This window comes from Carcharodon carcharias, chromosome 13, assembly GCF_017639515.1.
Source record: "Carcharodon carcharias isolate sCarCar2 chromosome 13, sCarCar2.pri, whole genome shotgun sequence".
In the NCBI taxonomy this organism is placed as follows: domain Eukaryota; kingdom Metazoa; phylum Chordata; class Chondrichthyes; order Lamniformes; family Lamnidae; genus Carcharodon; species Carcharodon carcharias.
Genome location: NC_054479.1, coordinates 89,496,728 through 89,637,814, shown reverse-complemented (window position 1 = coordinate 89,637,814; position 141,087 = coordinate 89,496,728).

The window sequence follows — 141,087 nt, the reverse complement described above, 5'->3', positions numbered from 1 at the left end:
CCTATGTCTGGGGGCACAGAGCCTGTATCTGGGGGCACCGAACCTGTATCTGGGGGCACAATGCTTGTGTCTGGGTTACGGAGCCTGTGTCTGGGTTATGGAGCCTGCGTCTGGGGTACGGAGCCTGTATCTGGGGGCACAGAGCCTGTGACTGGGTTACAGAGCCTGCATCTGGGTTACAGAACCCTGTGCCTGGATTACGGTGCCTGTGCCTTGGTTGTGGAGCCTATGTCTCTAGGTAATGGAGTCTATTTCAGGGGCACAGAACCTTTGTCTGGGGTACAGGGCCTGCGTCTGGGGTCACAGAGACTGCGTCTGGGTTATGGAACCTATTTCTGCGATACAGGGCCTGTTTCTGGGGTTACGCAGCCTGCGTCTGGGGGCACGGAGCCAGCATTTGGGGGCAGGGAGCCTGCGTCTGGCTTATGGAGCCTATTTCTGGGAAACGTAGCCTGTGTCTGGGGGCACAGAGCCTGTATCTGGGGGCACAGAGCCTTTGTGAGGGTTATGGAGGCTTTGTCTGTGGTACGGAGCCTGTATCCGGGTGCACAAAACCTGTGTCCGGGTGACGGAGCCTGCATCTGGTGTAACGGAGGCCTGTGCCTGGGTTAAGTAGCCTGTGCCTGGATTACGGAGCCGGTGCCTTGGTTGTGGAGCCTATGTCTTAAGGTTATGGAGCCTATTTCTGGGGCACAGAGCCTGTGTCTGGGGGCACAAAGCCTGCGTCTGGGTTATGGAGCCTATTTCAGGGATAAGGAGGCTATGTTCCTGAGCACGGAACCTTTGTCCGGGGGTTATGGAGCCTGTGTCTGTGGGCAAGAAGCCTGAGTCCGAGTGATGGAGCCTGTGTCTGGGGTTATGGTGCCTGCGTCTGGGGGCAGGGAGCCTGCGTTTGAGTTATGGAGCCTATTTCTGGGATACGGTGCCAGTTTCTGGGGTTATGCAGCCTGCATCTAGGGGCAGGGAACCTGCGTCTGGGTGATGGAGACTGTGTCTGTCGGCACGGAGCCTGCATATGATTATTGGAACCTATTTCTGGGATACAGATCCAGTGTCTGGGGGCATGGACCCTGTGTTTGGGGGCATGGAGCCTGTGTCTGGGTGATGGAGATTGTGTCTTTTGGCACGGAGCCTGCATATGGCTAATGGAACCTATTTCTGGGATACGGAGCCTGTGCCTGGGGGCATGGCACCTGAGTCTGGGTTTGCGGAGCCTATACCTGGGGCATGGAGCCTGCAACTGGGGGCACAGAGCCTGCGTCTGGATTATGGAGCCTCTTTCTGGGATACGGAGCCTGTCTCTGCAGCACGCAGCCCGTGTCTGTGTTATGGAGCCAGTGTCTGGGGTTGCGGAGCTCTGTGTCTCCGATAGAGAGACTGCCACGACAGTGCCTGCTTTTCAGAGCCTGCGTCTGGGGTACGGAGTCTGTGTCTGGAGGCACTGTGCCTGCATCTGGAGCATGGAGCCTGTGTCTGGAGCATGGAGCCTGCGTCTGGATTACGATGCCTATGTCTGGGGTATGGAGCACTTGTGTCTTCGATAAAGAGACTGCGGAGCCAGTTTCTGCTTTACAGAGCATGCGTCTGGGGTACAGAGCTTGCATCTGGGGTTACAGAGCTTGTTCTGTGGTTACAGAGCCTTTGTCTGGGGTTCAGAGGCTGTGTTTTGGGTTTGGAGCCTTTGTCTGGGGTTTGGAGCCTGTGTCTGAGTTTCGGAGCCTGTGTCTGGGGGCACAGAGCTATGCCAGGGTTACGGAGCTTATGCCTGGGTTACGGAGGCTATGTCTGGGGGCACAGTGCCTGTATCTGGGGGCACAGAGCTTGTGTCTGTGTTATGGAGCCTGTGTCTAGGTTACGGAGCCTGCATCTGGGTTACCGAGCCCTGTGCCTGGGTTACGTAGCCTGTGCCTGGGTTACGGAGCCTGTGCCTGGGTTGTGGAGCTGATGTCTCTAGGTTATTTCTGGGGCACAGAACCTGTGTCTTGGGGTGCAGAGTCTGCGTCTGGGTTAGGGAGACTATTACTGGGATACGGAGTCTGCATCCTGTTGCACGGAACCTGCGTCCGGGTGTTATAGAGGCTGTGTCTGTGGGCACGAAGCCTGCGTCTGGGTTATGGAGCCTATTTTTGGGATACGGTGCCTGTGTCTGGGGGCACGGAACCTGAGTCTGGGTTTGCGGAGCCTACACCTGGGGCATGGAGCCTGCGTCTGGGGGCACAGAGCGTGCGTCTGGGTTATGGAGCCTATTTCTGGGATACGGAGCCTGTCTCTGCTGCACGCAGCCTGTGTCTGGGTTATGGAGCCTGTGTCTGGGGTTATGGAGCCTATTTCTGGGATAGGGAGCCTGAGTCCGGGAGCACGGAACCTGCGTCCGGGGGTTATGGAGCCCGTGTCTGGGGCCACGATGCTTGCGTACGAGTGACGGAGCCTGCATCTGGGGTTAAGGAGCCCTGTGCCTGGGTTACGGAGCCTGTGCCTGGGTTGTGGAGCCTATGTCTCTAGGTTATGGAGCCTATTTCTGGAATACGGAGCCTATGTCTGGGGGCACCGTGCCGGCGTCTGGAGCACGGAGCCTTTGCCTGGAGTATGGAGCCTGTGTCTGGATTACGGAGCCATTGTCTGGCGTATGGAGCCCTGTGTCTTCGATATAGACCCTGTGGAGCCTGTTTCCGCTTTACAGAGCTTGCGTCTGGGGTACAGAGCTTGCATCTGGGTTTACAGAGCCAGTGTCTGGGGTTACAGATCTTGTGCCTGGGGTTCAGAGCCTGTGTCTGGGGTTCGGAGCCTGTGTCTGGGGGCACAGAGCTGTGCCTGGGTGACGGAGCCTATGCCTGGGTTACAGAGCCTATGATTGGGGGCACAGAGCCTGTATCTGGGGGCACAGAGCCTGTGTCTGGGTTATGGAGCCTGTGTCTGGATAATGGAGCCTGTGTCTGGGTTACGGAGCCTGTATCTGGGGGCACAGAACCTGTGCCTGGGTTACGGAGCCTATGCCTGTGTCACGGAACCTAAGTCTGGGTTGTGGAGCCTATGCCTCTAGGTTATGGAGCCTATTTCTGGGGCACAGAGACTGTGTCTGGGTTACGGAACCTGCATCTGGGTTACAGAACCTATGCCTGGGTTACGGAAGCTTTGCCTGGGGGCACAGAGGCTGTATCTGGGGGCACAGAGCCTGTGTGTGGGTTATGGAGCCTGTGTGTGGGTTATGGAGCCTGTGTCTGGGGTACGGAGCCAGTATCTGGGTGCACAAAACCTGTGTCTGGGTGACGGAGCCTGCATCTGGTGTTACGGAGGCCTGTGCCTGGATTGTGGAGCTGATGTCTCTAGGTTATTTCTGGCGCACAGAACCTGTGTCTTGGGGCGCAGAGAATGCGACTGGGTTATGGAGACTATTTCTGGGATACAGAGTCTGTGTCCTGTTGCACGGAACCTGCATCCAGGTGTCATAGAGCCTATGTCTGGGGTCACGCAGCCTGCGTCTGGGTTACGGAGCCTGTATCTGGGGGCACAGAGCCTGTGCCTGGGTTACGGTGCCTATGTTTGGGGGCACAGAGCCTGTGTCTGGGAGCACAGAGTCTGTATCTGGGAGCACAAAGCCTGTGTCTGGGTTATGGAGCCTGTGTCTGGGTAATGGTGACTGTGTCTGGGGTACGGAGCCTGTATGTGGGGGCACAGAGCCTGTGCCTAGGTTGTGGAGCCTGCATCTGGGTTACAGAGCCTATGCCTGTGTTATGGAACCTATGTCTAGGTTGTGGAGCCTATGTCTTTAGGTTATGGAGCCTATTTCTGGGACACGGAGCCTGCGTCCGGGAGCACGGTAGCTGCACTTGGGTGATGGAGCTTGCCTCTGGGGGCACGGACCCTGTGTTTGGGGGCAGGGTGCCTGCATCTGATTGATGGAGCCTGGGTCTGGGGGCACGGAGCCTGCATATGGGTTATGGAACCTATTTCTGGGAAACAGACCCTGTGTCTGGGGACACAGAGCCTGAGTCTGGGTTACGGAGCATATACCTGGGGCATGGAGCCTATTTCTGGGGCACAGAGCCTGCTTCTGCGATATGGAGCCTATTTCTGGGATACGGAGCCTGTGTCTGGGGGCACCGTGCATGCGTCTGGAGAATGGAGTCTGTGTCTGGAGTATCGAGCCCTGTGTCTTCAATATAGAGCCTGCGGAGCCTATTTCTGCTTTACAGAGCCTGCATTTGGGGGCAGGGAGCCTGTGTCTGGCTTATGGAGCCTATTTGTGGGATACAGAGCCTGTGTCTGGGGGCACAGAGCCTGTATCTGGGGGCACAGAGCCTGTGTCTGGGTTATGCTGCCTATGTCTGGCTTATGGAGCCTTGTCAGTGGTACAGAGCCTCTATCTGGGGGCACAGAGCTTGTGTCTGGGTTATGGAGCCTGTGTCTGTGTTATGGAGCCTGTGTCTGGGGTATGGAGACTTTATTTGGGGGCACAGAGCCTGTGTCTGGGTTACGGAGCCTGTGCCTGGGTTGTGGAGCTGATGTCTCTGGGTTATTTCTGGGGCACAGAACCTGTGTCCTGGGGTGCAGAGCCTGCGTCTGGGTTAGGGAGACTATTTCTGGGATACGGAGCCTGCATCCTGTTGCATGGAACCTGCGTCCGGGTGTTATAGAGGCTGTGTCTGGGGGCACGAAGCCTGCGTCTGGGTTATGGAGCCTATTTCTGGGATACGGAGCCTGTGTCTGGGGGCACGGAACCTGAGTCTGGGTTTGCGGAGCCTGCACCTGGGGCATGGAGCCTGTGTCTGGGGGCACAGAGCGTGCGTCTGGGTTATGGAGCCTATTTCTGGAATACGGAGCCTGTCTCTGCTGCACGCAGCCTGTGTCTGGGTTATGGAGCCTATTTCTGGGATACGGAGCCTGCGTCCGGGAGCACGGAACCTGCGTCCGGGGCTTATGGAGCCCATGCCTGGGGCCATGATGCCTGCTTACGGGTGACGGAGCCCGCATCTGGGGTTAAGGAGCCCTGTGCCTGGGTTACATAGCCTGTGCCTGGGTTACGGAGCCTGTGCCTGGGTTGTGGAGCCTATGTCTCTAGTTTATGGAGCCTATTTCTGGTATACAGAGCCTGTGTCTGGGGGCACCGTGCCGGCGTCTGGAGCACGGAGCCTTTGTCTGGAGTATGGAGCCTGCGTCTGGATTATGCAGCCACTGTCTGGTGTATGGAGCCCTGTGTCTTCGATATAGAGCCTGTGGAGCCTGTTTCCGCTTTACAGAGCCTGCGTCTGGGGTACAGAGCTTGCATCTGGAGTTACAGAGCCAGTGTCTGGGGTTACAGAGCTTGTGCCGGGGGTTCAGAGCCTGTGTTTGGGGTTCGGAGCCTGTGTCTGGATAATGGAGCCTGTGTCTGGGGTACGGAGCCTGTATCTGGGGGCACAGAACCTGTGCCTGGGTTACGGAGCCTATGCCTGTGTTACGGAGCCTACTTCTGGGTTATGGAGCCTGTGTCTCTAGGTTATGGAGCCTTTTTCTGGGGCACAGAACCTGTGTCTAGGTTACGGAGCCTGCATCTGGGTTACGGAACCTATGCCTGGGCTACGGAAGCTATGCCTGGGGGCACAGAGGCAGTATCTGGGGGCACAGAGCCTGTGTGTGGGTTATGGAGCCTGTGTCTGGGTTATGGAGCCTGTGTCTGGGGTACGGAGCCTGTGTTTGGGGTACGGAGCCTGTATCTGGGTGCACAAAACCTGTGTCTGGGTGACAGAGCCTGCATCTGGTGTTACGGAGGCCTGTGCCTGGGTTGTGGAGCTGATGTTTCTAGGTTATTTCTGGGGCACAGAACCTGTGTTTTGGGGCGCAGAGAATGCGTCTGGGTTATGGAGAGTATTTCTGAGATACAGAGCCTGCATCTTGTTGCACGGAACTGCGTCCAGGTGTCATAGAGCCTGTATCTGGGGGCACAGAGCCTGTGCCTGGGTTACGGTGCCTATATCTGGGGGCACAGAGCCTGTGTCTGGGGGCACAGAGTCTATATCTGGGAGCACAAAGCCTGTGTCTGGGTTATGGAGCCTGTGTCTGGGTAATGGTGACTGTGTCTGGGGTACAGAGCCTGTATGTGGGGGCACAGAGCCTGTGTCTGGGTTACGGAGCCTGCATCTGGGTTACGGAGCCTGTGCCTGGGTTGTGGAGCCAATGTCTCTAGGTTATGGAGCCTATTTCTGGGATACGGAGCCTGCCTCTGGGGGCACGGACCCTGTGTTTGGGGGCTGGGTGCCTGCATCTGGGTGATGGAGTCTGGGTCTGGGGGCATGGAGCCTGCATATGGGTTATGGAACCTATTTCTGGGAAATAGACCCTGTGTCTGGGGACACAGAGCCTGAGTCTGGGTTACGGAGCATATACCTGGGGCATGGAGCCTATTTCTGGGGCACAGAGCCTGCTTCTGCGTTATGGAGCCTATTTCTGGGATACGGAGCCTGTGTCAGGGTCACCGTGCCTGTGTCTGGAGAATGGAGCCTGTGTCTGGAGTATGGAGCCTTGTGTCTTCAATATAGAGCCTCCGGAGCCTATTTCTGCTTTACAGAGCCTGCATTTGGGGGCAGGGAGCCTGTGTCTGGCTTATGGAGCCTATTTGTGGGATACGGAGCCTGTGTTTGTGGGCACAGAGCCTGTATCTGGGGGCACAGAGGCTGTGACTGGGGTATGCTGCCTATGTCTGGGTTATGGAGCCTTGTCAGTGGTACGGAGCCTCTATCTGGGAGCACAGAGCCTGCATCTGGGTTACGTAGCCCGTGCCTAGGTTGTGGACCCGATGTCTCTAGGTTATGGAGCCTATTTCTGGGGCACAGAGCCTGTGTCTGGGGGCACAGAGCCTGCGTCTGGGTTATGGAGCCTATTTCAGGGATATGGAACCTGCGTCTGGTGGGTTATGGAGCCTGTGTCTGGGGGCACGGCACCTGCATATGGATTATGGAGCCTATTTCAGGGATACGGTGCCAGTTTCTGGGGTTATGCAGCTTGCATCTGGGGGCACAGAGCCTGTATTTGGGGATGGGAGCCTGCGTCTGGCTTATGGATTTCTATTTCTGGGATACAGATCCTGTGTCTGGGGGCACGGCCCTGTGTTTGGGGGCATGGAGCCTGTGTCTGGGTGATGGAGACTGTGTCTGTTGGCACGGAGCCTGCATATGGCTAATGGAACCTACTTCTGGGATACGGAGCCTGTGCTTGTGGGCATGGCACCTGAGTCTGGGTTTGCGGAGCCTATACCTGGGGCATGGAGCCTGCGTCTGGGGGCACAGAGCCTGCGTCTGGGTTATGGAGCCTATTTCTGGGATACGGAGCCTGTCTCTGCGGCACGCAGCCTGTGTCTGTGTTATGGACCCAATGCCTGGTGTTGCGGAGCCCTGTGTCTCCGATATAGAGAATGCCACGCCAGTGCCTGCTTTTCAGAGCCTGTGTCTGGAGTACGGAGCCTGTGTCTGGAGGCTCCGTGCCTGCATCTGGAGCACGGCGCCTGTGTCTGGATCATGGAGCCTGTGTCTGGATTACGATGCCTGTGTCTGGGGTATGGAGCACTGTGTCTTCGATAAACAGCCTGCGGAGCCAGTTTCTGCTTTACAGAGCATGCATCTGGGGTACAGAGCTTGCGTCTGGGGTTACAGAGCTTGTGTCTGGGTGCACAGAGCTGTGCCTGGGTTACGGAACCTGTGCCTGGGTTACGGAGCCTATGTCTGGGGGCACAGAGGCTGTATCTGGGGGCACGGAGCCTGTGTATGTGCTATGGAGCCTGTGTCTGGGGTATGGAGCCTGTATCAGGGGGCACAAAGCCTGTGTCCGGGTGACGGAGCCTGCATCTGGTGTTACGGAGCCCTGTGCCTGGGTTAAGTAGCCTGTGCCTGGATTACAGAGCCTGTGCCTTGTTGTAGAGCCTATGTCTCTAGGTGATAGAGCCTTTTTCTGGGGCACAGAGCCTGTGTCTGGGGGCACAGAGCCTGTGTCTGGGTTATGGAGCCTATGTCAGGGACACGGAGCCTGCGTCCAGGAGCACGGAACTTGCGTCCGGGGATTATGGAACCCGTGTCTGGGGGCAAGAAGCCTGCGTCCGGATGACAGAGTCAGCGTCTGGGGTTATGGAGCCTGCGTCTGGGGGCACAGAGCCTGCATTTGGGGGCAGGGAGTCGGTGTCTGGCTTATGGAGCCTATTTGTGGTATATGGAGCCTTGTCTGTGGTACAGAGCCTCTATCTGGGGGCACAGAGCCTGTGTCTGGGTTATGGAGCCTGCATCTGGGTTACGTAGCCCGTGCCTGGCTTGTGGAGCCTATGTCTCTAGGTTATCGAGCCTATCTCTGGGGCACAGAGCCTGTGTCTGGGGACACAGAGCCTGCGTCTGGGTTATGGAGCCTATTTCAGGGATATGGTGCATGCGTCCGGGAGCATGGAACCTGCGTCCAGGGGGTTATGGAGCCTGTGTCTGGGTTATGGAACCTGTGTCTAGGTTATGGAGCCTGTGTCTGGGGTATGGAGCCTTTATCTGGGGCACAGAGCCCGTGTCTGGGTTACAGAGCCTGGGCCTGGATTGTGGAGCCTATGTCTCTAGGTTATTTCTGGGGCACAGAACCTGTGTCTGGGGGCACAGATCCTGCGCCTGGCTTATGGAAACTCTTTCTGGGATACGGAGCCTGCGTCCTGTTGCACGGAACCTGCGTCCGGGTGTTATAGAGCCTGTGTCTGGGGGCGCGAAGCCTGCGTCTGGGTTATGGAGCCTGCATCTGGGGTTACCGAGCCCTGTTCCTGGATTGCGGTGCCTGTGCCTTGGTTGTGGAGCCTATGTCTCTAGGTTATGGAGTCTATTTCAGGGGCACAGAACCTCTGTCTGGGGCACAGAGCCTGCTTCTGGGCTATGGAGCCTATTTCTGGGATACGGGGTCTGTTTCTGAGGTTACGCAGCCTGCGTCTGGGGGCACAGAGCCTGCATTTGGGGTCAGGGGAGCCTATGTCTGGCTTATGGAGCCTATTTCTGGGATACGGAGCCTGTTTCTGCGGATAGGCAGCCTGCGTCTGGGGGCACAGAGCCTGTGTCTGGGTTATGGAGCCTATTTCTGGGATACGGAGCCTGTGTCTGGGGGCACGGAACCTGAGTCCGTGTTTGCGGAGCCTATACCTGGGGCACGGAGCCTGCGTCTGGGGGCACAGTGTGTGCGTCTGGGTTATGGAGTCTATTTCTGGGATACGCTGCCTGTCTCTAGTGCACGCAGCCTGTGTCTGTGTTATGGAGCCTGTGTCTGGGTTATGGAGCCTATTTCTGGGATACACTGCCTGTCTCTAGTGCATGCAGCCTGTGTCTGTGTTATGGAGCCTGTGTCTGGGGTTATGGAGCCTATTTCTGGGATATGGGGCCTGTTTCTGCAGTTACGCAGCCTGCGTCTGGGGGCACAGAGCCTGCATTTAGGGTCAGGGAGCCTGCGTCTGGCTTATGGAGCCTATTTCTGGGATACAGATCCAGTGTCCGGGAGCACGGAACCTGCGTCCGGGGGTTATGGAGCCCATGTCTGGGGCCACGATGCCTGCGTCCGGGTGACGGAGCCTACTTCTGGGGTTAAGGAGCCCTGTGCCTGGGTTACGTAGCATGTGCCTGGGTTACGGAGCCTGTGCCTGGGTTGTGGAGCCTATGTCTCTAGGTAATGGAGTCTATTTCTGGAGCACAGAGCCTGTGTCTGGGGGCACAGAGCCTGCGTCTGGGTTATGGAGCCTATTTCAGGGACACGGAGCCTGCGTCTGGGAGCATGGAACCTGCGTCCGAGGATTATGGAGACTGTGTCTGGGGGCATGAAGCCTGCGTCCGGATGACAGAGCCTGCGTCTGGGGTTATGGAGCCTGCGTCTGGGGGCACAGAGCCTGCATTTGGGGGCAGGGAGCTGGTGTCTGGCTTATGGACCTTAGTTGTGGGATACGGAGCCTGTGTCTGGGGGCACAGAGCCTGTATCTGGGGGCACAGAGCCTGTGTCTGGGTTATGCAGCCTATGTCTGGGTTATGGAGTCTTGTCTGTGGTACAGAGCCTCTATCTGGGGGTACAGAGCATGTGTCTGGGTTACAGAGCCTGCATCTGGGTTATGTAGCCCGTGCCTGTGTTGTGGAGCCTATGTCTCTAGGTTATGGAGCCTATTTCTGGGATATGGAGCATGCATCCGGGAGCACGGAACCTGTGTATGGGGGGTTATGGAGCCTGTGTCTGTGGGCAAGAAGCCTCTGTCCGGGTGACGGAGCCTGTGTCTGGGGTTATGGAGCCTGCGTCTGGGGGCACGGCGCCTGCATATGGGTTATGGAGCCTATTTCTGGGATATGGTGCCAGTTTCTGGGGTTATGCAGCCTGCATCTGGGGGCACAGAGCCTGCATTTGGGGATGGGAGTCTGCGTCTGGCTTATGGAGCCTATTTCTGGGAGGCAGATCCAGTGTCTGGGGGCATGGACCCTGTGTTTGGGGGCATGGAGCCTGCATCTGGGTGATGGAGTCTGTGTCTGTTGGCACGGAGCCTGTATATGGCTAATGGAACCTATTTCTGGGATACGGAGCCTGTGCCTGTGGGCATGGCACCTGAGTCTGGGTTTGCAGAGCCTATACCTGGTGCATGGAGCCTGTGTCTGGGGGCACAGAGCCTGCGTCTGGGTTATGGAGCCTATTTCTGGGATACGGAGCCTGTCTCTGCAGCACGCAGCCTGTGTCTGTGTTATGGAGCCAATGACTGGGGTTGCGGAGCCCTGTGTCTCCGATATAGAGACTGCCATGCCAGTGCCTGCTTTTCAGAGCCTGCGTCTGGGGTACGGAGCCTGTGTCTGGAGGCACCGTGCCTGCATCTGGAGCACGGAGCCTGTGTCTGGAACATGGAGCCTGCGTCTGGATTACGATGCCTGTGTCTTGGGTATGGAGCACTGTGACTTCGATAAAGAGCCTGCGGAGCCAGTTTCTGCTTTACAGAGCATGCATCTGGGGTACAGAGCTTGCGTCTGGGGTTACAGAGCTTGTGTCTGGGGTTACAGAGCCTGTGTCTGGGGTTCAGAGCCTGTGTTTGGGGTTTGGAGCCTTTGTCTGGGGTTCTGAGCCTGTGTCTGGGGTTCGGAGCCTGTGTCTGGGGGCACAGAGCCGTGCCTGGGTTACAGAGCCTATGCCTGTGTTACGGAGCCTATGTCTGGGGGCACAGAGCCTGTATCTGGGGGCATAGAGCCTGTGTCTGGGTTATGGAACCTGTGTCTGGGTTATGGAGCCTGTGTCTGGGGTATGGAGCCTTTATCTGGGGGCACAGAGCCCGTGTCTGGGTTACAGAGCCTGCATCTGGGTTACAGAGCCCTGTGCCTGGGTTACGTAGCTTCTGCCTGGATTGTGGAGCCTATGTCTCTAGGTTATTTCTGGGGCACAGAGCCTGTGTCTGGCTTATGGAAACTATTTCTGGGATACGGAGCCTGCGTCCTGTTGCACGGAACCTGCGTCCAGGTGTCGTAGAGCCTGTGTCTGGGGGCATGCAGCCTGCGTCTGGGTTACGGAGCCTGCATCTGGGGTTACCGAGCCCTGTGCCTGGATTCAGGTACCTGTGCCTTGGTTGTGGAGCCTATGTCTCTAGGTTATGGAGTCTATTTCAGGGGCACAGAACCTCTGTCTGGGGGCACAGAGCCAGCGTCTGGGTTATGGAGCCTATTTCTGGGATACGGAGCCTGTGTTTGGGGGCACGGAACCTGAGTCTGGGTTTGTGGAGCCTATACCTGGGGCATGGAGCCTGCGTCTGGGGGCACAGAGCATGCGTCTGCGTTATGGAGCCTATTTCTGGGATACACTGCCTGTCTCTAGTGCACGCAGCCTGTATCTGTGTTTTGGAGCCCGTGTCTGGGGTTATGGAGCCTATTTCTGGGATACGGGGCCTGTTTCTGGGGTTACGCAGCCTGCGTCTGGGGGCACAGAGCCTGCATTTGGGGGCAGGGAGCCTGTATCCGGCTTATGGAGCCTATTTCTGGGATACAGATCCAGTGTCCGGGTGACGGAACCTGCTTCTGGGGTTAAGGAGCCCTGTGCCTGGGTTACGTAGCCTGTGCCTGGGTTACGGAGCCTGTGCCTGGGTTGTGGAGCCTATGTCTCTAGGTTATGGAGCCTATATCTGGAGCACAGAGCCTGCATCTGGGTTATGGGGCCTGTTTCAGGGATACGGAGCCTGCGTCCGGGAGCACGGAACCTGCGTTCGGGGGTTACGGAGCCTGTGTCTGGGGGCACAAGCCCTGCGTCTGGGTGATGGAGCCTGCGTCTTGGGTTATGGGGCCTGCGTCTGGGGGCACCGAGCCTGCATAAGGGTAATGGAACCTATTTCTGGGCTACGAAGCCTGTATCTGGGGTTACGCAGCCTGCATCTGGGGGCATGGAGCCTGCATCATGGTTATGGAGCCTATACGTGGTGCATGGAGCTGAGTCTGGGGGCATAGAGCCTGCGTCAGGGTTATGAGCCTATTTCTGGTATATGGAGCCTGTCTCTGCGGCACGCAGCCTGTGTCTGTGTAATGGAGACTGTGTCTGGGGTACGGAGCCTGTATCTGGGGGCACAGATACTGTGACTGGGTTACGGAGCCTGCATCTGGGTTACAGAGCCCCGTGCCTGGGTTACAAAGCCTGTGCCTGGGATAGGGACCCTGTTGCTGGGTTGTGGGGCCATTGGCTCTAGGTTATGGACCCTATTTGTGGTGCACAGAGCTTGTGTCTGGGGGCACAGAGCCTGCGTCTGGGTTCTGGAGCCTGTGTCTGGGTTATGGAGCCTGTGTCTGGGGTACGCTGCCTGTATCTGGGGGCACAGAGCCTGTGTCTGGGTCACAAAGCCTGCATCTGCGTAACGGATCCCTGTGCCTGGGTTACGTAGCCTCTGCCTGGTTTACGGAGCCCTGTGCCTGGGTTGTGAAGCCTATGTCTCTAGGTTATGGAGCCTATTAATGGGGCACAGAGCCTGTGCCTGGGGGCACAGAGCCTGCGTCTGGGTTATGGAGCCTGGGCCTGGGTTATGGAGCCTGTGTCTGGGGTACGGAGCCTGTATCTGGGGGCACAGAACCTGTGTCTGGGGTCACAGAGCCTGTGTCTTGGTTATGGAGCCTATTTCAGGGATACGGAGCCTGCGTCCAGGAGTACGGAACCTGCTTCCGGGGGTTATGGAGCCCGTGTCTGGGGGCATGAAACCTGCGTACAGGTGACAGAGCCTGCTTCTGGGGTTAAGGAGCCCTGTGCCTGGGTTAGGTAGCCTGTGCCTGGGTACGGAGCCTGTGCCTGGGTTGTGGAGCCTGTGTCTCTAGGTTATGGAGCCTATTTTTGGGACACAGAGCCTGTGTCTGGGGGCACAGAGCCTGCGTCTGGGTTATGGAGCTTATTTCTGGGATACGGAGCCTGTGTCCGGAAGCACAGAACCAGCGTCTGGAGTTATGGAGCCTGCGTCTGGGGGCAAGGAGCCTGCATATGGGTCGTGGAGCCTATTTGTTGAATACGGGGCCTATTTCTGGGGCTACGCAGCCTGCATCTGGGGGCACAGTGCCTGCATCTGGGTTATGGGGCCTATTTTTGGGATGCAGATCTTGTGTCTGAGGGCACGGAGCCTGCATATGGGTAATGGAGCCTATTTCTGGGATATGGAGACTGCGTCTGGGGCACGGAGCCTTTGTCTGGAGCATTGAGCGTGCGTCTGAATTACGGAGCCTATGCCTGGGTTACGGAGCCTATGTCTGAGGGCACAGAGCCTGTATTTGGGGGCACAGAGCCTGTGTCTGGGTTATGGAGCCTGTGTCTGGATAATGGATCCTGTGTCTGGGGTACGGAGCCTGTATCTGGGGGCACAGAGCCTGTGCCTGGGTTACAGAGCCTATGTCTGGGAGCACAGAGCCTGTGTCTGGGGGCACAGAACCTGTATCTGGGGGCACAAAGCCTGTGTCTGGGTTATGGGACCTGTGTCTGTGTAATGGAGACTGTGTCTTGGGTACGGAGCCTGTATCTGGGGGCACGGAGCCTGTGTCTGGGTTACGGAGCCTGCATCTGGGTTGCAGAGCCCTGTGCCTAGGTTACATAGCTGGTGCCTGAGTTAGGGAACCTGTGCCTGGGTTGTGGAGCCATTGGCTCTAGGTTATGGACCCTATTTATGGTGCACAGAGCTTGTTTCTGGGGGCACAGAGCCTGCGTCTGGGTAATGGAGCCTATTTCAGGGACACAGAGCCTGCGTCCGGGAGCACGGAACCTGCGTACGGGGGTTATGGAGCCTGTGTCTGGGGGCACGAAGCCTGCGTCCAGATGACGGAGCCTACGTCTGGGGTTATGGAGCCGGCGTCTGGGGGCACAGAGCCAGCATATGGGTTATGGAGCTTATGTCTGGGATACGGGGCCAGGTTCTGGGGTTATACAGCCTGCATCTGGGGGCACAGAGCCTGGATTTGGGGATGGGAGCCTGCATCTGGTTTATGGAGCCTATTTCTGGGATACAGATCCAGTGTCTGGGGCCCGTACCCTATGTTTGGGGGCATGGAGCCTGCGTCTGGGTGATAGACACTGTGTCTGTTGGCACGGAGCCTGCATATGGCTAATGGAACCTATTTCTGGGATACGGAGCCTGTGCCTGTGGGCATGGCACCTGAGTCTGGGTTTGCGGAGCCTATACCTGGGGCATGGAGCCTGCGTCTGGGGGCACAGAGCCTGTATCTGGGGGCACAGAGCCTGTGTCTGGGTTATGGAGCCTATGCCTGTGTTACGGAGCCTATGTCTGGGGGCACAGAGCCTGTGTCTGGGGGCACGGAGACTGTGCCTGGGTTATGGAGCCTGTGTCTGGGTAATGGAGACTGTGTCCGGTGTATGGTGCCTGTATCTGGGGGCACACAGCCTGTGTCTGGGTTATGGAGCCTGCATTTGGGTTACGTAGCATGTGCCTGGATTATGGTGCCTGTGCCTTATTTGTGGAGCCTATGTCTCTAGGTAATGGAATCTATTTCAGGGGCACAGAAACTGTGTCTTGGAGCACAGAGCCTGCGTCTGGGTTATGGAGCCTATTTCTGCGATACAGGTCCTGTTTCTGGGGTTACGCAGCCTGCGTCTGGGGATACCGGGCCTGCATTTGGGGGTAGGGAGCCTGTGTCTGGCTTATGGAGCCTATTTGTGGGATACGGAGCCTGTGTCTGGGGGCACAGAGCCTGTATCTGGGGGCACAGAGCCTGTGTCTGGGTTATGCAGCCTATGTCTGGGTTATGGAGCCTTGTCTGTGGTACGGAGCCTCTATCTGGGGACACAGAGCCTGCTTCCGGGTTACGGAGCCTGCATCTGGGTTACGTAGCCCATGCCTGGGTTGTGGTGCCGATGTCTCTAGGTTATGGAGCCTATTTCTGGGGCACAGAGCCTGTGTCTGGGGACACAGAGCCAGCGTCTGGGTTATGGAGCCTATTTCTGGGATACAGATCCTGTGTCTGGGGGCACGGACCCTATGTTTGGGGGCCTGCGTCTGGGTGATGGAGACTGTCTGTTGGCGTGGTGCCTGCATATGGCTAATGGAACCTATTTCTGGGATACGAAGCCTGTGCCTGTGGGCATGGCACCTGAGTCTGGGTTTGCGGAGCCTATACCTGGGGCATGGAGCCTGCGTCTGGGTTATGGAGCCTATTTCTGGGATACGGAGCCTGTCTCTGCGGCACGCAGCCTGTGTCTGTGTTATGGAGCCAATGTCTGGGGTTGCGGAGCCCTGTGTCTCCGATATGGAACCTGCCGCACCAGTGCCTGCTTTTCAGAGCCTGCGTCTGGGGTACAGAGCCTGTGTCTGGAGGCACCGTGCCTGCATCTGGAGCACGGAGCCTGTGTCTGGAGCATGGAGACTGCGTCTGGATTACGATGCCTGTGTCTGGGGTATGGAGTACTGTGTCTTCGATAAAGAGCCTGCGGAGCCAGTTTCTGCTTTACAGAGCAAGCATCTGGGGTACAGAGCTTGCGTCTGGGGTTACAGAGCCTGTGTCTGGGGTTCGGAGCCTGTGTCTGGGGTTCGGAGCCTGTGTCTGGGGGCACAGAGCTGTGCCTGGGTTATGGAGCCGATGCCTGGGTTACGGAGCCTATGTATGGGGGCATAGAGCCTGTATCTGTGGGCACAGAACCTGTGTCTGGGTTATGGAGCCTGTGTCTGGGGTATGGAGCACTTTGTCTTCGATAAAGAGCCTGTGGAGCCAGTTTCTGCTTTACAGAACATGCGTCTGGGGTACAAAGCTTGCGTCTGGGGTTACAGAGCTGGTGTCAAGGTTACAGAGCCTGTGTCTGGGGTTCAGAGCCTTTGTTTGGGGTTTGGAGCCTTTGTCTGGGGTTCGGAGCCTGTGTCTGAGTTTCGGAGCCTGTGTCTGGGGGCACAGAGCTGTGCCTGGGTTATGGAGCCTATGCCTGGGTTACGGAGCCTATGTATGGGGGTACAGAGCCTGTATCTGTGGGCACAGAACCTGTGTCTGGGTTATGGAGCTTGTGTCTGGTTTATGGAGCCTGTGTCTGGGGTATGGAGCCTTTATCTGTGGGCACAGAGCCTGTGTCTGGGTTATGGAGCCTGCATCTGGGTTACGGAGCCCTGTGCCTGGGTTACGTAGCCTGTGCCTGGGTTACGGAGCCTGTGCCTGGATTGTGGGGCCGATGTCTCTAGGTTATTTCTGGGGTACAGAACCTGTGTCTGGGGGCACAGAGCCTGCGTCTGAGTTAGGGAGACTATTTCTGGGATACGGAGCCTGCGTCCTGTTGCATGGAACCTGGGTCCGGGTGTTATAGAGCCTGTGTCTGGGGGCACGATGCCTGCGTCCGGGTTACGGAGCCTGCATCTGGGGTTACCGAGCCCTGTGACTGGATTACGGTGCCTGTGCCTTGGTTGTGGAGCCTATGTCTCTAGGTTATGGAGTCTATTTCAGGGGCACAGCACCTTTGTCTGGGGGCACAGAGCCTGCGTCTGGGATATGGAGCCTATTTCTGTTATAAGGGGCCAGTTTCTGGGGTTACGCAGCCTGCGTCTGGGGGCACAGAGTCTGCATTTGGGGGCAGGGAGCCTGCATCTGGCTTATGGATCCTATTTCTGGGATACGGAGCCTGTTTCTGGGGATAGGCATCCTGCGTCTGGGGGGACAGAACCTGCGTCCGAGTTATGGAGCCTATTTCTGGGATACGGAGCCTGTGTCTGGGGGCACGGAACCTGAGTCTGGGTTTGCGGAGTCTATACCTGGGGCATGGAGCCTGCATCTGGGGGCACAGAGCTTGCGTCTGGATTATGGAGCCTATTTCTGGGATACGGAGCCTGTCTCTGGTGCACGCAGCCTGTGTCTGTGTTATGGAGCCTGTGTCTGGGGTTATGGAGCCTATTTCTGGGATACGGAGCCTGCGTCCGGGAGCACGGAACCTGCGTCCGTGGGTTATGGAGCCCGTGTCTGGGGCCACGATGCCTGCGTACGGGTGACGGAGCCTGCTTCTGGGGTTAAGGAGCCCTGTGCCTGGGTTACGGAGCCTGTGCCTGGGTTGTGGAGTCTATGTTTCTAGGTTATGGAGCCTATTTCTGGGATACAGAGCCTGTGACTGGGGGCACCGTGCCGGCGTCTGGAGCACAGAGCCTCTGTCTGGAGCATTGAGCGTGCGTCTCGATTACGGAGCCTATGCCTGGGTTACAGAGCCTATGTCTGAGGGCACAGAGCCTGTATCTGGGGGCACAGTGCCTGTGTCTGGGTTATGGAGCCTGTGTCTGGATAATGGATCCTGTGTCTGGGGTACGGAGCCTGTATCTAGGAGCACAAAGTCTGTATCTAGGTTATGGACCCTTTGTCTGTGTAATGGAGACTGTGTCTGGGGTACGGAGCCTGTATCTGGGGGCACAGATACTGTGTCTGGGTTACGGAGCCTGCATCTGGGTTACAGAGCCCTGTGCCTGGGTTACAAAGCCGGTGCCTGGATTAGGGAGCCTGTGCCTGGGTTGTGGAGCCAATATCTCTAGGCGGTGGAGACTATTTCTGGGGCACAGAGCCTGTATCTGGGGGCACAGGGCCTGTGTCTGGGTAATGGAGCCTGTGTCTGGCGTACGGAGACAGTGTCTGGGGGCACAGAGCCTGTATCTGGGGGCACAGAGACTGTATCTGGGGGCACAGAGCCTGTGTCTGGGTAACGGAGCCTGTGTCTGGGTTATGGAGCCTGTGATTGTGTTATGGAGCCTATTTCTGGTGTATAGAGCTTGTGTCTGGGGGCACAGAGCCTGCGTCTGGGTTATGGAGCCTGTGTCTGTGTTATGGAGCCTGTGTCTGGGGTACGGAGCTTGTATCTGGGGACACAGAGCCTGTGTCTGGGTTACGGAGCCTGTGTCTGGGGTTCAGAGACTGTGTTTGGGGTTTGGAGCCCTTGTCTGGGGTTCGGAGCCTGTGTCTGGGGCTCGGAGTCTGTGTCTGGGGGCACAGAGCTGTGCCTGGGTTATGGAGCCTATGCCTGGGTTACGGAGCCTATGTATGGGGGCATAGAGCCTGTATCTGTGGGCACAGAACCTGTGTCTGGGTTATGGAGCCTGTGTCTGGTGTATGGAGCACTTTGTCTTCGATAAAGAGCCTGTGGAGCCAGTTTCTGCTTTACAGAACATGCGTCTGGGGTACAAAGCTTGCGTCTGGGGTTACAGAGCTGGTGTCAGGGGTTACAGAGCCTGTGTCTGGGGTTCAGAGCCTTTGTTTGGGGTTTGGAGCCTTTGTCTGGGGTTCGGAGCCTGTGTCTGAGTTTCGGAGCCTGTGTCTGGGGGCACAGAGCTGTGCCTGGGTTATGGAGCCTATGCCTGGGTTACGGAGCCTATGTATGGGGGTACAGAGCCTGTATCTGTGGGCACAGAACCTGTGTCTGGGTTATGGAGCTTGTGTCTGGTTTATGGAGCCTGTGTCTGGGGTATGGAGCCTTTATCTGCGGGCACAGAGCCTGTGTCTGGGTTATGGAGCCTGCATCTGGGTTACGGAGCCCTGTGCCTGGGTTACGTAGCCTGTGCCTGGGTTACGGAGCCTGTGCCTGGATTGTGGGGCCGATGTCTCTAGGTTATTTCTGGAGTACAGAACCTGTGTCTGGGGGCACAGAGCCTGCGTCTGAGTTAGGGAGACTATTTCTGGGATACGGAGCCTGCGTCCTGTTGCATGGAACCTGGGTCCGGGTGTTATAGAGCCTGTGTCTGGGGGCACGATGCCTGCGTCCGGGTTACGGAGCCTGCATCTGGGGTTACCGAGCCCTGTGACTGGATTACGGTGCCTGTGCCTTGGTTGTGGAGCCTATGTCTCTAGGTTATGGAGTCTATTTCAGGGGCACAGCACCTCTGTCTGGGGGCACAGAGCCTGCGTCCGGGATATGGAGCCTATTTCTGGGATACGGGTATAAGGGGCCAGTTTCTGGGGTTACGCAGCCTGCGTCTGGGGGCACAGAGTCTGCATTTGGGGGCAGGGAGCCTGCGTCTGGCTTATGGATCCTATTTCTGGGATACGGAGCCTGTTTCTGGGGATAGGCATCCTGCGTCTGGGGGGACAGAACCTGCGTCCGAGTTATGGAGCCTATTTCTGGGATACGGAGCCTGTGTCTGGGGGCACGGAACCTGAGTCTGGGTTTGCGGAGTCTATACCTGGGGCATGGAGCCTGCATCTGGGGGCACAGAGCTTGCGTCTGGATTATGGAGCCTATTTCTGGGATACGGAGCCTGTCTCTGGTGCACGCAGCCTGTGTCTGTGTTATGGAGCCTGTGTCTGGGGTTATGGAGCCTATTTCTGGGATACGGAGCCTGCGTCCGGGAGCACGGAACCTGCGTCCGTGGGTTATGGAGCCCGTGTCTGGGGCCACGATGCCTGCGTACGGGTGACGGAGCCTGCTTCTGGGGTTAAGGAGCCCTGTGCCTGGGTTACGGAGCCTGTGCCTGGGTTGTGGAGTCTATGTTTCTAGGTTATGGAGCCTATTTCTGGGATACAGAGCCTGTGACTGGGGGCACCGTGCCGGCGTCTGGAGCACAGAGCCTCTGTCTGGAGCATTGAGCGTGCGTCTCGATTACGGAGCCTATGCCTGGGTTACAGAGCCTATGTCTGAGGGCACAGAGCCTGTATCTGGGGGCACAGTGCCTGTGTCTGGGTTATGGAGCCTGTGTCTGGATAATGGATCCTGTGTCTGGGGTACGGAGCCTGTATCTAGGAGCACAAAGTCTGTATCTAGGTTATGGACCCTTTGTCTGTGTAATGGAGACTGTGTCTGGGGTACGGAGCCTGTATCTGGGGGCACAGATACTGTGTCTGGGTTACGGAGCCTGCATCTGGGTTACAGAGCCCTGTGCCTGGGTTACAAAGCCGGTGCCTGGATTAGGGAGCCTGTGCCTGGGTTGTGGAGCCAATATCTCTAGGCGGTGGAGACTATTTCTGGGGCACAGAGCCTGTATCTGGGGGCACAGGGCCTGTGTCTGGGTAATGGAGCCTGTGTCTGGCGTACGGAGACAGTGTCTGGGGGCACAGAGCCTGTATCTGGGGGCACAGAGACTGTATCTGGGGGCACAGAGCCTGTGTCTGGGTAACGGAGCCTGTGTCTGGGTTATGGAGCCTGTGATTGTGTTATGGAGCCTATTTCTGGTGTATAGAGCTTGTGTCTGGGGGCACAGAGCCTGCGTCTGGGTTATGGAGCCTGTGTCTGTGTTATGGAGCCTGTGTCTGGGGTACGGAGCTTGTATCTGGGGACACAGAGCCTGTGTCTGGGTTACGGAGCCTGTGTCTGGGGTTCAGAGACTGTGTTTGGGGTTTGGAGCCCTTGTCTGGGGTTCGGAGCCTGTGTCTGGGGCTCGGAGTCTGTGTCTGGGGGCACAGAGCTGTGCCTGGGTTATGGAGCCTATGCCTGGGTTACGGAGCCTATGTATGGGGGCATAGAGCCTGTATCTGTGGGCACAGAACCTGTGTTTGGGTTATGGAGCCTGTGTCTGGTGTATGGAGCACTTTGTCTTCGATAAAGAGCCTGTGGAGCCAGTTTCTGCTTTACAGAACATGCGTCTGGGGTACAAAGCTTGCGTCTGGGGTTACAGAGCTGGTGTCAGGGGTTACAGAGCCTGTGTCTGGGGTTCAGAGCCTTTGTTTGGGGTTTGGAGCCTTTGTCTGGGGTTCGGAGCCTGTGTCTGAGTTTCGGAGCCTGTGTCTGGGGGCACAGAGCTGTGCCTGGGTTATGGAGCCTATGCCTGGGTTACGGAGCCTATGTATGGGGGTACAGAGCCTGTATCTGTGGGCACAGAACCTGTGTCTGGGTTATGGAGCTTGTGTCTGGTTTATGGAGCCTGTGTCTGGGGTATGGAGCCTTTATCTGCGGGCACAGAGCCTGTGTCTGGGTTATGGAGCCTGCATCTGGGTTACGGAGCCCTGTGCCTGGGTTACGTAGCCTGTGCCTGGGTTACGGAGCCTGTGCCTGGATTGTGGGGCCGATGTCTCTAGGTTATTTCTGGAGTACAGAACCTGTGTCTGGGGGCACAGAGCCTGCGTCTGAGTTAGGGAGACTATTTCTGGGATACGGAGCCTGCGTCCTGTTGCATGGAACCTGGGTCCGGGTGTTATAGAGCCTGTGTCTGGGGGCACGATGCCTGCGTCCGGGTTACGGAGCCTGCATCTGGGGTTACCGAGCCCTGTGACTGGATTACGGTGCCTGTGCCTTGGTTGTGGAGCCTATGTCTCTAGGTTATGGAGTCTATTTCAGGGGCACAGCACCTCTGTCTGGGGGCACAGAGCCTGCGTCCGGGATATGGAGCCTATTTCTGGGATACGGGTATAAGGGGCCAGTTTCTGGGGTTACGCAGCCTGCGTCTGGGGGCACAGAGTCTGCATTTGGGGGCAGGGAGCCTGCGTCTGGCTTATGGATCCTATTTCTGGGATACGGAGCCTGTTTCTGGGGATAGGCATCCTGCGTCTGGGGGGACAGAACCTGCGTCCGAGTTATGGAGCCTATTTCTGGGATACGGAGCCTGTGTCTGGGGGCACGGAACCTGAGTCTGGGTTTGCGGAGTCTATACCTGGGGCATGGAGCCTGCATCTGGGGGCACAGAGCTTGCGTCTGGATTATGGAGCCTATTTCTGGGATACGGAGCCTGTCTCTGGTGCACGCAGCCTGTGTCTGTGTTATGGAGCCTGTGTCTGGGGTTATGGAGCCTATTTCTGGGATACGGAGCCTGCGTCCGGGAGCACGGAACCTGCGTCCGTGGGTTATGGAGCCCGTGTCTGGGGCCACGATGCCCGCGTACGGGTGACGGAGCCTGCTTCTGGGGTTAAGGAGCCCTGTGCCTGGGTTACGGAGCCTGTGCCTGGGTTGTGGAGTCTATGTTTCTAGGTTATGGAGCCTATTTCTGGGATACAGAGCCTGTGACTGGGGGCACCGTGCCGGCGTCTGGAGCACAGAGCCTCTGTCTGGAGCATTGAGCATGCGTCTCGATTACGGAGCCTATGCCTGGGTTACAGAGCCTATGTCTGAGGGCACAGAGCCTGTATCTGGGGGCACAGTGCCTGTGTCTGGGTTATGGAGCCTGTGCCTGGATAATGGATCCTGTGTCTGGGGTACGGAGCCTGTATCTAGGAGCACAAAGTCTGTATCTAGGTTATGGACCCTTTGTCTGTGTAATGGAGACTGTGTCTGGGGTACGGAGCCTGTATCTGGGGGCACAGATACTGTGTCTGGGTTACGGAGCCTGCATCTGGGTTACAGAGCCCTGTGCCTGGGTTACAAAGCCGGTGCCTGGATTAGGGAGCCTGTGCCTGGGTTGTGGAGCCAATATCTCTAGGCGGTGGAGCCTATTTCTGGGGCACAGAGCCTGTATCTGGGGGCATAGGGCCTGTGTCTGGGTAATGGAGCCTGTGTCTGGCGTACGGAGACAGTGTCTGGGGGCACAGAGCCTGTATCTAGGGGCACAGAGCCTGCATCTGGGGGCACAGGGCCTGTGTCTGGGTAATGGAGCCTGTGTCTTGGGTATGGAGCCTGTGTCTGGGGTATGGAGCCTGTGTCTGGGTTACGGAGCCTGCATCTGGGTTATGCAGCCCTGTGCCTGGGTTAGGGAGCCTGTGCCTGGGTTGCGGAGCCATTGGCTCTAGGTTATGGAGCCTATTTCTGGGGCACAGAGCTTGTCTCTGGGGGCACAGAGCCTGCGTCTGGGTTATGGACCCGGTGTCTGGGTTATGGAGCCTGTGTCTGGGGTACGGAGCTTGTATCTGGGGGCACAGAACCTGTGTCTGCGTTACGGAGCCTATTTCTAGGATATGGAGCCTGCGCCGGGAGCACGGTAGCTGCATCTGGGTGTTGGAGCCTGCGCGCGGGTGACGGAGCCTGCCTCTGGGGGCATGGAACCTGTGTTTGGGGGCATGGAGCCTGCATCTGGTTTATGGAGCCTGGGTCTGGGGTCACAGGGCCTGCATATGGGTTATGGAACCTATTTCTGTGATACAGACCCTGTTTTTAAGGTTATGCAGCCTGTGTCTGGGGGGGAGCCCTGTGTCTTCGATATAGAGCCTGCGGAGTCAGTTTCTGCTTTACAGAGCCTGCGTCTGGGGTACAGCTCTTGTGTCTGGGGTTACAGAGCCATTGTCTGGGGTTACAGAGCTTGTGTCTGGGGATCAGAGCCTTTATCTGGGGTTTGGAGCCCGTGTCTGGGGTTCGGAGCCTGTGTCTGGGGTTCGGAGCCTGTGTCTGGGGGCACAGAGCTGTTACTGGGTTACTGAGCCTATGTCTGGGGACACAGAGCCTGTGTCTGGGTTATGGAGACTGTGTCTGGGTTATGGAGCCTTTGTCTGGGTTACGGAGCCTGGATCTGGGTTACGGAGCCCAGCGCCTGGGTTGCGTAGCATCTGCCTGCGTTATGGAGCCGGTGCCTGGGTTGTGGAGCCTATGTCTCTAGGTTATTGAGCCTATTTCTTGGGCACAGAGCCTGTATCTGAGGACACAGAGCCTGCATCTGGGTTATGGAGCCTTTTTCTGGGATACGGAGCCTGCATCTGAGAGTGCAGAACCTGCGTCCAGGGGTTATGGAGCCCGTGTCTGGGGCCACGATGCCTGCGTACGGGTGATGGAGCCTGCTTCTGGGGTTAAGGAGCCCTGTGCCTGGGTTACGGAGCCTGTGCCTGGGTTGTGGAGTCTATGTTTCTAGGTTATGGAGTCTATTTCTGGGATACAGAGCCTGTGACTGGGGGCACCGTGCCGGCGTCTGGAGCACAGAGCCTCTGTCTGGAGCATTGAGCGTGCGTCTCGATTACGGAGCCTATGCCTGGGTTACAGAGCCTATGTCTGAGGGCACAGAGCCTGTATCTGGGGGCACAGTGCCTGTGTCTGGGTTATGGAGCCTGTGTCTGGATAATGGATCCTGTGTCTGGGGTACGGAGCCTGTATCTAGGAGCACAAAGTCTGTATCTAGGTTATGGACCCTTTGTCTGTGTAATGGAGACTGTGTCTGGGGTACAGAGCCTGTATCTGGGGGCACAGATACTGTGTCTGGGTTACGGAGCCTGCATCTGGGTTACAGAGCCCTGTGCCTGGGTTACAAAGCCGGTGCCTGGATTAGGGAGCCTGTGCCTGGGTTGTGGAACCAATATCTCTAGGCGGTGGAGCCTATTTCTGGGGCACAGAGCCTGTATCTGGGGGCACAGGGCCTGTGTCTGGGTAATGGAGCCTGTGTCTGGCGTACGGAGACAGTGTCTGGGGGCACAGAGCCTGTATCTGGGGGCACAGAGACTGTATCTGGGGGCACAGGGCCTGTGTCTGGGTAATGGAGCCTTTGTCTGGGGTACGGAGCTTGTATCTGGGGACACAGAGCCTGTGTCTGGGTTACGGAGCCTGTGTCTGGGGTTCAGAGCCTGTGTTTGGGGTTTGGAGCCCTTGTCTGGGGTTCGGAGCCTGTGTCTGGGGTTCGGAGCCTGTGTCTGGGGGCACAGAGCTGTTACTGGGTTACTGAGCCTATGTCTGGGGACACAGAGCCTGTGTCTGGGTTATGGAGACTGTGTCTGGGTTATGGAGCCTTTGTCTGGGTTACGGAGCCTGGATCTGGGTTACGGAGCCCAGCGCCTGGGTTACGTAGCATCTGCCTGCGTTATGGAGCCGGTGCCTGGGTTGTGGAGCCTATGTCTCTAGGTTATTGAGCCTATTTCTTGGGCACAGAGCCTGTATCTGAGGACACAGAGCCTGCATCTGGGTTATGGAGCCTTTTTCTGGGATACGGAGCCTGCATCTGAGAGTGCGGAACCTGCGTCCAGGGGTTATGGAGCCTGTGTATGGGGGCACGAAGCCTGCGTCTGGGTGATGGATCCTGCATCTGGGGTTATGGTGCCCTGTGCCTGGGTTACGTAGCCTGTGCCTGGGTTACGGAGCCTATGTCTCTAGGTTATGGAGCCTATTCTTGGAGCACAGAGTTTGTGTCTGTGGGCACAGAGCCTGCGTCTCGGTTATGGAGCCTATTTCTGGGATATGGAGCCTGCATCCGGGAGCAGGGAACCAGCGTCTGGGGTTATGCAGCCTGCGTCTGGGGGCACGGAGCCTGCATTTACGTTACGGAGCCTAGTTCTGGGATATGGGGCTTGTTTCTGGGGTTACGCAGCCTGCGTCTGGGTTCACAGAGTCTGCATCTGGGACACGGAGCCTGCATCGGGCTTATGGCGAATATTTCTGGGCTACGGATCCTGTGTCTGGGGGCATGCACCCTGTGTTTGGGGGCATGGCGCCTGCATCTGGGTGATGGAGACTGTGTCTGGGGGCACAGAGCCTGCCTATGGGTAAAGGAACCTATTTCTGGGATATGGAGCCTGTGTCTGGGGCACAGAGCCTGTGTCTGGGTTATGGAGCCTTTGTCTGGGGTTTGGAGCCTGAGTTACGGATCCTATGCCTGGATTACGGAGCCTCTGTGTGGGGACAAAGAGCCTGTATCTGGGAGCACAAAGCCTGTGTCCGGGTTATGGAGCCTGTGTCTGGGTTATGGAGCCTGTGTCTGGGGCATGGTGCCTATGTCTGGGGCACGGCACTTGTGTCTGGGTTATGGAGCCTTTGTCTGGGGTATGGAGCCTGTGTCTGGTGTTCGGAGCCTGTGTCTGGGGTACGGAGCCTGTATCTGGGGGCACAGAGCCTGTGTCTGGGTTACGGAGCCTGCATCTGGGTTACGGAGCCCATGTGTCTGGGTTACGGAGCCTGTGCCTGGGTTGTGGAGCCTATTTCTGGGGCACAGAGCCTGTGTCTGGGGGCACAGAGCCTGCGTCTGGGTTATGGAGCCTATGTCTGGATACGGAGCCTGCATCCGGGAGCACGAAACCTGCGTCCGGGGGTTATGGAGCCTGTGTCTGGGGGCACGAAGGCTGTGTCCGGGTGACGGAGCCTGCATCTGAGTTTACAGAGCCCTGTGCCTGGGTTACGTAGCCTGGGCTTGGGTTACGGAGCTTGTGCCTGGGTTGTGGAGCATATGTCTCTAGGTTATGGAGCCTATTTCTGGGACACAGAGCCTGCGTATGGGGGCACAGAGCCTGCATCTGGCTAAGGGGCCCAATTTCTGGGATACAGATCCTGTGTCTGCAGGCATGCACCCTGTGTCTAGGGGCACGGAGCCTGCACATGGGTAATGGAACCTATTTCTGGGATATGGAGCCTGTGTCTGGGGCACGGAACCTGTGTCTGGAGCACAGAGCTGTGCCTGGGTTACGGAGCCTATGCCTGGATTACGGAGCCTATGTCTGGGGGCACAGAGCCTGCATCTGGGTTATGGAGCCTATTTCTGGGATACGGAGCCTGTGTCTGGGGGCACCATGCCTGCGTCTGGAGCACGGAGCCTTTGTCTGGAGCATGGAGCCTGCATCTGGACTACGGAGCCTGTGTCTGGGGTGCGGAGCCCTGTGTCTTCGATATAGAGCCTGCGGTGCCTGTTTCTGGGGTACAGGGCTTGCGACTGGGGTTACAGAGCCAGTCTCGGGGGTGACAGAGCTTGTGCCTGGGGTTCGGAGCCTGTGTCTGGGGTTGGGATCTGTGCCTGTGTTTTGGAGCCGGTGACTCTAGGTTATTGAGCCTAGGTCTGGGGCACAGTACATGTATCTGGGGGCTCAGAGCCTGCATCTGGGTTATGGAGCTTGCGCCTGGCTTGTTGAGCCTATTTCTGAGTTGTGGAGCCTATTACTGGGGCACAGAGCCTGCGTCTGGGTTATGGAGCCTATTTCTAGGATACGGAGCCTGCGTCCGGGAGCATGGAACCTGCGTCCGGGGGTTATGGAGCCTGTGTCTGCGGGCACGATGCCGGCGTACGGGTGAGGGAGACTGCTTCTGGGGTAACAGAGCCCTGTGCCTGGGTTATGTAGCCTGTGCCTGGGTTACGTAGCCTGTGCCTGGGTTACGGAGCCTGTGCCTGGGTTACGTAGCCTGTGCCTGGGTTATGGAGCCTGTGCCTGGGTTGTGGAGCCTGTGCCTGGGTTGTGGAGCCTGTGTCTCTAGGTTATGGAGTCTATTTCTGGGACACAGAGCTTGTGTCTCGGGGCACAGAGCCTGCGTCTGGGTTATGGAGCCTATTTCTGGGAAACGGAGCCTGTGTCCGGGAGAACGGAACCTGCTTCTGGGGTTATGGAGCCTGCGTCTGGGGGCAAGGAGCCTGCATATGGGTCATGGAGCCTATTTGTTGAATTCGGGGCCTATTTCTGGGGTTACGCAGCCTGCGTCTTGGGGCACAAAGCCTGCATCTGGGGGCACGGAGCCTGCGTCTGGCTTATGGGGCCTATTTTTGGGATACAGATCCTGTGTCTGGGGACACAGAGCCTGCGTATGGGTAATGGAACCTATTTCTGGGACATGGAGCCTGTTTTTGGGGCAAGGAGCCTGTGTCTGGGGCACCGCACCTGTGTCTGGGGGCACAGAGCTGTGCCTGGGTTACGGATCATGTGCCTGGGTTGCGGAGCCTTTGTCATTAGGTTATGGAGCCTATTTCTGGGGCACTGAGCCTGTTTCTGGGGGCACATTGTATGCATCTGGGTTATGGAGCCTAGTTCTGGGATACGGGGCCCGTTTCTGCGGTTACACAGCCTGTGTCTGGGGGCACAGAGCCTGCATCTGGGGGCACGGAGCCTGCGTCGGGCTAATGGGGCCTATTTCTGGGATACAGATCCTGTGTCTGGGGGCACGCACCTTGTGTTTGGGGGCATGGAGCCTGCGTCTGGGTGATGGAGACTGTGACTGGGGGCACAGAGCCTGCATATGGGTATTGGAACCTCTTTCTGGGATACGGAGCCTATGTCTGGGGCACGGAGCCTGTGTCTGGGGCCCGGCACCTGTGTCTGGTTTATGGAGCCTTTGTCTGGAGTTTGGAGCCTGTGTTGGGGTTCAGACCTTGTGTCTGGTGTTCGGAGTCTGTGCCTGGATTACGGAGGCTATGCCTGGGGGCACAGAGCCTGTATCTGGCGTCACAGAATCTGTGTCTGGGTTATGGAGCCTGTGTCTGGGTTATGGAGCTTGTCCCTGGGTTATGGAGCCTGTATCTGGAGGTACAGAGCCTATGTCTGGGTTACGGAGCCTGCATCTGGGTTACCGAACCCTGTGTCTGGGTTACGTAGCCTCTTCCTGGGTTACGGAGCCTGTGCCTTGGTTGTGAAGCCTATGTCTCTAGGCTATGGAGCCTATTTCTGGGATATGGAGCCTGCGTCCGGGAGCACGGAGCCTGTGTCTGGGGGTTATAGAGCCTGTGTCTGGGGGCACGAAGCCTGCGTCCGGGTGACGGAGCCTGCGTCCGGGTGACGGAGCCTGCTTCTGGGATTACACAGGCTGTGCCTATGTTACGTAGCCTCTGCCTGGGTTACGGAGTCTTTGCCTGGGTTGTGGAGCCTATGTCTCAAGGTTATGGAGCCTATTTCTGGGGCACAGAGCCTGTATCTGGGTCATGGAGCCTATTTCTGGGATACGGGGCCTGTTTCTGGGGTTACGCAGCCTGCGTCTGGGAGCACAGAGCCTGCATCTGGGGGCACGGAGCCTGCGTCTGGGTTATGGAGCCTATTTCTGGGATATGGAGCCTGCGTCCGGGAGCATGGAACCTGTGTCCGGAGTTTATGGAGCCTGTGTCTGGGGGCACGGAGCCTGCATAATGGTAATGGAACCGATTGCAGGGATATGGAGCCTGTTTCTGGGGCATGGAGCCTGTGTCTGGGGCACGGCACCTGTGTCTGGGGGCACAGAGCCTGTGCCTTGGTTATGGAACCGATGCCTGTATTACGGAGCCTATGTCTGTGGGCTCAGAGCCTATATCTAGGGGTACAGAGCCTGTATCTGGGGGCACAGATCCTGTGTCTGGGTTATGGAGCCTGTGTCTGGGGTACGGAGCCTGTGCCTGGGATGTGGTGCCATTGTCTCTAGGTTATGGAGCCTATTTCTGGGGCCCAGAGCTTGTGTCTGGGGGCACAGAGCCTGCGTCTGGGTTATGGAGCCTATTTCTGGGATACGGAGCCTGCATCCGGGAGCACGGAAACTGCGTCCGTGGGTGATGGAGCCAGTGTCTGGGGGCATGAAGCCTGTGTCTGGGTGACAGAGCCTGCATCTGGGGATACGGAGCCCTATGCATTGGTGAAGTAGCCTCTGCCTGGGTTCTGGAGCCTGTGTCTGGCTGGTGGGGCCAATGTTTCTAGGTTATGGAGCCTATTTCTGGGATACGGAGCCTGCGTCTGGGAGCACGGTAGCTGCATCTGGGTGATGGAGCCTGCGTGGAGGTGGGGGCACGGACCCTGTGTTTGGGGGCATGGAGCATGTGTCTGGGGACACGGAGCCTGCATATGGGTTATGGAACCTATTTCTGGGTTACAGTCCCTGTTTCTTAGGTTACGCAGCCTGCGTCTTGGGGCACGGATCCTGCATCTGGGTTATGGAGCCTATTTCTGGGATATGGAGCCGGTGTCTTGGGCACCGTGCCTGCGTCTGGAGCACGGAGTCTTTGTCTGGAGCATGGAGCCTGCATCTGGATTACAGAGCCTTGGTCTGGGGTGCGGAGCCCTGTGTCTTCGATATTGAGCCTGCGTTGCCTGTTTCTGGGGCACAGAGCTTGCGTCTGGGTGTACAGAGCCAGTGTCTGGGGTTACAGAGCTTGTGTCTGGGGTTCAGAGCCTGTGTCTGGGATTTGGAGCCTGTGTCTGGGGTTTGGAGCCCGTGTCTGGGGTTTGGATCCTGCGCCTGGTTATGAAGCCTTCTTCTGGGATACGGAGCCTGCATCCGGGAGCACGGAACCTGCGTCCGGGGGTTATGTAGCCTGTGTCTGGGGGCACAGAGCCTGAGACTGGGTTGCGGAGCCTATACCTGGGTTGTGGAGCTTATTTCTGCGGTACAGAGCCTGCGTCTGGGGTCACAGACCCTGCCTATGAATTGTGGCACCTATTTCTGGGTTATGGACCCTGTTTCTGAGGTTATGCAGCCTGCGTCTGGGGGCACAGAGCTGTGCCTGGGTTACGGAGCCTATAACTGGGTTACGGAGCCTATGTCTGGGGGCACAGAGCCTGTATCTGGGGGCACAGAGCCTGTGTCTGGGTTATGGAGTCTGTGTCTGGTGTACGGAGCCTCTATCTCAGGGCACAGAGCATGTGTCTGGGTGATGGAGCCTGTGTCTGTGTTATGGAGCTTGTATCTGGGGACACAGAACCTGTGTCTGCGTTACGGAGCCTATTTCTAGGATACGGAGCCTGCGTCCGGGAGCACGGTAGCTGCATCTGGGTGTTGGAGCCTGCGCGCGGGTGACGGAGCCTGCCTCTGGAGGCATGGAAGCTGTGTTTGGGGGCATGGAGCCTGCGTCTGGGTTATGGAGCCTGGGTCTGGGGTCACAGGGCCTGCATATGGGTTATGGAACCTATTTCTGTGATACAGACCCTGTTTTTAAGGTTATGCAGCCTGTGTCTGGGGGGGAGCCCTGTGTCTTCGATATAGAGCCTGCGGAGCCAGTTTCTGCTTTACAGAGCCTGCGTCTGGGGTACAGATCTTGCGTCTGGGGTTACAGAGCCATTGTCTGGGGTTACAGAGCTTGTATCTGGGGTAGAGAGCCTATATCTGGGGTTTGGAGCCCGTGTATGGGGTTCGGAGCCTGTGTCTGGGGTTCGGAGCCTGTGTCTGGGGGCACAGAGCTGTTACTGGGTTACTGAGCCTATGTCTGGGGACACAGAGCCTATGTCTGGGTTATGGAGACTGTGTCTGGGTTATGGAGCCTTTGTCTGGGTTACAGAGCCTGCTTCTGGGTTACGGAGACCAGTGCCTGGGTTACGTAGCATCTGCCTGGGTTACGGAGCCGGTGCCTGGGTTGTGGAGTCTATGTCTCTAGGTTATTGAGCCTATTTCTTGGGCACAGAGCCTGTATCTGAGGACACAGAGCCTGCGTCTGGGTTATGGAGCCTTTTTCTGGGATACGGAGCCTGCGTCTGAGAGTGCGGAACCTGCGTCCGGGGTTATGGAGCCTGTGTCTGGGGGCACGAAGCCTGCGTCTGGGTGACGGATCCTGCATCTGGGGTTATGGTGTCCGGTGCTTGGGGTCAAGTAGCCTGTGCCTGGGTTGCCGAGCCTGTGCCTGGGTTGCCAAGCCTGTGTCTGGCTGGTAGGGCCAATGTTTCTAGGTTATGGAGCCTATTTCTGGGATATGGAGCCTGTGTCCGGGAGCACAGTAGCTGCATCTGGGTGATGGAGCCTGCATGGAGGTAATTGAGCCTGCCTCAGGCGGCAGGGACCCTGTGTTTGGGGGCATGGAGCATGTGTCTGGGGGCACGGAGACTGCATATGGATTATGGAACCTATTTCTGGGATACAGTCCCTGTTTCTGAGGTTACGCAGCCTGCGTCTTGGGGCACGGACCCTGCATCTGGGTTATGGAGCCTATTTCTGGGATATGGAGCCTGTGTCTGGGGAACCGTGCCTGCGTCTGGAGCACGGAGTCTTTGTCTGGAGCATGGAGCCTGTATCTGGATTACGGAGCCTGTGTCTGGGGTGCGGAGCCCTGTGTCTTCGATATTGAGCCTGCGTTGCCTGGTTCTGGGGCACAGAGCTTGCGTCTGGGTTTACGGAGCCAGTGTCTGGGGTTACAGAGCTTGTGTCTGGGGTTCAGAGCCTGTGTCTGGGATTTGGAGCCTGTGTCTGGGGTTTGGAGCCCGTGTCTGGGGTTTGGATCCTGCGCCTGGTTATGGAGCCTTTTTCTGGGATACGGAGCCTGCATCCGGGAGCACGGAACCTGCGTCTGGGGGTTATGGAGCCTGTGTCTGGGGGCACTGTGCCTGCGTCTGGGAGCATGGATCCTGTGTCCAGGGGTTATGGAGCCTGTGTCTGTGGGCACAGAGCCTGAGTCTGGGTTGCGGAGCCTATACCTGGGTTGTGGAGCCTATTTCTGGGGTACAGAGCCTGCGTCTGGGGTCACAGACCCTGCCTATGGATTATGGCACCTATTTCTGGAATATGGACCCTGTTTCTGAGGTTATGCAGCCTGCGTTTTGGGACACAGAGCTGTTCCTGGGTTACGGAGCCTATAACTGGGTTACGGAGCCTATGTCTGGGGGCACAGAGCCTGTATCTGGGGGCACAGAGCCTGTGTCTGTGTTATGGAGCCTGTGTCTAGTGTAGGTAGCCTCTATCTCGGGGCACAGAGCATGTGTCTGGGTTACGGAGCCTGTGCCTGGGTTAGGGAACCTGTGCCTGGGGTACGGAGCCTCTATCTCGGGGCACAGAGCATGTGTCTGGGTTATGGAGCATGTGTCTGGGTTATGGAGCCTGTGTCTGAGGTATGGAGCTTGTATCTGGGGGTACAGAACCTGTGTCTGCGTTACGGAGCCTATTTCTAGGATATGGAGCCTGCGTCCGGGAGCACGGTAGCTGCATCTGGATGTTGGAGCCTGCGCGCGGGTGACGGAGCCTGCCTCTGGGGGCATGGAACCTGTGTTTGGGGGCATGGAGCCTGCGTCTGGGTTATGGAGCCTGGGTCTGGGGTCACAGGGCCTGCTTATGGGTTATGGAACCTATTTCTGTGATACAGACCCTGTTTTTATGCAGCCTGTGTCTGGGGGGGAGCCTTGTGTCTTCGATATAGAGCCTGCGGAGTCAGTTTCTGCTTTACAGAGCCTGCGTCTGGGGTACAGATCTTGCGTCTGGGGTTACAGTGCCATTGTCTAGGGTTACAGAGCTTGTGTCTGGGGTTCAGAGCCTATATCTGGGGTTTGGATCCCGTGTCTGGGTTCGGAGCCTGTGTCTGGGGTTCGGAGCCTGTGTCTGGGGGCACAGAGCTGTTACTGGGTTACTGAGCCTATGTCTGGGGACACAGAGCCTGTGTCTGGGTTATGGAGACTGTGTCTGGGTTATGGAGCCTTTGTCTGGGTTATGGAGCCTGCATCTGGGTTACGGAGCCCAGCGCCTGGGTTGCGTAGCATCTGCCTGGGTTACGGAGCCGGTGCCTGGGTTGTGGAGCCTATGTTTCTAGGTTATTGAGCCTATTTCTTGGGCACAGAGCCTGTATCTGAGGACACAGAGCCTGCGTCTGGGTTATGGAGCCTTTTTCTGGGATACGGGGCCTGCGTCTGAGAGTGCGGAACCTGCGTCCAGGGGTTATGGAGCCTGTGTCTGGGGTCACGAAGCCTGCGTCTGGGTGACGGATCCTGCATCTGGGGTTATGCTGCCCTGTGCTTGGGGTTAAGTAGCCTGTGCCTGCGTTACAGAGCCTGTGCCTGGGTTGCCGAGCCTGTGTCTGGCTGGTGGGGCCAATGTTTCTAGGTTATGAAGCCTTTTTCTGGGATACGGAGCCTGCGTCCGGGAGCACGGTAGCTGCATCTGGGTGATGGAGCCTGCGTGGAGGTGACGGAGCCTGCCTCAGGGGGCACGGACCCTGTGTTTGGGGGCATGGAGCATGTGTCTGGGGGCATGGAGCCTGCACATGGGTTATGGAACCTAGTTCTGGGATACAGTCCCTGTTTCTGAGGTTACGCAGCCTGCGTCTTGGGGCACGGACACTGCATCTGGGTTATGGAGCCTGCATCTGGGTTACGGAGCCCATGTGCCTTGATTACGGAGCCTGTACATGTGTTGTGGAGCCTATGTTTCTAGGTTATGGAGCCTATTTCTGGGGCACAGAGCCTGTGTCTAGGGGCACAGAGCCAGCGTCTGGGTTATGGAGCCTATGTCTGGGATACAGAGCCTGCATCCGGGAGCACGAAACCTGCATCTGGGGTTACAGAGCCCTGTGCCTGGGTTACGTAGCCTGTGCCTGGGTTGTGGAGCCTATCTCTCTAGGTTATGGAGCCTATTTCTGGGACACAGGGCCTGCATCTGGGGGCACGGAGCCTGCGTCTGGCTAATGGGGCCCAATTTCTGGGATACAGATCCTGTGTCTCCAGGCACGCACCCTGTGTCTAGGGGCACGGAGCCTGCATATGGGTAATGGAACCTATTTCTGGGATATGGAGCCTGTGTCTGGGGCACGGCACCTGTATCTGGGGCACAGAGCTGTGCCTGGGTTATGGAGCCTATTTCTGGGATACGGAGCCTGTGTCTGGGGGCACCGTGCCTGTGTCTGGAGCACGGAGCCTTTGTCTGGAGCATGGAACCTGCATCTGGACCACGGAGCCTGTGTCTGGGGTACGGAGCCCTGTGTCTTTGATATAGAGCCTGCGGTGCCTGTTTCTGGGGTACAGGGCTTGCGTCTGGGGTTTCAGAGTCAGTGTCGGGGGTGACAGAGCTTGTACCTGGGGTTCAGTGCCTGTGTCTGGGGTTTGGAGCCTGTGTCTGGGGTTCGGAGCCTGTGTCTGGGGTTGGGATCTGTGCCTGTGTTTTGGAGCCGGTGACTCTAGGTTATTGAGTCTATGTCTGGGGCACAGTACATGTATCTGGGGGCTCAGAGCCTGCATCTGGGTTATGGAGCTTGCGCCTGGCTTGTGGAGCCTATTTCTGAGTTGTGGAGCCTATGTCTCTAGGTTATGGAGCCTATTACTGGGGCACAGAGCCTGCGTCTGGGTTATGGAGCCTATTTCTAGGATACGGAGCCTGCGTCCGGGAGCCTGGAACCTGCATCCGGGGGTTATGGTGCCCGTGTCTGGGGGCACGATGCCGGCGTACGGGTGAGGGAGCCTGCTTCTGGGGTAACAGAGCCCTGTGCCTGGGTTATGTAGCCTGTGCCTGGGTTACGGAGCCTGTGCCTGGGTTGTGGAGCCTGTGTCTCTAGGTTATGGAGCCTATTTCTGGGACACAGAGCCTGTGTCTCGGGGCACAGAGCCTGCGTCTGGGGTTATGGAGCCTGCGTCTGGGGGCAAGGAGCCTGCATATGGGTCATGGAGCCTATTTGTTGAATTCAGGGCCTATTTCTGGGGTTACGCAGCCTGCGTCTTGGGGCACAGAGCCTGCATCTGGGGGCACGGAGCCTGCGTCTGGCTTATGGGGCCTGTTTTTGAGATACAGATCCTGTGTCTGGGGACACAGAGCCTGCATATGGGTAATGGAACCTATTTCTGGGACATGGAGCCTGTTTTTGGGGCATGGAGCCTGTGTCTGGGGCACCGCACCTGTGTCTGGGGGCACAGAGCTGTGCCTGGGTTACGGAGCATGTGCCTGGGTTGCGGAGCCTTTATCATTAGGTTATGGAGCCTATTTCTGGGGCACAGAGCCTGCATCTGGGGGCATGGAGCCTGCGGCGGGCTAATGGGGCCTATTTCTGGGATACAGATCCTGTGTCTGGGGGCACGCACCTTGTATTTGGGGGCATGGAGCCTGCGTCTGGGTGATGGAGACTGTGTCTCGGGGTATGGAGCCTGCATATGGGTATTGGAACCTCTTTCTGGGATTCGGAGCCTGCGTCTGGGAGCACAGAGCCTGCGTCTGGGAGCACAGAGCCTGCGTCTGGGTTATGGAGCCTATTTCTGGGATACGAGCCTGCGTCCGGGAGTATGGAAACTGTGTCCGGAGTTTATGGAGCCTGTGTCTGGGGGCATGAAGCCTGCGTCCGGGTGACGGAGCCTGCATCTGGGGTTACGGAGCCCTGTGCCTTGGTGACGTTTCCTCTGCCTGGGTTCCAGAGCCTGTGCTTGGCTGGTGGGGCCAAAGTTTCTAGGTTATGGAGCCTATTTCTGGCATACTGAGCCTGCGTCCGGGAGCACGGTAGCTGCATCTGGGTGATGGAGCCTGCGTGCAGGTGACAGAGCCTGCCTCAGGGGGCACGGACCCTGTGTCTGGGGGCACAGAGCTGTGCCTGGGTTACGTAGCCTAAGCCTGGATTACGGAGCCTATGTCTGAGGGCACAGAGCCTGTATCAGGGGGCACAGACCTTGTATCTGGGTTATGGAGCCTATTTCTGGGATATGGGGCCTGTTTCTGAGGTTACGCAGCCTGCGTCTGGGGGCACAGAGCCTGCATCTGGGGGCACGGAGCCTGCGACTGGCTTATGGGGCCTATTTCTGGGATACAGATCCTGTGTCTGCGGGCACGCACCCTGTGTTTGGGGGCAAGGAGCCTGCGTCTGGGTGATGGAGACTGTGTCTGGGGGCACAGAGCCTGCATAATGGTAATGGAACCTATTTCTGGGATATGGAGCCTGTGTCTGGGGGCACAGAGCCTGCGTCTGGGAGCACGGTAGCTGCATCTGGGTGATGGAGCCTGCGTGGTGGTGACGGAGCCTGCCTCAGGGGGCACGGACCCTGTGTTTGGGGGCATGGACCCTGTGTCTGGGGGCCCGGAGCCTGCATATGGGTTATGGAACCTATTTCTGGGATACAGTCCCTGTTTCTGAAGTTACGCAGCCTGGGTCTTGGGGCACGGACCCTGCATCTGGGTTATGGAGCCTATTTCTAGGATATGGAGCCTGTGTCTGGGGAACCGTGCCTGCGTCTGGAGCACGGAGTCTTTGTCTGGAGCATGGAGCCTGTATCTGGATTACGGAGCCTGTGTCTGGGGTGCGGAGCCCTGTGTCTTCGATATTGAGCCTGCGTTGCCTGTTTCTGGGGTACAGACCCTGCATCCGGGAGCACGGAAACTGCGTCCGGGGGTTATGGAGCCTGTGTCTGGGGGCATGAAGCCTGCATCCGGGAGCACGGAACCTGTGTCCAGGGGTTATGGAGCCTGTGTCTGGGGGCACAGAGCCTAAATCTGGGTTGCGGAGACTATACCTGGGTTGTGGAGCCTATTTCTGGGGTACAGAGCCTGCATCTGGGGTCACAGAGCCTGCATCTGGGTTATGGAGTCTATTTCTGGGATATGGAGACTGTGTCTGGGGGCACTGTGCCTGCCTCTGGAGCACGGAGTCTGTATCTGGAGCATGGAGCCTACGTATGGATTACAGAGGCTGTGTCTGGGGTACGGAGCTTGCGTCTGGGGTTACAGAGCCAGTGTCTGGGATTACAGAGCTTTTGTCTGGGGTTCAGCGCCAGTGTCTGTGGTTTGGAGGCTGTGTCTGGGGGCACAGAAACCTGTGTCTGGGTTATGGAGCCTGTGTCTGGGGTACGGAGCCTGTATCTGGGGGCACAGAGCCTGTGTCTGGGTTACGGAGCCAGCATCTAGGTTACGGAGCCCTGTGCCTGGGTTACGTAGCCGGTGCCTGGGTTAGGGAGCCTGTGTCTGGGGTACGCTGCCTGTATCTGGGGGCACAGAGCCTGTGTCTGGGTTACGGAGCCTGCATCTGGATTACGGAGCCCTGTGCCTGGGTTATGTAGCCTGTGCCTGGGTTACGGAGTCTGTGCCAGGGTTGTGGAGCCTATGTCTCTGGGTCCTGGAGCAAATTTCTGGGGCACAGAACTTGTGTCTGGGGGCACAGAGCTTGCACCTGGGTTATGGAGCCTATTTTTGGGATACGGAGCCTGCGTCCGGGAGCACGGAACATACGACCAGCGGTTAGGGAGCCTGTGTCGGGGGGTACGAACCCAGTGTCTGTATGACGGAGCCTGCATCTGGGGTTATGGAGCCCTGTGCCTGGGTTACGTAGACTGTGACTGGGTTACGGAGCCTGTGCCTAGGTTACGGAGCTTATGTCTCTAGGTTATGGAGCTTATTTCTGGGGCACAGATCCTGTGTCTGGGGGCACAGACATGCATCTGGGTTATGGAGCCTATTTCTGGGATATGGAGTTTGCGTCTGGGAGCATGGAACCTGCGTCCAGGGGTTATGGAACCTGTGTCTGGGGGCATGAAGCCTGCGTCCAGGTGAGGGAACCTGCTTCTGCAGTGATAGTACCCTGTGCCTGGGTTACGGAGACTGTACCTGGGTTGTGTAGCCTATGTTTCTAGGATATGGAGCCTATTTCTGGGATACGGAGACTGTGTCCGGGAGCACGGGACCAGCGTCTGGGGTTATGGAGCCTGTATCTGGGGTCACGGAGCATGCATATGTTTCATGGAGCCTATTTCTGGGATACATGGGCCTGATTCTGGGGTCACGCAGCCTGCGTCTGGGGGCACAGAGCCTGCGTCTGGGTTATGGAGCCTATTTCTGGGATATGGAGACTGTCTGGGGGCACCATGCCAGCTTCTGGAGCACGGAGCCTGTGTCTGGAGCATGGAGCCTACGTATGGATTACGGCGGCTGTGTCTGGGTTACAGAGCCCTGTGTCTTCGATATAGAGACCGAGGAGCCTGTTTCTGCTTCACAGAGCCTGCGTCTGGGGTACAGAGCTTGTGTCTCGGTTTACAGAGTCAGTGTCTGGGATTACAGAGCTTTTGCCTGGGGTTCAGAGCCTGTGTCTGTGGTTTGGAGGCTGTGTCTGGGGTTCGGAGCCTGTGTCTGGACTTCGGAACCTGTGTCTGGGGGCACAGAGCTGTGCCTGGGTTATGGAGATTATGCCTGGGTTCTGGAGCCTATGTCTGGGTACACAGAGCCTGTAACTGGGGGCAGAGAAACCTGTGTTTGGGTTATGGAGCCTGTGTCTGGGTTACGGAGCCAGCATATAGGTTACAGAGCCCTGTGCCTCGATTACGTTGCCTGTGCCTGGGTTAGGGAGCATGTGCCTGGGTTGTGGAGCCTATTTCTGGGGGCACAGAGCCTGCCTCTGGGGACACGGACCCTGCTCTGGGGGCTTATGGGGACTATTTCTGGGATACAGATCCTGTGTCTGGGAGTACGCAACCTGTATTTTGGGGCATGGAGGCTGCGTCTGGCTGATGGAGACTGTGTCTGGGGGCACGCAGCCTGCATATGGGTAATGGAACCTATTTCTGGGGCATGGAGCCTGTGCCTGGGTTACGGAGCCTATGCTAGGACTACGGAGCGTAGTTGTGGGGGCACGGAGCCTGTATCTGGGGGTTATGGAGCCTGTGTCTGGTTTATGGAGCCTGTGTCTGAGGTATGGAAGCCACATCTGGGTGACAGAGCCCTGTGCCTGGGTTATGGAGCCATTGCCTCTAGGTTATGGAGCAAATTTCTGGGGCACAGAGCTTGTGTCTGGGGGAACAGAGTCTGCATCTGGGGACACCGAGTCTGCATCAGGCTTATGGGGCCTATTTCTGGGATACAGATCCTGTGTCTGGGGGCACGCACCTTGTGTTTGGAGGCATGGAGCCTGTGTCTGGGTGATAGAGACTGTGTCTGGGGAACAGAGCCTGCATAATGGTAATGGAACCTATTTCTGGGATACGGAGCCTGTTTCTGGGGTTCGGAGCCTCTGTCTGGGGGCACAGCCCTTTGCCTGGTTTACGGAGCCTATGCCTGGATTATGGAGCCTATGTGTGGGGGCACAGAGCCTGTATCTGGGGTCAAGGAGCACGTGTCTGGGTTATGGAACATGTGTCTGAGTTATGGAGCCTGTGCCTGGGGTACGGATCCAGTCTCTGGGGTTACGCAGCCTTCGTCTGTGGGCACAGAGCCTGCATCTGGGCATCGGAGTCTCTGTCTGGGGACACAGAGCTGTGCCTGGGTTATGGAGCCTATGCCTGGATTATGGAGCCTATTTGTGGGGGCACAGAGCCTGTATTTGGGGGCACCGAGCCTGTATCTGGGGGCATGGAGCCTGTGTCTGGGTTATAGAGCCTGTGTCTGGGGTACGGAGCCAATTTCTGGGGCACAGAGCCTGTGTCTGGGGGCACAGAACCTGCGTCTGCGTTATGGAGCCTATTTCTGGGATACGGAGACTGGGTCTGGGGTCACCATGCCTGCCTCTGGAGCACGGAGCCTGTGTCTGGAGCATGGAGCCTACATATGGATTACGGAGGCTGTGTCTGGGGTACGGAGCCCCGTGTCTTTGATATAGAGCCTGAGGAGATTGTTTCTGCTTCACAGAGCCTGCGTCTGGGGTACAGAGCTTGTGTCTCGGTTTACAGAGTCAGTGTCTGGGATTACAGAGCTTTTGTCTGGGGTTCAGAGCCTGTGTCTGTGGTTTGGAGGCTGTGTCTGGGGTTCGGAGCCTGTGTCCGGGCTTCGGAGCCTGTGTCTGGGGGCACAGAGCTGTGCCTGGGTTATGGAGATTATGCCTGGGTTCTGGAGCCTATGTCTGGGTGCACAGAGCCTGTATCTGGGGGCACAGAAACCTGTGTCTGGATTATGGAGCCTGTGTCTGGGTTACGGAGCCTGTATCTGGGGGCACAGAGCCTGTGTCTGTGTTACGGAGCCAGCTTCTAGGTTACAGAGCCCTGTGCCTGGGTTACGTAGCCGGTGCCTCGGTTAGGGAGCCTGTTCCTGGGTTGTGAAGCCTATTTCTGGGATACGGAGCCTGCGTCTGGGGGCACCGAGCCTGCGTCGGGCTTATGGGGCCTATTGCTGGGATACAGATCCTGTGTCTGGGGGCACGCAACCTGTGTCTGGGGGCACAGAGCTGTGCCTGGGTTACGGAGCCTAGGCCCGGATTACAGAGCCTATGTGTGGGGGCACAGAGCCTGTATTTGGGGGCACAGAGCCTGTATCTGGGGGCATGGAGCCTGTGTCTGGTTTAGGGAGCCTGTGTCTTGGGTATGGAGCCTGTTTCTGATGTTACGCAGCCTGAGTCTGGGGGCACAGAGCCTGCATCTGGGGGCACGGAGCCTGCGTCGGGCTTATGGGGCCTATTTCTGGGATACAGGTCCTGTGTCTGGGGACACACACCCTGAGGAGACTGTTTCTGCTTCACGGAGCCTGCGTCTGGGGTACAGAGCTTGTGTCTGGGGTTACAGAGCCAGTGTCTGCGATTACAGAGCTGTTGTCTGGGGTTTAGAGCCTGTGTCTGTGGTTTGGAGGCTGTGTCTGGGGTTCGGAGCCTGTGTCTGGGGGCACAGAGCTGTGCCTGGGTTATGGAGATTATGCCTGGGTTCCGGAGCCTATGTCTTGGTGCACAGAGCCTGTATCTGGGGGCACAGAAACCTGTGTCTGGGTTATGGAGCCTGTGTCTGGGGTACAGATCCAGGCTCTGGGGGCACAGAGCCTGTGGCTTGGTTACAGAGCCAGCATCTAGGTTACGGAGCCCTGTGCCTGGGTTATGTAGCCGGTGCCTGGGTTGTGGAGCCTGTTCCTGGGTTGTGGAGCCTATTTCTGGGGCACAGAGGCTGCGTCTGGTGGCACACAACCTGTGTTTGGGGACATGGAGCCTGCGTCTGGTTGATGGAGACTGTGTCTGGGGGCACGGAGCCTGTGTCTGGGGTCCGGAGCCTCTGTCTGGGGGCACAGAGCTGTGCTTGGCTTACAGAGCCTAGGCCTGGATTACGGAGCCTATGTGTGGGGGCACAAAGCCTGTATTTGGGGGCACAGAGCCTGCATCTAGGGGCACGGAGCCTGCTTCGGGATTATCGGGCCTATTTCTGGGATACAGATCCAGTGTCTGGGGCCACGCACCCTGTGTTTGGAGGCATGGAGCCTGCGTCTGGGTGATGGAGACTGTGTCTGGGGATGCAGAGCCTGCATAATGGTAATGGAACCTACTTCTGGGATACGGAGCCTGTGTCTGGGGCACGGAGCCTGTGTCTGGGGTTCAGAGCCTCTGTCTGGGGGCACAGAGCTGTGCCTGGGTTACGGAGCCTACGCCTGGATTACGGAGCCTATGTGTCGGGGCACAAAGCCTGTGTTTGGGGGCATCGAGCTTGTGTTTGGGGGCATCGAGCTTGTATCTGGGGGCACGGAGTCTGTGTCTGGGTTATGGAGCCTATTTCTGGGGCACAGAGCCTGTATCTGGGGGCACAGAGCCTGCGTCTGGATTATGGAGCCTATTTCTGGGATACAGAGTCGGCGTCCGGGAGCACGGAAACTACGTCCGGGGGTTATGGAGCCTGTGTTTGGGGGCACGAAGCCTGCTTCCGGGTGACGGAGCCTGCATCTGGTGTTACGGAGCCCTGTGCCTGGGATACGGAGCCCTGTGCCTGGGTTACGTACCCTGTGCCTGGGTTACAGAGCCTGTGCCTGGGTTGTGGAGCCTATGTCTCTAGGTTATGGAGCCATTTTCTGGCTTACGAACGCTGTGTCTGGGGGCACAGAGCCTGAGTCTGGGTTACGGAGCCTATTTCTGGGATACGGATACTGTGTCTGGGGGCACCATGCCTGCCTCTGGAGCACGGAGCCTGTGTCTGGAGCATTGAGCCTACGTATGGATTACAGAGGCTGTGTCTGGGGTACAGAGCCCCGTGTCTTCGATATAGAGCCTGAGGAGACTGTTTCTGCTTCACAGAGCCTGCGTCTGGGGTACAGAGCTTGCGTCTGGGGTTACAGTGCCAGTGTCTGGGATTACAAAGCTTTTGTCTGGGGTTCAGAGCCTGTGTCTGTGGTTTGATGGCTGTGTCTGGGGTTCGGAGCCTATGTCTGGGTGCACAGAGCCTGTATCTGGGTGCACAGAAGCCTGTGTCTGGGCTATGGAGCCTGTGTCTGGGGTTCGAAGCCTGTGTCTGGGGGCACGGAGCTGTGCCTGGGTTACGGAGCCTATGCCTGGGTTACAGAGACAATGTCTGGGGGCACAGAGCCTGTATCTGGGGGCACAGCACCTCTGTCTGCGTTATGGAGCCTGCATCTGGGTTATGGAGCCTGTGTCTGGGGTACGGAGCCTGTATTTGGGTGCACATAGCCTGTGTCTAGGTTACGGAGCCTGCATCTGGGTTATGAAGCCCTTTGCTTGGGTTATGGAGCCTGTGCCTGCGTTGTGGAGCCTATGTCTCTAGGTGATAGAGCCTATTTCTGGGGCACAGAATCTGTGTCTGGGGGCACAGAGCCTGCGTCTGGGTTATGGAGCCTTTTTCTGGGATATGGAGCCTGCGTCCGGGAGCATGGAACCTGCGTCCAGGGGTTATGGAGCCTGTGTCTTGGGGCACGAAGCCTGTGTCCGAGTGAGGGAACCTGCTTCTGCGGTGATAGTGCCCTGTGCCTGGGTTACGTAGCCTGTGCCTGGGTTACGGAGCCTGTACCTGGGTTGTGGAGCCTATGTCTCTAGGATATGGAGCCTATTTCTGGGATACGGAGCCTGTGTCCGGGAGCACGGGACCAGCGTCTGGGGTTATGGAGCCTGTGTCTGGGGTCATGGAGCATGCATATGTTTCATGGACCCTATTTCTGGGATACGGGGCCTGATTCTGGGGAGACGCAGCCTGCGTCTGGGGGCACAGAGCCTGTGTCTGGGTTATGGAGCCTATTTCTGGGTTACGGACCCTGTGTCTGGGGGCACAGAGCCTGAGTCTGGGTTACAGAGCCTATTTCTGGGATACGGAGACTGTGTCTGGGGGCACAATGCCTGCCTCTGGAGCACGGAGCCTGCGTCTGGAGCATGGAGCCTACGTATGGATAATGGAGGCTGTGTTTGGGGTACGGAGCCCTGTGTCTTCGATATAGAGCCTGAGGAGCCTGTTTCTGCTTCACGGAGCCTGCGTCTGGGGTACAGAGCTTGCGTCTGGGGTTACAGAGCTTTTGCCTGGGGTTCAGAGCCTGTGTCTGTGGTTTGGAGGCTGTGTCTGGGGCTCGGAGCCTGTGTCTGGACTTCGGAGTCTGGGTCTGGGGGCATAGAGCTGTGCCTGGGTTATGGAGATTATGCCTGGGTTCCGGACCCTATGTCTGGGTGCACAGAGTCTGTAACTGGGGGCACAGAAACCTATGTCTGGGTTATGGAGCCTGTGTCTGGGGTATGGAGGCTGTACCTGGGGGCACAGAGCCTGTGTCTGTGTTACGGAGCTAGCATCTAGGTTAGGGAGCCCTGAGCCTGGGTAACGTTGCCTGTGCCTGGGTTAGGGAGCATGTGCCTGGGTTGTGGAGCCTATTTCTGGGGCACAGAGCCTGTGTCTGGGGGCACACAGCCTGCGTCTGTGTTATGGAGCCTATTTCTGGGATACGGGGCCTGTTTCTGGGGTTACGCAGCCTGTGTCTGGGGGCACAGAGCCTGCATCTGGGGGCACGGAGCCTTATGGGCTTATGGGGCCTTTTTCTGGGATACAGATCCTGTGTCTGGGAGTACGCAACCTGTGTTTTGGGGCATAGAGCCTGCATCTGGTTGATGGAGCCTGTGTCTGGGGTTTGGAGCCCGTGTCTGGGGTTCGGAGCCTGTGTCTGAGGTTTGGATCCTGCGCCTGGTTATGGAGCCTATTTCTGGGATACGGAGCCTGCGTCCGGGATCACGGAACCTGCGTCTGGGGGTTATGGAGCCTGTGTCTGGGGGCACAGAGCCTGAGTCTGGGTTGCGGTGCCTATTTCTGGGGTTCAGTGCCTGCGTCTGGGGTCACAGAGCTGTGCCTGGGTTACGGAGCCTATAACTTGTTTACGGAGCCTATGTCTGGGGGCACAGAGCCTGTATCTGGGGGCACAGAGCCTGCATCTGGGTTATGGAGCCTATTTCTGGGATATGGAGCCTCTGTCTGTGGGCACCGTGCCTGCCTATGGATTATGGCACCTATTTCTGGGATACGGACCCTGTTTCTGAGGTTATGCAGCCTGCGTCTGGGGGCACAGAGCTGTGCCTGGGTAACGGAGCATATAACTGGGTTACGGAGCCTATGTCTGGTGGCACAGAGCCTGTATCTGGGGGCACAGAGACTGTGTCTGGGTTATGGAGCCAGTGTCTGGGATATAGAGCCTCTATCTCGGGGCACAGAGCATGTGTCTGGGTTACGGAGCCTGTGCCTGGGTTAGGGAGACTGTGCCTGGGGTACGGAGCCTCTATCTCGGGGCACAGAGCATGTGTCTGGGTTACGGAGCTTGTGTCTGGGTTGTGGAGCCTTTGTCTGGGGTACGGAGCCTCTATCTCGGGGCACAGAGCCTGTGTCTGGGTTACGGTGCCTGTGCCTGGGTTGTGGAGTTTATGTCTCGAGGTTATGGAGCCTATTTCTGGGGAACAGGGCCTATGTCTGGGGGAACAGAGCCTGCGTCTGGGTTATGGAGCCTATTTCTGGGATATGGAACCTGCATCCGGGAGCACGGAACCTGCATCCGGGGGTTATGGAGACTGTGCTGGGGCACAAAGCCTGCTTCCGTGTGATGGAGCCTGCATCTGGGGCACGGAGCCCTGTGCCTGAGTTATGTACCCTGTGCCTGGGTTACAGAGCCTGTGCCTGGGTTGTGGAGCCTATGTCTCTAGGTTATGGAGCCTATTTCTGGGGCACAGAGCCTGTGTCTGGGGGCACAGAGACTGCACCTGCGCTATGGAGCCTATTTCTGGGATAAGGACCCTGTGTCTAGGGGCACAGAGCCAGCGTTTGGGTTACGGAGCATATACCTGGGGTATGGAGCCTATTTCTGGGGCACAGAGACTGCATCTGCGGTCACCGTGCCAGCGTCTGGAGCACTAATCCTGTGTCTGGAGCTGGAGCCTACGTATGGATTACGGAGGCTGTGTTTGGGGTACGGAGCCCTGTGTCTTCGATATAGAGCCTGAGGAGCTTGTTTCTGCTTCACAGAGCCTGCGTCTGGGGTACAGAGCTTGCGTCAGGGGTTACAGAACCAGTGTCTGGGATTACAGAGCTTTTGTCTGGGGTTCAGAGCCTGTGTCTGGGGGCACAGAGTTGTGCCTGGGTTACGGGGCCTATGGCTGGGTTACGGAGCCTATGTCTGGGGGCACAGAGCCTGTATCTAGGGGCACAGAGCCTGTATCTGGGGGCACTAATCCTGTGTCTGTGTTATGGAGCCTGTGTCTGGGTTATGGAGCCTGTGTCTGGGGTACGCTGCCTGTATCTGGGGGCACAGAGCCTCTGTCTGGGTTACGGAGCCTGCATCTGGGTTACGGAGCCCAGAGCCTGGGTTACAGAGCCTGTGCCTGGGTTGTGGAGACTGTGCCTGGGTTACAGAGCTTGTGTCTGGGTTGTGGAGCCTATGTCTCTAGGTTATGGCGCCTATTTCTGGGGTAAAGAGCCTGTGTCTGGGGGCACCGAGGCTGTGTCTGGGTTATGGAGCCTTTTTCTGGCTTACGTACGCTGTGTCTGGGGGCACAGAGCCTGTGTCTGGGTTACGGAGCCTGCATCTGGGTTACAGAGCCCAGTGCCTGGGTTACGTAGCCTGTGCCTGGGTTGTGGAGCCTACGTCTCTGGGTCATAGAGCAAATTTCTGGGGCACAGAGCTTGTGTCTGGGGGCACAGAGTCTGCATATTGGGGCACGGAGCCTGCATCGGGCTTATGGTGCCTATTTCTGGGATAATGATCCTGTGTCTGGGGGCACGCATCCTGTATTTGGAGGCATGGAGCCTGCGTCTGTGTGATGGATACTGTGTCTAGGGATGCAGAGCCTGCATAATGGTAATGGAACCTATTTGTGGGATACGGAGCCTGTGTCTGGGGTTCAGAGCCTCTGTCTGGGGGCACAGAGCTGTGCCTGGGTTACGGAGCCTATGCCTGGATTACGGAGCCTATGTGTGGGGGCACAGAGCCTGCATCTGGGGGCACGGAGCCTGCGTCGGGCTTATGGGGCCTATTTCTGGGATACTGATCCTGTGTCTGGGGGCACGCATCCTGGGTTTGGAGGCATGGAGCCTGCGTCAGGGTGATGAAGACTGTGTCTGGGGATGCAGAGCCTGCATAATGGTAATGGAACCTATTTATGGGATATGGAGCCTGTGTCTGGGATGCAGAACCTGTGTCTGGGGTTCGGAGCCTCTGTCTGGGGACACAGAGCTGTCCCTGCGTTATGGAGCCTATGCCTGGATTATGGAGCCTATGTGTGGGGGCACAGAGCCTGTATTTGGGGGCACCGAGCCTGTATCTGGGGGCACGGAGCCTGTGTCTGGATTTTGGAGCCTGTGTCTGAGTTATGGAGCCTGTGTCTGGGGTACGGAGCCTACTTCTCGGGCACAGAGCCTGTGTCTGGGGGCACAGAGGCTGCGTCTGGGTTATGGAGCCTATTTCTGGGATACGGGGCCTGTTTCTGGGGTTACGCAGCCTGCGTCTGGGGACACAGACCTTGCATCTGGGGGCTTGGAGCCTGAGTATGGAGTCACCGAGCCTGCATCTGCGTTATGGAGCCTATTTCTGGGATACGGAGACTGTGTCTGGGGGCACCGTGCCTGCCTCTGGAGCACGGAGCCTGTGTCTGGAGCATGGAGCCTACTTTTGGATTACGGAGGCTGTGTCTGGGGTACGGAGCTTGCGTCTGGGGTTACAGAGCCAGTGTCTGGGATTACAGAGCTTTTGTCTGGGGTTCAGAGCCTGTGTCTGTGGTTTGGAGGCTGTGTCTGGGGTTCGGAGCCTGTGTCTGGGCTTCGAAGCCTGTGACTGGGGGCACAGATCTGTGCCTGGGTTATGGAGATTATGCCTGGGTTCCGGAGCCTATGTCTGGGTGCACAGAACCTGTATCTGGGGGCACAGAAACCTGTGTCTGGGGTACGGAGACTGTATCTGGGGGCACAGAGCCTGTGTCTGGGTTACGGAGCCTGCATCTGGCTTACGTAGCCTGTGCCTGGGTTACGGAGTCTGTGCCAGGTTTGTGGAGCCGATGTCTCTGGGTCATGGAGCAAATTTCTGGGGCACAGAGCTTGTGTCTGGGGGCACAGAGCTTGCACCTGGGTTATGGAGCCTATTTCTGGGCTACAGAGCCTGCGTCCGGGAGCACGGAACCTACGACCGGCGGTTAGAGAGCCTGTGTCTGGGGGCAGAACCCAGTGTCCACGTGACGGAGCCTGCATCTGGGGTTATGGAGCCCTGTGCCTGGGTTACGTAGATTGTGCCTGGGGTATGGAGCCCTGTGCCTAGGTTGTGGAGCTTATGTCTCTAGGTTATGGAGCTTATTTCTGGGGCACAGATCCTGTGTCTAGGGGCACAGACCTGCGTCTGGGTTATGGAGCCTCTTTCTAGGATACGGAGCTTGCGTACGGGAGCACGGTAGCTGCATCTGGGTGATGGAGCCTGCGTGCAGGTGGCAGAGCCTTCGTCTGAGGGCACGGACCATGTGACTGGGGGCATAGACCTGCATCTGGGTGATGGAGCCAGTGCCTGGGTTGCGGAGCCTTTGTCATTAGGTTATGGAGCTTATTTCTGGGGCACAGATCCTGCGTCTGGTTTATGGAGACTATTTCTGGGATACAGATCCTGTGTCTGGGGCACGCACCTTGTATGTGGGGGCATTGAGCCTGCATCTGGGTGATGGAACCTATTTCTGCGATATGGAGCCTGTGTCTGGGGCACGGAGCCTGTGTCTGGGGTTCGAAGCCTGCGTCTGGGTTATGGAGAGTATTTCTGGGATATGGAGCCTGCGTCCGGGAGCATGGAACCTGCGTCCAGGGGTTATGGAGCCTGTGTCTGAGGGCATGAAGCCTGTGCCCGGGTGAGGGAACCTGCTTCTGCGGTGATAGTGCCCTGTGCCTGGGTTACGTAGCCTGTGCCTGGGTTACGGAGCCTGTACCTGGGTTGTGGAGCCTAGGTTTCTAGGATATGGAGCCTATTTCTGGGATAGAGAGACTGTGTCCGGCAGCACAGGACCAGCGTCTGGTGTGATGGAGCCTGTGTCTGTGGTCACGGAGCCTGCATATGTTTCATGGAGCCTATTTCTGGGATACGGGGCCTGATCCTGGGATCACGCAGCCTGCGTCCGTGGGCACAGAGCCTGCGTCTGGTTTATGGAGCCTATTTCTGGGATACGGAGACTGTGTCTGGGGGCACCGTGCCTGCCTCTGGAGCACGGAGCCTGTGCCTGGAGCATGGAGCCTACATATGGATTACGGCGGCTGTGTCTGGGGTACGGAGCCCTGTGTCTTTGATATAGAGACTGAGGGGCCTGTTTCTGCTTCACGGAGCCTGCGTCTGGGGTACAGAGCTTGCGTCTGGGGTTACAGAGCCAGTGTCTGGGATTACAGAGCTTTTGCCTGGGGTTCAGAGCCTGTGTCTGTGGTTTGGAGGCTGTGTCTGGGGTTCGGAGCCTGTGTCTAGACTTCGGAGACTGGAACTGGGGGCACAGAGCTGTGCCTGGGTTATGGAGATTATGCCTGGGTTCTGGAGCCTATGTCTGGGTGCACAGAGCCTGTAACTGGGGGCACAAAAACCTGTGTCTGGGTTATGGAGCCTGTGTCTGGTGTACAGAGCCTGTATCTGGGGGCACAGAGCCTGTGTTTGGGTTACGGAGCCAGCATCTTGGTTACGGAGCCCTGTGCCTGGGTTACGTTGCCTGTGCCTGGGTTAGGGAGCATGTGCCTGGGTTGTGGAGCCTATTTCTGGGGCACAGAGCCTGTGGCTGGGGGCCCAGAGACTGCGTCTGGGTTATGGAGCCTATTTCTGGGATACGGGGCCTGTTTCTGGGGTTACGCAGCCTGTGTCTGGGGGCACAGAGCCTGCATCTGGGGGCACGGAGCCTGCGTTGGACTTATGGGGCCTATTTCTGGGATACAGATCCTGTGTCTGGGAGTACGCAGCCTGTGTTTTGGGGCATGGAGCCTGCGTCTGGTTGATGGAGACTGTGTCTGGGGGCTCGGAGCCTGCATATGGGTAATGGAACCTATTTCTGGGATACAGAGCCTGTGTCTGGGGCACGGAGCCTATGCCTGGGTTACAGAGCCTATGCCTGGATTACGGAGCATAATTGTGGGGGCACGGAGCCTGTATCTGGGTGTTAAGGAGCCTGTGTCTGGTTTATGGAGCCTGTGCCTGGGGTACAGAACCCGCATCTGGGTTACAGAGCCCTGTGCCTGGGTTATGGAGCCTGTGCCTGTGTTATGGAGCCATTGCCTCTAGGTTATGGAGCTAATTTCTGGGGCATAGAGCTTGTGTCTGGGGGCACAGAGTCTGCATCTGGGGGCACGGAACCTGCATCGGGCTTATGGGGCCTATTTCTGGGATACAGATCCTGTGTCTGGGAGTACGCAACCTGTGTTTTGGGGCATGGAGCCTGCGTCTGTTTGATGGAGACTGTGTCTGGGGGCACGGAGCCTGCATATGGGTAATGGAACCTATTTCTGGGATACGGAGCCTGTATTTGGGGGCACAGAGCCTGTATCTGGGGGCACGGAGCCTGTGTCTGGGTTTTGGAGCCTGTGTCTGGGTTATGGAGCCTGTGTCTGGGGTACGGAGCCTATTTCTGGGGCACAGAGCCTGTGTCTGGGGGCACAAAGCCTGCGTCTGGGTTATGGAGCCTATTTCTGGGATACGGGGCCTGTTTCTGGGGTTACGCAGCCTGCGTCTGGGGGCACAGAGCCTGCATCTCGGGGCTTGGAGCCTGCGTCTGCGGTCACCGAGCCTGCATCTGCGTTATGGAGCCTATTTCTGGGATGCGGAGACTGTGTCTGGGGGCACCGTGCCTGCCTCTGGAGCACGGAGCCTGTGTCTGGAGCATGGAGCCTACGTATGGATTACGGAGGCTGTGTCTGGGGTACGGATCTTGCGTCTGGGGTTACAGAGCCAGTGTCTGGGATTACAGAGCTTTTGTCTGGGGTTCAGAGCCTGTGTCTGTGGTTTGGAGGCTGTGTCTGGGGTTAGGAGCCTGTGTCTGGGGGCACAGAGCTGTGCCTGGGTTATGGAGATTATGCCTGGGTTCCGGAGCCTATGTCTGGCTGCACAGAGCCTGTATCTGGGTTACGGAGCCAGCATCTAGGTTACAGAGCCCTGTGCCTGTGTTACATAGCCCGTGCCTGGGCTAGGGTGCCTGTGTCTGGGGTACGCTGCCTGTATCTGGGGACACAGAGCCTGTGTCTGGTGTACGGAGCCTGTATCTGGGGGCACAGAGCCTGTGTCTGGGTTACGGAGCCAGCATCTAGGTTACGGAGCCCTGTGCCTGTGTTACATAGCCCGTGCCTGGGCTAGGGTGCCTGTGTCTGGGGTACGCTGCCTGTATCTGGGGACACAGAGCCTGTGTCTGGGTTACGGAGCCAGCATCTAGGTTACGGAGACCTGTGCCTGTGTTACATAGCCCGTGCCTGGGCTAGGGTGCCTGTGTCTGGGGTACGCTGCCTGTATCTGGGGACACAGAGCCTGTGTCTGGGTTACGGAGCCTGCATCTGGGTTACGGAGCCCAGTGCCTGGGTTACGTAGCCTGTGCCTGGGTTACGGAGTCTGTGCCAGGGTTGTGGAGCCTATGTCTCTGGGTCCTGGAGCAAATTTCTGGGGCACAGAGCTTGTGTCTGGGGGCACAGAGCTTGCACCTGGGTTATGGAGCCTATTTCTGGGCTACAGAGCCTGCGTCCGGAAGCACGGAACCTACGACCGGCGGTTAGGGAGCCTGTGTCTGGAGGCAGAACCCAGTGTCCGTGTGACGGAGCCTGCATCTGGGGTTATGGAGCCCTGTGCCTGGGTTACGTAGATTGTGCCTGGGGTATGGAGCCCTGTGCCTAGGTTGTGGAGCTTATGTCTCTAGGTTATGGAGCTTATTTCTGGGGCACAGATCCTGTGTCTGGGGCACAGACCTGCGACTGGGTTATGGAGCCTATTTCTGGGATACGGAGCTTGCGTCCGGAAGCACGGTAGCTGCATCTGGGTGATGGAGCCTGCGTGCGGGTGGCTGAGCCTTCGTCTGAGGGCACGGACCATGTGATTGGGGGCATGGACCTGCATCTGGGTGATGGAGCCTGTGCCTGGGTTGCGGAGCCTTTGTCATTAGGTTATGGAGCTTATTTCTGGGGCACAGATCCTGCGTCTGGTTTATGGAGACTATTTCTGGGATACAGATCCTGTGTCTGGGGCACGCACCTTGTATTTGGGGGCATTGAGCCTGCGTCTGGGTGATGGAACCTATTTCTGCGATATGGAGCCTGTGTCTGGGGCATGGAGCCTGTGTCTGGGGTTCGAAGCCTGTGTCTGGGGGCACGGAGCTGTGCCTGGTTATGAAGCCTATGCCTGGGTTACAGAGCCTATGTCTGGGGGCACATAGCCAGTATCTGGGGGCACAGAACCTCTGTCTGCGTTATGGAGCCTGTGTCTGGGTTATGGAGCCTGTGTCTGGGGTACGGAGCCTGTATTTGGGGGCACATAGCCTGTATCTAGGTTACGGAGCCTGCATCTGGGTTATAGAGCCCTGTGCCTGGGTTACATAGCCTGTGCCTGGGTTACGGAGCCTGTGCCTGCGTTGTGAAGCCTATGTCTCTAGGTTATAGAGCCTATTTCTGGGGCACAGAACCTGTGCCTGGGGGCACAGAGCCTGCGTCTGGGTTGTGCAGCCTATTTCTGGGATATGGAGCCTGCGTCCGGGAGCATGGAACCTGGTTCCAGGGTTTATGGTGCCTGTGTCTGGGGGCACGAAGCCTGTGTCCGGGAGGAGGGAACCTGCTTCTGCGGTGATAGTGTCCTGTGCCTGGGTTACGTAGCCTGTGCCTGGGTTATGGAGCCTGTACCTGGGTTGTGGAGCCTAGATTTCTAGGATATGGAGCCTATTTCTGGGATACGGAGACTGTGTCCGGGAGCACGGGACCAGCGTCTGGGGTTATGGAGCCTGTGTCTGGGGTCACGGAGCATGCATATGTTTCATGGAGCCTATTTCTGGGATACGGGGCCTGATTCTGGGGTCACGCAGCCTGCGTCCGTGGGCACAGAGCCTGCGTCTGGGTTATGGAGCCTATTTCTGGGATACGGAGACTGTGTCTGGGGGCACCGTGCCTGCCTCTGGAGCACGGAGCCTATGTCTGGAGCATGGAGTCTACGTATGGATTACAGAGGCTGTGTCTGGGGTACAGAGCCCTGTGTCTTCGATATAGAGACTGAGGGGCCTGTTTCTGCTTCACAGAGCCTGCGTCTGGGGTACAGAGCTTGCGTCTGGGGTTACAGAGCCAGTGTCTGGGATTACAGAGCTTTTGCCTGGGGTTCAGAGCCTGTGTCTGTGGTTTGGAGGCTGTGTCTGGGGTTTGGAGCCTGTGTCTGGACTTCGGAGACTGGAACTGGCGGCACAGAGCTGTGCCTGGGTTATGGAGATTATGCCTGGGTTCTGGAGCCTATGTCTGGGTGTACAGAGCCTGTAATAGGGGGCACAGAAAACTGTGTCTGGGTTATGGAGCCTGTGTCTGGTGTACAGATCCTGTATCTGGGGGCACAGAGCCTGTGTCTGGGTTACGGAGCCAGCATCTTGGTTACGGAGCCCTGTGCCTGGGTTACGTTGACTGTGCCTGGGTTAGGGAGCATGTGCCTGGGTTGTGGAGCCTATTTCTGGGGACAGAGCCTGTGTCTGGGGGCCCAGAGCCTGCGTCTGGGTTATGGAGCCTATTTCTGGGATACGGGGCCTGTTTCTGGGGTTACACAGCCTGCGTCTGGGGGCACAGAGCCTGCCTCTGGGGGCATGGAGCCTGCATCTGGGGTCACCGAGCCTGCATCTGCGTTATGGAGCCTATTTCTGGGATACAGAGACTGTGTCTGGGGGCTCCGTGCCTGCCTCTGGAGCACGGAGCCTGTGACTGGAGCATGGAGCCTACTTATAGATCATGGAGGCTGTGTCTTGGGTATGGAGCCTGTGTCTGAGTTATGGAGCCTGTGTCTGGGGTACGGAGCCTATTTCTGGGGCACAGAGCCTGCGTCTGGGTTATGGAGCCTATTTCTGGGATACGGGGCCTGTTTCTGGGGTTACGCAGCCTGCATCTGGGGGCACAGAGTCTGCATCTAGGGGCACGGAGCCTGCGTTGGGCTTATGGGGCCTATTTCTGGGATACAGATCCTGTGTCTGGGAGTACGCAACCTGTGTTTTGGGGCATGGAGCCTGCGTCTGGTTGATGGAGACTGTGTCTGGGGGCACAGAGCCTGCATATGGGTAATGGAACCTATTTCTGGGATACGGAGCCTATGTCTGGGGCACAGAGCATGAGCCTGGGTTACGGAGCCTATGCCTGTATTACGGAGCCTAATTGTAGGGGCACGGAGCCTGTATCTGGGGGTTATGGAGCCTGTGACTGGTTTATGGCGCCTGTGCCAGTGTTATGGAGCCATTGCCTCTAGGTTATGGAGCTAATTTCTGGGGCATAGAGCTTGTGTCTGGGGGCACAGAGTCTGCATCTGGGGGCACGGAACCTGCATCGGGCTTATGGGGCCTATTTCTGGGATACAGATCCTGTGTCTGGGAGTACGCAACCTGTGTTTTGGGGCATGGAGCCTGCGTCTGGTTGATGGAGACTGTGTCTGGGGGCACGGAGCCTGCAAATGGGTAATGGAACCTATTTCTGGGATACGGAGCCTGTGTCTGGGGCACGGAGCCTGTGCTTGGGTTACGGAGCCTATGCCCGGATTACGGAGTCTAAGTGTGGGGGCACAGATCCTGTGTCTGGGGGCACGCACCCTGTGTTTGAGTGATAGAGACTGTGTCTGAGGGCACAGAGCCTGCATACTGGTAATGGAACCTACTTCTGGGATACACAGTCTCTATCACCCAGACGTAGGCTCCATGCCTCCAAACACAGGGTGCGTGCCCCCAGACACAGGATCTGTGTCTGGGGTTCGGATCCTCTGTCTGGGGGAACAGAGCTGTGCCTGGGTTACGGAGCCTATTCCTGGATTTCGGAGCCTATGCCTGGGTTACAGAGCCTGTATTTGGGGGCACAGAGCCTGTAGCTGGGGGCACGGAGCCTGTGTCTGGGTTTTGGAGCCTGTGTCTGAGTTATGGAGCCTGTGTCTGGGGTACGGAGCCTATTTCTGGGGCACAGAGCCTGTGTCTGGGGGCACAAGGCCTGCGTCTGGGTTATGGAGCCTATTTCTGGGATACGGGGCCTGTTTCTGGGGTTACGCAGCCTGCGTCTGGGGGCACAGAGCCTGCATCTCGGGGCTTGGAGCCTGCGTCTGCGGTCACCGAGCCTGCATCTGCGTTATGGAGCCTATTTCTGGGATACGGAGACTGTGTCTGGGGGCACCGTGCCTGCTTCTGGAGCACGGAGCCTGTGTCTGGAGCATGGAGCCTACGTATGGATTACGGAGGCTGTGTCTGGGGTACGGAGCTTGCGTCTGGGGTTACAGAGCCAGTGTCTGGGATTACAGAGCTTTTGTCTGGGGTTCAGAGCCTGTGTCTGTGGTTTGGAGGCTGTGTCTGGGGTTAGGAGCCTGTGTCTGGGCTTCAGAGCCTGTGTCTGGGGTCACAGAGCTGTGCCTGGGTTATGGAGGTTATGCCTGGGTTCCGGAGCCTATGTCTGGGTGCACAGAGCCTGTATCTGGGGGCACAGAAACCTGTGTCTGGGTTATGGAGCCTGTGTCTGGGGTACGGAGCCTGTATCTGGCGGCACAGAGCCTGTGTCTGGGTTACGGAGCCAGCATCTAGGTTACGGAGCCCTGTGCATGTGTTACGTAGCCTGTGCCTGGGTTACGGAGTCTGTGCCAGGGTTGTGGAGCCTATGTCTCTGGGTCCTGGAGCAAATTTCTGGGGCACAGAGCTTATGTCTGGGGGCACAGAGCTTGCACCTGGGTTATGGAGCCTATTTCTGGGATACGGAGCTTGCGTCCAGAAGCACGGTAGCTGCATCTGGGTGATGGAGCCTGCGTGCGGGTGGCTGAGCCTTCGTCTGAGGGCACGGACCATGTGATTGGGGGCATGGACCTGCATCTGGGTGATGGAGCCTGTGCCTGGGTTGCGGAGCCTTTGTCATTAGGTTATGGAGCTTATTTCTGGGGCACAGATCCTGCGTCTGGTTTATGGAGACTATTTCTGGGATACAGATCCTGTGTCTGGGGCACGCACCTTGTATTTGGGGGCATTGAGCCTGCATCTGGGTGATGGAACCTATTTCTGCGATATGGAGCCTGTGTCTGGGGCATGGAGCCTGTGTCTGGGGTTCGAAGCCTGTGTCTGGGGGCACGGAGCTGTGCCTGGTTACGGAGCCTATGCCTGGGTTACAGAGCCTATGTCTGGGGGCACATAGCCAGTATCTGGGGGCACAGAACCTCTGTCTGCGTTATGGAGCCTGTGTCTGGGTTATGGAGCCTGTGTCTGGGGTACGGAGCCTGTATTTGGGGGCACATAACCTGTATCTAGGTTACGGAGCCTGCATCTGGGTTATAGAGCCCTGTGTCTGGGTTACATAGCCTGTGCCTGGGTTACGGAGCCTGTGCCTGCGTTGTGAAGCCTATGTCTCTAGGTTATAGAGCCTATTTCTGGGGCACAGAACCTGTGCCTGGGGGCACAGAGCCTGCGTCTGGGTTGTGGAGCCTATTTCTGGGATACAGAGCCTGTGTCTGGGGCACGGAGCCTATGCCTGGGTTACAGAGCCTATGCCTGGATTACGGAGCATAATTGTGGGGGCACGGAGCCTGTATCTGGGTGTTATGGAGCCTGTGTCTGGTTTAGGAGCCTGTGCCTGGGGTACAGAACCCGCATCTGGGTTACAGAGCCCTGTGCCTGGGTTATGGAGCCTGTGCCTGTGTTATGGAGCCATTGCCTCTAGGTTATGGAGCTAATTTCTGGGGCATAGAGCTTGTGTCTGGGGGCACAGAGTCTGCATCTGGGGGCACGGAACCTGCATCGGGCTTATGGGGCCTATTTCTGGGATGCAGATCCTGTGTCTGGGAGTACGCAACCTGTGTTTTGGGGCATGGAGCCTGCGTCTGGTTGATGGAGACTGTGTCTGGGGGCATGGAGCCTGCATATGGGTAATGGAACCTATTTCTGGGATACGGAGCCTGTGTCCGGGGCACGGAGCCTGTGCCTGGGTTACGGAGCCTATGCCTGGATTACGGAGTCTAAGTGTGGGGGCACAGATCCTGTGTCTGGTGGCACGCACCCTGTGTTTGGGTGATAGAGACTGTGTCTGAGGGCACAGAGCCTGCATACTGGTAATGGAACCTACTTCTGGGATACACAGTCTCTATCATCCAGACGTAGGCTCCATGCCTCCAAACACAGGGTGCGTGCCCCCAGACACAGGATCTGTGTCTGGGGTTCGGATCCTCTGTCTGGGGGAACAGAGCTGTGCCTGGGTTACGGAGCCTATTCCTGGATTTCGGAGCCTATGCCTGGGTTACAGAGCCTGTATTTGGGGGCACAGAGCCTGTATCTGGGGGCACGGAGCCTGTGTCTGGGTTTTGGAGCCTGTGTCTGAGTTATGGAGCCTGTGTCTGGGGTACGGAGCCTATTTCTCGGGCACAGAGCCTGTGTCTGGGGGCACAAAGCCTGCGTCTGGGTTATGGAGCCTATTTCTGGGATACGGGGCCTGTTTCTGGGGTTACGCAGCCTGCGTCTGGGGGCACAGAGCCTGCATCTCGGGGCTTGGAGCCTGCGTCTGCGGTCACCGAGCCTGCATCTGCGTTATGGAGCCTATTTCTGGGATACGGAGACTGTGTCTGGGGGCACCGTGCCTGCCTCTGGAGCACGGAGCCTGTGTCTGGAGCATGGAGCCTACGTATGGATTACGGAGGCTGTGTCTGGGGTACGGAGCTTGCGTCTGGGGTTACAGAGCCAGTGTCTGGGATTACAGAGCTTTTGTCTGGGGTTCAGAGCCTGTGTCTGTGGTTTGGAGGCTGTGTCTGGGGTTAGGAGCCTGTGTCTGGGGGCACAGAGCCTGTGTCTGGGGGCACAGAGCTGTGCCTGGGTTATGGAGATTATGCTTGGGTTCCGGAGCATATGTCTGGGTGCACAGAGCCTGTATCTGGGGGCACAGAAACCTGTGTCTGGGTTATGGAGCCTGTGTCTGGGGTACGGAGCCTGTATCTGGGGGCACAGAGCCTGTGTCTGTGTTACGGAGCCAGCATCTAGGTTACGGAGCCCTGTGCCTGTGTCACATAGCCCGTGCCTGGGCTAGGGTGCCTGTGTCTGGGGTACGCTGCCTGTATCTGGGGACACAGAGCCTGTGTCTGGGTTACGGAGACTGCATCTGGGTTACGGAGCCCTGTGCCTGGGTTACGTAGCCTGTGCCTGGGTTACGGAGTCTGTGCCAGGGTTGTGGAGCCTATGTCTCTGGGTCCTGGAGCAAATTTCTGGGGCACAGAGCTTGTGTCTGGGGGCACAGAGCTTGCACCTGGGTTATGGAGCCTATTTCTGGGCTACAGAGCCTGCGTCCGGAAGCACGGAACCTACGACCGGCGGTTAGGGAGCCTGTGTCTGGGGGCAGAACCCAGTGTCCGTGTGACGGAGCCTGCATCTGGGGTTATGGAGCCCTGTGCCTGGGTTACGTAGATTGTGCCTGGGGTATGGAGCCCTGTGCCTAGGTTGTGGAGCTTATGTCTCTAGGTTATGGAGCTTATTTCTGGGGCACAGATCCTGTGTCTGGGGGCACAGACCTGCGTCTGGGTTATGGAGCCTATTTCTGGGATACGGAGCTTGCGTCCGGAAGCACGGTAGCTGCATCTGGGTGATGGAGCCTGCGTGCGGGTGGCTGAGCCTTCGTCTGAGGCCACGGACCATGTGATTGGGGGCATGGACCTGCATCTGGGTGATGGAGCCTGTGCCTGGGTTGCGGAGCCTTTGTCATTAGGTTATGGAGCTTATTTCTGGGGCACAGATCCTGCGTCTGGTTTATGGAGACTATTTCTGGGATACAGATCCTGTGTCTGGGGCACGCACCTTGTATTTGGGGGCATTGAGCCTGCGTCTGGGTGATGGAACCTATTTCTGCGATATGGAGCCTGTGTCTGGGGCATGGAGCCTGTGTCTGGGGTTCGAAGCCTGTGTCTGGGGGCACGGAGCTGTGCCTGGTTACGGAGCCTATGCCTGGGTTACAGAGCCTATGTCTGGGGGCACATAGCCAGTATCTGGGGGCACAGAACCTCTGTCTGCGTTATGGAGCCTGTGTCTGGGTTATGGAGCCTGTGTCTGGGGTACAGAGCCTGTATTTGGGGGCACATAGCCTGTATCTAGGTTACGGAGCCTGCATCTGGGTTATAGAGCCCTGTGCCTGGGTTACATAGCCTGTGCCTGGGCTACGGAGCCTGTGTCTGCGTTGTGAAGCCTATGTCTCTAGGCTATAGAGCCTATTTCTGGGGCACAGAACCTGTGTCTGGGGGCACAGAGCCTGCGTCTGGGTTGTGGAGCCTATTTCTGGGATATGGAGCCTGTGTCCGGGAGCATGGAACCTGGTTCCAGGGTTTATGGAGCCTGTGTCTGGGGGCACGAAGCCTGTGTCCGGGGGGAGGGAACCTGCTTCTGCGGTGATAGTGCCCTGTGCCTGGGTTACGGAGCCTGTACCTGGGTTGTGGAGCCTAGGTTTCTAGGATATGGAGCCTATTTCTGGGATACGGAGACTGTGTCCGGGAGCACGGGACCAGCGTCTGGGGTTATGGAGCCTGTGTCTGGGGTCACGGAGCATGCATATGTTTCATGGAGCCTATTTCTGGGATACGGGGCCTGATTCTGGGGTCACGCAGCCTGCGTCCGTGGGCACAGAGCCTGCGTCTGGGTTATGGAGCCTATTTCTGGGATACGGAGACTGTGTCTGGGGGCACAATGCCTGCCTCTGGAGCACGGAGCCTGTGTCTGGAGCATGGAGTCTACGTATGGATTACAGAGGCTGTGTCTGGGGAACAGAGCCCTGTGTCTTCGATATAGAGACTGAGGGGCCTGTTTCTGCTTCACGGAGCCTGCGTCTGGGGTACAGAGCTTGAGTCTGGGGTTACAGAGCCAGTGTCTGGGATTACAGAGCTTTTGCCTGGGGTTCAGAGCCTGTGTCTGTGGTTTGGAGGCTGTGTCTGGGGTTTGGAGCCTGTGTCTGGACTTCGGAGACTGGAACTGGGGGCACAGAGCTGTGCCTGGGTTATGGAGATTATGCCTGGGTTCTGGAGCCTATGTCTGGGTGTACAGAGCCTGTAACAGGGGGCACAGAAAACTGTGTCTGGGTTATGGAGCCTGTGTCTGGTGTACAGAGCCTGTATCTGGGGGCACAGAGCCTGTGTCTGGGTTACGGAGCCAGCATCTTGGTTACGGAGCCCTGTGCCTGGGTTACGTTGACTGTGCCTGGGTTAGGGAGCATGTGCCTGGGTTGTGGAGCCTATGTCTGGGGACAGAGCCTGTGTCTGGGTGCCCAGAGCCTGCGTCTGGGTTATGGAGCCTATTTCTGGGATACAGGGCCTGTTTCTGGGGTTACGCAGCCTGCGTCTGGGGGCACAGAGCCTGCCTCTGGGGACATGGAGCCTGCATCTGGGGTCACCGAGCCTGCATCTGCGTTATGGAGCCTATTTCTGGGATACAGAGACTGTGTCTGGGGGCTCCGTGCCTGCCTCTGGAGCACGGAGCCTGTGACTGGAGCATGGAGCCTACTTATGGATTATGGAGGCTGTGTCTTGGGTATGGAGCCTGTGTCTGAGTTATGGAGCCTGTGTCTGGGGTTCGGATCCTCTGTCTGGGGGCACAGAGCTGTGCCTGGGTTACGGAGCCTATTCCTCGATTTTGGAGCCTACGTGTGGGGGCACAGAGCCTGTATTTGGGGTCACGGAGCATCTGTCTGGGTTATGAAACCTGTGTCTGAGTTATGGAGCCTGTGTCTGGGGTACGGATCCTGTCTCTGGGGTTACGCAGCTTGCGTCTGTGGGCACAGAGCCTGCATCTGGGGGCACGGAGCCTGCGTAGGGCTTATGGGGTCTATTTCTGGGATGCAGATACTGTGTCTGAGGGCACGCATCCTGTGTTTGGAGGCATGGAGCCTGCGTCTGGGTGATGGAGACTGTGTCTGGGGATGCAGAGCCTGCATAATGGTAATGGAACCTATTTCTGGGATACGGAGCCTGTATCTGGGGCACGGAGCCTGTGTCTGGGGTTCGGAGCCTCTGTCTGGTGACACAGAGCTGTGCCTGGGTTATGGATCCTTTGCCTGGGTTATGGAGCCTATGTGTGGGGGAACCGAGCCTGTATCTAGGGACACGGAGCCTGTGTCTGGGTTATGGAGCCCTCTGTCTGAATAATGGAGCCTGTGTCTGGGGTACGGAGCCTATTTCTGGGGCACAGAGCCTCTGTCTGGGGGCACAGAACCGGCGTAGGGGTTATGGAGCCTATTTCTGGGATATGGGGAATGTTTCTGGGGTTACGCAGCCTGCGTCTGGTGGCATGGAGCCTGCGTCTGGGGTCACCGAGCCTGCATCTGCGTTATGGAGCCTAATTCTGGGATACGGAGACTGTGTCTGGGGGCACCGTGCCTGCCTCTGGAGCACGGAGCCTGTGTCTGGAGCATGGAGCCTACATATGGATTACGGAAGCTGTGTCTGGGGTACGGAGCCCAGTGTCTTTGATATAGAGCCTGAGGTGACTGTTTCTGTTTCACAGACCCTGCGTCTGGGGTACAGAGCTTGCGTCTGGGGTTACAGAGCCAGTGTCTGGGATTACAGAGCTTTTGTCTGGGGTTCAAAGCCTGTGTCTGTGGTTTGGAGGCTGTGTCTGGTGTTCGGAGCCTGTGTCTGGGCTTTGGAGCCTATGTCTGGGTGCACCGAGCCTGTATCTGGGGGCACAGAAACCTGTGTGTGGGTTATGGAGCCTGTGTCTGGGGTACGGAGCCTGTATCTGGGGGCACAGAGCCTGTGTCTGGGTTACGGAGCCAGCATCGAGGTTACGGAGCCCTGTGCCTGGGTTACGTAGCTGGTGCCTTGGTTAGGGAGCCTGTTCCTGGTTTGTGGAGCCTATTTCTGGGATACAGATCCTGTGTCTGGTGGCACGCGACCTGTGTTTGGGGGCTTGGAGCCTGCGTCTGGTTGATGGAGACTGTGTCTGGGGGCACGGAGCCCGTGTCTGGGGTTCGGAGCCTCTGTCTGGGGGCACAGAGCTGTGCTTGGGTTACGGAGCATATGCCTGCATTACGGAGCCTACGTGTGGGGGCACAAAGCCTGTATTTGGGGGCACAGAGCCTGTATCTGGGGGCACGGAGCCTGTGTCTGGGTTATGGAGCCGATTTCTGGGGCACAGAGCCTGCGTCTGGATTATGGAGCCTATTTCTGGTATACAGAGCCTGCGTCCGGGAGCACGGAACCTGCATCCGGGGGTTATGGAGCCTGTGTTTGGGGTTCGAAGCCTGTGTCTGGGGGCACGGAGCTGTGCCTGGGTTACGGAGCCTATGCCTGGGTTACAGAGCCTATGTCTGGGGGCACAGAGCCTGTATCTGGGGGCACAGAACCTCTGTCTGCGTTATGGAGCCTGTGTCTGGGTTATGGAGCCTGTGTCTGGGGTACAGAGCCTGTATCTGGGGGCACAGAACCTCTGTCTGCGTTATGGAGCCTGTGTCTAGGTTACGGAGCCTGCATCTGGGTTATGGAGCCCTGTGCCTGGGTTACGTAGCCTGTGCCTGGGTTATGGAGCCTGTGCCTGCGTTGTGGAGCCTATGTCTCTAGGTTATGGAGACTATTTCTGGGGCACAGAGCCTGTGTCTGGGGGCACAGAGCCTGCGTCTGGGTTATGGAGCCTATTTCTGGGATACGGAGCCTGCGTCCGGGAGCATGGAACCTGCGTCCAAGGGTTATGGAGCCTGTGTCTGGGGGCACGAAGCCTGTGTCCGGGTGAGGGAACCTGCTTCTGCGGTGATAGTGCCCTGTGCCTGGGTTACGTAGCCTGTGCCTGGGTTACGTAGCCTGTGCCTGGGTTACGGAGCCTGTACCTGGGTTGTGGAGCCTACGTCTCGAGGATATGGAGCCTATTTCTGGGATACGGAGACTGTGTCCGGGAGCACGGGACCAGCGTCTGGGGTTATGGAGCCTGTGTCTGGGGTCACGGAGCATGCATATGTTTCATGGAGCCTATTTCTGGGATACGGGGCCTGATTCTGGGGTCACGCAGCCTGCGTCTAGGGGCACAGAGCCTGCGTCTGGGTTATGGAGCCTATTTCTGGGATACGGAGACTGTGTCGGGGGGCACCCTGCCTGCCTCTGGAGCACGGAGCCTGTGTCTGGAGCATGGAGCCTACGTATGGATTACAGAGGCTGTGTCTGGGGTTCGGAGCCCTGTGTCTTTGATATAGAGCCTGAGGAGCCTGTTTCTGCTTCACGGAGCCTGTGTCTGGGGCACAGAGCCTGTGTCTGGGTTATGGAGCCTATTTCTGGGATACGGAGCCTGCGTCCGGGAGCATGGAACCTGCGTCCAAGGGTTATGGAGCCTGTGTCTGGGGGCACGAAGCCTGTGTCCGGGTGAGGGAACCTGCTTCTGCGGTGATAGTGCCCTGTGCCTGGGTTACGTAGCCTGTGCCTGGGTTACGGAGCCTGTACCTGGGTTGTGGAGCCTACGTCTCGAGGATATGGAGCCTATTTCTGGGATACGGAGACTGTGTCCGGGAGCACGGGACCAGCGTCTGGGGTTATGGAGCCTGTGTCTGGGGTCACGGAGCATGCATATGTTTCATGGAGCCTATTTCTGGGATACGGGGCCTGATTCTGGGGTCACGCAGCCTGCGTCTAGGGGCACAGAGCCTGCGTCTGGGTTATGGAGCCTATTTCTGGGATACGGAGACTGTGTCGGGGGGCACCCTGCCTGCCTCTGGAGCACGGAGCCTGTGTCTGGAGCATGGAGCCTACGTATGGATTACAGAGGCTGTGTCTGGGGTTCGGAGCCCTGTGTCTTTGATATAGAGCCTGAGGAGCCTGTTTCTGCTTCACGGAGCCTGTGTCTGGGGTACAGAGCTTGCGTCTGGGGTTACAGAGCCAGTGTATGGGATTACAGAGCTTTTGCCTGGGGTTCAGAGCCTGTGTCTGTGGTTTGGAGGCTGTGTCTGGGGTTTGGAGCCTGTGTCTGGACTTCGGAGCCTGGGTCTGTGGGCACAGAGCTGTGCCTGGGTTGTGGAGATTATGCCTGGGTTCTGGAGCCTATGTCTGGGTGCACAGAGCCTGTAACTGGGGGCACAGGGCCTGTGTCTGGGTTATGGAGCCAGCATCTAGGTTACGGAGCCCTGTGCCTGGGTTACGTTGCCTGTGCCTGGGTTAGGAAGGATGTGCCTGGGTTGTGGAGCCTATTTCTGGGGCACAGAGCCTGTGTCTGGGTTATGGAGCCTATTTCTGGGATACGGGGCCTGTTTCTGGGGTTACGCAGCCTGCGTCTGGGTACACAGAGCCTGCATCTGGGGGCACGGAGCCTGCGTCGGGCTTATGGGGCCTATTTCTGGGATACAGATCCTGTGTCTGGGAGTACGCAACCTGTGTTTTGGGGCGTGGAGCCTGCATCTGGTTGATGGAGACTGTGTCTGGGGTCACGGAGCCTGCATATGGGTAATGGAACCTATTTCTGGGATACGGAGCCTGTGTCTGGGGCATGGAGCCTGTGCCTGGGTTACGGAGCCTAAGTGTGGGGGCACGGAGCCTGTATCTGTGGGTTATGGAGCCTGTGTCTGGTTTATGGAGCCATTGCCTCTAGGTTATGGAGCTAATTTCTGGGGTACGGAACCTGTATCTATGGGCACAGAGCTTGTGTCTGGGTTACGGAGCCTGCCTCTGGGTTACAGATCCCTGTGCCTGGGTTATGGAGTCTGTGCCTGGGTTATGGAGCCGGTGCCAGGGTTATGGAGCCATTGCCTCTAGGTTATGGAGCTAATTTCTGGGGCACAGTGCTTGTGTCTGGGGGCACAGAGTCTGCATCTGGGGGCACAGAGCCTGCATCGGGCTTATGGGGCCTATTTCTGGGATACAGATCCTGTGTCTGGGGGCACGCACCCTGTGTTTGGAGGCATGGAGCCTGCGTCTGGGTGATGGAGAATGTGTCTGGGGATACAGAGCCTGCATAATGGTAATGGAACCTATTTCTGGGATACAGAGCCTGTTTCTGGGGCTCGGAGCCTCTGTCTGGGGGCACAGAGCTGTGCCTGGGTTACGGAGCCTATGCCTGGATTACGGAGCCTATGTGTGGGGGCACAGAGCCTGTATTTGGGGGCACAGAGCCTGTATCTGGGGGCACGGAGTGTGTGTCTGGGTCATGGAACCTGTGTCTGAGGTATGGAGCCTGTGTCTCGGGTACAGATCCTGTCTCTGGGGTTACGGAGCCTGCGTCTGTGGGCACAGAGCCTGCATCTGGAGACACGGAGCCTGCATCGGGCTTATAGGGCCTATTTCTGGGATACAGATCCTGTGGCTGGGGGCACGCATCCTGTGTTTGGAGGCATGGAGCCTGCATCTGGGTGATGGATACTGTATCCGGGGATGCAGAGCCTGCATAATGGTAATGGTACCTATTTCTGGTATACGGAGCCTGTGTCTGGGGGCACGGAGCCTGTGTCTGGGGTTCGGAGCCTCTGTCTGGGGACAGAGTGCTGTGCCTGGGTTATGGAGCCTTTGCCTGGGTTATGGAGCCTATGTGTGGGGGCACAGAGCCCGTATTTGGGGGCACAGCACCTGTATCTGGGGGCACGGAGCCTGTGTCTGGGTTAGGGAGCCTGGTGTCTGGGGTACGGAGCCTGTTTCTGGGTTTACGCAGCCTGCGTCTGGGGCACAGAGCCTGATTCTGGGGGCACGGAGCCTGCGTCGGGCTTATAGCGCCTATGTCGGGGATACAGATCCTGTGTCTGGGAGTACGCAACCTGTGTTTGGGGGCATGGAGCCTGCGTCTGGTTGATGGAGTCTGTGTCTGGGGGCACGGAGCCTGCATATGGGTAATGGAACCTATTTCTGGGATACGGAGTCTGTGTCTGGGGCACAGGACATGCCCCTGGGTTGCGAAGCCTATGCCTGGATTATGGAGCCTAAGTGTGGGGGCACAGAGCCTGTATCTGGGGGTTATGGAGCCTGTGTCTGGTTTATGGAGCCTGTGTCTGGGGGACAGAACCTGTATCTGGTTGCACAGAACTTGTGTCTGGGTTACGGAGCCCACCTCTGGGTTATGGAGCCCGCATCTGGGTTACAGAGCCCTGTGCCTGGATTATGGAGCCTGTGCCTGGGTTATGGAGCCATTACCTCTAGGTTATGGAGCAAATTTCTGGTGCACAGAACTTGTGTCTGGGGACACAGAGTCTGCATCTGGGGGCACAGAGCCTTCATCGGGCTTATGGGGCCTATTTCTGGGATACAGATCCTGTGTCTGGGGGCACGCACCCTGTGTTTGGAGGCATCTGGGTGATGGAGACTGTGTCTGGGGATGCAGAGCCTGCATAATGGTAATGGAACTTATTTCTGGGATACGGAGCCTGTGTCTGGGGTTCGGAGCCTCTGTCTGGGGGCACAGAGCTGTGCCTGGGTTACGGAGCCTATGCCTGGATTACGTGCGAGGTCACAGAGCCTGTATTTGGGGGCACAAAGCCTGTATCTGGGGGCATGGAGCGTGTGTCTGGGTTATGGAACCTGTGTCTGAGTTATGGAGCCTGTGTCTGGGGTACGGAGCCTGTCTCTGGGGTTACGCAGCCTGCGTCTGTGGGCACAGAGCCTGCATCTGGGGACACGGAGCCTGCCTCGGGCTTATGGGGCCGATTTCTGGGATACAGATCCTGTGTCTTGGGGCACGCATCCTGTGTTTGGAGGCATGGAGCCTGCGTCTGGGTGATGGAGACTGTGTCTGGGGATGCAGAGCCTGCATAATGGTAATGGAACCTATTTCTGGGATACGGAGCCTGTGTCTGGAGCACGGAGGATGTGTCTGGGGTTCGGAGCCTCTGTCTGGGGACACAGAACTTGGGTTATGGAGCCTATGCCTGGATTATGGAGCCTACGTGTGGGGGCACAGAGCGTGTATTTGGGGACACCTAGCCTGTATCTGGGGGCACGGAGCCTGTGTCTGGGTTATGGAGCCTGTGTCTGAGTTATGGAGCCTGTGTCTGGGGTACGGAGCCTATTTCTGGGATACGGGGCCTGTTTCTGGGGTTACGCAGCCTGCGTCACGGGGCACAGAGCCTGCATCTGGAGGCATGGAGCCTGCGTCTGGGGTCACCGAGCCTGCATCTGCGTTATGGAGCCTATTTCTGGGATACGGAGACTGTCGGGGGGCACCGTGCCTGCCTCTGGAGCACGGAGCCTGTGTCTGGAGCATGGAGCCTATGTATGGATTACGGAGGCTGTGTCTGGGGTATGGAGCTCTGTGTCTTTGATATAGAGCCTGAGGAGACTGTTTCTGCTTCACAGAGCCTGCGTCTGGGGTACAGAGCTTGCGTCTGGGGTTACAGAGCCAGTGTCTGGGATTACAGCGCTTTTGTCTGGGGTTCAGAGCCTGTGTCTGTGTTTTGGAGGCTGTGTCTGGGGTTCGGAGCCTGTGTCTGGGCTTTGGAGCCTGTGTCTGGGGGCACAGAGCTGTGCCTGGGTTATGGAGATTATGCCTGGGTTCCGGACCCTATGTCTGGGTGCACAGAGCCTGTATCTGGGGGCACAGAAACCTGTGTCTGGGATATGGAGCCTGTGTCTGGGGTATGGATCCTGTATCTGGGGGCAAAGAGCCTGTGTCTGGGTTACGGAGCCTGCATCTAGGTTACGGAGCCCTGTGCCTGGGTTATGTAGCCGGTGCCTGGGTTAGGGAGCCTGTTCCTGGGTTGTGGAGCCTATTTCTGGGGCACAGAGCCTGCGTCTGGGGGCACGGAGCCTGTGTCTGGGGTTCGGAGAGTCTGTCTGGGGGCACAGAGCTGTGCCTGGGTTACGGAGCCTAGGCCTCGATTACGGAGCCTATGTGTGGGGTCACTGAGCCTGTATTTGGGGGTACTGAGCCTGTATCTGGGGGCACGGAGCCTGTGTCTGGGGGCACGGAGCCTGTGTCTGGGGTACGGAACCTGTTTCTGGGGTTACGCAGCCAGCGTCTGGGGGCACAGAGCCTGCCTCTGGAGGCAGGAAGCCTTCATCGGGCTTATGGGGCCTATTTTTGGGATACAGATCCTGTGTCTGGGGGCACGCAACCTGTGTTCGGGGGCATGGAGCCTGCGTCTGGTTGATGGAGTCTGTGTCTGGAGGCACGGAGCCTGCATAATGGTAATGGAACCTATTTCTGGGATACAGAGTCTGTGTCTGGGGCACAGAGCATGAGCCTGGGTTACGGAGCCTATGCCTGGATTATGGAGCCTAAGTGTGGGGGCACAGAGCCTGTATCTGGGGGTTATGGAGCCTGTGTCTGGTTTATGGAACCTGTGTCTGGGGTACGGTACCTGTATCTGGGGGCACAGAACTTGTGTCTGGGTTACAGAGCCTGCATCTGGGTTACAGAGCCCTGTGCCTGGGTTATGTAGCCTGTGCCTGGGTTATGGAGCCATTGCCCCTAGGTTATGGAGCAAATTTCTGGGGCACAGATCTTGTGTCTGGGGGCACAGAGTCTGCATCTGGGGGCACGGAACCTGCATCGGGCTTATGGGGCCTATTACTGGGATACACATCCTGTGTCTGGGGGCACGCACCCTGTGTTTGGAGGCATGGAGCCTGCGTCTGGGTGATGGATACTGTGTGTGGGAATGCAGAGCCTGCATAATGGTAATGGAACCTATTTCAGGGATACGGAGCCTGTGTCTGGGGCACGGAGCCTGTGGCTGGGGTTCAGAGCCTCTGTCTGGGGACACAGAGCTGTGCCTGTGTTATGGAGCCTATGTCTAGATTATGGAGCCTATGTGTGGGGTCACAGAGCCTGTATTTGGGGGCACCGAGCCTGTACCTGGGGGCACGGAGCCTGTGTCTGGGTTATGGAGCCTGTGTCTGAGTTATGGAGCCTTTGTCTGGGGTACGGAGCCTATTTTTGGGGCACAGAGCCTGTGTCTGGGGGCACAGAGCCTTCGTCTGGCTTATGGAGCCTATTTCTGGGATACGGGGCCTGTTTCTGGGGTTATGGAGCCTGAGTCTGGAGGCACAGAGCCTGCATCTGGGGAATGGAGCCTGTGTCTGGGGTCACCGAGCCTGCATCTGCGTTATGGAGCCTATTTCTGGGATACGGGGCCTGTTTCTGGGGTTACGGAGCCTGAGTCTGGAGGCACAGAGCCTGCATCTGGGGGCATGGAGCCTGCGTCTGGGGTCACCGAGCCTGCATCTGCGTTATGGAGCCTATTTCTGGGATACGGAGACTGTGTCTGGGGGCACCGTGCCTGCCTCTGGAGCACGGAGCCTATGTCTGGAGCATTGAGCCTATGTATGGATTACGGAGGCTGTGTCTGGGGTATGGAGCCCTGTGTCTTCGATATAGAGCCTGAGGAGACTGTTTCTGCTTCACAGAGCCTGCGTCTGGGGTACAGAGCTTGCGTCTGGGGTTACAGAGCCAGAATCTGGGATTACAGAGCTTTTGTCTGGGGTTCAGAGCCTATGTCTGTGTTTTGGAGGCTGTGTCTGGGGTTCGGAGCCTGTGTCTGGGCTTCGGAGCCTGTGTCCAGTGGCACAGAGCTGTGCCTGGGTTATGGAGATTATGCCTGGGTTCCGGAGCCTGTGTCTGGGTTAGGGAGCCTGTGTTTGGGGTACGGAACCTCTTTCTGAGGTTACGCAGCCAGCGTCTGGGGGCACAGAGCCTGCATCTGGAGGCACGGAGCCTGCATCGGGCTTATGGGGCCTATTTCTGGGATACAGATCCTGTGTCTGGGGGCACGAACCCTGTGTTTGGAGGCATGGAGCCTGCGTCTGGGTGATGGAGATTGTGTCTGGTGATGCAGAGCCTGCATAATGGTAATGGAACCTGTTTCTGGGATACGGAGCCTGAGTCTGGGGTACAGAGCCTGTGTCTGGTGTTCAGAACCTCTGTCTGGGGGCACAGAGCTGTGCCTGGGTTACGGAGCCTATGCCTGGATTACGGAGCCTATGTGTGGGGGCACAAAACCAGTATTTGGGGGCACAGAGCCTGTATCTGGGGGCACGGAGCATGTATCTGGGGGTACAGAAACTGTATCTGTGTTATGCAGCCTGTGTCTGGGTTAAGGAGCCTGCATCTGGGTTACCGAGCCCTGTGCCTGGGTTATGTAGCCTCTGCCTGGGTTACGGAGCCTGTGCCTGGATTGTGGAGCCTATGTGTCTAGGTTATTGAGCCTATTTGTGGGGCACAGATCCTGTGTCTGGGGGCACAGAGCCTGTATCTGGGGGCACAGAAACTGTATCTGTGTTTTGCAGCCTGTGTCTGGGTTAAGGAGCCTGCATCTGGGTTACCGAGCCCTGTGCCTGGGTTATGTAGCCTCTGCCTGTGTTACGGAGCCTGTGCCTGGATTGTGGAGCCTATGTGTCTAGGTTATTGAGCCTATTTCTGGGGCACAGAGCCTGTATCTGGGGCCACAGAGCCTGCATCTTGATTATGGAGCCTATTTCTGGGATACAGAGCCTGCGTCCGGGAGCACGGAACCTACGTCGGGGGTTATGGAGCCTGTGTTTGGGGGCACGAAGCCTGCGTCCGGGTGACGGAGCCTGCATCTGGGTTTACGGAGCCCTGTGCCTGGGTTACAGAAACTGTGCCTGGGTTGTGGAGCCTGTGCCTGGGTTACAGAGCCTGTGCCTGGGTTGTGGAGCCTATGTCTCTAGGTTATGGCGCCTATTTCTGGGGTACAGAGCCTGAGTCTGGGGGCACAGAGCCTGAGTCTGGGTTATGGAGCCTATGCCTGGGGCATGGAGCCTATTTCTGGCACATGGAGCCTGCGTCTTGGTCACCGAGCCTGCACCTGCGTTATGGAGCCTATTTCTGGGATACAGAGACTGTGTCTAGGGGCACCGTGCCTGCCTCTGGAGCACGGAGCCTGTGTCTGGAGCATGGAGCCTACGCATGGATTACGGAGGCTGTGTCTTGGGTACGGAGCCTGTGTCTTTCATACAGAGCCTGAGGAGACTGTTTCTGCTTCACAGAGCCTGCGCCTGGGGTACAGAGCTTGCATCTGGGGTTACAGAGCCAGTGTCTGGGATTACAGAGCGTTTGTCTGGGGTTCAGAGCCTGTGTCTGTGGTTTGGGGGCTGTGTCTGGGGTTCGGAGCCTATGTCTGGACTTCGGAGCCTGTGTCTGGGGGCACAGCGCTGTGCCTGGGTTATGGAGATTATGCCTGGGTTCCGGAGCCTATGTCTGGGTGCACAGAGACTGTATCTGGGGGCACAGAAACCTGTGTCTGGGTTATGGAGCCTGGTGTCTGGGGTACGGAGCCTGTATCTGGGGGCACAGAGCCTGTGTCTGTGTTACGGAGCCAGATCTAGGTTACGGAGCCCTGTGCCTGGGTTACATAGCCGTTGCCTGGGTTAGGGAGCCTGTTCCTGGGTTGTGGAGCCTATTTCTGGGGCACAGAGCCTGTGTCTGGGGACACAAAGCCTGCTTCTGGGTTATGGAGCCTATTTCTGGGATACAGGGTCTGTTTCTGGGGTTACGCAGCCTGCGTTTGGGGGCACAGAGCCTGCATCTGGGGGCATGGAGCCTGTGTCTGGTTGATGGAGACTGTGTCTGGGGGCACGGAGCCTGTGTCTGGGCTTCGGAGCCTCTGTCTGGGGGCACAGAGCTGTGCCTGGGTTACGGAGCCTAGTTCTGGATTACGGAGCCTATGTGTGGGGGCACAGAGCCTGTATTTGGGGGCACAGAGCCACTATTTGGGGTAACGGAGCCTGCGTCTGGGTTAGGGAGCCTGTGTCTGGGGTACGGAGCCTGTTTCTGGGGTTACGCAACCTGCATCTGGGGGCACAGAGTCTGCATCTGGGGGCACGGAGCCTGTGTAGGGCTTATGGGGTCTATTTTTGGGATACAGATCCTGTGTCTGGGGACGCGCAACCTGTGTTTGGGGGCATGGAGCTTGCGTCTGGTTGATGGAGACTGTGTCTGGGGGCACGGAGCCTGCATATGGGTAATGGAACCTACTTCTGGGATACGGAGCCTGTGTCTGGGGCACAGAGCATGCGCCTGTGTTAAGGAGCCTATGCCTGGATTACGGAGCCTAAGTGTGGGGGCATGGAGCCTGTATCTATGGGTTATGGAGCCTGTGTCTGGTTTATGGAGCCTTTGGGGGACAGAACCTGTATCTGGGGGCACAGAGCCTGTGTCTGGGTTACGGAGTCCGTATCTGGGTTACAGAGCCCTGTACTTGGGTTATGGAGCCTGTTCCTGGGTTATGGAGCCGTTGTCTCTAGGTTATGGAGCAAATTTCTGGGGCACAGAGCTTGTCTCTGGGGGCACAGAGACTGCATCTGGGGGCACGGAGCCTTCGTCGGGCTTATGGGGCCTATTTCTGGGATACAGATCCTGTGTCGGGGGGCACGCAACCTGTGTTTGGGGGCATGGAGCCTGCGTCTGGTTGATGGAGACTGTGTCTGGGGCCACGGAGCCTGCATATGGGTAATGGAACCTATTTCTGGGATACGGAGCCTGTGTCTGGGGCACAGAGCATGAGCCTGGATTACGGAGCCTATGCCTGGATTACGGAGCCTAAGTGTGTGGGCACAGAGCCTGTATCTATGGGTTATGCAGCCTGTGCCTGGTTTATGGAGCCTTTGTCTGGGGGACAGAACCTGTATTTGGGGGCGCAGAGCCTGTGTCTGGGTTACGGAGCCTGCATCTGCGTTACAGAGCCCTGTGCTTGGGTTATGGAGCCTATGCCTGGGTTATGGAGCCATTGTCTCTAGGCTATGGAGCAAATTTCTGGGGCACAGAGCTTGTGTCTGGGGGCATAGAGCCTGCATCTGGGGGCACGGAGCCTGCGTTGGGCTTATGGGTCCTATTTCTGGGATACAGATCCTGTGTCTGGGGGCATGGAGCCTGCATCTGGGTGATGGAGACTGTGTCTGGGGATGCAGAGCCTGCATAATGGTATTGGAACCTATTTCTGGGGTTCGGAGCCTCTGGCTGGGGGCACAGAGCTGTGCCTGGGTTACGGAGCCTATGCCTAGATTACGAGCGGGGGCACAGCACCTGTATCTGGGGGCACGGAGCGTGTGTCTGGGTTATGGAACCTGTGTCTGAATTATGGAGCCTGTGTCTGGGATACGGAGCCTCTTTCTGGGGTTACGCAGCCTGCGTCTGTGGGCACAGAGCCAGCATCTGGGGGCACAGAGCCTGCGTCGGGCTTATGGGGCCTATTTCTGGGATACAGATCCTATGTCTGGGGGCACGCATCCTGTGTTTGGAGGCATGGAGCCTGCATGTGGGTGATGCAGACCGTGTCTGGGGATGCAAAGCCTGCATAATAGTATTGGAACTTATTTCTGTGATACCGGGCCTGTGTCTGGGGTTCAGAGCCTCTGTCTGGGAGCACAGACCTGTGCCTGGGTTACGGAGCCTATGCCTGGATTACGAGCGGGGGCACAGAGCCTCTATTTGGGGGCACAGCACCTGTATCTGGGGGCACGGAGCCTGTGTCTGGGTTATGGAGCCTGTGTCTGAGTTATGGAGCCTGTGTCTGGGGTACGGAGCCTGTGTCTGGGGTTCGAAGCCTCTGTCTGGGGATACAGAGCCTGGGTTATGGAGCCTATGCCTGGATTATGGAGCCTATGTGTGGGGGCACAGAGCCTGTATTTGGGGACACCGAGCCTGTATCTGGGGGCACGGAGCCTGTGTCTGGGTTTTGGAGCCTGTGTCTGAGTTATGGAGCCTGTGTCTGGGGTACGGAGCCTATTTCTGGGATACAGGGCCTGTTTCTGGGGTTACGCAGCCTGCGTCTGGGGGCACAGAGCCTGCATCTTGGGGCACGGAGCCTGCGTCGGGTTTATGGGGCCTATTTCTGGGATACAGATCCTGTGTCTGGGGGCACACAACCTGTGTTTGGGGGCATGGAGCCTGCATCTGGTTGATGGAGACTGTGTCTGGGGGCACGGAGCCTGGATATGGGTAATGGAACCTATTTCTGCGATCTGGAGCCTGTGTCTGGGGTACAGTGCCTGTGCCTGGATTATGGAGCCTATGCCTGGATTACGGAGTCTAAGTGTGGGGGCACAGAGCCTGTATATGGGGGTTATGGAGCCTGTGACTGGTTTATGGAGCCTGTGTCTGTGGTATGGAGCCCGCATGTGGGTTACAGAGCCCTGTGCCTGGGTTACGGAGCCTGTGCCTGGATTATGGAGCCATGGTCTCTAGGCTATGAAGCAAATTTCTGGGGCACAGAGCTTGTGTCTGGGGGCACAGAGCCTGCATCTGGGGGCACGGAGCCTGCGTCGGGCTTATGGGGCCTATTTCTGGGATACAGATCCTGTGTCTGGGGGCACGCACCCTGTGTTTGGAGGCGTGGAGCCTGTGTCTGGGGAACGGAGCCTCTGTCTGGGTTACGGAGCCTAAGCCTGGATTACGGAGCCTATGTGTGGGGGCACAAAGCCTGTATTTGGGGGCACAGAGCCTGTATCTGGGGGCACGGAGCATGTATCTGGGGGCACAAAAACTGTATCTGTGTTATGCAGCTTGTGTCTGGGTTATGGAGCCTATTTCTAGGGCACAGATCCTGTGTCTGGGGGCACAGAAACTGTATCTGTGTTTTGCAGCCTGTGTCTGGGTTATGGAGCCTTTGTCTGGGGTACGGAGCCTGTACCTGGGGGCACAGAGCCTGTGTCTGGGTTACGGAGCCTGCATCTGGGTTACCGAGCCCTGTGCCTGGGTTATGTAGCCTCTGCCTGGGTTACGGAGCCTGTGCCTGTATTGTGGAGCCTATGTGTCTAGGTTATTGAGCATATTTCTAGGGCACAGAGCCTGTATCTGGGGCCACAGAGCCTGCGTCTGGATAATGGAGCCTATTTCTGGGATACAGAGCCTGCGTCCGGGAGCACGGAACCTGCGTCGGGGGTTATGGAGCCTGTGTTTGGGGTTACGAAGCCTGCGTCCGGGTGACGGAGCCTGCAGCTGGGGTTACGGAGCCCTGTGCCTGGGTTACAGAGCCTGTGCCTGGGTTGTGGAGCCTATGTCTCTAGGTTATGGCGCCTATTTCTGGGGTACAGAGCCTGTGTCCGGGGGCACCGAGCCTGAGTCTGGGTTATGGAGCCTATTTGTGGTTACGGACACTGTGTCTGGGGGCACAGAGCCTGAGTCTGGGTTACGGAGCCTATGCCTGGGGCATGGAGCCTCTTTCTGGCGAATGGAGCCTGAGTCTGGGTCACCGAGCCTGCACCTGCGTTATGGAGCCTATTTCTGGGATACGGAGACTGTGTCTAGGGGCACCATGCCTGCCTCTGGAGCACGGAGCCTGTGTCTGGAGCGTGGAGCCTACGTGTGGATTACGGAGGCTGTGTCCTGGGTACGGAGCCCTGTGTCTTCGATATAGAGCCTGAGGAGACTGTTTCTGCTTCACAGAGCCTGCGCCTGGGGTACAGAGCTTGCGTCTGGGGTTACAGAGCTTTTGTCTGGGGTTCAGAGCCCGTGTCTGTGGTTTGGAGGCTGTGTCTGGGGTTCGGAGCCTATTTCTGGGTGCACAGAGCCTGTGTCTGGGTTACGGAGCCAGCATCTAGGTTACGGAGCCCTGTGCCTTGGTTACATAGCCGTTGCCTGGGTTAGGGAGCCTGTTCCTGGGTTCTGGAGCCTATTTCTTGGGCACAGAGCCTGTGTCTGGGGACACAAAGCCTGCTTCTGGGTTATGGAGCCTATTTCTGGGATACAGGGCCTGTTTCTTGGGTTACGCAGCCTGCGTTTGGGGGCACAGAGCCTGCATCTGGGGGCACAGAGCCTGTGTCTGGGGTTCGGAGAGTCTGTCTGGGGGCACAGAGCTGTGCCTGGGTTACGGAGCCTAGGCCTCGATTACGGAGCCTATGTGTGGGGTCACTGAGCCTGTATTTGGGGGCACAGAGCATGTATCTGGGGGCACGGAGCCTGTGTCTGGGTTAGGGAGCCTGTGTCTGGGTTATGGAGCTTATGCCTGGATCACGGATTCTAAGTGTGGGGGCACAGAGCCTGTATCTGGGGGTTATGGAGCCTGTGTCTGGTTTATGGAGCCTGTGTCTGGGGTACGGAACCTGTATCTGGGGCACAGAGCCTGTGTCTGGGGTACGGAACCCGCATCTGGGTTACAGATCCCTGTGCCTGGATTATGGAGTCTGTGCCTGGGTTATGGAGCCATTGTCTCTAGGTTATGGAGCAAATTTCTGGGGCACAGAGCTTGTGTCTGGGGGCCCAGAGCCTGCATCTGGGGGCACGGAGCCAGCGTCGGGCTTATGGGGTCTATTTCTGGGATACAGATACTGAGTCTGGGAGCACGCACCCTGTGTTTGGAGGCATGGAGCCTGCTTCTGGGTGATGGAGACTGTGTCTGGGGATGCAGAGCCTGCATAATGGTAATGGAACCTATTTCTAGGATATGGAGCCTGTTTCTGGGGCACGGAGCCTGTGTCTGGGGTTCGGAGCCTCTGTCTGGGGGCACAGAGCTGTGCCTGGGTTACGGAGCCTATGCCTGGATTACGGAGCCTATGTGTGGGGGCACAGAGCCTGTATTTGGGGGCACAGAGCCTGTATCTGGGGGCACGGAGCCTGTCTCTGGGTTATGGAGCCTGTGTCCGAGCTATGGAGCCTGTGTCTCGGGTACGGAGCCTGTATCTGGGGGCACAGAGCCTCTGTCTGGGTTACGGAGCCCGCATCTGGATTACATAGCCTGTGCCTGGGTTACGGAGCCTGTACCTGGGTTGTGGAGCGTATGTCTCTAGGTTATGGAACAAATTTCTGGGGCCCAGAGCTTGTGGCTTGGGGCACAGTGCCTGCGTCTGGGTTATGGAGCCAATTTCTGGGATACGGAGCCTGTGTCCGGGATCTCGGAACCTGCGTCCGGAGTTTATGGAGCCTGTGTCTGGGGGCACGAAGGCTGCATCCGGGTGACGGAGCCTGCATCTGGGGTTACGGAGCCCTGTGCCTTGGTAACGTAGCCTCTGCCTGGGTTACGAAGCCTGTGCCTATGTTGTGGAGTCTATGTCTCTCGGTTATGGAGCCTATTTCTCGGCCACAGTGCCTTTGTCTGGGGGCACAGAGCCTGCGTCTAGGTTATGGAGCCTATCTCTGGGATAGAGTCCCTGTTTCTGAGGTTATGCAGCCTGCGTCTGGAGGCACGGACCCTGCATCTGCGGGCATGGAGCCTGCATTTGGGTTATGGAGCCTATTTCTGGGATATGGAGCCTGTGTCTGTGGGCACTGTGCCTGCGTCTGGAGCACGGAGTCTTTGTCTGGAGCATGGAGCCTGTATCTGGATTACGGAGCCTGTTTCTGGGGTGCGGAGCCCTGTGTCTTCAATATTGAGACTGCGTTGCCTGTTTCTGGGGTACAGAGTTTGCGTCCGGGGTTACAGAGCCAGTGTCTGGGGTTACAGAGCTTGTGTCAGAGGTTCAGAGCCTGTGTCTGGGACTTGGAGCCTGTGTCTGGGGTTTGGAGCCCGTGTCTGCGGTTCGGTACTGTGTCCGGGGTTCGGAGCCTCCACCTCGGTTGTGGAACCTATGCTCCTGGGTTATGGAGCAAATTTCTGGGGCACAGAGCTTGTGTCTGGAGGCACGGAGCCTGCGCCTGGTTATGGAGCCTATTTCTGGGACATGGAGCCTGCGTCCGGGAGCACGGAACCGGCGTCCAGGGGTTATGGAGCCTATTTCTGGGGTACAATGCCTGCGTCTGGGTTATGGATCCCAGTCTCTTCGATATAGCGCCTGAGGAGCCTGTTTCTGCTTTACATAGCCTGCATCTGGGGTACAGAGGTTGCATCTGGGGTTACAGAGCCAGTGTCTGCGGTTTCAGATCTTGGGTCTGGGGTCACAGAGCCTGCCTATGGATTATGGCACCTATTTCTGGGATATGGACCCTGTTTCTGAGGTTATGCAGCCTGCGTCTGGGGACACAGAGCTGTGCCTGGGTTACGGAGCCTATAACTGGTTTACGGAGCCCATGTCTGGGGGAACAGAGCCTGTATCTGGGGGCAGAGAGGCTGTGTCTGGGTTATGGAGCCTGTGTCTGGGGTATGGAGCCTCTATCTCGGGGCACAGAGCCTGTGTCTGGGTTACGGAAGCTGTGCCTGGGTTAGGGAGCCTGTGCCTGGGTTGTGGAGCCTATGTCTCTAGGTTATGGAGCCTATTTCTGGGGCACAAAGCCTGAGTCTGGGTCCACAGAGCCTGCGTCTAGGTTATGGAGCCTATTTCTGGGATATGGAGCCTGCGTCCGGGAGCACGGAACATGCGCCCGGGGGTTATGGAGACTGTGCTGGGTCACAAAGCCTGCGTCTGTGTGACGGAGCCTGCATCTGGGGTTATGGAACCTGCGTCTGGGGGCACGGAGCCTGTGCCTCGGTTATGGAGCCTGTGCCTGTGTTGTGGTGCCTATGCCTCTAGGTTATGGAGCCTATTTCTGGGGCACAGAGCCTGTGTCTGGGGGCACAGAGCCTGCATCTGGGTTATGGAGCCTATTTCTGGGATAAGGATCCTGTGTCTGGGGGCACAGAGCCTGAGTCTGGGTTACGGAGCCTATACCTGGGGCAGGGAGCCTATTTCTGGGGCACAGAGCCTGTGTCTGGGGTTCGGAGCCTGTTTCTTTGGTTCGGAGCCTGTGTCTGGGGGCACGGAGCTGTGCCTGGGTTACGGAGCCTATGCCTGGGTTACAGAGCCTATGTCTGGGGGCAGGGAGCCTGCATCTGGGCGCACAGAAACTGTGTCTGGGTTATGGAGCATCTATCTGAGTTATGGAGCCTGTGTCTGGGGTACAGAGCCTGTAGCTGGGGGCACCGAGCCTGTTTCTGGGTGACGGAGCCATCTTCTGGGGTTACACAGCCCTGTGCCTGGGTTACGTAGCCTGTGCCTGGGTTGTGGAGCCTTTGTCTCTAGGTTATGGAGCCTTTTTATGGGGCACAGAGCCTGCGTCTGATATGGAGCCTCTTTCTGCGTCACGGAGCCTGCGTCCGGGAGCACGGTGGCTGCATCTGGGTGATGGAGCCTGCGTGTGGGTGATGGAGCCTGCCTCTGGGGGCACGGACACTGTGTTTGGGGGCATGGAGCCTGCATCTGGGTGATGGAGCCTGGGTCTGGGGGGCATGGAGCCTGCATCTGGATTATGGCACCTATTTCTGGGATACGGACCCTGTCTCTGGGGTTACGCAGCCTGCGTCTGGGGTCACGGAGCCTGCGTCTGGGTTATGGAGCCTATTTCTGGGATACGGAGCCTGTGTCTGGGGGCACAGATCCTGAGTCTGGGTTACGGAGCCTATACCTGAGGCATGGAGCCTATTTCTGGGGCATGGAGCCTGCGTCTGGGTTATGGAGCCTATTTCTGGGATACAGAGCCTGTGTCTGAGGGCACCGTGCCTGCCTCTGGAGCACGGAGCCTGTGTCTGGTGCAGGGAGCCTCCGTATGGATTACGGAGTCTGTGTCTGGGGTACAGAGCCCTGTGTCTTCGATATAGAGCCTGAGGGGCCTGTTTCTGCTTTACAGTGCCTGCATCTGGGGTTCAGAGCTTGTGTCTGGGGTTCAGAGCCTGTGTCTGGGGTTTGGGGCCTGTGTCTGGGGTTCAGAGCCTGTGTCTGGGAGCACAGAGCTGTGCCTGTGTTACGGAGCCTATGCCTGGGTTACGGAGCCTATATCAGGTGGCACAGAGCCTGTAGCTTGGGGCACAGAGCCTGTATGTGGGGGCACAGAGCCTGTGTTTGGGTTATGGAGCCTGTGTCTGCATTACGGAGCCTGTATCTGGGGGCACAGAACCTGTTTCTGAGTTATGGAGCCTGTATCTGGGTTACGGAGCTCAGTGCCTGGGTTAGGGAGCCTGTGCCTGGGTTGTGGAGCCTATGGCTCTAGGTTATGGAGCCTATTTCTGGGGCACAGAGCCTGCGTCTAGGTTATGGCGCCTATTTCTGGGATATGGTGCCTGCGTCCGGGAGCACGGAACCTGAGTCCGGGGGTTATGGAGCCTGTGTCTGGGGGCCCGCAGCTTACGTCTGCGGTTACGGAGCCCTGTGCCTGGGTTACGTAGCCTGTGCCTGGGTCGCTGCATCTGGGTGATGGAGCCTGCGTGCGGGTGGTGGAGCCTGCCTCTGGAGGCACACACCCTCTGTTTGGGGGCATGGTGCCTGCCTCTGGGTGATGGAGCCTGGATCTGCAGGCACGGTGCCTGTGTACGGCTTATGGAATGTATCTCTGCGATACAGACCCTATATCTCGTGGCACAGAGCCTGAGTCTGGGTTACAGAGCCTGTACCTGGGGCATGGATCATATTTCTGGAGCACAGAGCCTGCACCTGGTTTATGGAACCTATTTCTGGGATACAGACCCTGTGTCTGGGTTACGGAGCCTATTTTGGGGATACAGAGCCTGTGTCTGGGGGCACCGTGCCTGCCTCTGGAGCACGGAGCCTTTGTCTGGAGAATGAAGCCTGCGTCTGGATTACGGAGCCTGTGTCTGGGGTATGGTGCCCTGTGTCTTCGATATAGAGTCTGAGGAGCCTGTTTCTGCTTTACAGAGCCTGCGTCTGTTGTACAGAGCTTGCATCTGGGGTTACAGAGCTAGTGTTTGGGGTTACAGAGCTTGTGTCTGGGGTTCAGAGCCTGTGTCTGGGGTTCGGAGCCTGTTTCTTTGGTTCAGAGCCTGTTTCTGGGGGCACAGAGCTGTGCCTGGGTTACGGAGCCTATGCCTGGGTTACAGAGCCTATGTCTGGGGGCACGGAACCTGTATCTGGGGGCACAGAAACTGTGTCTGGGTTATGGAGCATCTGTCTGAGTTATGGAGCCTGTGTCTGGGGTACAGAGCCTGTAGCTGGGGGCACCGAGCCTGTTTCTGGGTGACGGAGCCTGCTTCTGGGGTTTCAGAGCCCTGTGCCTGGGTTACGTAGCCTGTGCCTGGGTTGTGGAGCCTATGTCTCTAGGTTATGGAGCCTTTTTCAGGGTCACGGAGCCTGCGTCCGGCTGCACGGTCGCTGAATTTGGGTGATGGAGCCTGCGTGCGGGTGATGGAGCTTGCCTCTGGGTACACGGATCCTGTGTTTGGGGGCATGGTGCCTGCATCTGGGTGATGGAACCTATTTCTGTGATACAGACACTGTTTCTGGGGGCAGCGAGCCTGAGTCTGGGTGACGGAGCATATACCTGGGGCATGGCGCCTATTTCTAGGTCACAGAGCCTGCATGTGCGTTATGGAGCCTATTTCTGGGATATGGAGCCTGTGTCTGGGGGCACCGTGCCTGCGTCTGGAGCACGGAGCCTGTGTCTGTGGTATGGAGCCCTGTGTCTTCGATATAGAGCCTGCGGATCATGTTTCTGCTTTATGGAGCCTGCGTCTGGGGTACAGAGCTTGCGTCTGCGAATACAGAGCTTGTGTCTGGGAAATGGAGCCTGTGTCTGTGGCATGGAGCCTGTGTCTGGGGCAGGGATCCTGTGTCTGGGGGCACAGAGCTGTGCCTGGGTTATGGAGCCTATGCCTGGGTTACAGAGCCTATGCCTGGGTTACAGAGCCTGTGTCTGGGGGCACAGAGCCTGTATCTGGGAGCACAGAGCTTGTGTCTGGATTATGGAGCCTGTGTCTGGGTTATGGAGCCTGTGTCTGGGGTACAGAGCCTGTATCTGGGGGCACAGAGCCTGTGTCTGGGTTACGGAGCCTGCATCTGGGTTACGGAGCCCTGTGCCTGGGTTACATCACCTGTGCCTAGTTTAGGGAGCCTGTGCCTGGGTTGTGGAGCCATTGTTTCTAGGTTATGGAGTCTATTTCTGGAGCACAGAGCTTGTGTCTGGGGGCACCGAGCCTGTGTCTGGGTTATGGAGCCTATCTCTGGGATATGGAGCCTGCATGTGGGTGACGGAGCCTCCCTCTGTGGGCATGGACCCTGTGTTTGGGGCATGGAGCCTGCATCTGTGTGATGGAGCCTGGATCTGGGGGCACGGAGCCTGCATATGGATTATGGAACCTATTTCTGGGATACGAATCCTGTGTCTGGGGGCACAGAGTCTGAGTCTGGGTTACGGAGCCTATACCTGGGCCTTGGAGCCTATTTCTGGGGCACAGAGCCTGCATCTGGGTTATGGAGCCTATTTCTGGGATACGGAGCTTGTGTCTAGGGGCAATGTGCCTGAGTCTGGAGCACGGAGCATTTGACTGGAGCATGGAGCCTGCGTCTGGATTACGGAGCCTGTGTCTGGGGTTCTGAGCCTGTGTCTGGGGTTCAGAGCCTGTGTCTGGGGGCACAGAGCTGTGCCTGGGTTACGGAGCCTATGTCTGGGTTACGGTGCCTATGTCTGGGGGCACAGAGCCTGTATCTGGGGGCATGGAGCTTGTGTCTGGGTTATGGAGCCTGCGTCTGGGGTACGGAGCCTGTGTCTGGGTCACAGAGCCAGAGTCTGGGATTACAGAGCTTTTGTCTGGGGTTCAGAGCCTGTGTCGGGGGTTTGGAGCCTGTGTCTGCGGTTCGGAGCCTGTGTCTGGGGTTCGGAGCATATGTCTGGGGGCACAGAGCTGTGCCTGGGTTACAGGGCTTATGCCTGGGTTACGGAGCCTATGTCTCGGGGCACAGAGCCTGTATCTGGGGGCACAGAGCCTGTGTCTGGGTTATGGAGCCTGTGTCTGGGTTATGGAGCCTGTGTCTGGGGTACGGAGCCTATATCTGGGGGCACAGAGACTGTGTCTGGGCTACGGAGCCTGCATCTAGGTTACATAGCCCGTGTTATGGAGCCTATTTCTGGGATACAGAGCCTGTGTCTGGGGGCACCGTGCCTGTGTCTGGAGCACGAAGCCTGTGTCTGGAGCATGGTGCCTGCGTCTGGATTACGGAGCCTGTGTCTGGGGTATGGAGCCCTGTGTCTTCGATATAGAGCCGGTGGAGCCTGTTTCTGCTTTACAGAGCCTGCGTCTGGGGTACAGAGCTTGCATCTGGGGTTACAGAGCTTGTGTCTGGGGTTACAGATCTTGTGTCTGGTGTTCAAAGCCTGTGTCTGGGGTTTGGAGCCCTGTTACTGGGTTATGTAGCCTGTGCCTGGGTTATGTAGCCTGTGCCTGGGTTACGGAGCCTGTGCCTGGGTTACGGAGCCTGTGCCTGTGTTGTGGAGCCTATGTCTCTAGGTTATGGAGCCTATTTCTGGGGTACAGAGCCTGTGTCTGGGAGAACGGTAGCTGCATTTGGGTGAGGAAGCCTGCGTGCGGGTGGCAGAGCCTGCCTCTGGGGGCACGGACTGTGTGTTTGGGGGCATGGTGCCTGCATCTGGGTGATGGAACCTATTTCTGGGATACAGACCCTGTGTCTGGGGACCCAGAGCCTGAGTCTTGGTTACGGAGCCTATACCTGGGGCGTGGAGCCTATTTCTGGGGCACAGAGCCTGTGTCTGGGTTACAGAGCCTGCATCTGTGTTATAGAGCCTATTTCTGGGATACGGAGCCTGTGTCTGGGGGCACCGTGCCTGCATCTGGAGCACGAAGCCTGTGTCTGGAGCATGGAGCCTGCATCTGGATTACGGAGCCTGTGTCTGGGGTATGGAGCCCTGTGTCTTCGATATAGAGCCGGTGGAGCCTGTTTCTGCTTTACAGAGCCTGCGTCTGGGGTACAGAGCTTGTGTCTGGGGTTACAGAGCTAGTGTCTGGGGTTACAGATCATGTGTCTGGGGTTCAAAGCCTGTGTCTGGGGTTTGGAGCCTGTGTCTGGGGGCACAGAGCTGTGGCTGAGTTACAGAGCCTATGCCTGGGTTACGGAACCTATATCTGGGGGCACAGAGCTGTGTCTGGTTTACGAAGCCTGTGTCTGGGTTACGGAGCCTGTGACTGGGGTGTGCAGCCTATGTCTCTAGGTTAGGGAGTCTATTTCTGGGGCACAGAGCCTGTGTCTGGGGGCACAGAGCCTGCATCTGGGTTATGGAGCCTATTTCTGGGATACGGAGCCTACGTCCGGGAACACGGAACCTGCGTCCGGGGGTTATGGAGCCTGTGTCTGGGGGCACGAAGCCTGCATCCGGGTGACAGACCCTGCGTCTGGAGTCACAGAGCTTGCATCTGGGGGCACGGAGCCTGCATCTGGCTTATGAAGCCTATTTCTTTGATACAGATCCTGTGTCTGGGGGCACGGACCCTGTGTTTGAGGCATGGAGCCTGCCTCTGGGTGATGGAGTTTGTGTCTGGGGGCATTTGGCCTGCATATGGGTAATGGAACCTATTTCTGGGATATGGAGCCTGTTTCTGGGGTTACGCAGCCTGCGTCTGGGGGCACGGAGCCTGTGTCTGGGTTATGGAGCCTATTTCTGGGATACGGAGCCTGTGTCTGGGGGCACGGAGCCTGAGTCTGGGTTTGCGGAGCCACTAACTGGGGCATGGAGACTGCTTCTTGGGGCACAAAGCCTGCGTCTGTGTTATGGAGCCTATTTCTGGCATATGGAGCCTGTCCCTTGGGCACGCAGCCTGTGTCTCTGTTATGGAGCATGTGTATAGGGCTACGGAGCCCTGTGTGTCAGATATAGAGACTGCCGCGCCTATGCCTGCTTTTCAGAGCCTGCGTCTGGGTTACGGAGCTTGCTTCTGGGGTACAGGGCCTGCATTTGGGGTACTGAGCCTGTGTTTGGTGTTTGGAGCCTGAGTCTGCTTTACGGAGCCTGCGTCTGGGGTACGGAGCCTGCAGAGCCTGCATTTGCAATACGGAGCCTGGGCCTGGGGTTACAGAGCCTGTGTCTGGGGGCACAGAAGCTGCCTCTGGGTGATGGAGCCTGCATCTGGAGTTATGGAACCTGTGTCCGGGGATATGAGGCCTATGTTCGGGTGACGGAGCCTGCATTTGGAATTACGGAGCCTGTATCTGGGGGCACGGAGCCTGCATATGGGTTATGGAACCTATTTCTGGGATACTGAGCCTGTGTCTGGGGTCACGGAGCCTGCGTGTGGGTTATGGAGCGTACTTCTGGGATACGGAGACTGTGTCTGGGGCCACGGAGCCTGAGTCTGGGTTTGCGGAGCCTATAACTGGGACATGGAGTCTGCGTCTGGGGGCACAGAGCCTGCGTCTGAGTTATGGAGCTTTTCTCTGGGATAAGGAGCCTGTCTCTGGGGTTACGCAGAATGCGTCAGGGGGCACAGAACCTGTATCTGGGGGCACGGAGCCTGCATCTGGCTTATGGAGCACATTTCTGGGATACAGATCCTGTGTCTGGGGGCACGGACCCTGTGTTTGGGGGCATGGAGGCTGCGTCTGGGTGATGGAGACTGTGTCTGGGGGCACGGAGTCTGCATATGGGTAATAGAACCTACTTCTGGGATACGTAGCCTGTCTCTGGGGCACGCAGCCTGTGTCTGTGTTCTGGAGCACGTGTATGGGGCTAGGGAGCCCTGTATGTTCGATATAGAGCCTGCCACGCCTATGCCTGCTTTTCAGAGCCTGCGTCTGGGGTACGGAGCTTGCTTCTGGGGTACAGGGCCTGCATCTGGGATACAGAGCCTGTGTCTGGGGTACGGAGCCTGCAGAGCCGGCATTTGCATTACGGAGCCTGGGTCTGGGGCTATGGAGCCTGTGTCTGGGGGCACAGAAGTTGCCTCTGGGTGATGGAGCCTGTGTCTGGGGTTACAGAAACTGTGTCCGGGGGCATGAAGTCTTTGTTCGGGTGATGGAGCCTGCATTTGGGGTTACAGAGCCTGTATCTGGGGGCACGGAGACTGCATCTGGGTTATGGAACCTATTTCTGGGATACAGAGCCTGTATCTGGGGGCACGGAACCTGCGTCTGGGTTATGGAGCCTATTTCTGGGTTAAGGAGCCCTTGTCTGGGGGCACGGAGCCTGAGTCTGGGGGCACAGAGCCTGTGTCTGGGTTATGGAGCCTATTTCTGGGATACAGAGCCTGTGTCCTGGGGCACAGACCCTGTTTCTGGAGGTACGCTGCCTGTGTCTGGGGGCACGGAGCCTGTGTCTCGATTATGGAGACTATTTCTGGGATAAGGAGCCTTTGTCTGGGGGCACGGAGACTGAGTCTGGGTTATGCAGCCTCTTTCTGGGGCACTGAGCCTTTATCAGGGGGCACCGAGCCTGCGTCTGGGTTATGGAGCCTATGTCTGGGGTACAGAGCCTGTGGTGCCTGCGTCTGCTTTACGGAGCCTGCACCTGGGGTACGGAGGCTGTGTCCGGCTGACGGAGCCTGTGTCCGGGTCATGGAGACTGCGTCTGGGGGCACGGAGCTTGGGTCTGGGTTATGGAACCTATTTCTGGGATATGGAGCCTGTTTCTGGGAGCACAGAGCCTGTGTCTGGGGTCACAGAGCCTGTGTCTGGGGGCACAGAGCCTGTGTCTGGGAGAACAGAGCCTATTTCTGGGATGTGGAGCCTGTGTTTGGGGGTATGGAACCTGTGATTGGGGGCATGGAGCCTGAGTCTTGGTGATGGATCCTATGTCTGCGATACGGAGCCTGTGTCTGTGGGCACAGAGCCTGTGTCTGGGGCACAGAGCCTGTATCTGGGTGCACAGAGTCTGAGTCTGTGTTACGTATCCTATGTCTGGGGCACGGAGCCTGCGTCTGGGGGCACAGTGCCTGCGTCTGGGTTATGGAGCATAGTTCTGGGTTACCCAGCCTGTGTCTGGGGCACAGAGCCTGCATCTGGAGCACGGAGCCTGTGACTGGGCACAGAGGCCCGTGTCTGGAGAATGGAGCCTGCAGTCTGGGTTACGGAGCCTGTTCTGGTGAGCCTGTGTCTGGAGAACAGAGCCTATTTCTGGGATGTGGAGCCTGTGTTTGGGGGTACGGAACCTGTGATTGGGGGCATGGAGCCTGAGTCTTGGTGATGGATCCTATGTCTGCGATACGGAGCCTGTGTCTGTGGGCACAGAGCCTGTGTCTGGGGCACAGAGCCTGTATCTGGGTGCACAGAGTCTGAGTCTGTGTTACGTATCCTATGTCTGGGGCACGGAGCCTGCGTCTGGGGGCACAGTGCCTGCGTCTGGGTTATGGAGCATAGTTCTGGGTTACCCACTCTGTGTCTGGGGCACAGAGCCTGCATCTGGAGCACGGAGCCTGTGACTGGGCACAGAGCCTGTGTCTGGAGCATGGAGCCTGCGTCTGGGTTACGGAGCCTGTGTCTGGGGTTACAAAGTCCTGTGTTTTGGATATAGAGCTTGCGGAGCCTGTGTCTGCTTTACAGAGCCTGCGTCTGGGGTACAGAGCTTGCGTCTGGGTTTACAGGGCCTGCATCTGGGGTACTGAGCCTGTGTCTGTGGTAACAGAGCCCGTGTCTAGGTAACAGTGCCTGCGTTTGGGGTTACGGAGCTTGTGTCTTCGGTATAGAGCCTGCGGAGCATGTGTCTGCTTTACGGAGCCTGTGACTGAGGTACAGAGCCTGCGCCTGGGGTACAGAGCCTGTGTCTGGGGTTAAGCGCCTGAATCCACGGTTACAGAGCCTGTGTCTGGGGGCACGGAGCCTATGCCTGGTGGCACAGAGCCTATATCAGGGATATGGAGCATGTGTCTGTGGGCACGGAGCCTGTGTCCGGGGGCACGGAGTTTGCGTCCGGCTGATGGAGCCTGCAACTTGGGTTCGGAGCTGGCATCTGGGATTTGGAGCCTGTGTCTGGGTTTTGGAGCCTGCATCAGTGGTTCGGAGCCTGTGTCTGGTATTCGGAGCCTGTGGCTGGGGGCACAGAGCAGTGCCTGGGTTACAGAGCCAATCCCTGGGTTATGGAGCCTATGTCTGGGGGCACAGAGCCTTTATCTGGGGGCACAGAACCTGAGTCTGCATTATGGAGCCTGTGTCTGGGTTATGGAGCCTGTATCTGGGGGCATAGAGCCTGTGTCTGGTTTATGGAGCCTGCATTTGGGTTATGGAGCCCTGCGCCTGGGTTACGTAGCCTCTGCCTGGGTCACGGAGCCTGTGCCCGGGTTGTGAAGCCTATGTCTCTAGGTTAGGGAGTCTGTTTCTGGGGCACGGAGCCTGTGTCTGGGGGCACAGAGCCTGCGTCTGGCTTATGGAGCCTATTTCTGGGATACAGATCCTGTGTCTGGCGGCAGGGACCCTGCGTCTGGGTGATGGAGACTGTGTCTAGGGGCACGGAGCCTGCATATGCGTACTGGAACCTAATTCTTGGATACGGAGCCTGTTTCTGGGGTTATGCAGCCTGTATCTGGGGGCATGGAGCCTGCGTCTGGGTTATGGAGCCTATTTCAGGGATACGGAGCCTGTGTCTGGGGGCACGGAACCTGAGTCTGGGTTTGCGGAGACTATAACTGGGGCATAGAGCCTGGGTCTGGGGCTATGGAGCCTGTGTCTGGGGGCACAGAAACTGCCTCTGGGTGATGGAGCCTTTGTCTGGGTTTATGGAACCTGTGTCCGGGGGCATGAAGCCTAGGTTCGGGTGATGGAGCCTGCATTTGGGGTTACGGAGCCTGTATCTGGGGGCATGGAGCCTGCATCTGGGTTATGGAACCTATTTCTGGGTTACGGAGCCTGAGTCTGGGGGCACAGAGCCTGCGTCTGGGTTATGGAGCCTATTTCTGGGATACAGAGCCTGTGTCCTGGGGCATGGACCCTGTTTCTTGAGGTACGCCGCCTGTGTCTAGTGGCACGGAGCCTGCGTCTTGTTTATGGAACCTATTTCTGTGTTAAGGAGACCTTGTCTGGGGGCACGGAGCCTGAGTCTGGTGGCACAGAGCCTGCGTCTGGGGCCACAGAGCCTGTGTCTGGGAGAACAGAGCCTATTTCTGGGATGCGGAGCCTATGTTTGGGGATGCGGAACCTGTGATTGGGGGCATGGAGCCTGAGTCTTGGTTATGGTTCCTATGTCTGCGATACGGAGCCTGTGTCTGTGGGCATAGAGCCCGTGTCTGGGGGCACGGAGCCTGTGTCTGCATGCACAGAGCCTGAGTCTGGGTTACGGATACTATGTCTGGAGCACGGAGCCTGCGTCTGGGTTATGGAGCCTATTTCTGGGACACAGAGCCTGCGTCCGGGTGCAGAGTGCCTGTGTCTGGTTTGTGGAGCATATTTCTGGGATACACAGCATGTGTCTGGGGGCACAGTGCCTGCATCTGGAGCACGAAGCCTGTGACTCGGCATGGAGCCTGTGTCTGGAGCATGGAGTCTGCATCGGGGTTATGGAGCCCGTGTCTGGGGTTACAAAGTCCTGTGTCATTGATATAGATCTTGCGGAGCCTGTGTCTGCTTTACAGAGCCTGTGTCTGGGGTACAGAGCTTACGTCTGGGTTTACAGGGCCTGCATCTGGGGTACTGAGCCTGTGTCTGTGGTTACAGAGCCCGTGTCTAGGTTACAGCGCCTGCATTTGGGGTTACGGAGCTTGTGTCTTCGGTATAGAGCCTGCGGAGCATGTGTCTGCTTTACGGAGCCTGTGACTGAGGTACAGAACCTGCCCCTGGGGTACAGAGCCTGTGTCTGGGGTTATGCGCCTGCATCTGGGGTTACAGAGCCTGTGTCTGGGGGCACGGAAACAATGTCTGATGGCACAGAGCCTATATCAGGGATACGAAGCCTGTGTCTGTGAACACGGAGCCTGTGTCCGGGGGCACGGAGTTTGCGTCCGGCTGATGGAGCCTGCAACTTGGGTTCGGAGCCGGCATCTGGGATTTGGAGACTGGGTCTGGGTTTTGGAGCCTGCATCAGTGGTTCGGAGCCAGTGTCTGGTGTTCGGAGCCTGTGTCTGGGGGCACAGAGCTGTGCCTGGGTTATCGAGCCAATGCCTGGGTTATGGAGTCTGTGTCTGGGGGCACAGAGCTTTTATCTGCGGGCACAGAACCTGTGTCTGCATTATGGAGCCTGTGTCTGGGTTATGGAGCCTGTGTCTGGGGTATGGAGCCTGTATCTGGGGGCACAGAGCCTGTGTCTAGGTTACGGAGCCTGCATCTGGGTTACGGAGACCTGCGCCTGGGTTACGTAGCCTGTGTCTGGGTCACGGAGCCTAGCCTGGGTTGTGAAGCCTATGTCTCTAGGTTAGGGAGTCTGTTTCTGGAGCACGGAGCCTGTGTCTGGGGGCACAGAGCCTGCGTCTGGGTTATGGAGCCTATTTCTGGGATAAAGAGCCTGTGTCCTGGGGCACGGACCCTGTTTCTGGAGGTACGCCGCCTGTGTCTGGGGGCACGGAGCCTGCCGCTCGATTATGGAGCCTATTTCTGGGTTAAGGAGACCTTGTCTGGGGGCACGGAGCCGGAGTCTGGGGGTACAGAGCCTGCATCTGGGGGCACAGAGCCTGTGTCTGGGAGAACAAAGCCTATTTCTGGGATGCGGAGCCATTGTTTGGGGATACGGAACCTGTGACTGGGGGCACGGAGCCTGAATCTTGGTTATGGATCCTATGTCTGCGATACGCAGCCTGTGTCTGTGGGCACAGAAACCGTGTCTGGGGGCACGGAGCCTGTGTCTGCGTGCACAGAGCCTGAGTCTGGGTTACGGATCCTATGTCTGGGGCACGGAGCCTGTGTCTGGGGGCACAGAGCCTGCGTCTGGCTTAGGGAGCCTATTTCTGGGATACAGATCCTGTGTCTGGGGGCACTGACCCTATGTATGGGGGCATGAAGCCTGCGTCTGGGTGATGGAGACTGTGTCTAGGGGTACAGAGCCTGCATATGCGTAATGGAACTTATTTCTGGGATATGGAGCCTGTTTCTGGGGTTATGCAGCCTGTATCTGGGGGCACGGAGCCTGCGTCTGGGTTATGGAGCCTATTTCAGGGATACAGAGCCTGCGTCTGGGGGCACAGAGCCTGCAGAGCCTGCGTTTGCATTACGGAGCCTGGGTCTGGGGTTACGGAGCCTGTGTCTGGGGGCACAAAAGCTGCCTCTGGCTGACGGAGCCTGCATTTGGGTTTACGGAGCCTGTATCTGGGGGTACGGAGACTGCATCTGGGTTATGGAACCTATTTCTGGGATACAGAGCCTGTGTCTGGGGGCAAGGAGCCTGCAACTGTGTTATGGAGCCTATTTCTGGGATAACGAGCCTTTGTCTGGGGGCACGGACCCTGTTTCTGGAGGTACACCACTTGTGTCTGGGGGCACAGAGCCTGCGTCTGGATTATGGAACCTATTTCTGAGATAAGGAGCCTTTGTCTGGGGGCACAGAGCCTGCATCTGGGCTATGAAGCCTATTTCTTGGATACGGAGCCTGCTTCTGGGGTTATGGAGCCTGCGTCTGGGGTACAGAGCCTGTGGGGCCTGCGTTTGCTTTACAGAGCCTGCATCTGGGGTACAGAGACTGTGAAGCCTGCGTCTGCTTTACGGAGCCTGCGTCTGGGGCACGGAGCCTGCGTCTGGGTTATGGAACCTATTTCTGGGATACGGAGCCCGTTTCTGGGGGCACGGTGCCTGTGTCTGGGAGAACAGAGCCTATTTCTGGGATATGGAGCCTGTGTTTCGGGGTACGGAACCTGTGATTGGGGGCACGGATCCTGAGTCTTGGTTATGGATCCTATTTCTGCAATACGGAGCCTGTGTCTGTGGGCACAGAGCCCGTGTCTGGGGGCACGGAGCCTGTGCCTGGGTGCACAGGGCCTGAGTCTGGGTTACGGAGCCTATGTCTGGGGCACTTGCCTGCCTCTGGGGGCACAGTGCCTGCATCAGGGTTATCAAGCCTAATTCTGGGGCACAGAGCCTGCATCTGGGTTATGGAGCATATTTCTGGGATATACAGCCTGTGTCTGGGGGCACAGGTTCTGCATCTGGAGCTAGGAGCCTGTGACTGGGCACGGAGCCTGTGTTTGGAGCATGGAGCCTGCGACTGGGTTATGGAGCCCGTGTCTGGGGTTACAATGTCCTGTGTCTTTGATATAGAGCTGGCGGAGCCTGTGTCTGCTTTACAGAGCCTGCGTCTGGGGTACAGAGCTTGCGTCTGGGTTTACAGGGCCTGCATCTGGGGTACTGAGCCTCTGTCTGTGGTAACAGAGCCCGTGTCTAGGTAACAGTGCCTGCGTTTGGGGTTACGGAGCTTGTGTCTTCGGTATAGAGCCTGCAGACCATGTGTCTGCTTTACGGAGCCTGTGTCTGGGGTTACATGCCTGCATCTGGGGTTACAGAGCCTGTGTCTGGGGGCACGGAGCCTATGTCTGGTGGCACAGAGGCTATTTCAGGGATACAGAGCCTGTGTCTGTGGGCACGGAGCCTGTGTCCGGGGGCACGGAGTTTGCGTCCGGCTGATGGAGCCTGCATCGGGGTTTTGGAGCCTGCGTCTGGGTTTCGGAGCCTATGTCTGGGGGAACAGAGCCTGCATCTGGGGGCACGGAGCCTGCGTCTGGCTTATGGAGCCTATTTCTGGGAGACAGCTCCTGTGTCTGGGGGCACGGACCCTGTGTTTGGTGCATGGAGCCTGCATCTGGGTGATGGAGTTTGTGTCTGGGGGCACGGAGCCTGCATATGGGGAACCTATTTATGGGATACAGAGCCTGTTTCTGGGGTTACACAGCCTGCGTCTGAGGGCACGGAGCTTGCGTCTGGGTTATGGAGCTTATTTCTGGGATACGGAGCCTGTGTCTGGTGGTTGGAGCCTGAGTCTGGGTTTGCGGAGCCAATAACTGGGGCATGGAGCCTGCGTCTGGGGGCACAGACACTGTATCTAGGTTATGGAGCCTATTTCTGGGATAAAGAACATGTCTCTGGGGCACGCAGCCTGTGTCTATGTTATGGAGCATGTATATGGGGCTACGGCGCCATTTGTGTTCAATATAGAGCCTGCCGTGCCTATGCCTGCTTTTCAGAGCCTGCCTCTGGGATACGGAGTTTGCTTCTGGGTTACAGGGCCTGCATCTGGGGTACAGAGCCTGTGTCTGGGGTTCGGAGCATGCGTCTGCTTTACGGAGCCTGTGCCTGGGTATGGAGCCTGCAGAGCCTGCGTTGGCATCGCGGAGCCTGGGTCTGGGGTTACGGAGCCTGTGTCTGGGGACACAGAAGCTGCATCTGGGTGATGGAGCCTGCGCCTGGGGTTATGGAACCTGTGTCCGGGGCTATGAGGCCTACGTTCGGGTGACCGTGCATATATTTCGGGTTACGGCGCCTGTATCTGGGGGCACAGAGCCTGCATCTGGGTTATGGAGCATATTTCTGGGTTACACAACCTGTGTCTGGGGGCACAGAGCCTGCATCTAGAGCACGGAGCCTGTGACTGGGCATGGAGCCTGTGTCTGGGTTACGGAGCCCGTGTCTGGGGTTACAATGTCCTGTGTCTTTGATATAGAGCTGGCGGAATCTGTGTCTGCTTTACAGAGCCTGCGTCTGGGGTACAGAGCTTGCGTCTGGGTTTACAGGGCCTGCATCTGGGGTACTGAGCCCGTGCCTAGGTTACAGCGCCTGCATTTGGGGTTACGGAGCTTGTGTCTTCGGTATAGAGCCTGCGGAGAATGTGTCTGCTTTACGGAGCCTGCGACTGAGGTACAGAGCCTGTATCTGGGGTTACACGCCTGCATCTGGGGTTACAGAGCCTGTGTCTGGGGGTACGGAGCCTATGTCTGGTGGCACGGAGCCTATTTCAGGGATACGGAGCCTGTGTCTGTGGGCACGGAGCTTGTGCCCGGGGGCACGGAGTTTGCGTCCGGCTGACGGAGCCTGCATCTGGGGTTCGGAGCCTGCGCCTGGGATTTGGAGCCTGCATCGGGGTTTTGGAGCCTGCGTCTGGGGTTCGGAGCCTGTGTCTGGGGTTCGGAGCCTGTGTTTGAGGGCACAGAGCTGTGCCTGGGTTACGGAGCCTATGTCTGGGTTACGGAGCCTATGTCTGGGGGAACAGAGCCTGTATCTGGCGGCACAGAACCTGTGTCTGCGTTATGGAGCCTGTGTTTGTTTTATGGAGCCTGTGTCTGGGGTACAGAGCCTGTATCTGGGGGCACAGAGCCTGCATCTGGGTTATGGAGCCTATTTCTGGCATACGGAGCCTTATTCTAGGAACACGGAACCTGCGTCCGAGGGTTTTGGCACCTGTGTCTGGGGACACGAAGCCTGCATCTGGGTGACAGAGCCTGCTTCTGGGGTTACGCAGCCTGGGTCTGGGGGCACAGAGCCTGCATCTGGGGACACGGACCCTGCGTCTGGGGGCACAGAGCCTGCGTCTGGGGGCACGGACCCTGCGTCTGGCTTATGGAACCTATTTCTGGGATACAGCTCCTGTGTCTGGGGGCACAGACCCTGTGTTTGGGGCATGGAGCCTGCATCTGGGTGATGGAGTTTGTGTCTGGGGGCACGGAGCCTGCATATGGGTAATGGAACCTATTTCTGGGATACGGAGCCTGTTTCTGGGGTTACGCAGCCTGCGTCTAGGGGCACAGAGCCTGCGTCTGGGTTATGGAGCTTATTTCTGGGATACAGAGCCTGTGTCTGTGGGTTGGAGCTTGATTCTGGGTTTGCGGAGCGAATAACTGGGGCATGGAGCCTGCGTCTGGGGGAACAGACCCTGCGTCTAGATTATGGAGCCTATTTCTGCGATACAGAGCATGTCTCTGGGGCACGCAGCCTGTGTCTATGTTATGGAGCATGTGTATGGGGCTACAGAGCCCTTTGTGTTCGATATAGAGCCTGCCGCGCCTATGCCTGCTTTTCAGAGCCTGCATCTGGGATATGGAGCTTGCTTCTGGGGTACAGGGCCTGCATCTGGGGTACTGAGCCTGTGTCTGGGGTTCGGAGCATGCGTCTGCTTTACCGAGCCTGCGCCTGGATATGGAGCCTGCAAAGCCTGCGTTGGCATTACGGAGCCTAGGTCTGGGGTTACGGAGCCTGTGTCTGGGGGCACAGAAGCGGCATCTGGGTGATGGAGCCTGCGTCTGGTGTTATGGAACCTGTGTCCGCAGATATGATGCCTATGTTCGGGTGACAGAGCCTGCATTTGGGTTTACGGAGCTTGTATCTGGGTTATGGAACCTATTTCTGGGATACGGAGTCTGTGTCTGGGAGCACAGAAGCTGCATCTGGGTGATGGAGCCTGCGTCTGGGGTTATGGAACCTGTGTCCGGGGCTATGAGCCTACGTTCGGGTGACCGTGCATACATTTCGGCTTACAGAGCCTGTATCTGGGGGCACGGAGCCTGCATTTGGGTTATGGAACCTATTTCTTGGATACAGAGCCTGTGTCTGGGGGCACGGAGCCTGCGTCTGGGTTATGGAGCCTATTTCTGGGATACAGATCCTGTGTCTGGGAGCAAGGAGTCTGCGTCTGGGGGCACAGAGCCTGCATCCGGGGGCACGGAGCCTGCGTCTCGATTATGGATACCATTTCTGGGATAAGGAGCCTTTGTCTGGGGGCATGGAGCCTGAGTTTGGGGGCACAGAGCCTGCATCTGGGTTATGCAGCCTCTTTCTGGGGCACCGAGCCTTTGTCTGGGGGCACAGAGCCTGTGGTGCCTGCATCTGCTTTACAGAGCCTACATCTGGGGTACCGAGCCTGTGAAGCCTGCGTCTGTTTTTCGAGCCTGCACCTGGGGTACGGAGCCTGCGTCCGGCTGACAGAGCCTTTGTCCGGGTGACGGAGCCTGCGTCTGGGTTATGGAACCTTTTCTGGGATAAGGAGCCTTTGTCTGGGGTCACAGAGCCTGTGTCCGGGGGCACAAAGCCTGTGACTGGGAGAACACAGCCTATTTCTGGGATGCGGAGCCTGTGTTTGGGGGTACGGAACCTATGATTGGGGGCACGGAGCCTGAGTCTTGGTTATGGATCCTAAGTCAGCAATACGGATCCTGTGTCTGTGGGCACGGAGCCCGTGTCTGGGGGCATGGAGCCTGTGTCTGGGTGCACAGAGCCTGAGTCTGGGTTACGGATCCTATGTCTGGGGCACGGAGCCTGCATCTGGGGGCACAGTGCCTGCTTCTGGGTTATGGAGCCTATTTCTGGGGCACAGAGCCTGCGTCCAGGTGCACAGTGCCTGCGTCTGGGTTATGGAGCATATTTCTGGGATACACAGCATGCATCTGGAGCACGGAGCCTGTGACTGGGCATGGAGCCTGTGTCTGGAGCATGGAGCCTGTGTCTGGGTTACGGAGCCCGTGTCTGGGGTTACAAAGTCCTGGGTCTTGGATATAGAGCTTGCAGAGCCTGTGTCTGCTTTACAGAGCCTGAGTCTGGGGTACAGAGCTTGCGTCTGGGTCTACAGGGCTGCATCTGGGGTACTGAGCCTGTGTCTGTGGTAACAGAGCCCGTGTCTAGGTAACATCGCCTGCGTTTAGGGTTACGGAGCTTGTGTCTTCAGTATAGAGCCTGCGGAGCATGTGTCTTCTTTACGGAGCCTGTGACTGAGGTACAGAACCTGCGCCTGGGGTACAGAGCCTGCATCTGGAGTTACGAACCTGCGTCTGGGGTTACAGAGCCTGTGTCTGGGAGCACGGAGCCAATGTCTGGTGGCACAGAGCCCATATCAGGGATACGGAGCCTGTGTCTGTGGGCACGGAGCCTGTGTCCGGGGTCACGACATTTGCGTCCGGCTGATGGAGCCTGTAACTTGGGTTCGGAGCCGGCATCTGGGATTTGGAGCCTGTGTCTGGTTTTGAAGCCTGCATCAGTGGTTCGCAGCCTGTGTCTGGTGATCGGAGCCTGTTGCTGGGGGCACAGAGCAGTGCCTGGGTTACGGAGCCAATCCCTGGGTTATGGAGCCTATGTCTAGGGGCACAGAGCCTCTATCTGGGGTCACAGAAACTGTATCTGTATTATGGAGCCTAAGTCTGGGTTATGGAGCCTGTGTCTGGGGTACGGAGCCTGTATCTGGGGGCACAGAGCCTGTGTCTGGTTTATGGAGCCTGCATTTGGGTTACGGAGCCCTGCGCCTGGGTTACGTAGCCTCTGCCTGGGTCACAGAGCCTGTGCCTGGGTTGTGAAGCCGATGTCTCTAGGTTAGGGAGTCTGTTTCTGGGGCACAGAGCCTGTGTCTGGGGACACAGAGCCTGCGTCTGGCTTATGGAGCCTATTTCTGGGATACAGATCCTGTGTCTGGGGGCACGGCCCCTATGTTTGGGGGCATGGAGCCTGCGTCTGGGTAATGGAGACTGTGTCTAGGGGCACGGAGCCTGCATATGCGTAATGGAACCTACTTCTCGGATACGGAGCCTGTTTCTGGGGTTATGCAGCCTGTATCTGGGGGCACGGAGCCTGCGTCTGGGTTATGGAGCCTATTTCAGGGATACGGAGACTGTGTCTGGGGGCACGGAACCTGAGTCTGGGTTTGCGGAGACAATAACTGGTGCATGGAGCCTGCGTCTGGGGGCACAGAGCCTGCAGAGCCAGCGTTTGCATTACAGAGCCTGGGTCTGGGGTTACGGAGCTTGTGTCTGGGGGCACAGAAGCTGCCTCTGAGTGATGGAGCCTGCGTCTGGGGTTATAGAACCTGCATTTGGGTTTACGGAACCTGTATCTGGGGGTGCGGAGACTGCATCTGGGTTATGGAACCTATTTTTGGGTTACGGAGCCTGTGTCTGGGGGCAAGGAGCCTGCGTCTGGGTTATGGAGCCTATTTCTGGGATGAGGAGCCTTTGTCTGGGGGCTGGACCCTGTTTCTGGAGGAACACCGCCTGTGTCTGGGGGCACGGAGCCTGTGTCTGGATTATGGAGCCTATTTCTGCGATAAGGAGCCTTTGTCTGGGGGCACGGACCCTGAGTCTGGGGGCACAGTGCCTGCATCTGGGTTATGAAGCCTATTTCTTGGATACGGAGCCTGCGTCTGGGGTTATGGAGCCTGCGTCTGGTGTACAGAGCCTGTGGTGCCTGCGTTTCCTTTACAGAGCCTACGTCTGGGGTACAGAGCCTGCATTCAGCTGACGGAGCCTGTGTTTGGGTTATGGAACCTATTTCTGGGATATGGAGCCCATTTCTGGGGGCACGGTGCCTGTGTCTGGGAGAACAGAGCCTATTTCTGGGTTACGGAGCCTATGTATCGGGTTACGGAACCTGTGATTGGGGGCACGGATCCTGAGTCTTGGTTATGGATCCTATTTCTGCGACATGGAGCCTGTGTCTGTGGGCACGGAGCCCATGTCTGGGGGCACGGAGCCTGTGTCTGGGTGCACAGAGCCTGTGTCTGGGTTACGGAGCATATGTCTGGGGCACGTGCCTGCCTCTGGGGGAACACTGCCTGCGTCTGGGTTATCGAGCCTATTTCTGGGGCACAAAGCCTGCGTCTGGGGGCACAGAAACTGCATCTGGGTTATGGAGCATATTTCTGGGTTACACAGCCTGTGTCTGGGGCACAGAGCCTGCATCTGGAGCATGGAGCCTGTGTCTGGAGCATGGAGCCTGCGTCTGGGTTATGGAGCCCGTGTCTAGGGTTACAATGTCCTGTGTCTGTGATATAGAGCTGGCGGAGCCTGTGTCTGCTTTACAGAGCCTGCGTCTGGGGTACAGAGCTTGCGTCTGTGTCTACAGGGCCTGCATCTGGGGTACTGAGCCTGTGTCTGTGGTAACAGAGCCCGTGTCTAGGTAACAGCGCCTGTGTTTGGGGTTACGGAGCTTGTGTCTTCGGTATAGAGCCTGCGGAGCATGTGTCTGCTTTACGGAGCCTGTGACTGAGGTACAGAGCCTGCGCCTGGGGTACAGAGCCTGCGTCTGGGGTTACGAATCTGCATCTGGGGTTACAGAGCCTGTGTCTGGGGGCACAGAGCCTATGTCTGGTGGCACAGAGCCTATATCAGGGATATGGAGCATGTGTCTGTGGGCACGGAGCCTGTGTCCGGGGGCATGAAGTTTGCGTCCAGCTGATGGAGCCTGCAACTTGGGTTCGGAGCTGGCATCTGGGATTTGGAGCCTGTGTCTGGGTTTTGGAGCCTGCATCAGTGGTTCGCAGCCTGTGTCTGGTGATCGGAGCCTGTGGCTGGGGGCACAGAGCAGTGCCTGGGTTACGGAGCCAATCCCTGGGTTATGGAGCCTATGTCTGGGGGCACAGAACCTGTATCTGCATGATGGAGCCTAAGTCTGGGTTATGGAGCCTGTGTCTGGGGTACGGAGCCTGGACCTGGGGGCACAGAGCCTGTGTCTGGTTTACGGAGCCTGCATTTGGGTTACAGAGCCCTGCGCCTGGGTTATGTAGCCTGTGCCTGGGGCACGGAGCCTGTGTCTGGGGACACAGAGCCTGCGTCTGGCTTATGGAGCCTATTTCTGGGATACAGATCCTGTGTCTGGGGGCACGGTCCATGTGTTTGGGGGCATGGAGCCTGCATCTGGGTAATGGAGACTGTGTCTAGGAGCACGGAGCCTGCATATGCGTAATGGAACCTATTTCACGGATACGGAGCCTATTTCTGGGGTTATGCAGCCTGTATCTGGGGGCACGGAGCCTGCATCTGGGTTATGGAGCCTATTTCAGGGATACGGAGACTGTGTCTGGGGGCACGGAACCTGAGTCTGGGTTTGCGGAGACTATAACTGGTGCATCGAGCCTGCGTCTGGGGGCACAGAGCCTGCAGAGCCAGCGTTTGCATTACAGAGCCTGGGTCTGGGGTTACGGAGCTTGTGTCTGGGGGCACAGAAGCTGCCTCTGGGTGATGGAGCCTGCGTCTGGGGTTATGGAACCTGTGTCCGGCGATATGAGGCCTACATTCGGGTGACGGAGCCTGCATTTGGGTTTACGGAGCCTGCGTCTGGGTTATGGAGCCTATTTCTGGGATAAGGAGCCTTTGTCTGGGGGCACGGACCCTGTTTCTGGAGGTATACCACCTGTGTCTGGGGGCACGGAGCCTGCGGCTGGATTATGGAGCCTATTTCTGGGATAAGGAGCCTTTGTCTGGGGGCACGGACCCTGTTTCTGGAGGTATACCACCTGTGGCTGGGGGCACGGAGCCTGCATCTGGGTTATGAAGCCTATTTCTTGGATACGGAGCATGCATCTGGGTTATGAAGCCTATTTCTTGGATACGGAGCCTGCGTCTGGGGTTATGGAGCCTGCCTCTGGGGTACAGAGCCTGTGGTGCCTGCATTTGCTTTACAGAGCCTGCATCTGGGGAACAGAGACTGTGAAGCCTGCCTCTGCTTTACGGAGCCTCTGTCTGGGGTACGGAGCCTGAATTTGGCTGACGGAGCATGTGTCTGGGTGACGGAGCCTGCGTCTGGGTTACGGAACCTATTTCTGGGATATGGAGCCCATTTCTGGGGGCGCGGTGCCTGTGTCTGGGAGAACAGAGCCTATTTCTGGGATACGGAGCCTGTGTATCGGGGTACGGAACCTGTGATTGGGGGCACGGATCCTGAGTCTTGGTTATGGATCCTATTTCTGCGACATGGAGCTTGTGTCTGTGGGCACGGAGCCCGTGTCTGGGGGGCACGGAGCCTGTGTCTGGGTGCACAGAGCCTGTGTCTGGGTTACGGAGCCTATGTCTGGGGCACGTGCCTGCGTCTGGGTTATCGAGCCTATTTCTGGGGCACAAAGCCTGCGTCTGGGGGCACAGAACCTGCATCTGAAGCACGGAGCCTGTGACTGGGCATGGAGCCTGTGTCTGGGGTTACAATGTCCTGTGTCTTTGATATCGAGCTGACGGAGCCTGTGTCTGCTTTACAGAACCTGCATCTGGGGTACAGAGCTTGCGTCTGGGTTTACAGGGCCTGCATCTGGGGTACTGAGCCTGTGTCTGTGGTTACAGAGCCCGTGCCTTTGGGGTTACAGAGCTTGTGTCTTCGGTATAGAGCCTGGGGTGCATGTGTCTGCTTTACGGAGCCTGCGACTGAGGTACAGAGCCTGCATCTGCGGGCACGGAGCCTACGTGTGGTGGCACAGAGCCTATTTCAGGGATGCAGAGCCTGTGTCTGTGGGCACGGAGCCTGTGTCCGGGGGCATGGAGTTTGCGTCTGGCTGACGGAGCCTGCATCTGGGGTTCGGAGCCTGTGCCTGGGATTTGGAGTCTGCATTGGGGTTTTGGAGCCTGCGTCTGGGGTTCGGAGCCTGTGTCTGGGGCTCGGAGCCTGTGTTTGAGGGCACAGAGCTGTGCCTGGGTTACGGAGCCTATGTCTGGGTTACGGAGCCTATGTCTGGGGGAACAGAGCCTGTATCTGGGGGCACAGAACCTGTGTCTGTGTTATGGAGCCTGTGTTTGTTTTATGGAGCCTGTGTCTGGGGCACAGAGCCTGCATCTGGGGCACGGAGCCTGCATCTGGGGGCACAGAGCCTGCATATGGGACATGGAACCTATTTCTGTGATACGGAGCCTGTTTCTGGGTTACAGCTCCTGTGTCGGGGGGCACGGAACCTGCGTCTGGGTTATGGAGCTTATTTCTGGGATACAGAGCCTGTGTCTGGGGGTTGGAGCTTAATTCTGGGTTTGCGGAGCCAATAACTGTGGCATGGAGTCTGCGTCTGGGGGCACAGACCCTGCGTCTAGATTATGGAGCCTATTTCTGGGGTACAGAGCATGTCTCTGGGGCACTCAGTCTGTGCCTATGTTGTGGAGCATGTGTATGGGGCTACGGAGCCCTTTTTTGTTCGATATAGAGCCTGCCGCGCCTATGCCTGCATTTCAGAGCCTGCCTCTGGGATACGGAGCTTGCTTCTGGGGTACAGGGCCTGCATCTGGGGTACTGAGCCTGTGTCTGTGGTAACAGAGCCTGTGTCTAGGTAACAGCATCTGCGTTTGGGGTTACGGAGCTTGTGTCTTCGGTATAGAGCCTGCGGAGCATGTGTCTGCTTTACGGAGCCTGTGACTGAGGTACAGAGCCTGCGCCTGGAGTACAGAGCCTGTGTCTGGGGTTACGAGCCTGCATCTGCGGTTACAGAGCCTGTGTCTGGGGGCACGGAGCCAATGTCTGGTGGCACAGAGCCTTTATCAGGGATACAGAGCATGTGTCTGTGGGCACGGAGCCTGTGTCCGGGGGCACGGAGTTTGCGTCCGGCTGATGGAGCCTGCAACTTGGGTTCGGAGCTGGCATCTGGGATTTGGAGCCTGTGTCTGGTTTTGGAGCCTGCATCAGTGGTTCGGAGCCTGTGTCTGGTATTCGGAGCCTGTGGCTGGGGGCACAGAGCAGTGCCTGGGTTACAGAGCCAATCCCTGGGTTATGGAGCCTATGTCTGGGGGCACAGAGCCTTTATCTGGGGGCACAGAACCTGTTCGGAGCTGGCATCTGGGATTTGGAGCCTGTGTCTGGGTTATGGAGTCTGTGTCTGCAGTACGGAGCCTGTATCTGGGGGCACAGAGTCTGTGGCTGGTTTACGGAGCCTGCATTTGGGTTACAGAGCCCTGCGCCTGGGTTACGTAGCCTCTGCCTGGGTCACGGAGCCTGTGCCTGGGTTGTGAAGCCGATGTCTCTAGGTTAGGGAGTCTGTTTCTGGGGCACGGAGCCTGTGTCTGGGGACACAGAGCCTGCGTCTGCCTTATGGAGCCTATTTCTGGGATACAGATCCTGTGTCTGGGGGCACGGACCCTATGTTTGGGGGCATGGAGCCTGCGTCTGGGTGATGAAGACTGTGTCTAGGGGCACGGAGCCTGCATACGCGTAATGGAAAATATTTCTCGGATACAGAGCCTGTTTCTGGGGCTACAGAGCCTGTATCTGGGGGCACGGAGCCTGCGTCTGGGTTATGGTGCCTATTTCAGGGATACGGAGACTGTGTCTGGGGGCACAGAACCTGAGTCTGGGTTTGCGGCGACAATAACTGGTGCATGGAGCCTGCGTCTGGGGGTACAGAGCCTGCGTTTGCATTACAGAGCCTGGGTCTGGGGTTACGGAGCCTGTGTCTTGGGGCACAGAAGCTGCCTCTGGGTGATGGAGCCAGCGTCTGGGGTTATGGAACCTGTGTCTGGCGATTATGAGGCCTACGTTCGGGTGACGGAGCCTGCATTTGGGTTTACGGAGCCTGTATCTGGGGGTACGGAGACTGCATCTGGGTTATGGAACCTATTTCTGGGATAAGGAGCCTTTGTCGGGGGGCAAGAACCCTATTTCTGGAGGTTTACCGCCTGTGTCTGGGGGCACAGAGCCTGCGTCTGGATTATGGAGCCTATTTCTGAGATAAGGAGCCTTTGTCTGAGGGCACGGAGCCTGCATCTGGGTTATGAAGCCTATTTCTTGGATACGGAGCCTGCGTCTGGGGTTATGGAGCCTGCATATGGGGTACAGCGCCTGTGGTGCCTGCGTTTGCTTTACAGAGCCTGCAACTGGGGTACAGAGACTGTGAAGCCTGCGTCTGCTTTACGGAGCCTGCGTCTGGAGTACGGAGCCTGCATTTGGCTGACGGAGCCTGTGTCTGGGTGACGGAGCCTGCGTCTGGGTTATGGAACCTATTTCTGGGAAACGGACCCCTTTTCTGGGGGCACGGTGCCTGTGTCTGGGAGAACAGAGCCTATTTCTGGGATACGGAACCTGTGTATCGGGGTACGGAACCTGTGATTGGGGACACGTTTCCTGAGTCTTTGTTATGTATCCTATTTCTGCGACATGGAGCTTGTGTCTGTGGGCACGGAGCCTGTGTCTGGGGGCACGGAGCCTGTGTCTGGGTGCACAGAGCCTGTGGCTGGGTTACAGAGCCTATGTCTGGGGCATGTGCCTGCATCTGGGGGAACACTGCCTGCGTCTGGGTTATCGAGTCTATTTCTAGGGCACAAAGCCTGCGTCTGGGGGCACAGAGACTGCATCTGGGTTATGGAGCATATTTATGGGTTACACAGCCTGTGTCTGGGGCACAGAGCTTGCATCTGGAGCACGGAGCCTGTGACTGGGCACGGAGACTGTGTCTGGAGCATGGAGCCTGTGACTGGGTTACGGAGCCCGTGTCTGGGGTTACAATGTCCTGTGTCTTTGATATAGAGCTGGCGGAATCTGTGTCTGCTTTACAGAGCCTGCGTCTGGGGTACAGAGCTTGCGTCTGGGTGTACAGGGCCTGCATCTGGGGTACTGAGCCTGTGTCTGTGGTTACAGAGCCCGTGCCTAGGTTACAGCGCCTGCGTTTGGGATTACGGAGCTTGTGTCTTTGGTATAGAGCCTGCGGAGCATGTGTCTGCTTTACGGAGGCTGCGACTGAGGTACAGAGCTTGTGTCTGGGGTTACACGCCTGCATCTGGGGTTACAGAGCCTGTGTCTGGGGGCACGGAGCCTGTGTCTGGGGGTACGGAGCCTATGTCTGGTGGCACAGAGCCTATTTCAGGGATACGGAGCCTGTGTCTGTGGGCACGGAGCTTGTGCCCGGGGGCACGGAGTTTGCGTCCGGCTGATGGAGCCTGCATCTGGGGTTCGGAGCCTGCGCCTGGGATTTGGAGCCTGCATCGGGGTTTTGGAGCCTGCGTCTGCGGTTCAGAGCCTGTGTCTGGGGTTCGGAGCCTGTGTTTGAGGGCACAGAGCTGTGCCTGGGTTACGGAGCCTATGTCTGGGTTACGGAGCCTATGTCTTGGGGAACAGAGCCTGTATCTGGGGGCACAGAACCTGTGTCTGCATTATGGAGCCTGTGTTTGTTTTATGGAGCTTGTGTCTGGGGTACAGAGCCTGTATCTGGGGGCACAGAGCCTGTGTCTGGTTTACGGAGCCTGCATCTGGGTTACGGAGCCCCGTGCCTGGGTTGTGAAGCCTATGTCTCTAGGTTAGGGAGTCTGTTTCTGGGGCACAGAGCCTGTGTCTGGGGGCACAGAGCCTGCATCCGGGTTATGGAACCTATTTCTGGGATACGGAGCCTAATTCCGGGAACACGGAACATGCGTCCGGGGGTTTTGGCACCTATGTCTGGGGGCACGACGCCTGCATCCGGGTGATGGAGCCTGCTTCTGGGGTTATGGAGCCAGCGTCTGGCTTATGGAACCTATTTCTGGGATACAGCTCCTATGTCTGGGGACACGGACCCTGCGTCTGGGGGCACAGAGCCTGCGTCTGGGGGCACGGACCCTGCGTCTGGCTTATGGAACCTATTTCTGGGATACAGCTCCTATGTCTGGGGGCACGGACCCTGTGTTTGGGGCATGGAGCCTGCGTCTGGGTGATGGAGTTTGTGTCTGGGGGCACGGAGCCTGCATATGGGTAATGGAACCTATTTCTGGGATACGTAGCCTGTTTCTGGGGTTACGCAGCATGTGTCTGGGCACACGGAACCTGCGTCTGGGTTATGGAGCTTATTTCTGGGATACAGAGCCTGTGTCTGTGGGTTGGAGCTTCATTCTGAGTTTGCGGAGCCAATAACTGTGGCATGGAGTCTGCGTCTGGGGGCACAGACCCTGCGTCTAGATTATGGAGCCTATTTCAGGGATACGGAGCATGTCTCTGGGGCACGCAGCCTGTGTCTATGCTTTGGAGCATGTGTATGGGGCTACGGAGCCCTTTGTGTTCAATATAGAGCCTGCCGCGCCAATGCCTGATTTTTAGAGACTGCGTCTGGGATAAAGAGCTTGCTTCTGGGGTACAGGGCCTGCATCTGTGTCTGGGGTTCGGAGTATGCGTCTGCTTTACCGAGCCTGCGCATGGGTATGGAGCCTGCAGAGCCTGCGTTGGCATTACGGAGCCTGGGTCTGGGGTTACGGAGCCTGTGTCGGGGGCACAGAAGCTACATCTGGGTGATGGAGCATGCGTCTGGGGTTATGGAACCTGTGTCCAGAGAAATGAGGCCAACATTCAGGTGACAGAGCCTGCATTTGGGTTTACGGAGCTTGTATCTGGGTTATGGAGCCTATTTCTGGGGCACAGAGCCTGCGTCTGGGTGCACGGAGCCTGTGACTGGGCTTGGAGCCTGTGTCTGGAGCATGGAGCCTGCGTCTGGGTTACGGAGCCTGTGTCCGGGGTTACAAAATCCTGTGTCTTTGATATAAAGCTTGCAGAGCCTGTGTCTGCTTTACAGAGCCTGCATCTGGGGTACAGAGCTTGCATCTGGGTTTACAGGGCCTGCATCTGGGGTACTGAGCCTGTTTCTGTGGCAACAGAGCCCATGCCTAGGTTACAGCGCCTGCGTTTGTGGTTACGGAGCTTGTGTCTTTGGTATAGAGCCTGCGGAGCATGTGTCTGCTTTACGGAGCCTGCGACTGAGGTACAGAGCCTGTGTCTGGGGTTACACGCCTGCATCTGGTGTTACAGAGCCTGTGTCTGGGGTTACAGAGCCTGTGTCTGGGGGCACGGAGCCTATGTCTGGTGGCACAGAGCCTATTTCAGGGATACGGAGCCTGTGTCTGTGGGCACAGAGCTTGTGCCCGGGGGCACGGAGTTTGCATCCGGCTGATGGAGCCTGCATCTGGGGTTCGGAGCCTGCGCCTGGGATTTGGAGCCTGCATCGGGGTTTTGGAGCCTGCGTCTGGGGTTCGGAGCCTGTGTCTGGGGTTCGGAGCCTGTATTTGAGGGCACAGAGCTGTGTCTGGGTTAAGGAGCCTATGTCTGGGTTACGGAGCCTATGCCTGGGGGAACAGAGCCTGTATCTGGGGGCACAGAACCTGTGTTTGCGTTATGGAGCCTGTGTTTGTTTTATGGAGCCTGTGTCTGGGGTACAGAGCCTGTATCTGGAGGCACAGAGCCTGTGTCTGGTTTGCGGAGCCTGCATCTGGGTTACGGAGCCTATTTCTGGGTTACAGAGCCTAATTCCGGGAACATGGAACCTGCGTCCGGGAGTTTTGGCAGCTGTGTCTGGGGGCACGAAGCCTGCATCCGGGTGACAGAGCCTGCATCTGGGGTTACGCAACCTGCCTCTGGGGGCACAGAGCCTGCATCTGGGGTTACACAGCCTGCGTCTGGGGGCACAGAGCCTGCATCTGGGGTTACACAGCCTGCGTCTGGGGGCACAGAGCCTGCATCTGGGGGCATGGAGCCTGCGTCTGGGTGATGGCGTTTGTGTCTGGGGGCACGGAGCCTGCGTCTGGGTTATGGAGCTTATTTCTGGGTTACGGAGCCTGTGTCTGGGGGTTGGAACTTAAGTCTGGGTTTGTGGAGCCAATAACTGGGGCGTGGAGCCTGTGTCTGGGGGCACAGACCCTGCGTCTGGGTTATGGAGCCTATTTCAGGGATACGGAGCATGTCTCTGGGGCACGCAGCCTGTGTCTATGTTCTGGATCATGTGTATGGGGCTACGGAGCCCTTTGTGTTAGAGATCAAGCCTGCCGCACCTATGCCTGCTTTTCAGAGCCTGCCTCTGGGATACGGAGCTTGCTTCTGGGGTACAGGGCCTGCATCTGGGGTACTGAGCCTGTGTCTGGGGTTCGGAGCATGCGTCTGCTTTATGGAGCCTGCGCCTGGGTATGTAGCCTGCAGAGCCTGCGTTGGCATTACGGAGCCTGGGGTTGGGGTTACGGAGCCTGTGTCTGGGGGCACAGAAGCTGCATTTGGGTGATGAAGCATACGTCTGGGGTTATGGAACCTGTGTCCGGAGATATGAGGCCTATGTTCGGGTGACGGAGCCTGCATTTGGGTTTACGGAGCCTGTATCTGGGTTATGGAACTTATTTCTGGGATACAGAGCCTGTGTCTGGGGGCACGGAGCCTGCGTCTGGGTTATGGAGCCTATTTCTGAGAAACGGAGCCTAATTCCGGGAACACGGAACCTGCATCCGGGGGTTTTGGCACCTGCGTCTGGGGACACGAAGCCTGCATCCGGGTGACGGAGCCTGCATCTGGGGTTACGCAGACTGCGTCTGGGGGCACGGAGCCTGCATCTGGGGGCACGGAGCCTGCGTCTGGGGGCACAGAGCCTGCATCTAGGAGCACAGAGCCTGCCCCTGGCTTATGGACCCTATTTCTGGGATACAGCTCCTGTGTCTGGGGGCACGGACCCTGTGTTTGGGGCATGGAGCCTGCATCTGGGTGATGGAGTTTGTGTCTGGGGGCACGGAACCTGCATATGGGTAATGGAAGCTATTTCTGTGATACGGAGCCTGTTTCTGAGGGTTACACAGCCTGTGTCTGGGGACACAGAGCCTGCGTCTGGGTTATGGAGCTTATTTCTGGGATACGGAGCCTGTGTCTGGGGGTTGGAGCTTGAGTCTGGGTTTGTGGAGCCCATAACTGGGGCATGGAGCCTGCGTCTGGGATACGGAGCATGTCTCTGGGGCACACAGCCTGTGTCTATGTTATGGCGCATGTGTATGGGGTTATGGAGCCCTGTGTGTCCGATATAGAGCCTGCCGTGCCTGTGCTTGCTTTTCAGAGCCTGCGGCTGGGGTACGGAGCTTTCTTCTGGGGTACAGGGCCTGCATCTGGGTTACTGAGCCTGTGTCTGGGGTTCGGAGCATGCGTCTGCTTTACGGAGCCTGCGCCTGGGTATGGAGCCTGCAGAGCCTGCGTGGGCATCGCTGAGCCTGTGTCTGAGGTTACGGAGCCTGTGTCTGGGGGCACAGAAGCTGCATCTGGGTGATGGAGCCTGCGTCTGGGGTTATGGAACCTGTGTCCGGAGATATGAGGCCTACGTTCGGGTGATGGAGCCTGCATTTGCGTTTACGGAGCATGTATCTGGGTTATTGAACCTATTTCTGGGATACGGAGCCTGTGTCTGGGGGCACAGAAGCTGCATCTGGGTAATGGAGCCTGCGTCTGGGGTCATGGAACCTGTGTTCGGGGCTGTGAGGCCTTCGTTCGGGTGACCGTGCATACATTTCGAATTACGGAGCCTGCATCTGGGTTATGGAACCTATTTCTGGGATACAGAGCCTGTGTCTTGGGGCACGGAGCCTGCGTCTGGGTTATGGAGCCTATTTCTGGGATACAGATCCTGTATCTGGGTGCACGGAGCCTACATCTGGGGGCACAGAGCCTGCATCTGGGGGCACGGAGCCTGCATCTGGCTTATTGAGCCTATTTCTGGGATCCAGATCCTGTTTCTGGGGGCACCGACCCTGTGTTTGGGGGCATGGAGCCTGCGTCTGGGTGATGTAGACTGTGTCTGGGGGCACTGAGCCTGCATATGGGTAATGGAACCTATTTCTGGGATACGGAGCCTGTTTCTAGGGTTATGCAGCCGGTATCTGGTGTCATGGAGCCTGCATCTGGATTATGGAACCTATTTCTGGGATACGGAGCCTTTTTCTAGGGTTACACAGCCGGTATCTGGGGTCATGGAGCCTGCATCTGGGTTATGGAACCAATTTCTGGGATACGGAGCCTGTCTTTGGGGCACGCAGCCTGTATTTGTGTTGTGGAGCATGTGTGTGGAGCCTATTTCTGGGTTAAGGAGCCTTTGTCTGGGGGCACGGAGCCTGAGTCTGGGGGCACAGTGCCTGCGCCTGGGTTATGGAGCCTATTTCTGGGATACAGAGCCTGTGTCTTGGGGCATGGACGCTGTTTCTGGAGGTACGCCGCCTGCATCTGGGGGCACGGCGACTGCATCTGGTTTATGGAGACTATTTCTGTTATAAGGAGCCTTTGTCTGGGGGCACGGAGCCTGAGTCTGGGGGCACAGAGCCTGCGTCTGGGTTATGGAGCCTAATTCTTGGATACGAAGCCTGCGGCTGGGGTTATGGATTCTGCGTCTGGGGTACAGAGCCTGTGGAGCCTACGTTTGCATTACGGACCCTGCGTCTGGGCTTATGGAGACTGTGTCTGGGGTACAGAGCCTGTGAAACCTGCATCTGCTTTACGGAGCCTGCGTCTGGAGTATGGAGCCTGCATCTGGCTGACAGAGCCTGTGTCCGGGTGACGGAGCCTGTGTCTGGGGGCACGGAGTCTGTTTCTGGGTTATGGAACCTATTTCTGGGATATGGAGCCCATTTCTGGGGGCACAGAGCCTGTGTCTGGGAGAACAGAGCCTATTTCTGGGATACGGAGCCTGTGTTTGTGGGTACGGAACCTGTGATTGGGAGCACTCAGCCTGAGTCTTGGTTATGGATCCTATTTCTGCGATACGGAGCCTGTGTCTGTGGGCACGGAGCCTGTGTCTGGGGGCACGGAGCCTGTGTCTGGGTGCACAGAGCCTGAGTCTGGGGGCAAAGTCCCTGCGTCTGGGTTATGGAGCCTATTTCTGGGGCTCAGAGCCTGCGTCTGGGGGCACAGAGCCTGCATCTGGAGCATGGAGTCTGTGACTGGGCACGGAACCTGTGTCTGGAGCATGGAGCCTGTGTCTGGGTTACGTAGCCCGTGTCTGGGGTTACAAAGTCCTGTGTCTTTTATATAGAGCTTGCGGAGACTGTGTCTGCTTTACAGAGCCTGCGTCTGGGGTACAGAGCTTGCGTCTGGGTTTACAGGGCCTGCATCTGGGGTACTGAGACTGTGTCTGTGGTTACAGTGCCCATGTCTAGGTTACAGCGCCTGCATTTGGGGTTATGGAGCTTGAGTCTTCGGTATAGAGCCTGCGGAGCATTTGTCTGCTTTACGGAGCCTAAGACTGAGGTACAGAGCCTGTGTCTGGGGTACAGAGCCTGTGTCTGGGGTTACACGCCTGCACCTGGGTTACAGAGCCTGTGTCTGGCGGCATGGAGCCTATGTCTGGTGGCACAGAGCCTATTTCAGGGATACGGAGCCTGTGTCTGTGGGCGCGGAGCCTTTGTCCGGGGGAACGGAGCTTTGTCCGGCTGATGGAGCCTGCATCGCGGTTTTGGAGCCTGCGTCTGGGTTTGGAGCCTGTGTCTGGGGTTCGGAGCCTGTGTTTGACGGCACAGAGCTGTGCCTGGGTTACGGAGCCTATACCTGGGTTACGGAGGCTATGTCTGGGGGCACAGAGCCTGTATCTGGGGGCACAGAGCCTCTGTCTGGGGGCACAGAACGTGTGTCTGTGTAATGGAGCCTGTGTCTGTGGTATGGAGACTGTATCTGGGGGCACAGAGCCTGTGTCTGGTTTACGGAGCCTGCATCTGGGTTACGGAGCCCTGCGCCTGGGTTACGGAGCCCCGTGCCTGGGTTACGGAGCCTGTGCCTGGGTTGTGAAGCCTATGTCTCTAGGTTAGGGATTCTGTTTCTGGGGCACAGAGCCTGTGTCTGGGGGCACAGAGCCTGCGTCTGGGATACGGAGCCTATATCCGGGAACACGGAACCTGCTTCCGAGGGTATTGGCGCCTGTGTCTGGGGGCACAGAGCCTGCATCTGGGTGATGGAGTTTGTGTCTGGGGGCACAGAGCCTGCATCTGGGTTATGGAACCTATTTCCGGGATACGGAGCCGGTGTCTGGGGGCACGGAGCCTGTGTCTGGGGACACAGAGCCTGTGTCTGGGTTATGGAACCTATTTCTGGGATACAGATTCTGTGTCTGGGGGCACGGACCCTGTGTTTGGGGGCATGGAGCCTGCGTCTGGGTGATGGAGACTGTGTCTGGGGGCACGGAGCCTGCATACGGATAATGGAAGCTATTTCGGGGATACAGAGCCTGTTTCTGGGGTTATGCAGCCTGTATCTGGGGGCATGGAGCGTGCGTCTGGGTTATGGAGTCTATTTCTGGGATATGGAGCCTGTTTCTGGGGATGCAGCCTGTATCTGTGTTGTGGAGCATGTGTATGGAGCCTATTTCAGGATTAAGGAGCCTTTGTCCGGGGGCACACAGCCTGAGTCTGGGGGCACAGTGCCTGCGCCTGGGTTATGGAGCCTATTTCTGGGATACAGAACCTGTGTCTTGGGGCACGGACCCTGTTTCTGGAGGTACGCCGCCTGCATCTGGGGGCACGGAGCCTACGTCTGGATTATGGAGACTATTTCTGGGATAAGGAGTCTTTGTCTGGGGGCACAGAGCCTGAGTCTGGGGGCACAGAGCCTGCGTCTGGGTTATGGAGTCTATTTCTTGGATACCGTGCCTGCATCTGGGGTTATGGAGCCTGTGTCAGGTGTACTGTGCCTGTGGTGCCTGCATCTGCTTTACAGAGCCTGCGTCTGGGGTACAGAGCTTGCATCTGGGTTTACAGGGCCTGCATCTGGGGTACTGAGCCTGTGTCTGTGGTTACAGAGCCTGTGTCTAGGATCCAGCGGCTATATTTGGGGTGACGGAGCCTTTGTCTTCGGTAGAGAGCCTGCGGAGCATGTGTCTGCTTTACGGAGCCTGTGACTGAGGTATAGAGCCTGTGTCTGGTGTACAGAGCCTGCGTCTGGGGTTACATGCCTGCATCTGGGGTTATAGAACCTGTGTCTGCGGACATGGAGTCTATGTCTGGTGGCACAGAGCCTATATCAGGGAAACAGAGCATGTGTCTGTGGGCACGGAGCCTGTGTCAGGGAGCACGGAGCCTGTGTCTACGGTATGGAGCCCTTTGTCTTCGACATAGAGCCTGCGGAGCCTGTTTCTGTTTTACAGAGCCTGCGTCTGGGGTTTGGAGCCTTTGTCTGGGGTTCGGAGCCTGTGTTTGAGGGCACAGAGCTGTGCCTGTGTTACGGAGCCTATACCTGGGTTACGGAGCCTATGTCTGGGGGCACAGAGCCTGTATCTGGGGGCACAGAGCCTCTATCTGGGGGCACAGAACGTGTGTCTGCGTAATGGAGCCTGTGTCTGTGGTACGGAGATTGTATTTGGGGGCACAGAGCCTGTGTCTGGTTTACGGAGCCTGTGCCTGAGTTGTGAAGCCTATGTCTCTAGGTTAGGGATTCTGTTTCTGGGGCACGGAGCCTGTGTCTGGGTTACGGAGCCTATTTCTGGGATACGGAGCCTACATCCGGGAACACGGAACCAGGTATTGGCGCCTGTGTCTGGGGGCACAGAGCCTGCATCTGGGTGACGGAGTTTGTGTCTGGGGGCACAGAGCCTGCATCTGGGTTATGGAACCTATTTCTGGGATACGGAGCCGGTGTCTGGGGGCACGGAGCCTGTGTCTGGGGGCACAGAGCCTGTGTCTGGGTTATGGAACCTATTTCTGGGATACAGATTCTGTGTCTGGGGGCACGGACCCTGTGTTTGGGGGCATGGAGCCTGCGTCTGGGTGATGGAGACTGTGTCTGGGGGCACGGAGCCTGCATACGGATAATGGAAGCTATTTTGGGGATACAGAGCCTGTTTCTGGGGTTATGCAGCCTGTATCTGGGGGCATGGAGCGTGCATCTGGGTTATGGTGTCTATTTCTGGGATACGGAGCCTGGCTCTGGGGATGCAGCCTGTATCTGTGTTGTGGAGCATGTGTATGGAGCCTATTTCAGGATTAAGGAGCCTTTGTCCGGGGGCACACAGCCTGAGTCTGGGGGCACAGTGCCTGCGCCTGGGTTATGGAGCCTATGTCTGGGATACAGAGCCTGTGTCTTGGGGCACGGACCCTGTTTCTGGAGGTACGCCGCCTGCATCTGGGGGCACGGAGCCTACGTCTGGATTATGGAGACTATTTCTGGGATAAGGAGTCTTTGTCTGGGGGCACAGAGCCTGAGTCTGGGGGCACAGAGCCTGCGTCTGAGTTATGGAGTCTATTTCTTGGATACGGAGCCTGCATCTGGGGTTATGGAGCCTGTGTCAGGTGTACTGTGCCTGTGGTGCCTGCATCTGCTTTACAAAGCCTGCATCTGGGGTACGAAGCCTGTGGAGCCTGCGTTTGCATTACAGACCCTGTGTCTGGGGTTATGGAGACTGTGTCTGGGGTACAGAGCCTGTGAAGCCTGCGTCTGCTTTACAGAGCCTGCGTCTGGGGTACGGAGCCTGCGTCCAGCTGACAGAGCCTGTGTCCGGGTGACGGAGCCTGTGTCGGGGAGCATGGAGTCTGCGTCTGGGTTAAGGAACCTATTTCTGGGATATGGAGCCCGTTTCTGGGGGCACAGAGCCTGTGTCTGGGGTCACAGAGCCTGTGTCTGGGGGCACAGAGTCTGTGTCTGGGAGAACAGAGCCTATTTCTGGGATACGGAGCATGTGTTTGGGGGTACGGAGCCTGTGATTGGGAGCACTCAGCCTGAGTCTTGGTTATGGATCCTATTTCTGCGATACGGAGCCTCTGTCTGTGGGCATGGAGCCTGTGTCTGGGGACACGGAGCCTGTGTCTGGGTTATGGAGCCTATGTCTGGGGCACGGAGCCTGCGTCTGGGGGCAAAGTGCCTGCGTCTGGGTTAAGGAGCCTATTTCTGGGGCACAGAGCCTGCGTCTGGGGGCACAGAGCCTGCATCTGGGTTATGGAGCCTATTTCTGGGATACACATCCTGTGTCTGGGGGCACAGAGCCTGCATCTAGAGCACGGAGCCTGTGGCTGGGCACGGAGCTTGTGTCTGGAGCATGGAGCCTGCGTCTGGGTTATGTTGCCTGTGTCTGGGGTTACAAAGTCCTGTGTCTCTGATATAGAGCTTGCAGAGCCAGTGTCTGCATTACAGAGCCTGCGTCTGGGGTACAGAGCTTGCGTCTGGGTTTACAGGGCCTGCATCTGGGGTACTGAGCATGTGTCTGTGGTTACAGAGCCTGTGTCTAGGATCCAGCGGCTGCATTTCGGGTGACAGAGCCTTTCTCTTCGGTATAGAGCCTGCGGAGCATGTGTCTGCTTTACGGAGCCTGTGACTGAGGTACAGAGCCTGCATCTGGGGTTATAGAACCTGTGTCTGCGGACACGGAGTCTATGTCTGGTGGCACAGAGCCTATGTCAGGGATACAGAGCATGTGTCTGTGGGCACGGAGCCTGTGTCAGGGAGCACGGAGCCTGTGTCTAGGGTATGGAGCCCTTTGTCTTCGACATAGAGCCTGCGGAGCCTGTTTCTGCTTTACAGAGCCTGCGTCTGGGGTACAGAGCGTGCGTCTGGGGTTACAGAGCTTGCGTCTGGGGTTAAAGAGCTTGTGACTGGGGTTCAGAGCCTTTGTCTGGGGTTTGGAGCCTGAGTCTGGGGTTCAGAGCCTGTGTATGGAGTTCGGAGCCTATGTCTGGGGGCACAGAGCTGTGCCTGGGTTACGGAACCTATGCCTGGCTTACGGAGCCCATGTCTGGGGGCACAGAGCCTGTATCTGGGAGCACAGAACCTGTGTCTGTGTTATGGAGACTGTGTCTGTGTTATGGAGTCAGTGTCTAGGTTACGGAGCCTGTATCTGAGTTGTGGAGCCTATGTTTCTGGGTTATGGAGCAAATTTCTGGGGCACAGAGCTTGTGGCTGGGGGCACAGAGCCTGTGTCTGGGTTATGGAGCCTGTTTCTGGAATATGGAGCCTGCGTCTGGGAACACGGAAACTTCGTCCGGGGGTTATGGAGCCTGTGTCTCAGGTCACGAAGCCAGCATCCGGGTGACGGAGCCTGCATCTGGGGTTATGGATCCTTGTGCCTGGGTTGTGGACCCTGTCTCTAGGTTATCGAGCCTATTTCTGGGTCACAGAGCCGGCGTCTGGGAACAAGGAACCAGCGTCGGGGGGTTTGGTGCCTGTGTCTGGGGGCACGAAGCCTGCATCCGGGTGACGGAGCCTGGATCTGGGGTTACGCAGCCTGGGTCTGGCGGCACAGAGCCTGCATCTGGGGGCACGGAGCGTGCATCTGGGGGCACAGAGTCTTTATCTGAGGGCACACAACCTGTGTCTGGGTTATGGAGCCTGTGTCTGTGTTATGGAGCCTGTGTCTGGGGTACGGAGCCTGTACCTGGGGGCACAGAGCCTGTGCCTGGGTTACGGAGCCTATGCCTGGGTTGTGGAACCTGTGTTTCTGGGTTATGGAGCAACGTTCTGGTGCACAGAGCTTGTGTCTGGGGGCACAGAGCCTGCGTCTGGGTAATGGAGCCTATTTCTGGGATATGGAGCCTGCGTCCGGGAACACGGAACCTGCGTCCGGGGGTTATGGAATCTGTGTCTCGGGTCACGAAGCCGACATCTGGGTGACGGAGCCTGCATCTGGGATTATGGCGCCCTGTGCCTGTGTTACGTAGTCTGTGCCTGGGTTACGGAGCCTGTGCCTGGATTATGGACCCTATGTCTCTAGGTTATGGAGCCTATTTCTGGGATACGGAGCCTGCGTCCGGGAACACGAAACCTGCGTCGGGGGGTTTTGTTGCCTGTGTCTGGGGGCACGAAGCCTGCATCCGAGTGACGGAGCCTGGATCTGGGGTTACGCAGCCTGCGTCTGGGGGCACAGAGCCTGCATCTGGCTTATGGAGCCTATTTCTGGAATACAGATCCTGTGTCTGGGGTCATGGACCCTGCGGTTGAGGGCATGGAGTCTGCGTCTGGGTGATGGCGTTTGTGTCTGGGGGCATGGGGCCTGCATATGGGTAATGGAACCTATTTCTGGGATATGGAGCCTGTTTCTGGGGTTACGCAGCCTGCGTTTGGAGGCACGGAGCCTGCGTCTGAGTTATGGAGCCTATTTCTGGGATACGGAGCCTGCGTCTGGGGGCACAGAACCTATGTCTGGTTTATGGAGCCTGTTTCTAAGATTCAGAGCCTGTCTCTGTGTTATGGAGCCTGTGTCTGGGGTTACGGAGTCCTGTGTGTCCGATATAGAGCCTGCCGTGCCTATGCCTGCTTTTCAGAGCCTGCGTCTGGGGTACGGAGCTTGCTTCTGGGGTACAGGGCCTGCATCTGGGTTACTGAGCCTGTGTCTGGGTTTTGGAGCCTGTGTCTTCTTTACGGAGCCTGCGTCTGGGATACGGAGCCTGCAGAACCTGCGTTTGCATTAGGGAGCCGGAGTCTGGGGTTATGGAGCCTGTGTCTGGGGGCACAGAAGCTGCATGCGGGTGATGGAGCCTGCCTCCAGGGGTTATGGAACCTGTGTCTGGGGGCATGAGGTCTACGTTCGGGTGATGGAGCCTGCATTTGGGGTTACGGAGCCTGTATCTGGGGGTACGGAGCCTGATCTGGGTTATGGAACTTATTTCTGGGATACGGAGCCTGTGTCTGGGGGCACGGAGCCTGCATCTGGGTTATGGATCCTATTTCTGGGGTGCAGAGCCTATGTCTTGGGGCACGGACCCTGTTTCTGGAGGTACGCCACCTGCGTCTGGGGGCACAGAGCCTGCGTCTGGGTCATGGAGCCTGTTTCTTGGATACGGAGCCTGCGTCTGGGGTTATGGAGCCTGCGTCTGGGGTACAGAGCCTGTGGTGCCTGCGCCTGCTTTACAGAGCCTGCAAGTGGGGTATGGAGCCTGTGGAGCCTGCGTTTGCATTATGGACCCTGCATCTGGGGTTATGGAGACTGTGTCTGGGGTACAAAGCCTTTGAAGCCTGCGTCTGCTTTACAGAGCCTGTGTCTGGGGTACGGAGCCTGCGTCCGGCTGATGAAGCCTGTGTCCGGGTGACGGAGCCTGCGTCTGGGAGCACGGCGTCTGCGTCTGGGTTATGGAACCTATTTCTGGGATATGGAGCCCGTTTCTGCGGGCACAGAGCCTGTGTCTGGGGTCACAGAGCCTATTTCTGGGATACGGAGCATGTGTTTGGGTTGTGGAGCCTATGTTTCTGGGATATGGAGCCTGCGTCCCGGAACACGGAACCTGCGTCCGGGGGTTATGGAGCCTGTGTCTCGGGTTATGGAGCCCTGTGTCTGGGTTACTGAGTCTGTGCCTGGGTTGTGGACCCTATGTCTCTAGGTTATTGAGCCTATTTCTGGGGCACAGAGCCTGCATCCAGGAACACGGAATATGCGTCGGGGGGTTTTGGTGCCTGTGTCTGGGGGCATGAAGCCTGCATCCGGGTGACGGAGCCTGGATCTTGGGTTACGCAGCCTGCATCTGGCGGCACAGAGCCTGCATCTGGGGGCACGGAGCGTGCGTCTGGGGGCACAGAGCCTTTATCTGAGGGCACAGAATCTGTGTCTGGATTATGGAACCAGTGTCTGTGTTATGGAGCCTGTGTCTGTGTTATGGAGCCTGTGTCTGGGGTACAGAGCCTGTATCTGGGGGCACAGAACCTGTGTTTGGGTTATGGAGCCTATTTCTGGGATACGGAGCCTGCGTCTGGGAACACGAAACCTGCGTCGGGGGTTTTTGGTGCCTGTGTCTGGGGGCACGAAGCCTGCATCCCAGTGACGGAGCCTGGATCTGGGGTTACGCAGCCTTCGTCTGGGCACACAGAGCCTGCATCTGGCTTATGGAGCCTATTTCTGGAATACAGATCCTGTGTCTGGGGTCATGGACCCTGTGTTTGAGGGCATGGAGCTTGCGTCTGGGTGATGGAGTTTATGTCTGGGGGCATGGGGCCTGCATATGGGTAATGGAACCTATTTCTGGGATACGGAGCCTGTTTCTGGGGTTATGCAGCCTGCGTTTGGAGGCACGGAGCCTGAGTCTGGTTTTGCGCAGCCTATGCCTGGGGCATGGAGCCTGCGTCTGGGGGCACAGAACCTATGTCTGGGTTATGGAGCCTGTGTCTGGGGTTACAGAGTCCTGTGTGTCCGATATAGAGTCTGCCGCGCCTATGCCTGCTTTTCAGAGCCTGCGTCTGGGGTACGGAGCTTGCTTCTGGGGTACAGGGCCTGCATCTGGGTTACTGAGCCTGTGTCTGGGTTTCGGAGCCTGTGTTTGCTTTACAGACCCTGCGTCTGGGGTACGGAGCCTGCAGAGCCTGCGTTTGCATTAGGGAGCCTGGGTCTGGGGTTATGGAGCCTGTCTGGGGGCACAGAAGCTGCATCCAGGTGATGGAACATGCGTCCGGGTTATGGAACCTGTGTCTGGGGGCATGAGGTCTATGTTCGGGTGATGGAGCCTGCATTTGGGGTTACGGAGCCTGTATCTGGGGGCACGGAGCCTGCATCTGGGTTATGGAACTTATTTCTGGGATACGGAGCCTGTGTCTGGGGGCACGGAGCCTGCGTCTGGATTATGGAGACTATTTCTGGGATAAGGAGTCTTTGTCTGGGGGCACAGAGCCTGGGTCTGGGGGCACAGAGCCTGCGTCTGGGTCATGAAGCCTATTTCTTGGATACGGAGAATGCGTCTGGGGTTATGGAGCCTGTGTCTGGTGTACAGAGCCTGTGGTGCCTGCGCCTGCTTTACAGAGCCTGCATCTGGGGTACAGAGCCTGTGGAGCCTGCATTTGTATTACGGACCCTGCGTCTGGGCTTATGGAGACTGTGTCTGGGGTACAGAGCCTGTGAAGCTTGCGTCTGCTTTACGGAGCCTGCGTCCGGCTGATGGAGCCTGTGTCCGGGTGACGGAGCCTGCGTCTGGGAGCACGGAGTCTGCGTCTGGGAGAACAGAGCCTATTTCTGGGATACGGAGCATGTGTTTGGGTTGTGGAGCCTATGTTTCTGGGTTATGGAGCAAATTTCTGGGGCTCAGAGCGTGTGTCTGGGGGCACAGAGCCTGCGTCTGGGTTATGGAGCCTGTTTCTGGGATATGGAGCCTGCGTCCCGGAACACGGAACCTGCGTCCGGGGGTTATGGAGCCGGTGTCTCGGGTCATGAATCTGGCATCCGGGTGACGGAGCCTGCATCTGGGGTTACGGAGCCCTGTGCCTGGGTTACGGAGCCTGTGCCTGGGTTGTGGACCCTATGTCTCTAGGTTATTGAGCCTATTTCTGGGGCACAGAGCCTGCGTCCGGGAACACGGAACCTGCGTCGGGGGATTTTGGTGCCTGTGTCTGGGGGCACGAAGCCTGCATCCGGGTGACGGAGCCTGGATCTTGGGTTACGCAGCCTGCGTCTGGCGGCACAGAGCCTGTGTCTGGGGGCACGGAGCGTGCATCTGGGGGCACAGAGTCTTTATCTGAGGGCACAGAACCTGTGTCTGGGTTATGGAGCCTGTGTCTGTGTTATAGAGCCTGTGTCTGGGGTACGGAGCCTATATCTGGGGACACAGAACCTGTGTCTGGGTTACGGAGCCTGCATCTGGTGTTACGGAGCCCTGTGCCTGGGTTACGGAGCCTATGCCTGGGTTGTGGAGCCTATGTTTCTGGGTTATGGAGCAAAGTTCTGGGGCATAGAGCTATGTGTCTGGGGGCACAGAGCCTGCGTCTGGGTTATGGAGCCTATTTCTGGGATATGGAGCCTGCGTCCGGGAACACGGAACCTGCGTCAGGGGGTTATGGAGTCTGTGTCTCGTGTCACGAAGCCGGCATCCGGGTGACAGAACCTGCATCTGGGGTTACAGGGCCCTGTGCCTGTGTTACGGAGCCTGTGCCTGGGTTATGGACCCTATGTCTCTAGGCTATGGAGCCTATTTCTGGGATATGGAGGCTGCGTCCGGGAGCACGGAACCTGCGTCTGGGGGTAATGGAGCCTGTGTCTGGGGGCACGAAGACTGCATCTGGGATTATGGAGCCTGCGTCTGGGGTTATGGAGTCTGCGTCTGGGGGCACGGAGCCTCCATATAGGTTATGGAGCCTATTTCTGGGATAAGGGGCGTGTTTCTGGGGTTACGCAGCCTGCATCTGGGGGCATAGAGCCTGCATCTGGGAGTACGGAGCCTGTGTCTGGCTTATGGAGCCTATTTCTGGGATACAGATCCTGTGTCTGAGTGCACGGACCCTATGCTTGGGGGCATGGAGCCTGTGTCTAGGTGATGGAGACTGTGTCTGGGGGCATGGAGCCTTCATATGGGTAATGGAAGCTATTTCTGGGTTACGGAGCCCTGTGCCAGGGTTACGTAGCCTGTGCCTGGGTTATGGAGCCTGTGCCTGGATTGTGAAGCCTATGTCTCTAGGTTATGGAGACTATTTCTGGGGCACAGAGCCTGTCTGGGGGGCAAAGAGCCTGCGTCTGGGTTATGGAGCCTATTACAGAGCTAGTGTCTGGGGTTTGGAGCCTGTGTCTGGGGTTCAGGGCCTGTGTCTGGAGTTCGGACTTGTGTCTGGGGGCACAGAGCTGTGCCTGGGTTACGGAGCCTATGCCTGGGTTATGGAGCCCATGTCTGGGGGCACAGAGCCTGTATCTGGGGGCACAGAACCTGTGTCTGGGTTATGGAGCCTGCGTCTGTGTATGGAGCCTGTGTCTGGGGTACGGAGCCTGTATCTGGGGGCACAAAGGCTGTGTCTGGGTTACGTAGCCTTTGCCTGGGTTACAGAGCCTGTGCCTGGGTTGTGGAGCTGAAGTTTCTGGGTGATGGAGCAAATTTCTGGGGCAAAGTGCTTGTGTCTGAGGGCATAGAGCCTGCGTCTGGGTTATAGAGCCTATTTCTGGGATACGGATCCTGTGTCCGGGGGTTATGGATCCTGTGTCTCGGGTCACGAAGCCGGCATCCAGATGACGGAGCCTGCATCTGGGGTTACAGAGCCCTGTGCCTGGGTTATGTAGCCTGTGGCTGGGTTACGGAGCCTGTGCCTGGGTTGTGGAGCCTATGCCTCTAGGTTATGGAGCCTATTTCTGGGGCACAGAGCCTGTGTTTGGGGGCACGAAGCCATATGGGTTCATATGGATCCTACGTCTCCAGGTTATGGAGTTTATTTCTGGGGCACAGAACCTGTGTCTGGGGGCACACAGCCTGCGTCTGGGTTATGGAGCCTATTTCTGGGATATGGAGCCTGCATCCGGGAACACGGAACCTGCGTCCGCGGGTTATGGAGCCTGTGTCTCGGGTCACGAAACCGGTATCCGGGTGACGGAGCCTGCATCTGGGGATACAGAGTCCTGCGCCTGGGTTACGTAGCCTGTGCCTGGGTTACGTAGCCTGTGCCTGGGTTGTGGACCCTATGTCTCTAGGTTATGGAGCTTATTTCTGGGATACGGAGGCTGCGTCCGGGAGCACGGAACCTGTGGCAGGGAGTAATGGAGCCTGTGTCTGGGTCACGAAGCCTGTGTCCAGGTGACGGAGCCTGCGTCTGGGGTTACGGACCCTGCGTCTGGGGTTATGCAGCCTGCATCTGGGGGCACAGAGCCTGCATCTGGGGGCACAGAGCCTGCATCTGATATGGAGCCTATTTCTGGGATACGGAGCCTGCGTCCAGGAGCTGCATTTGGGTGATGGAGTCTGCCTGTGGGTGGTGGAGCCTGCCTCTGGGGGCACGGACCGTGTGTTTGGGGGCATGGAGCCTGCATATGAGTTATGGAACCTATTTCTAGGATAGAGACCCTGTGTCTGGGGTCACAGAGCCTGCATATGGGTTATGGAGCCTACTTCTGGGGTACGGAGCCTGTGTCTGGGGGCACCGTGCCTGTGTCTGAAGCACGGAGCCTGTGTCTGGAGCATGGATCCTGCCTCTGGATTACGGAGCCTGTGTCTGGGATATGGAGTCCTGTGTCTTCGACATAGAGCCTGTGGAGCCTGTTTCTGCTTTACAGAGACTGTCTGGGGTACAGAGATTGCGTCTGGGGTTACAAAGCTAGTGTCTGGGGTTACAGAGCTTGTGTCTGGGGTTCAGAGCCTGTGTCTGGGGTTTGGAGCCTGTGTCTGGGGTTCAGAGCCTGTGTCTGGAGTTCGGACCTGTGTCTGGGGGCACAGAGCTGTGCCTGGGTTACGGAGCCTATGCCTGGGTTATGGAGCCAAGGTCTGGGCGCACAGAGCCTTTATCCGGGGGCACAGAGCCTATGTCTGGGTTATGGAGCCTGTGTCGGGGGTACGGAGCCTGTATCTGGGGGCACAGAGATTGCGCCTGATATGGAGCCTATTTCTGGGGTACGGAGCCTGCGTCCAGGAACTGCACTTGGGTGACAGAGCCTGCGTGTGGGTGGTGGAGCCTGCCTCTGGGGGCATGGACCGTGTGTTTGGGGGCATGGAGCCTGCATATGAGTTATGGAACCTATTTCTGGGATACAGACCCTGTGTCTGGGGTCACAGAGCCTGCATCTGGGTTATGGAGCCTATTTCTGGGGTACGGAGCCTATGTCTGGGGGCACCGTGCCTGCATCTGGAGCACGGAGCCTGTGTCTGGAGCATGGATCCTGCCTCTGGATTACGGAGCCTGTGTCTGGGGTATGGAGTCCTGTGTCTTTGAAATAGAGCCTGCGGAGCCTGTTTCTGCTTTACAGAGCCTGCGTCTGGGGTTCAGAGCTTGCGTCTGGGTTTACAGAGCTAGTGTCTGGGGTTACAGAGCTTGTGTTTGGGGTTACGGAGCCTGCGTCTGGGGGCACAGAGCCTGCATCTGGGGGCACGGAGCCTGCGTCTGGCATATGGAGCCTATTTCTGGGATACAGGTCCTGTGTCTGGGTGCACGGACCATATGCTTGAGGGCATGGAGCCTGCGTCTTGGTGATGGAGACTGTGTCTGGGGGCATGGAGCCTGCATATGGGTAATTGAACCTATTTCTGGGTTACAGAGCCCTGTGCCTGGATTACGTAGCCTCTGCCTGGGTTGTGAAGCCTATGTCTCCAGGTTATGGAGTTTATTTCTGGGGCACAGAACCTGTGTCTGGGGGCACACAGCCTGCGTCTCGGTTATGGAGCCTATTTCTGGGATACGGAGCCTGCGTCCGGAAACACGGAACCTGCGTCGGGGTGTTTTGGTGCCTGGATCTGGGGCACAGAAGCCTGCATCTGGTGGCACAGAGCCTGCATCTGGGGGCACAGAGCCTGCGTCTGGGGGCACAGAGCCTGCGTCTGGCTTATGGAACCTATTTCTGGAATACAGATCCTGTGTCTGGGGTCACGGACCCTGTGTTTGGGGGCATGGAGCCTGCGTCTGGGTGATGGAGTTTGTGTCTGGGGACATGGGGCCTGCATATGTGTAATGGAACCTATTTCTGGGATACGGAGCCTGTTTCTGGGGTTACGCAGCCTGTGTTTGGCACCATGGAGCCTGCATCTGGGTTATGGAGCCTATTTCTGGGATACGGAGCCTGTGTCTGGGGGCACGGAGCCTGAGTCTGGTTTTGCAGAGCCTATTCCTGGGGCATGGAGCCTGCGTCTGGGGGCACAGAACCTGTGTCTGGGTTATGGAGCCTATTTCTAGGATACAGAGCCTGTCTCTGGGGCATGCAGCCTGTAGCTGTGTTATGGAGCCTGGGTCTGGGGTTATGGAGCCTATGCCTGGGACACGGAGCCTGCGTCTGGGTTACGGAGCCCGTGTCTGGGGTTACAAAGTCCTGTGCCTTTGAAATAGAGCTTGCAGAGCCTGTGTCTGCTGTACAGAGCCTGTGACTGAAGTATAGAGCCTGTGTCTGGGGTACAGAGCCTGCGTCTGGGGTTACACGCCTGCATCTGGGGTTATAGAACCTGTGTCTGTGGGCACGGAGCCTATGTCTGGTGGCACAGAGCCTATATCAGGGATACGGAGCATGTGTCTGTGGGCACGGAGCCTGTGTCCAGGAGCACGGAGCCTGCGACCGGCTGATGGAGCCTGTGTCTGGGGTTCGGAGCCTGTGTGTGGGGTTCGGAGCCTGTGTCTGGGGTCACAGAGCTGTGCCTGGGTAACGGAGCCTATGTCTGGGTTACGGTGCCTATGTCTGGGGGCACAGAGCAAGTAGCTGGGGCAAAGAGCCTGTGTCTGGGTTATGGAGCCTATTTCTGGGGTACGGAGGCTGTGTCTGGGGGCACCATGCCTGTGTCTGGAGCATGGAGCCTGTGTCTGGAGCATGGATCCTGCCTCTGGATTACGGAGCCTGTGTCTGGAATATGGAGACCTGTGTCTTCAATATGGAGCCTGAGGAGCCTGTTTGTGCTTTACAGAGCCTGCGTCTGGGGTACAGAGCTTGCGTCTGGGGTTACAGAGCATTGTCTGGGGTTACAGAGCTTGTGTCTGGGGTTCAGGGCCTGTGTCTGGAGTTCGGACTTGTGTCTGGGGGCACAGAGCTGTGCCTGGGTGGCGGAGCCTATGCCTGGGTTATGGAGCCTATGTCTGGGGGCACAGAGCCTGTATCTGGGGGCACAGAACCTGTGTCTGGGTTATGGAGCCTGCGTCTGTGTATGAGGCCTGTGTCTGGGGTACGGAGCCTGTATCTGGGGGCACAGAGGCTGTGTCTGGGTTATGTAGCCTCTGCCTGGGTTACAGAGCCTGTGCCTGGGTTGTGGAGCTGATGTTTCTGGGTTATGGAGCAAATTTCTGGGGCACAGAGCCTGCGTCTGGGTTATGGAGCCTATTTCTGGGATACGGAACCTGCGTCCGGGGGTTATGGAGCCTGTGTCTCGGGTCACGAAGCCGGCATCCGGGTGACGGAGCCTGCATCTGGGGTTACAGAGCCCTGTGCCTGGGTTACGTAGCCTGTGGCTGGGTCACAGAGCCTGTGCATGGGTTGTGGAGCCTATGTCTCTAGGTTATGGAGCCTATTTCTGAGGCACAGAGCCTGTGTCTAGGGGCATAGAGGCAGCGTCTGGGTTATGGAGCCTATTTCTGGGATACGGACCCTGTGTCTGGGGTCACAGAGCCTGCATCTGGGTTATGGAGCCTACTTCTGGGGTACGGAGCCTGTGTCTGGGGGCACCGTGCCTGCGTCTGGATTACGAAGCCTGTGTCTGGGGTATGGAGTCCTGTGTCTTCGACATAGAGCCTGCGGAGCCTGTTTCTGCTTTACAGAGCCTGCGTCTGGGGTACAGAGCTTGCGTCTGGAGTTATAGAGCTAGTGTCTGGTGTTGCAGAGCTTGTGTCTGGGGTTAGGGAGCCTGTGTCTGTGGGCACAGAGCCTGCAACTGGGGGCACGGAGCTTGTGTTTGGCTAATGGAGCCTATTTCTGGGATAAAGGTCCTGTGTCTGGGGGCACGGAGCCTGCGTCTGGGTGATGGAGACTGTGTCTGGGAGCATGGGGCCTGCATATGGGTAATGGAACCTATTTCTGGGTTACGGAGCCCTGTGCCTGGATTACGTAGCCTCTGCCTGGGTTGTGAAGCCTATGTCTTCAGGTTATGGAGTTTATTTCTGGGGCACAGAACCTGTGTCTGGAGGCACACAGCCTGCGTCTCGGTTATGGAGCCTATTTCTGGGATACGGAGCCTGCGTCCGGAAACACGGAACCTGCGTCGGGGTGTTTTGGTGCCTGGATCTGGGGTTATGCAGCGCGCATCTGGTGGCACAGAGCCTGCATCTGGGGGCATAGAGCCTGCGTCTGGGGGCACAGAGCCTGCGACCGGCTTATGGAACCTATTTCTGGAATACAGATCCTGTGTCTGGGGTCACGGACCCTGTGTTTGGGGCATGGAACCTGCGTCTGGGTGATGGAGTTTGTGTCTGGGGGCATAGGGCCTGCATATGGGTAATGGAACCTACTTCTGGGATATGGAGCCTGTTTCTGGGGTTACGCAGCCTGCGTTTGGCGCCTTGGAGCCTGCGTCTGGGTTATGGAGCCTTTTTCTGGGATACAGAGCCTGTGTCTGGGGGCACGGAGCTTGTGTCTGGTTTTGCAGAGCCTATTCCTGGGGCATGGAGCCTGTGTCTCGGGGCACAGAAGCTGTGTCTGGGTTATGGAGCCTATTTCTAGGATACAGAGCCTGTCTCTGGGGCATGCAGCCTGTGTCTGTGTTATGGAGCCTGTGTCTGGGGTTACGGAGCCTATGTCTGGGACACGGAGACTGCGTCTGGGGGCAAAGTGCCAGCGTCTGGGTTATGGAGCCTAATTCTGGGGCACAGAGTCTGCGTCTGGGTTATGGAGCCTATTTCTGGGATACACAGCCTGTGTCTTGGGGCACCGAGCCTGCATTTAGAGCATGGAGCCTGTGACTGGGCACGGAGGCTGTGTCTGGAGCATGGAGCCTGCGTCTGGGTTACGGAGCCCGTGTCTGGGGTTACAAAGTCCTGTGTCTTTGAAATAGAGCTTGCGGAGCCTGTGTCTGCTTTACAGAGCCTGCAACTGAAGTATAGAGCCTGTGTCTGGGGTACAGAGCCTGCGTCTGGGGTTACACGCCTGCATCTGGGGTTATAGAACCTGTGTCTGAGGGCACGGAGCCTATGTCTGGTGGCATTGAGCCTATATCAGGGATACGGAGCATGTGTCTGTGGGCATGGAGCCTGTGTCCGGGAGCATGGAGCCTGCATCCAGCTGATGGAGCCTGTGTCTGGGGTTCGGAGCCTGTGTGTGGAGTTCGGAGCCTGTGTCTGGGGTCACAGAGCTGTGTCTGGGTAACGGAGCCTATGTCTGGGGGCACAGAGCATGTATCTGGGGCAAAGAGCCTGTGTCTGGGTTACAGAGCCTGCATCTGGGTTACAGAGCCTGTATCTGGGAGCACGGAGCTTGCGTCTGGGTTACGGAGCCTGCGTCTGGGTTACGGAGGCTGCATCTGGGTTACGGAGCCTGCGTCTGGGTCATGGAGCCTGCGTCTGGGTCATGGAGCCTGCGTCTGGGTCATGGAGCCTGTGTCTGGGATTACAGAGCTTTTGTCTGGGGTTCAGAACATGTGCCTGCGGTTTGGAGCCTGTGTCTGGGGGCACAGAACTTTGCCTGGGTAACGGAGCCTATTTCTGCGTTACAGTGCCTATGTCTGGGGGCACAGAGCCTGTATCTGGGGCACAGAGCCTGTGTCTGGGTTACAGAGCCTTCGTCTGTGTTACAGAGCCTGTATCTTGGAGCACGGAGCTTACGTTTGGGTTACGGAGCCCGTGTCTGGGTTATGGAGCCTGCATCTGGGTTACGGAGCCTGCGTCTGGGTCACGGAGCCTGCGTCTAGGTCACGGAGCCTGTGTCTGGGTCACAGAGCCAGAGTCTGGGATTACAGAGCTTTTGTCTGGGGTTCAGAGCCTGTGTCTGGGGTTTGGAGCCTGTGTCTGCGGTTCGGAGCTTGTGTCTGGGGGCAGAGAGCTGTGCCTGGGTTACGGATCCTATGCCTGGGTTACGGAGCCTATGGCTGGTGGCACAGAGCCTGTATCTGGGAGCACAGAGCCTGTATCTGGGGGCACAGAGCCTGTGTCTGGGTTATGGAGCGTGTGTCTGGGTTATGGAGCCTGTGTCTGGGATACAGAGCCTATATTTGGGGGCACAGAGCCTGCATCTGAGTTATGGAGCCTATTTCTGGGATACAGAGCCTGCGTCAGGCAGCATGGAACCTGCGTCCAGGAGTTATGGAGCCTGTGTCTGGGCGCACGAAACCTGTGTCCGGGTGACGGAGCCTGCATCTGGGGTTACGGAGCCCTGTGCCTGGGTTGTGGAGCCTATGTCTCTAGGTTATGGTGTCTATTTCTGGGGCACAGAGCCTGCATCTGGGGGCACAGAGCCTGCGTCTGATATGGAGCCTATTTCTGGGATACAGAGCCAGTGTCCAGGAACACGGCAGCTGCATTTGGGTGATGGAGCCTGCGTGTGGGTGGTGGAGCCTGCCTCTGGGGGCACGGACCGTGTGTTTGGAGGCATACCTGGAGCATGGAGACTATTTCTGGGGTACAGAGCCTGCATCTGCATTATGGAGCCTGTTTCTGGGATACGGAGCCTGTGTCTGGGGGCACCGTGCCTGCGTCTGGAGCACGGAGCCTCTGTCTGGAGCATGGATCCTGCATCTGGATTATGGAGCCTGTGTCTGGAGTACAGAGCTTGCGTCTGGGGTTACTGAGCTAGTGTCTGGGGTTACAGAGCTTGTGTCTGGGGTTCAGAGCCTGTATCTGGGGTTTGGAGCCTGTGTCTGGGGTTCAGAGCCTGTGTCTGGAGTTCGGAGCCTGTGTCTGGGGGCACAGAGCCTGTATCTGGGTAATGGAGCCTGTGTCTGGTTATGGAGCCTGTGTCTGGCGTACGGAGCCTGTATCTGGGGGCACGAAGCCTGCGTCCAGGTGATGGAGCCTGCATCTGGGTTCGGCGCTCTGTGCCTGGGTTACGTAGCCTCTGCCTGGGTTACGGAGCCTGTGCCTGGGTTGTGATGCCGATGTTCCTGGTTTATGGAGCAAATTTTTGGGCAGAGAGCTTGTGTCTGGGGGCACGGAGCCTGCGTCTGGGTTATGGAGCCTATTTCTGGGATATGGAGCCTGCGTCCGGGAACACAGAACCTGCGTCCGGGGGTCATGAAGCCTGTGTCTGGGAGCAAGAAGCCGGCATCCAGGTGACGGAGCCTGCATCTGGGGTTATGGAGCCCTCTGTCTGGGTTACGTAGCCTGTGCCTGGGATACGGAGCCTGTGCCTGGGTTGTGGAGCCTATGTCTCTAGGTTATGGAGCCTATTTCTGGGGCACAGAGCCTGTGTCTGGGGTCACAGACCCTGCGTCTGGGTTATGGAGCCTATTTCTGGGATATGGAGGCTGTGTTTGGGGGTACAGACCCTGCGTCTGGGCTATGGAGCATATTTCTCGGGCACAGAGCCTGTGTCTCAGGGCGCAGACCCTGCGTCTGTTTTATGGAGCCTATTTCTAGGATACGGAGGCTGAGTCCGGGAACACGGAACCTGCGTCTGGCGGTTATGGAGCCTGTGTCTGGGGGCACAAAGCCTGCGTCCGGGTGACAGAGCCTGTGTCTGGGGTTATGGAGCCTCCATATGAGTTATGGAGCCTATTTCTGGGATACGGAGCCTGTGTCTGGGAACACAGAACCTGCGTTGGTGGGTTTTGGCCCCTGTGTCTGGGGGCACGAAGCCTGCATCCCAGTGACGGAGCCTGGATCTGGGGTTATGCAGCCTGCGTCCGGCTTATGGAGCCTATTTCTGGAATACAGATCCTGTGTCTGGGGTCACGGACCCTGTGTTTGGGGGCATGGAGCCTGCGTCTGGGTGATGGAGTTTGTGTCTGGGGGCATGGGGCCTGCATATGAGTAATGGAACATATTTCTGGGATACAGAGCCTGTTTCTGGGGTTTTGCAGCCTGCGTTTGGAGGCACGGAGCCTGCATCTGGGTTATGGAGCCTATTTCTGGGATACGGAGCCTGTGTCTGGGGGCACGGAGCCTGAGTCTGGTTTTGCGGAGCCTATTCCTGGGGCATGGAGCCTGTGTCTGGGGGCACAGAACCTGTGTCTGGGTTATGGAGCCTATTTCTAGGATACAGAGCCTGTCTCTGGGGCATGCAGCCTGTGTCTGTGTTATGGAGCCTGTGTCTGTGTTATGGAGCCTGTGTCTGGGGTTACGGAGCCCTGTGTGTCCGATATAGAGCCTGCCGTGCCTGTGCTTGCTTTTCAGAGCCTGCGTCTGGGGTACGGAGCTTGCTTCTGGGGTACAGGGCCTGCATCTGGGTTACTGAGCCTGTGTCTGGGGTTCGGAGCCTGCGTCTGCTTTACGGAGCCTGCGTCTGGGGTACGGAGCCTGCAGAGCCTGCGTTTGCATTAGGGAGCCTGGGTCTGGGGTTACGGAGCCTGTGTCTGGGGGCGCAGAAGCTGCATCTGGGTGATGGAGCCTGCGTCCGGGGGTTATGGAACCTGTGTCCGGGGGCATGAGTTCTATGTTCGGGTGACGGAGCCAGCATTTGGAGTTATGGAGACCGTATCTGGGGACACGGAGCCTGCATCTAGGTTATGGAGCCTATTTCTGGGATACGGAGCCTGTGTCTAGGTCACGGAGCCTGTGTCTTGGTTACGGCACCTGTGTCTGGGTTATGGAGCCTGTGCCTGGTGTTATGGAGCCTGTGTCTGGGGTTTGGAGCCCTGTGTCTCCGATATAGAGCCTGCAGAGCCTGTGTCTGCTTTACAGATCTTGCGTCTGGGGTATGGGGCTTGTGTTTGGGGTTACAGGGCCTGCATCTGGGGTACTGAGCCTGTGTCTGTGGTTACAAAGCCTGCATCTGGGGTTCGGACACTGCGTCTGGGTTATGGAACCTGCGTCCAGGTTACGGAGCCTGTGTTTGGGGAAAAAATCCTGCGGTGCCTGCATTTGTATTACGGAGCCTGCGCCTGGTTTACAGAGCCCGCATCTGGGGTACAGAGCCTGTGGAGCCTGCATTTGCATTATGGCGCCTGCGCCTGGGGTTATGGAGACTGTGTCTGGGATGCAGAGCCTGTGAAGCCTGCGTCTGCTTTACAGAGCCTGCATCTGGGGTACGGAGCTTGCATCCGGCTGACGGAGCCTGTGTCCTGGTGACGGAGCCTGCGTCTGGGGGCATGGAGCCTGCGTCTGTGTTATCGAACCTATTTCTGGGATACGGAGCCCGTTTCTAGGGGCACAGAGCCTGTGTCTGGGGGCACAGAGCCTGTGTCTGGGAGAACAGAGCCTATTTCTGGGATACGGAGCCTGTGATTGGGGGCACGGAACCTGTGATTGGGGGCACGGAGCCTGAGTCTTGGTTATGGATCCTATTTCTAAGATGTGGAGCCTGTGTCTGGAGGCACAGAGCCTGTGTCTGGTGGCACAGAGCCTGTGTCTGGGTGCATAGAGCCTGCGTCTGGGTTATGGAGCCAATTTCAGGGATACGGAGCCTGAGTCTGGGAGCACGGAGCCTGTGTCTGGGTGCACAGAGTCTATTTCAGAGATACGGAGCATGTGTCTGTGGGCACAGAGCCTGTGTCCGGCTGATGGAGCCTGCATCTGGGGTTCGGAGCCTGCGTCTGGGGTTTGGAGCCTGCGTCTGGGTTTTGGAGCCTGCGTCTGGGGTTCAGAACCTGTGTCTGGTGTTCAGAGCCTGTGTCTGGGGTTCGGAGCCTGTGTCTGGGGGCACAGAGCTGTGCCTGGGTTACGGAGCCCATGTCTGGGTTACGGTGCCTATGTCTGGGGGCACAGAGCCTGTATCTGGGGCACAGAGCCTGTGTCTGGGTTACAGAGCCTGTGTCTGGCTTACAGAGCCTGTATCTGGGGGCATGGAGCTTGCATCTGGGTTACGGAGCCTGCGTCTGGATTACGGAGCCTGCATCTGGGTTACAGAGCCTGCGTCTGGGTCACGGAACCTGCGTCTGGGTTACAGAGCCTGTGTCTGGGTTACCGAGCGTGTATCTGGGCTTACGGAGCTTGCGACTTGGTTACGGAGCTTGCATCTGGGTTACGGAGCCTGTGTCTGGATTACAGAGCCTGTGTCTGGAGGCACAGAGCCTGAGTCTGGGTTACGGAGCCTGTGTCTGGGGGCACAGTGCTTGTGTCTGAGTGCTGGAGCTTATTTCTGGGATACAGAGCCTGTGTCTGGAGGCTTGGAGCCTGTGCCTGAGAGCACAGAGCCTATGTCTGGGTTATGGAGCCTGTATCTGGGGGCACAGAGCCTGCAACTGGGTTACGGAGCCTGTGTCTGAGATACAGAGCCTGCGCCTGGGGCATGGAGCCTGCGTCTGGGTTATGGAGCCTATGTCCGGGGTACGGAGCCAGTGTCCGGGGGCACGGAGCCTGTGTCTGGAGGTACAGAGTCTGTAGCTCAGGGATACAGAGCTGTGGCTGTTCTAAACTGGATGTTGGGTAAACAACCCAGAATCATAATGGCAGTGGAGGCGTTGAGAGAGATGGTGGAAAGGCAGAGTCTGGGTGTCATCAGTGTACACTTGGAAGGTGACCTCCTCTCTATGGATGTTGCCTCCAGGGGCAAGTTCTGCTGGAAAGGTCCAACTACTGATGTGCACCGTGCAAATGATGCTTATGCCTTCCTTGCCGAACAAATAAGGAAGTTTCTAGAACCTTTGCAGCCTTCTATCAACACAATGTTGACAGTCAAATTGTTTTTGTTCCTCTCTGTCATTATGTAGCATTGCTTTGTGCTTTCAAGTGACAAGTTCATAGTAAAGTGCGCTTAACATCCTTTGTGGAACAGGAAACACTGTTCTTGCTTAATAGTCCACATCACCTTTTGTACCTTTTAGACTGCAATGGATAGAGCCTTTATTATTTGAAGATGAATCAGATGGGAGCAAATTATCCCAGCTTCGCAGACACAGACACAATTATCATACGCAGTGATTTTGCAACTTGCACCCAGAGCTTAAATCAATTTGCATAATATTTGTTTATAGTAGGCACATACTCTATATTAGATTAAGTCTGCATATGCCCATTCTGTGCCACTCATAATCAAATGAGTATTGTATTGGGCATGAGGTGCATTGGAACACCATGGTCACCACCACCTCCAAGTTCCCTTCTAAGTCACACACCACCCTTGCTTGGAAATATATCACGGTCCTTCATGGTCGCTGAGTCAAATTTCTCAACTCCTGACCTAACAGCGTGGCGGCTGTACATATACTACATAGGCTTCTCAAGAAGAAGACCCAGCATCAAATTAAAGGCAACTAATTTGGTCAATAAATGCCAGCCTTGCAGTGCTGCCCATGCCCTGAGAATGATTTTTTTTTTAATGTTAAGTAGCTGAGGAAGGTTAAAAGCATGATGGAGAGTCGTACAACAGCTCTGTAATGATGGGCAATACACTGGAAACCTCTCAGCACTGGGAAAAGCTGAAGTATATGAAAGCAAAATTTCATTTCAAAAGCATGCAGAGATAATTTAATCCCCATTTCAAAGTCATGCATTTTGAGGTTTCTGTTATGAGTTCCTGCGTCCATCTTTATTCTGTATAAATTTGCCAAACTGTAATTCCATCCTCCTCTCCAGTGTCACCATAGGTGTGCAAGTGTAATTACTGCATGGCAAGATGAACAGTTCCCATTGTAATGCGGATGCAGGAAAAGTTGGCAAGGCTGGCATTTATTGCCATTCCCTAGTTGCCTAGAGAGACTTGCTAGGCCACTTAATCAACCGTCATGGTGTGGGATCTAAGTTACAGGTAGGTCAGTTCAGGTAGGGACATAATTAAACCAGTTGGGTTTTTATGAGAATCTGACAGCTTCATGATCACTTTTACTGAAACTTGCTTTTTATTCCTAGATTTTATTTTCACTGAATTCAAATTCTCAAACTACTTTTTTTTCATTGTTCTTGGGATGTGAGCATTGTTGGCAAGGCCAGGATTTATTGTGCTTGAGATGGTAGTGGTGAGCTGCCTTCTTGAACCATTACAGTCAGATTGTGTAGGTACATAACCTGTGCTTTTCTCTATAGCGGTTTTAATACAACTGTTTGTTTGGCCATTTCGGAGGGCAATTAAGAGTCAATCACATTACTGTGGGTCTGGAGTTAAGTGTAGGCCAGAATGATTGAGGATGGCAGGTTTCCTCCCCTGTAGGACATTAGTGAACCAGATGGGTTTTTACAACAATCCAATATTTCATGATCACCATTAATGAAACTAGTATTTTATTGATTGAATTTAAATTCCCCAGCTACCATGGTGGGATTTGAACCCAAGTATCTGAAGCATTGGACCAAGTTTCTGGATCACTAGCCCAGTAAAATAACCACTGTGATACTGTCCCCTTAAAACTATGTTAGGATTTTAACTCAGGTTTTCTGGATTATTAACCCAGACCAGTAACATACCTATTATATTCTCCCATTGACATCCTTCCATCAAGTAAGATGATGGACATTGGGGATGAGATAGTATCGTATGGTTGACTTTTGCTGATGGTTGAAAAGACCAATCTGTGAGAAGTGGGTTCTGCCACAAGTGCCACATGTGAAGTGGTTATCAGGTGTCGCTGTGGGTTGTTGTTTTCGGTGTTGGAGCTCGGTAGCAAGCCGTTGTAGCTATTGATCGTCATGGTAGTGTGTGCTGGCCCACAGGTGATGTCGCCATTTCCCTCTGCCCTTAGCTAGTGTATCCCAGGAATGAGAATCGATATTTAGGGGCTTTGTGTCACACTTGCAACCTTGAAGCAGAGCTCTTGTCTTCTTGTTCCAGCTACCTCGCCATACTGAAAATCCTTGGGCATGCGACCATCTTCCATCCTGGGAAAATGCCCATGCCAGCAAAGTTGCCTCTGCATGATGAGTGCCAACATACTTGGCAGCTCTGCCTTTGAGAGGACTGCTGCATTCATGATTTTGTCCTTCCATCAGATGCCCAGAATGCACCGCAAACAGGGAAGATGACTCAGAGTAGCGTTGACAGAGGGATGATGTGGTGCAGGATTCTCATGTGGGTGTTCGTCACTGACCTCACTGTTGCTGCAGGAATGGTTCACATTCTTTCTAGCCAGGTCCAAAGTGCGACTCTTGAATGGAGTGAGGACTTTGGTGTCCAGCACTCCACCCCCCACCCACCCCCCATCCCCCAACCAGTCTGGGACCTCTCCCATTGATTGTGCGTGACCTTGTCCTGCATAAAGACAGATGAAGAGATTGTGAGCAAGGTGCATGTCAGGCCAAATGAGAAGGATGCCAGGCATGCATGTGTGCCAAGTGGAGTCATGGATGGGATGAGAAGGCGTCCTCCAGAGAAGACGAAGCCAGATGGAGATATGAGGGTGTGTGTTAGAGAATGCGTGGTGATGTCCCTTGAGCTGGCAGTGAGCGAGATACCAGTGAATATGTGATTGATGGGATGGTTGACTTACCCTGGTGGCATGGATGAGATCATTCATCCTTTTTTTGCACTTGGTGGCTGAACTCTTATGTGTCGCATTGGCACTGTCCACCTCTGCCACAACCTCCCAACCCAGAGTGGTGAGACTAATGGGCTTCCTGCGGGCAGAGCAGGGGTGGAAGACATCATGGCAACCAAAAGGCATCCCAAGGATGCATCACTGAGTCGGGGGCTGCACTTTACTTGGCTTTTGGAGCCAAGTCTTCACTGCACAGTCCTGGGCTGTAAACATTGATAACTGTGCACTTGGCTGCATTTTAAATATGGTGCCTGGAGTGAGGAAGCAGTGGCCATCCCGTAACTGCACAAGTTATGTGGCGGGAAGGGGACGATACAGCACAAAAATTCGCCATTGCAGCCAGTGGGTAATGCATATTTTTCACACTCGCCCAGGAACTAGATCATAGAAGTTAGGACCATTTTCCTTAGAGAAAAGAAGGTAGAGAGGAGATCTGAAAGAGGAATTCAACATCATGAGTGGTCTGGACAGAGGAGACAGAGAGAAATTGTTCCAACTCATGAAAGGGTCGAGAATAAGAGGGCACAGATTTAAAGTGATTAGCGAAAGAATCAAAAGTGGCATGAGGAAAAACGTCTTAATTCAGCGAGTGGTTAGGGCTTGGAATGCACTGCCTGAGAGTGCGGTGGAGGCAGGCTCGACTGAAGCATTCAAAAAAGAATTAGACTATTATCTGAAAAGGAAGAATATTCAGGGTTACAGGAGAAGGCAGGGGAATGGTACTGGTTGAATAGCTCATTCAGAGAGCCGTGAAGCTGTGATGGGCCAAATGGCACCCTTCTGTGGCCTAACAATTCTGTGATTCTGTGAACTGCTGGAAACAGGCTGCAGCTCAGTCAGTAACAAAAAATAAAAAATACCTGGAAAAACTCAGCAGGTCTGGCAGCATCGGCGGAGAAGAGTACAGTTGACGTTTCGAGTTCTCATGACCCTTCAAGTAAAAATAGGAGAGGGGTGAAATATAAGCTGGTTTAAGGTGGGGGGGTGGGGAGAGAGAAGGGGTTGTTGAGACAAGCAAGCATTGATAGAAGGAGATAACCAAAAGATGTCACAGACAAAAGAACAAAGAGGTGTTGAAGGTGGTGATATGATCTAAAAGAATGTGCTAATTAAGAATGGATAGCAGGACAAGCAAGACAGCTCTAGTGGGGGTGGGGTGAAATAAGACTAAAAGGGCATAAAAGGTATAAATAAATGATCAGTGGAATACATTAAAAATAATGGAAATAGGTGGGAAAAGAAAAATCTATATAAATTATAGGAAAAAACAAGGAGGAGTGGGAAGAAACGGAAAGGGGGTGGGGATGGAGTAGGGAGTTTAAGATCTAAAATTGTTGAACTCAATATTAAGTCTGGAAGGCTGTAAAGTGCCTAGTCGGAAGATGAGGTGCTGTTCCTCCAGTTTGCATTGAGCTTCACTGGAACAATGCAGCAAGCTAAGGACAGACATGTGGGCAAGAGAGCAGGGTGGAGTGTTAAAATGGCAAGCGACAGGGAGGTCTGGGTTATGCTTGCAGACAGACCGAAGGTGTTCCGCAAAGCGGTCACCCAGTCTGCGTTTGGTCTCTCCAATGTAGAGGAAACTGCATTGGGAGCAACGAATGCAGTAGACTAAGTTGAAGGAAATGCAAGTGAAATGCTGCTTCACTTGAAAGGAGTGTTTGGGCCCTTGGACGGTGAGGAGAGAGGAAGTGAAGGGGCAGGTGTTGCATATCTTGCGTTCGCATGGGGAGGTGCCATAGGAGGGGTTTGAGGAGTAGGGTGTGATGGAGGAGTGGACCAGGGTGTCACGGAGGGAACGATCCCTACGGAATGCCGCCGGGGGGTGAAGGGAAGATGTGTTTGGTGGTGGCATCATGCTGGAGTTGGCTGAAATGGCGGAGGATGATCCTTTGAATGCAGAGGCTGGTGGGGTGATAAGTGAGGACAAGGGGGACCCTATAATGTTTCTGGGAGGGAGGAGAAGGCATGAGGGCGGATGCGTGGGAGATGGGCTGGACACGGTTGAGGGCCCTGTCAACTACTGTGGGTGGAAAACCTCGGTTAAGGAAGAAGGAGGACATGTCAGAGGAATTGTTTTTGAAGGTAGCATCATCAGAACAGATGCGACAGAGGCGAAGGAACTGAGAGAATGGGATGGAGTCCTTACAGGAAGCGGGGTGTGAGGAGCTGTGGTCAAGGTCGCTGTGGGAGTCGGTAGGCTTGTAATGGATATGGGTGGACAGTTTATCACCAGAAATTGAAACAAAGAGAGGTCAAGGAAGGGAAGGGAAGTGTCCGAGATAGACCATGTGAAAATGATGGAGGGGTGGAGATTGGAAGCAAAATTAACAAATTTTTGCAGGTCCCGATGAGAGAATGAAGCAGCACCGAAGTAATCATCGATGGACCGGAGAAAGAGTTGTGGGAGGGGGCCGGAGTAGGACTGGAACAAGGAATGTTCCACATACCCCATAAAGAGACAGGCATAACTGAGGCCCATGCGGGTACCCATAGCCACAGTGCAGCTCAGTCAGTGTCTGTGGAGATAATGGACAAGTTCATGTTTTAGGTACAGACCTTGCTTCAAAACAAAAGTCTTTGGAACAGCAGGAGGTCATTCTGCCCCTGAAGTCTGTTCTATCAGTCAATTAGATCACGGCTGATCTGTACTTCCACTTCATTTATCTGCCTTTGTTCCATATCCCTGGATAACCAAAAAATTCGATGGACCTTGAATATTTCAGCAACAATATGTCCCCTAGCAACCACAGCCTTTTGGGACAGAGTTCCAGGTTTCCATTACCCTTTGGGTGAAAAAGTACTTCCTGCTTTCAATTCTGGGCAGCCTGGCTCTGATTTTTAAGACTGCCTCCTTTATTTTAGATTTTCCCACCAGTGGAAATAGTATCTCTAGATCAGCCCTAGCTATCAAATCCTTGCATTGTTTTAAACATCCCCCAACTTATAAACTGAAGATAATGCATATCAGTTATGCTACTAAGCCTCATAGTTTAACCCTTACATTCTTGACCCTTGGACAGTGTATTTCCGGTGTTATCTGTGCTTATTCATAAATCATTGACTGACAGAAAGTTTAGGATTAAGCATAAGCAAAGATGTAACCTGACGACTCAATCAGTAGTGGTTTATAATACATGTTAGTTCATCTATGTTGACAGCCAAGTGATTTTAAGTATTTTTTGGCTCTTCTTTATTGACTGGTTAAGTGTAAACATGAAAGATGATAATAACAGGAGGAAATATTAAGGTCTTTACAAACCAATCACTGTCAAACTGAAAATTGTACTCTAGGTGTTAAGGGTAATTTCTTCAGTGCTAATACCTCCTCAAGTATTCCCAGTGAAGTCCAACACTGATAAATGTTTACTGCCAGCAAACTCTAAATGTTAAGTTAACCAGTTGTTAATGGCTCAATTCAGTAACTCTGCATATTTTGTTCTCGGGGTTTTGGCGAGGTTGACATTCATTACCAGCCTCAGCTGCCCTGAGACAGTGATGGGCAATCTTGAACCAGTGCACTCCCTTTGGTGATGGCAGTCCAACAATGGTGCTGGATAGAGCGTTCCAGGACATTGACCAGGTGACGATGTAGCAATAGTGATATGTATTCAAGTAAAGGATGGTGTGTGGCTGGTTGGGACTTTGAATGGGGTGGTACTCTCACAGAACTGCTGCTCTTGTCCTTTTCGATGGTAGAGGTCACAAGGGAGGACGGGAGGATTCCAATTTTTGAAATCCTTTACATCGTAAATCAGTCCCAGCTTGATCTTATTACCATCAACAGACTGAAGTTGGTATACTTAATAGACTTTTTTTAGAATGTGACAGAATCCGTAATGTAAACCGAGTGTTCAAACCTTAGTGATGCAATATTATGGATTTTGAAGAAATGCAAGTACCTTTCAAATGTTTCTGGTTGATTCAATATACCCAACAAACCAATTTCCATTATATTACACAACATTGAACCAGAGACCATAACAATAAGTGCTATGCTTTAACTGAGACGAGTGAAGACACCTTTTGTATGAACATATGTGAAAACAGGGCCTGAGGCTAAAAGAGGGTTCATTGTATATGTGACAAAAAAAATTCCACAAACTCAAAAGCTACACTGAGGCAGTGGAAGAGACAACAAGCTTCGGGCTGCTTTTCTCATCTGAAACTGGAATAAAGGGCAGGCGTCAAAAGAAAATTCACTGGACCAAGACTGATTAAAAGAAACCATTCAGCCAATCAATAGTTAATTTGGGTCACTTGTTAATTTTTAATCTCTGATTGATAGATTTTTGTTAACCTAAACTATGGCCAGGATTTTATGGCGCTGCCACGGATGCGGTGAGCTATTTAAATCTCCATTCAGTTCGGCGGGACCGTGATATTACGCCGGGCGGGAGAGGCTGTAAAATCCTGGCCAATGAAAGGATATGCAGCAAAGGTGGGTTAATGGATTTAGATCACAGATTAGCCATGATCTCCTTAAATGACTGAATGGGATTGAGGGGCGATATGGCCTCCCCCCCTGTTCCTATGTTCCTATACTAGTACAAAACCTTGCAGATAAATAATAATCATTTGTTATATTTTCAAATGTAGAAATATAGATTGTTACTTTGGACCTTTGGGGATGTCAATGCAACATTCGGAACATGAAAAGGTCACTCAGCCCCTCAGGCCTGCTCTTCCAATCAATTAGATCATCTGTACCTCCTCCATTTACCACATCTCAAGTCAGCTGGTGGCTATACATCTCTCTCAACTTCCATTTCTATCGAATTCAAGAGAAAGTAAAATCAGGAGAAATGTATAATGGACGGCTGAATTGATATAATCTCTTTTACATGATTGCCCAGAGTCAAAAAGACCAATATAAAGTGCATATATTGTTTTCTAAATGTTCAGTAGGTAAGTGAATGGCTTAGTGCGCCACTGAACCATACATGTCAAGAAAATCCCAGTTTAAACTCTGACCTCCACCTCTTCCTTCGTCTTAGGCAGTCTCTCAGGACCAAGGATGACTTGCTTCTACTCTGGTTCAATGGGTTCTGAGATGGCTGATAAGTCCAATGCACAATCTGCAGACTCTACCACATGCGGGGCAGGTGCTGCTTGAAGAGTTGAGTAGATGAGGTGCCTGGAAGTTTGAGCACTCTCTCCTAGACCTTGACTTTGCCTCTACATATTCCCGACAAAGTCTTTCGATATGTTCGCTGCCTTCTTGAACGAGCCTTCTCCAATTTGGTTGGTCACAAGCCAGGGACTCCCATGAGTTGGCTTTGAGGATGCTTTGAGGACATCCCTAAAGCATTTGTCCTCCTGGGCCTTCCCTGTGTGACCAAGTTCGGAATAGAGCAGTTGCTTCAGGACTTCCTTGTAGTCATGTGAACATGATATGGTCAAAAACTAAGGGGAATAGATTAATAGGTAAAATAATAGGTAGAAGGATTAGAAGGGAGATGAGGAAACAGTTTTTCACCAAGGGTGTGTGCAAGGACCTGGAACTCACTGCCTGAAAGAGTGGTAGAAACAAGAGTGGATCGCTGGCTATTTTGTTCTCCCAGATAACATGACACACTTGCTTACCTTACCTAACTAATAGTCGTGGATCATTGGTAGTATCTCTTGACTTTCAGTCAGAGTGTTCCTCGTTCAAGTTCTACTAAAGGACTTGAGCACAAAAATCAAGGCTGCAGTACTGTGGAGTGCTGTGCTGCCCAAGGTGCCATGTTTTGGATGAAATGTTAAATCAAGGTCTTGTCTGCCCTCTCACGTGGGCATAAAAAGTCCTGTGACACCACTTTGAAGAAGATTAGGGATTTATCCCTGATGTCCAGGCCAATATTTATCCATAAATCAACATAACTAAAAATCAGATTATCTGGTCATTATCATATTGCTGTTTGTGGGAGTTTGCAGTGCGCAAATTGATGGCTGTGTGTCCTACATTATAACAGTGACACTTCAAAAGTACTCCATTGGCTGTAAAATGCTTTGAGGCGTGTGTTGGTGGGGAAAGGCACTATACAAATACAAGTCTTTCTTTCTCACTTAGGATCATTGCTGATTTTGCAGCCAACTGAAATGGCTGGTGCTTTCCAATGCCACTTGCTATGTACAATCCACTGATTCTATGGCAATGAAACACAGCGCCATATCTGGCATGGGGCCTGCCCCAGTTTAATTATCTGAGCAGAGCGATCAGTCTGCTTGGGTACCACCCAAATCCCATTTCTAGCCAATTGTGTTCACGTTGGTTTTTTGCCAGAGTGATCGGAAGATATTCCCACTGCCCAGCTCGACCCATAGTTCTGTATTTTCCTTTCTTTCAGTTTTTCTGTGCTTCCCTGGAAAGGGGCAATGGTCCTTGCCTCAACTGCTCCCTGGGACAAATCCCTCCATGTTCCAGCTACCCTCTGCATAAAGAAATGCCTCCTAATCTCTCTACTCATTATCTTAGTGAGAAGCCCTTGTTTATGCTCTCCTCTGAATCCCTTGTTACAATAGTCTTGCAATAGCCATGTGAATGCTGGTGCCATTTCATGTCCAACTCTGTTACCTCTTGAGGTCCTATATTACACAATTCATTAATGGCATCAAGGAAAAGATCACTACCTCGCATTACACATTTCATCACCAG